This window comes from Gymnodraco acuticeps, unplaced genomic scaffold (genome assembly GCF_902827175.1).
Source record: "Gymnodraco acuticeps unplaced genomic scaffold, fGymAcu1.1, whole genome shotgun sequence".
Lineage (NCBI taxonomy): Eukaryota > Metazoa > Chordata > Actinopteri > Perciformes > Bathydraconidae > Gymnodraco > Gymnodraco acuticeps.
The window spans coordinates 2,017-146,195 of NW_022991252.1; the positions used below are offsets into that span (position 1 = coordinate 2,017).

At 42.9% G+C, this 144,179-nt stretch overlaps 4 protein-coding genes and 1 long non-coding RNA gene across 6 annotated transcripts in view; 2 read left to right on the forward strand and 3 right to left on the reverse strand.

Annotated features, from left to right (window-relative positions):
* Positions 1-24,790: 24,790 nt before the first annotated feature.
* Positions 24,791-42,637, forward strand: LOC117561964. The gene is made up of 3 exons (XR_004571467.1): positions 24,791-25,359; positions 32,624-32,670; positions 42,494-42,637. It is a non-coding gene; the product is annotated as an uncharacterized LOC117561964 (long non-coding RNA).
* LOC117561963 (protein ANTAGONIST OF LIKE HETEROCHROMATIN PROTEIN 1-like) lies at positions 42,231-50,179 on the reverse strand. 2 transcript variants are annotated; one of them, XM_034239702.1, is made up of 2 exons: positions 45,390-45,759; positions 42,231-43,288 (listed from the first exon to the last, which is right to left on the reverse strand). In XM_034239702.1, exons 1-2 carry the CDS (start codon positions 45,683-45,685, stop codon positions 42,520-42,522), a joined length of 1,065 nt encoding a protein of 354 aa, XP_034095593.1. In that variant the 5' UTR covers positions 45,686-45,759; the 3' UTR covers positions 42,231-42,519. The 2 variants fall into 2 exon arrangements, with proteins under 2 accessions (XP_034095593.1, XP_034095594.1); XM_034239703.1 differs by lacking the exon at positions 45,390-45,759 and adding an exon at positions 49,885-50,179 and having other exon boundaries at positions 42,235-43,288.
* Positions 50,180-53,725: 3,546 nt separating this feature from the next.
* Positions 53,726-78,755, reverse strand: LOC117561962 (GTPase IMAP family member 9-like). Its single transcript, XM_034239701.1, has 2 exons — positions 78,686-78,755; positions 53,726-55,476 (listed from the first exon to the last, which is right to left on the reverse strand). Exons 1-2 carry the CDS (start codon positions 78,708-78,710, stop codon positions 54,128-54,130), a joined length of 1,374 nt encoding a protein of 457 aa, XP_034095592.1. The 5' UTR covers positions 78,711-78,755; the 3' UTR covers positions 53,726-54,127.
* A 15,658-nt stretch (positions 78,756-94,413) lies between these two features.
* LOC117561967 lies at positions 94,414-96,123 on the reverse strand. Its single transcript, XM_034239706.1, has one exon. The coding sequence runs from the start codon at positions 95,870-95,872 to the stop codon at positions 94,865-94,867; it is 1,008 nt and encodes a 335-aa protein (XP_034095597.1). The 5' UTR covers positions 95,873-96,123; the 3' UTR covers positions 94,414-94,864.
* A 45,632-nt stretch (positions 96,124-141,755) lies between these two features.
* LOC117561966 (GTPase IMAP family member 4-like) overlaps positions 141,756-144,179 on the forward strand; it is a 7,213-nt gene continuing 4,789 nt past the window's right edge. The window contains exon 1 of the mRNA XM_034239705.1: positions 141,756-141,849. Coding sequence (XP_034095596.1) covers positions 141,825-141,849 — 25 coding nt within the window. The 5' untranslated portion in view covers positions 141,756-141,824. The remainder of the gene's footprint in view (positions 141,850-144,179) is intronic.

The following is a 144,179-nucleotide window of genomic DNA, read 5'->3' on the forward strand; positions in this document are numbered from 1 at the left end:
GAGATCGATAAAGTGTCTGTCTATTTATTTTATAGATAAAAAACACATCCATGTATTTTCAAGCTAAAGGTGATAACAATATAAACTCTATACTGTTATTTTTTAAAGACATTTCAAAAGCATATATGGCTATGTTTAGGACACACAATTAAAGACTGCTTTAATTTAACAAATTCTACAATATAAAAGTGGCAGATTTTCTTGATTAAACAGACCAGACCTAGGTTGCTTTCAAGTTATTTCAGGTTTTGGCCTGTATTCAGTGTTTTGCCCAGACTTGAGAGGCTGGAGGGCAACAGAGGACGCTTGGACAACTCAGATTCTTTCTTTTTGTCTTTATTTTCTGCTCAGCAGTTATTTGAAAGAAACTATTTATCAGATTCTCATCAGATTCTCATCAGATTCTCATCAGATTTGCATCAGATTTGCATCAGGTTGAAAACCAACGCTGTCTCTGGAGCCTCACACACACTGTCGCCAACTTCTCCCTCCGTGGCTGTGGGAACAACAAGTTCGCCCATCATAATTCCTGCCCCTTTTTGTTGTTGTGTTACCGGAAGCTGCATTCATATTTTTTACGAACTGGCGCTTCTCATTTAGAGAAGTAGACTACGCTATCCAAAATAAAACGAATACCCCCTTGGTATTGAACAATACTATCACAACAATAACCTGTAGCTAACAGTCCCTGCTGTTAGGCTACTTAGCTAGCATTGTTATGGATCTAAAGCTAACTTTCATAGCACAGCTTTTCTTTACTTCTCACTTAAAACAATAAAGAAACAGACCGTATAGTACAGCACAAACAACACAATGATCAATACTTACATATATTTTCACATGTAGTATTATAATAATTGAAATGCTGGTTCTTCTGGGGCAACACACTCTCACTCCATAATCGTCCAGGAGCGACGTTTGGTCAGGGTCCCGTGGCGTGCAGTTGTGACGCTCCTAGGCTCCTTCAGCTTCATAAAGGGACGCAAATATCTTTCAACTGATTGCAACGTATTCCCATCTGCGGCGGGATTTGACGCTCATGGAAGCACGGCATTCGTTTGTGTCGGCTGCCCTTAAAGGCAATGTGAGCCACCATTCCCATTGGATAACGGAGAATTGTACACCCGGAAGTAAGTATTCCCCTTACTGTCGATTGATTTTACAGTGATATCTGCACTACTCATCGACTAAAAAACACCAGATTATCCTTGTTAATTACACAACATTGATTGGTTTAAATTGTGTGCAATACTTTTGTATTTTTCCCCTTCGATTCGGAGAAACAAATATTTTTTCGGAGTAAAGGATGGCAGAAGACACTACACTACCCAGAATCCCCAGCTATCGTTTGGACTACACCATGTGCTCTGTTGACAAACCCCGTGATTAGTTCTCAAGCTCTGTGATTGGTTGACCTCCAACTGCATTCCATATAAAAAAACGTTTCGTAAAGATAAAATCATACTTTATTCAGCAATGCTTGCTTTACTCTTTGAAAGTCATCACATGAATGCATTGTAATAATGGTTCGGCTGTATTAAATATATTACACATCTGTCGTAGTTCTTTATTTTTATTATCTACAGAGATCGGGCTCAGAATAGACCGGAAACTATTCTTTTAACCGTTCTGTTTGAATTTCACAATAAAGTTAGTAGTAATAATGTATTTTGATATTATTGTTTTTATTAACTACTAGACCGCTGGGTCATGTTAAGACCATCTTTTCTGTGTTGCTGTGGGTTTTTTCCATCGCTTTTGTGTTACAAATATCAAAACAATAACTAAATATATCCGTCGTAAACTAAACCAGAAACAGCAGTATATTTTATTTTGTTAACACTGTAAACTTGACAGCTTTTTAACCCAAACCACCTACTGGTTAAAGCACGTTATTACACGTTTAGAGTAATGCAATGCAGGAAGATTGTGTTACTTTTTAATGACTGTTTAAAATGCCTTTTTCTTAATGTCTTTTATTATGATTAACTACTTGTTGCTAGGGACGCTGCTATCGATATTATTTCTGTTATGTTGTGTAACTGTTTAATGGTGTTATCTTTATTGTTACCCCCAGAATTCAACTAAGGAAGTAATATATGTGCAACATGTGCTCTGTCTCAATATGCATATTTCTTTACCTACAATTGCTGCAAAATGCATTACAATTACCAGGATGTGCTCTCATAACGGTCAAAAGGTTGAGTGTGGAACATTGGACACTTGTCATACTCTACGCGCCATCTTGGCTACGTAGCGGAAGGAACAAAATGAAAAAAACGGAAACGTTAACTTTAATTAAATGTATTATGTCAACAGATTTCACATAACGGTATAGATGAAAGTAATAATATTAAGTTGAACCTAATATTATGGGTATTTTTGCCTTCAACTCACCTAATACAGTTTCATCGTTTACATTTTTCCGTTAATCAGCCATTGCAGTTGCTCCGATGAACACAGCACTATACAAACAAAACAAACAAAGAAGTTACACATGTTTTTTTACTCATCACTTTATAAACGGACAGCAATACAGTACTAGTGTCGTAAATAATCTGCTGTTTATTTTATTGGGTTTATTGAGCAGTCGATAATGATTTGATACAGCAAACGATAACGTTGCCAGCTAGCAAGCTAGCAAACAGCCACATAAGCAAAACAAATAGTTACAGACACAAAAACAAAGAAAGGGGAAGAAATTAAAAGAACCAAAATAATCAAGCCAATAAAAAGAGAAATTAGTAATTAGTCAGATTAATACAAGCAACCTTTAAATCAGGGCAATTCAATTACACATTCAGTTGGGCCAGATTTTATAACTACAAAATTCAGCTCGGCCAGACATTCAGCGGCCTGTAAAAAGCGGGTAATGACACATTTTAAACCAACACATATTACTGCGATGAAAAACATGCCATTTTTATTCATTGTTGATCTAACAAAGGTACGTCAAAGAATAAAAACACAACAAATTAGCATTAATTTAACAGAATCTGAAAAAAAGTGCACAGTTGTAGCATTACATTTGTTTGCTTTAGAAGTCAAATATTTAGGTTTTTATTTTAACCAGGCACATAGTGCATTTAACTGAATACAATAATAGCAGTCTTAATAAATGTCCTCACATACAAAATAAAATTGGATACATATGACACATGCACATCAAAAAGTGCATTAACAAACAGTTAAAGAGCTCCAATGTAACAAAAAGAGGTAGTATGTATGGGATTCGTTTTGTATCATAAAGATAAAGCAACACTTTCTCAGAATAAAGCAAAACTATGAGTTTAAAAGAAAAAAAAACGGAGTCAAGCTAAATTAAATACATTTCAAAAATAAAACTATAAGTTGCAAACAAATCATTTGTGTAATCATGTAAACTATAAGTATTTTTTCTTTGTTTTAACATAGGTTTTTGTTTGCAGTTCTCTTTGCTTCTTTCTCAATGATCAGACTTTTGCTCTCGCTGCAGCTCTTCTCATTTGCGCTCCCTCGTTACCAGGCAGTATCTGGTGTGAGGGGTAGGGGTAGGGGTAGGGTTAGGGTAATGTTGTGAATCGAGTGGCCCATGGTGGTGGTGGGGTTATGGTATGGGCAGGCGTATGTAATGGATGACGAACACAGGCCACTCGATTCACATTACCCTAACCTAACGTTAGTTTCCCCTTCTGTGTCTAGTTGTCTGATTGTGTTCACCTGTGGCCCTTGTGTTTCTCCTCCCCTACCCGGCTGTTTCTCGTCTTGTGATTACCCCTTCCTGTATTTAGTCTTGTCTCTTCCTGTGTTCAGTGTCGGTTCGTCTTGTGTATTGACGTGGTCTTCGGTGAGTGTCCTGTTCGGTCTGTACGTATATATAGCCTTGAAATAAAGGAACTATTTTTGTCACTTAATCTGCATTTGGGTCCTGCTTCCTACACACACCGTAACAGTTTCACACATTTAAAAACAATTAAACTATGTTTACCCAGGATCCAGGGACCTTCCCTGGCTTGTAAAATGCGGTGATGCGCCCTGGAGGTATCAAACTATTTAAAACATGTATACCCAGGATTCAATCACTTTTCCTGGCTTGTAAAGTGCTGTGAAGCAGCCTGTTCTCTGGGTGCAGTCTGGGTGCAGGAGCCATGCGCTGCAAGGAGATTTCTGGGTGTGCTCTGTGGTTCTCACAGCCCTCTTCTCTCTGGCTGCTCTCTCCCTCTATTCACAGCACTTTTCCCCGCCTTTCAGAGACTCATTGCTGGGTAGAAAAGCCTTGTGCATCACCCTGGATCTCTGCATAGGTGCCTGCGAGTGTGAGACCCTGCTAACAGCAGTGAACCTGCTGCCAGCATTACAAACATATTAATCAGGCGTTTTAACACTTTTTTCCATGAACATTATTTGTATTCACTATCATGGGGCTATATAAATCAAATTCCGGGTAATTCGGAGCACAATTGTACCTTTTACTATTTAAATGTATTTGTATTATATATTTTTGGGCTATAAAAGTGAAATTTCTGGGTGACTTTGTCAGTTTATGGAGCTTAGTCCACAATTCCCGGGGGTTCCAGGCCGAATTTGGGAGCTCATAGGCGGCCTGCAATGCGCCCCCACCCGTGGAAAGCAGAAAAAAGTAAAGAAAACGGTCAATTGTATCTTAAAATAATCAAAAATCAAGTTTAAAGAAATTCTCGAAAAAACGACAGAGTGCCAACGGAGGAGGGGCTCAAAACAGCTCAAGTCTTCGGGGCTTCGGACTTTTGCACTCCCCCGTTGCATTTTACAACGGAGAGGGGAATCGAGACCTCCCCTCCTCCTTCAAAAAAATTAATTCATGTTTTTCAAGCTACCTTCCGCACAAAATAGGAAACCCCGTTTTTGAGAGGACTCAGAAAAAAAACGGCTGTTTCACATCATGGAGGAATGTGTCCGCTACATGAGTGCTTTGGCTCGGATACAATTGTTGCATGAAGACTCCCCAGTATGGTTCTTACCAAACTTTACGTTTTTGAACTGGTCTCTGGAGGAATGCAAGGGGAGTTGTCACGGAATTATGAGACACTATTTTGGGATAACATTTCTCCATTTTCATCCCTTTCCTCTGGTTCTCCCAAAAGATAACTTCGAATTTTTCTGACTCTGGAGGAATGTAAGGAGAGTTGTCAGGGGACTCTACCCGCCACATGAGACACTATTTTCGGATACAATTTATCCATTTTCACCCCTTTTCTATGGTTGTCCAAAAATGAACTCAGACTTTTTCTGACTCTGGAGGAATGCAAGGGGAGTTCTGCAGATCTTATTTCGGCAAACATTTCAGGGCTTTGTGCACTTAATCCATGACAAACTGGAGTTGAGACCAGGAGGCGGAATCGCAGTCTTATACGCTTCACTGCGCTCTCTCCTAGGCAGTCATCCATAGGAATCCCGAACCCAGTAAAATACCCAATATTAACGGTGTGTGTGTCTGCCCAAGGACAATTTAAGGTCAAACCTAATAGAGGTGTCATACATAATAACCTAATAAAAGTAAATGTAACAACTACTACAGTGCAACAAAACAGGAAGATTAAATGTGGTCTCTTAAATATAAGATCTCTAGCATCTAAAGCAATATTGGTAAATTATTTAATATCAGATTATAATATTGATATGCTGTCTCACTGAAACTTGGTTGAGACATGAAGAATATGTCAGCATAAATGAGGCCACTCCACCCAGCCATATCAATACTCATATTGCTCGAGGCACGAGCCGAGGAGGTGGAGTTGCAGCAATCTTTGACTCAAGTTTACTTATCAATACTAAACCAAAATTATACCTCCTTTGAAAGCCTCGTTTTTAGTCTGACGCATCCGACCTGGAAAACTTTGCAGCCAATCTTATTTGTTACAGTGTACCGTGCACCAGGTCCTTATTCAGAATTCTTATCAGAATTCTCTGAGTTTTTATCAACTTTGGTTCTTAAAACAGATAAAGTAATTATCGTAGGTGACTTTAATATTCATGTTGACAATGATAAAAATAGCCTTACTGTTGCATTTAACTCTATATTAGATTCTGTTGGTTTCTGTCAGAGTGTAAATAAACCAACCCACTGCTATAATCACACTCTCGACCTTGTTCTGACTTATGGTATTGTAATTGAGAAACTATTAGTCGAACCGCATAATCCTGCTTCATCCGACCATTTCTTAGTAACTTTTGAAGTACTGTTACGAGACTACAAAGCATTAGTCAAAAGCTCCTGCAGCAGAAACCTATCTGTTAGTGCTATAGCCACATTTAAGGAAGAGATTCCACCAATACTTAACTCGATAGCATGTCTGCATGTAAGGGAGGAAACTTATACAAAATGTACACCACCCCAAGTTGATCATGTTGTTGATAGTGCTACAGATGCGCTGCGAATACAATTAGACTCTGTTGCTCCTTTGAAAAAGAAGAAAATAAAACAACATAGATTAGCTACATGGCATAATGCCGAAACCCGCAAAAATAAAGCAAAAGTCGAGACAACTTGAAAGGATATGGTGTTCCACTAAACTTGAAGAATCTCGTTTAATTTGGCATATTACTCTCAATTAATATAAGAAAGCACTGCGTAAAGCGAGAGCAGCCTACTACTCTTCATTAAACAAGACACAACGCAGACAGAAACAGGCAAGACAGGAAGTGAAGACCTTTCAACATAAAACATGAAACAAGACAAGACAAAACACCATAAAGACAGATCGTGACAGTAAGACTGCACAACTGCCTCTCACTCACACTCAGTTAGAGCCACGCCTCATGACAGACACTAGAATCTGGATCACTTAAGCAAATGGAGTAAATTGTACCTTAAAACAGCTGGTTCATTAAACCAGGTTCACCAGAAGTTAGTAGAAGTCAGGCCTTGCTGATCCAGCTTGATCCAAGCCTGGGGGTACAACTACAAAGACTCTAAAGCTCCTGATAGGTCAATTAGTAGGTGTGATTAATAGCCAGAAATAAACTCACGTCATAAAACATAAACATGTCATGTTGCCAACAGACTAAAAAGCAGTTATCTAAAGCAGGGGTTCCCAACCTTTATTGTGCCGGCAGATACATTCAAAAAAAATCGCGGACCGGTTGTCAATTTGAACTGATTTTAATATTTACTCACCAGCAGGTAGCAACAGAGGCTAATTGTATGTAACAGCCTGAACAAATACTAGAACAATCCAAAACATATTAACAACGTCGTTTAAAAAAGAAACCGGTGTTTTCGGAAAACCAAAAAAACCGACATTATTCAGTTTTTAAACCAAAACGGGAAAACAGATAAATCAACGTTTTGGTTTTGTTTGTATGATTTACGGATAATCCAGTGATGGGAAAACGAGGAGAAGGCACATTATGAAGGGTGTGTGTGTGTGTGTGTGTGTGTGTGTGTGTGTGTGTGTGTGTGTGTGTGTGTGTGTGTGTGTGTGTGTGTGTGTGTGTGTGTGTGTGTGTGTGTGTGTGTGTGTGTGTGTGTGTGTGTGTGTGTGTGTGTGTGTGTGTGTGTGTGTGTGTGTGTGTGTGTGTGTGTGACACTGGCATTTATTTTCAGAAGATATTATGATAGTGACGTTCGTTCCGGTGCACGTCCGACAGCATTTAGCATTAAACTAATTTATTTTGGGAACACCCGCATATAGGCTACCTATGAAGTTAGCCAGATGTGTATAAATTACTGTTCATGGTCATTTGAAAACAAATGCCGGTGTCGGACACAAACACAGAGCTGAGCTGAGCAGAGCACACACACACACACACACATCATGCGCCTTGGTAACTGGACATCTCCTTCATAAAACTAATAAAAGGGGGAGTAATCGGGCAGTTCGATGTGTGTAGAGCTGTGTGTTGTTAACACGTAGTAGCCTGCAGTCACTCGCTGTTCTGATGAAGGTAAACACAGCGAAGGCAGTGCGTAAAAAGGCACAGCTCTCGGCGCGCTGGTGCTGCACTTCTCAGAGGCGGAGTTACACGTCCCGCTGCCTCCTGATACTGCCTGCAGCCATTTCATGAAGTGAAGGAGGGTTTCCTTCAAACAGCTGCGGGCAGCAGATACCGTGAGAGTCCCGGACATGAATTTATAGATCAAGGCAGACTGGTTTACTCTCCTGTTTTTCCAATCCGGTGCTTAAACAAAGGCAAGGCAAGTTTATTTATATAGCACTTTTCAACACAAGGCAATTCAAAGTGCTTTACAAAAAAATGAAAGACATTAAGAAAATGGCATTTAAAATCAGTCATTAAAAAGAAAAGCTATAAAATAAACATTTAGTCTACACCCCTGGCCGACATGTCCTTAAAATGAAGTCCGAGTTTGAAATATATCTCAAATAATGTATGCACTGCCATTTCCCCACATCAACATAACAGTCTGCAATTAAACGGTTGTCTCCTGTGCGCTCCTCTTCCTATTTGTGAACCATTTCTCAAAATAAAACCATCCCACCCATTCGGATTGGGAGAACCTAAAACAACTGCACGTCGTCCTCTCCTGCTTTTAGGTAAGACTGCACAACTGCCTCTCACTCACACTCAGTTAGAGCCACGCCTCATTACAGACACTAGAATCTGGATCACTTAAGCAAATGGAGTAAATTGTACCTTAAAACAGCAGGTTCATTAAACCAGGTTCACCAGAAGTTAGTAGAAGTCAGACCTTGCTGATCCAGCTTGATCCAAGCCTGGGGGTACAACTACAAAGACTCTAAAGCTCCTGATAGGTCAATTAGTAGGTGTGATTAATAGCCAGAAATAAACTCACGTCATAAAACAAAAACATGTCATGTTGCCAACAGACTAAAAAGCAGTTATCTAAAGCAGGGGTTCCCAACCTTTATTGTGCCGGCAGATACATTCAAAAAAAATCGCGGACCGGTTGTCAATTTGAACTGATTTTAATATTTACTCACCAGCAGGTAGCAACAGAGGCTAATTGTATGTAACAGCCTGAACAAATACTAGAACAATCCAAAACATATTAACAACGTCGTTTAAAAAAGAACCGGTGTTTTCGGAAAACCAAAAAACCGACATTATTCAGTTTTTAAACCAAAACGGGAAAACAGATAAATCAACGTTTTGGTTTTGTTTGTATGATTTACGGATAATCCAGTGATGGGAAAACGAGGAGAAGGCACATTATGAAGGGTGTGTGTGTGTGTGTGTGTGTGTGTGTGTGTGTGTGTGTGTGTGTGTGTGTGTGTGTGTGTGTGTGTGTGTGTGTGTGTGTGTGTGTGTGTGTGTGTGTGTGTGTGTGTGTGTGTGTGTGTGTGTGTGTGTGTGTGTGTAGTGACGTTCGTTCCGGTGCACGTCCGACAGCATTTAGCATTAAACTAATTTATTTTGGGAACACCCGCATATAGGCTACCTATGGAGTTAGCCAGATGTGTATAAATTACTGTTCATGGTGCACACACTCTTCCTACTTGGCGCACCGGTAACTTTCTCGTGCGCACAAGAGGCTGAGACCAGGCTGACCCGTAATTTCCACTCTAGTCAATGGGTGCTATTCCACCAGACGCGCCGCGTTACGGCTCAGAAGCGTCCCAGAAGCGTCTCGCCGCTGGGCTCCGCTCGAAATAGGATTGAAGTCTATTTTTCGACGCGACGCAGCCGTAAGGTAATGTCGGGCAGGAAGTGGAACGGTGACAGCATCCGGCCCACCCCCCAAATAAACTAATTTGCAGACCCCCCTTCACATCACTACATCGTCTCCACAACGACACGCACAATGGACGACGAAGTTTTTATATTGGAAGTGGAAAAACACTTGATTTTATGACACAACAAATCTTTTTTACAAGGACAACACCAGCGTTCTCCTTCGGTTTACAGGCACTGTGTGTAAATTATATAGAATAATTATGATGATTAATGCATTTTTTTTACCACTAAAATACAGCAACCCATCTTTGATTCATGTTGTTTTTAACTGGACTATTACAATTATTATTAATTATGTCTGTAGTCTACAACACAACAAAATAGGAAATAACAACAATAAACACGATTTAAACAGACACAAAAATAAAACATTTAACCACGTAGCCTATTTACTTTCTTGTAGAAGTACAAATGTCCAGGAAATATGCCCAAATCAACAAGAACTGCAAGCCGGCATGCACGACGCTCCGCTTCCGTAATGCTTCTGAAACGCTTGTGAAACGCGCCTGGTAGGGTATGACGCCGGAGGAGGCCGGACCAAAACCGCGGCGCAGCCGTAACGCGCCGCAGACGGACCCAGTGGAAACTAGGGGTGAGCCGCCGAATCCCTCGGAACATCATAAAAGCCATTTTCAACGGTTATCTGGTGAAAGTTTAACCAGGCTACTGGATGAAATAATATGACTGGTATAGGTGCGAATATTAAACACTTTTTAAAAAAAATATTATGATAAAATATTTTTATATATTTATAATTCTGCAAATATTACGATAAACTCACAGCTATTTCGCGGCCCTGCAGCAACCCCTCCGCGGCCCGGTACCGGTCCGCGGACCGCGGGTTGGGAACCCCTGATCTAAAGGAACCATGAACATATGGAAAACTGGATATTCAAGAAGAGTCTGGTTAATAAAACTAGTTGTGAAATAATTGAAAATGTCAGTATTTTCTATTCAATAATTATGAATAATGCTGAATATAGTTACCATTGTTATTTTCACCACTGTCTAACAGCCACATGGGGGTGCTGTATTTCAAGGTTTTAAATCAAAGATGATCTTTTTCGTTTAGCAGCACTTGGCCTAATAAATGGCTGCAGTTGAGATTTTGACATCAAATCACTCATCTCAATTGTGTCAATACAGTTAGCATGACAATTCCTCTGAGAACACAGCCAAGCAGTTTGCGTCAACACATTCATCTAGAGCAGGGGTCACCAACCTTTTTTAGGGTGAGGGCTACTTTAAAAAAATAAAACAAGTCGGGGGCTACTTTTATTCCTCTTTTTTTTGTTTTTTGCGGTGTATATATTCCTTCGTTTTGTCTTTTTGGTTTTCCGTCCTATGGCCCCTTTTCTTTTCATTCGCATTCTGCGTTTGCTTTTCATTTTTCTTCTCCTTTTCATTTCTCTTCGTTTTTCTTTACTTTTTATTTTCTTTTCTGCTAATTGTCGTTTGCGATCTTGGCGAGTGGTATGAGATATACTGTTTCTATAAAGGTTATCTATAATACCATCTTTTAAAGAAAGATATTCTTCATATGTCATGTTATCGTGGTCCTCTTTTGTCCTAAAGACCTTACATGTATATGATATAGAGGAGAGCTCTTCTTCGGGAACATCCTCTCCCCTACTTTGTAACATCCAGTCATTAAGCCCATATCCGTTATCCTGGTGATAATAAGGGGAGGCTACATCAGACTTGGGTTTTCTCAGATTCATGGCTACTTTTCAACGGTCGTCTTAGTGGGGGTCCTTAGTTTTATATGATTTGCTGAGTGGGATGGGACTTATTGCGTTGAGTGGGAGGAGTCATCTGTAGAAAATACTCTGTTTTATTAGATTTTGTAAAAGCATCTGACTCTTAATGGCAGTTTGTGATTTTGAGGCTATTTCAGTGAAGCAAGGCTGTTTTGAACATTTGACAGATTTATGCTTAAATTCTCTGAGAAAGTTACTGCAAGATACACTTTTTTGTATAAAAGCTGAAAAGTAGATAATGAAGTACTTTGTATTAGTAGATTTAGTTAAGATTCTGACTCTTAATGGTCCTCTCTAAATTTGATTCAGGGTTTGTTTTAAATGATTTGTGCTTTGTGTGTACAGACACACAGAAAAACACTGAAAAACACAAAAAATAAGGACTGTAATACACATGTATCAGACACGCCCCCCTGGCTATAATGAAGACAACAGTTTTTAAATGTAAAAAACACTTTTTTATTTTTTCACACAAAAATCAAATAGTTATACTGATTGTAACATCCGCAGGACCGTCTCCAGCTTAGAATTCCCCATATTACTGGAGATATCGTGATGGAGTTTTTTCACTTCAGTCAGAATATTCATGTGTATGCTGCTTTCTACACATAGATGCATTACATCTACAAACAGAGCATACACTGAGAGCACATGATACACGTTTGTTTCATTTCTGAGATAATGTTACAGAATGTTTCGGAAAATGAAGATTCCAGGACCACTTTAAATGTTTTGTTTACAATCGTTTCCCAATGACCCGGAATAGTACTGCCAGAACGAACGATATCCAAAATGTCTTCCAGTTTACAAACTTCAGCCATTCTTTTTACACAGGGGTCACTACTCGTTCTGTTTTCAATCGTCCTCATCACTACACTTATTAAAAGGGTATTGACTACATTCTGATCAATATATACAGAGCGTTTTGCATAGTAGTTTCCCATTTTTATTTTACTTTAAAGAAAAAAGTCAATGTATCGAACAAGTCCCTGGCTTCAGTCAACTGCTGGTTATTAGTCTTCTTCTTCTCCATCCAACTCTGCATGGATCTTTTCAAGTCTCTCCTTGAGGCGTCTGCAGTTTTTGAGATTGTGAAGAAAAGCCTCCGAAGCGCCTTGGATCCTCCAATCATCCGTGAAAATGTCTTTATCAATAAGAGTCTGGTCGATCGCAGTAATGAAGTCGGTGAGCCAGAGTCTTTTCATTAACGCGTTGTAATTGTTTCTGAAGTAAAAATCGGACATGTCATTCAGGAAATCGTGTTGCCTCTGGCCGGGGTGACTGACTCGGCATCCATTGCATATTTCTTCTCTGTACCGATGTATCACCCTCTCCACAATATCAACCAACACCGATTTCACTGTGTCCATAAACAGAGACGTTTTGGCCCAAGGAGCAACATCAGCAGCAGTAGTATTGCAAGATTCGGGTGTCCAAACTGGTGGTGATGATGGTGGTAGTCCTACAGGCGTCTGTTCCTGGCTGCAACTCGCGGGGGGAGTCTTGGTTTTTCTCAGCTCCATGTCTAGTTTACAGCGGTCGTCTTAGTGGGGTCCTTCGTTTTAGATGATTTGCTGAGTGGAGGGTGGGGGGTTTATTGCGTTGAATGGGGGGAGTCATTTATAGAATTGAGTGTTTAAAAAATAAGTTCTTTAAGCGTTGTAGCTTTTTCATCAATCATCTCCAACCAAGCAGCAATAGGTCAACATTTAAGAATAAGTAATAGTTTGTCAAGATTTTATGGAAAAAGTAAAAAAGTATAGTTTGTCAGAAATATGGAAAAGTCATTGTGTACAAATAGTATGTTGAAAATCAAAAGAAAGGAAACTCAATTCATTACAAATTAATGAATATTTTACCCTCATAGTATACCCTTTTGTTAAGTGTTGTGTACATCAAGGTGTATCTTAAAGTATCTTGGTAGCAGAAAATAACTAAAATATGTAAGGTTATCAGAAAAGAAAAAACCTTGTTTAACTGGACAAGTGTTGCATACGCCAAAGTGTGTCTAAAAGTATCTTAGTAACACAATGTATAGCCTTTGTTGTCTAATTCTTTGATCTCGCATGCTGTCTGCGTTTTCTTTGCTTTTTACTGCAAATATCGGTTGTAGAGCGTCCCGAATGGCTGTATTGAACCGAATGAACGCCAAGTTGTTGATTCCCCTGGAGACTCGGATGGAGTAGATGGAGGTTGATACATATCAATGTCAGCCATATCAATGACAGTCATAGCGCAAGCATTGATGTTAACAAAAACTGGACTGTTCCACTGAAATAACAAATAAATAATTTCAAAAAGTGCTTTTAAAAAAGAAAAAATGTATTCAGATAAAGTATTTTGCTAGACTATTAAGTCCAAGATGGTTACATTTACCCCTTAAACCATTTGTATTATATTTTTGTTTTCCTAATAAATACAGAGTCACCTGAATTAATTTAGTCTCCAGACCTTTTATTTTTTACATTTTGTAACAATCTTTAAACATTTGTAGAGAACAACCACTGTGGTTAAAATGAGTGTCTTTATGAGTTGGTATTTTTCACAAAATTCATTTTTAAAACACATCATCTTGATACAGAGATAACACTTTTTCGTAAGACAACCCCCGACGCTCTTTTTACATTGGTAACACACTGCTTTTCTTTGAGGGGTCCATAGTTTTAAATGATCTGGTGAGGAGGGTGTGACTTGTTATGTTGATTGGGAGGCTGAGGCCTCTGCAAAAGTGAGAGTCTTTTTCACCAGTATAATGTCGATCGATGTCTGACTCTGTTTAAAAAGTTCTTTAAGCTTTGTAGCTTTTCCATCAATCATTTTCAGCCAAGCAGTCAGAGGCACCCGCAAGGATGTCTGAAAAACCCTGCATGTAGAGTTGAAATACTCCAAAACAAAATCATCAGAGGGGTCCTTCCCCAGCGTCACCATACGGCTTGCGCGGTAATACCATCGCCCCGATGGTCCGCTTTTAGTTTCCCAGACGGTGCTTGTCAGGACTCTTCTCACTTCTGGCGGCGGGGAAATATCTCCTTCTTCTTCCTCCACCTTGAGGGGCAGCGGTGCAAACTCTTCTTTGATCTCGCATGCTGTCTGCGTTTATTTGCTTTTCTTTGCAAATATATTGTACACCGCTGGTTCCACGCCTGTTTCTTGATGCACTACTTCTTCCGATACAGTGGTTGCGTGGAGATCTCTGGAGGACACCAGAGTTAACACAGCCCAATCTGTTGAGGTCAGTGTCGCTTTAACACTACGGGGTCCATACGTTTCTCCATTCTTCAGATTGTAGAAATGCAGTTCATTCGCCATATAGTTGAATACATAACCCCAAACATCACCATTTTTCAGAGTCCATTCTTCATGAAGTTCTTCGGCTGGAGGCATCTGAACCCGGCCCAGATACTGCATTCGTTTCTTGATTGGCGCTCCGGACTGGTGGCGGTAAGTTGTCACTGGCGTCTCACTGATTAAACCCATATCTAGGGTTCTCTTGGCCATTTGTCTTTTTTGAAAAGTGACTGGGTAAATGGAAATGACTGGCTTGTATTTAGTTTGAGCGTATTTATTTTTCATCTATTTCCACCCCCTTACTTTTAAATGATCTGGTGAGGAAAAGGCAGGGCTTGTTATGTTAAGGGAGAGGCGGAGCCCTCTGTAAAAAAGTTTGCAGTCAAACCGGGGAAAATCTGCCACTTCCTCACAGAGCCCCTCCTCCAACACACATGAACGCGCGCATGACCAAAAGAGGCGCGAGATAAGTTTGTGCACAGAGACACCCGCATTGCTGCTGCTGCATTCGTTTCTTGACTGACGCTCCGGACGGATGCGGTAAGCTGTCACAGACTGATTAACCCCCATTCGAGGCGTCTCTTGGCCATTTTTCTTTTTTGAAAAGGTGACTGGGTAAATGGAATTGCTGTCTTTTTATTTAGTTTGCGCATATTTATACCTAATTCCACCCCCCACTATCTGCCTGCGTCATAGCCCGGAAGGGGGGGAGAGGCTAGGAGGGGGCTGGTAGACAGTCTCACCTAACTTCAAGAGACACCTAAATTAACATCAGAGGTTTATAACACACCGGTGTGAAGTCACACCGGCCTGTTATAACACCTCATAGATTAGACTTCATAATTAGATTTTACAACTCTGAGGGGACAGGGGCCAGACAGCACAAAGAGACTGCTTTAATCAACACCTAAATTAACATCAGAGGCTTATAACACACCAGTGTGAAGTCACACCGGCCTGTTATAACACCTCATAGATTAGACTTCATAATTAGATTATACAACTCTGAGGGGACAGGGGCCAGACAGCACAAAGAGACTGCTTTAATCAACACCTAAATTAACATCAGAGGCTTATAACACACCAGTGTGAAGTCACACCGGCCTGTTATAACACCTCATAGATTATACTTCATAATTAGATTATACAACTCTGAGGGGACAGGGGCCAGACAGCACAAAGAGACTTAATCAACACATCAAAGAATTAGACAACAAAGGCGCTAGCCCGGGGCTTTTCACATGACACACTTCAAAAGGATCTCTAACAAAGGCACTACACAGGGGGGCATTTCACACCTACGTGTGATGATACCTCACCCCTCACATCAAAGGATCTCACACCTACGTGTGAATTCACACCTAGGTGGGACATCCACCGCGAACAAAGGGAGGCGGGACTTAGCTCATTAACATAAGTAGGGAGAGGTGTGACCTGTCACACCACCTGTCACTTTTATTGCATACTAATGTGATTGAAACAGCATCATTACTACTACTATCCACTGATAAACTGCGATGTTAACAACCTCATGATGACCTCATATGTTTTTAACTTAGGATCAAACCTGTGTTTAGTCTAGAAAAAGGTAAATGTGTGAATTTTATTATAAAGTTGTGTATATTTACAGACCGTTTCAAAAACTAAAAAGCTTATAAAAATCAGCTTTCAAACTAAAAGAGCTTTACAAAAAAGTAACACAAAAAGATGTTTGGAGTTTTATTTGAGTTATTAATTTAAACTTTTTGTCAAAGAGATGCTGATTTGAAACCGTTGTTACAAACAGTTACGGCATTTCCTGTTTCTGCCGGAGAGAGGGGAGGCCGGCCCAAAGCTTGCTGCTGTATTTACTCCCTCCATCTGACAGGAGGAGCCTCATGTGTCACTCCACGGAGTTCACTCCACGGAGGGGGAGTGTGTAGGGCGTGGTTTGGGATTGGGCCATAATATTAAAATTAACTCTTATTTTGAAAATACAGCTTCCTGTGTTCGAATGAGCTGCTCCGACCCTCGATCCTGATGGACTCCAAAAGTCCGACATTATACAATCAAACAAATAAATAAACACAAGGATAATTGTGTCTTATTGTTGAGTAAATAACAGTGTGGTTTAGAAAATAATACAAAATTAGAAGGAAAAAACGATGAAACAATACAGATTTCAGTATTCTGAGCCCCTACTCTCCCCATAACTGACGGCAACAAAAGTCCTACATTATTCAATTAAAATAAAGAAGTAAAAACAATAAGTGTGGCTTGATATTGAGTAAGAAAAAGGTTGATAAATGCTGTGAGAATGGATCTGCAGAGACCAGTTCGCCGCGATACCAACTCGTCTATTGGCAACGTTCAGGGAGCTCTATGCAAGTCAATGGAACTCCCTGATAGTTGAACATTGACACTAAAGCCCCCCCCCCTGTGTTTGATAGTGACACAAAGAGATCCTGACATAACGTTTAAAGCATAATAAAGACAATATATAGAGAGCATCATATTTGTAATGCAACGCAGTCTCGCATCGTATGCTTCAGCAGAGAACCGGCCGCGGCCGTTGAATTTCAAGGCAGCGGAGAGCATTCGCTCGCGATCTCAAGTCGTCTAATACATATGTTTAGGGAGCTCTATAGAAGGGACATCCCCGAAGGTTGAAACTCGACGCTAAAGCCCCCCCCTTATGTTGGAAAGTGACGACAGGGACCCTGACACAACGTCAACATAGGCCGAGTTGGGAGTGAGAATTACCTCATTCACACCAACGCAACTACGGTTCAAGCTCTGTGCTAGAGCTTTTCAGGTTCAGAACCGGTTCTTCGGTTTAGCGGAGGCTCTTTTTACACCGCCCAGAGTCCAACTGGTGCTGCGTCATCGTTTGCGTCATCGTTTGCGTGCCTGCTTCATAAAGCCAAACCGCGCAGAAACCCCTCACAGCTCACACCGACAACAACAACAATGGCCGATTGTGCTCCAGCTTCCTCTGTACCTCTTCGGAAGACCAGATTCCCATCAGGTAGCTGGTCTCTTCAGTGGACCACTGCTGCTTGTTAAAGTGGACCTATCATGCTATATTTGAATAATATAGTGTAGGACCATACCAATATAAGGCATATTTATACTTTTTATTTTTCAAAATACCAAACAGATCATGCATTTTAGCCATTCCTCATTTCGCTCAATTTAACACTGTCTTTGCACGGGCTGATTCTGTGAGAACAGCACCATCTACAGTCCTGGCATATGTACTACAGCGTCTCCAGTGCTTTCGAACGGCAATGTCCGTGGCTGTCTCCTCCTGATTGGTGGAGTTGGCCCAATAGCCGTAGCGCCACTTCTGTGATGTCAGAGAAGTGTTCAAATCTGGATCAGTCTGTATCAGATCCGTTGCTGCCCCTTTTTAAGAGATTTGGGTACGGGGGAAAATAGAGAGGGTTGTGTTTTCTGACACTTGGTGAGTTCCCTGAAACACCGGGGACACATATTCATGTATAAAAGACGTACAAAAGTGCATTTTGCATGATAGGTCCCCTTTAAGTTTCTCCATCGTTGTGTACAAACTGGATAAAACGCCGGCTTTTTGTTGTTGTTCAGGAGTTGATCCCGCCCCTACCCCTGCCCCTAGCCGGAAAAATGTTTGGTGCTTGAAACAAACCGGATTCCGGAGCTAAGAGGCTGCTCCGCTGCGGTGTGCACAGGAAAACCCGGTGCTTTTCAAGCTCCAGCTCCGAACCGGCCCTGAAACACCGTTGGTGTGAATGAGGTAAATGTGTTGGTTATGCAGATCTCTCTGAAATGTAGTAAGTAAAGCCGTAAGACATGGGGAAAGCTGGATAGTGAAAGTTGTGTGTCTGCATTCAACGGCTTAAACAGATAGTACTTTTTTTTAGGGCTAAGGGCTGCATTTAGACACACAAAACGTGGCACATGCATACACTTAGTTCACTGATATGGTTATATTTCGTCAGTTAGGCAAGGTGGCTCGATAGCTCCCTCTACACAACTTTAACAAAGCCCTTGCTCTATATGTCACCTGTAGATGTACAATATCTAACAGGTATTAACAGGTATATTAACTTAATTTCAGTACCTTTTTAATTCCATAACGATGGCAGCCATAATAGACATTCTCCATGAAAAAGGAAGTTGTGCTAACTTCATTGCACAGTCTCCAAACTACCAATGTTAAGTGCTTGATAAGTCATAGATCCACCTAAAGGCAACAGGAAGTCAGCCTCATGTGGCAAACATCATGAAAATAACAATGTGTGGTATATAATTGATGTTTAGTGACATTCTGTTTGTTAATAGTGTTTCTCTAGCACCACATAGTGGACATATAAAGTGGTGCAAGGTGTGCAATGTCTAACTTCCAGCAAATCACACTCCATGCAACATGTGTGATATTAATACTCTTTTGTTTACCATCGAACATACATCTGGGTTTTGTGGTTTAATGGGTCATTTATCTCAGTGATGTAAGAAGCGTGTGGAGTGCATGAGTGTCTTCCAGGTAATCACTGTGACTGCACCAGACAATGATAATTATGTACAGATTGTGAATAATGTGTTGCTCAGTGATCATGAAATAAAGCTGATCATAAATGAGTAATGCTTTACTGACATCATTCGAGGTATGTAAAAAGACAATTCATCCTAAAGAATACAATACAATACTTTATTTATAGAGCTTTAAACCTACAGACCAAAGTGCTGTACAGTCAAACAAAACAAAACATACACAAAATAACACAGCACAGCTCACACACCATAAAACAAGTACATGTCAAAACAATAGACAATTTAAAAGCAACACTCTAAAAGATGTTAATACGCTGAGGCACACATGTGTCAAACTCAAGGCCCGCGGGCCAAATCCGGCCCTTGGTAGATTTAATTTCGTCCCGCAGGATAATTTCTAATTACTGTTAGATCTGGCCCTCCGGTATATTGCACACACACCTTCTCTCCATCATGAGGGTCTCCTCCGCTCAGAGCCTGAGCCCAAACATTGATGAACTTGCACCCGAGATGAGAGGCCAAGTATCTGAGCTAGCATCACAGAGCAGCACACTGAGTTTAATGGATGCTTCCTTCTGCACTTTCTCTCAGGACAACAGGGCAGGTTTGGTTTTCTCTTTGAGGGGAATAGTTTTGTTGAAGCTGTTGTTGGCCTGTGGGGAAATGTACTCATAAGAAATGACTCTGGAAAAGCTGCAGATAGAGCCATAAGAAATGAATGCAACTGATTATTTAATGTTTAATGTTGTTTTTATAGGCAATAATTTAAGCTTTGTTAGTTCCAGGTTTAATATGTGCAATAAGTTCATTTCAATAAGTTCTGCAATAAACACTGAACCAGTCCGGCTCTCGACTAGTACACATTTTTTAATTTTTGACCCACTGTGTATTTGAGTTTGACCCCCCTGCTGTAAAGGAACTACAGCACAGTCACATGACATTACATCATTTCATTTTAAACAAATAAATACAATTTAAAAAAAACATGCAACATACATTACTGGAATACTTAAATAAAAAACAGAACAATAAAACAAAACAAAAAATAACATGTTTAAACACAGGTAGGCAGTGTAGACAGACACTGGGTTGTAAGTAAATAAGTTCTGCAATAAACATTGAACCAGTCCGGCCCTCGACTAGTACCAATTTTTTTATTTTGGCCCACTGTGAGTTTGAGTTTGACCCCTGGGTTACATCGTTAACCTGGTGGTTCAGCCTGATGACTACAGACAAAAAAGTATCCGAGGCGCTTTGCCAATATATATCAAACGAGTATCCAAAGACAGGGTTCCTGCCATGGATGTATAATAAGAATACATAAGAACTGGATACAGCGTGGGAGGCGGGACCTCATTCATTCCTATGAGAGTTGCTCATTAGCGCATGATGATAAAATGGCCCAACTTTTGAGAGAGCGAAACGTCACAGATTACCCAGCATGCCTGAGAAGTACCCGTATGTGCGCTCATAGCGCATGTGCAACTTTAACCAAAATGCTCGTTCACATCAAGCACGTCAATTTGCGTACACGTAACAGCACCGCACGTTCATGACAGCATGGTAATGATTTGTTATTATGATGGATTTGATATTAACGAGGCGGCAGTTAGCAGCTAGCGGCTAGCTAGTAATTATGCTAATGTACACATCAATCGTTATGTACTTATATTACGCTGTAACAGGATCTAGTGATATCCAACAGAGCTTCATTTAGCATGAAATAATTATTGCACTGTAGGCTATATATATGTTACGTTCCCTATTGGGCTAAAGGGACACGACACGACCAGATTGGATTTGGTATATGTTACCAGTGGTTTATTTGTAACCCAAAACAATGAACACAATAATACACGAACAGCCTGGACCAACAACGGACCAAACTGTTATGATTTAACAAAAAGGGGAACTCCAAAAGGGAGTTGCACAATATAATACAAAATAAAGAAAGTACCTCACTTCTAAAGTGGAACGAAACACTAAACAAAAGGAGGCTGTGTGGGAACACAGCTGTTGCTGATCAACCGGTGCTAATCACCGGGGTCTAAGCAATACTTTCACAAATGCTGATCTACAGGCGCTAAGCTAACCTGGGTCTAAGCTGTTTCATAATGTCAATATCCTAAATGCGGTTCTACATAGTGCTGCGTACCGGTACGCCGAACCGGTACTGGACTTGTAAAACGTTTCGGTTCAAGTCCGGTTAAAACCGGAACGTCGGGAACCGGTACTTGGACTCGCAAAAAAACTAGCACTTACGTATATTCTGGTGTCTGTGGTTATTTAAACATTCCCTGATAAACGTTATTCAGCGTCAATACATGAGTGCTAATCACAGTGTGCTCAGTGTACAACATCACATATTTCACCTTCGATTCACGGTTTGAAAACGTAGTATTTCGCCACATGCTAATGCAAACCGGAAGTGAAGAATTTTCAGAATAAAAGTATTAAATAGTGTGAACTTCCGGTTTTTTCAGAATAAAACTGATTTAAATTAAATAGTGTATTTAATTCAAAATTACGCCATATCAACATTGATTTTAATTTCTAACAGTATGTATGTATATCACTATTTATGTAGTATGTACTGTATAATGTACACATGTAGAGTTGTAGAAAATACATGGTGTACAGACAGTACAGTACACTCTGACTGTACAGTCACTACAATGTAGTCTATACTGTATAGTAGGTGTGTAACAGTGTAATGCGTATAGTCTACTACTCTACACTCTACCTTTCAGCAACGTTTTAGGGATTTAGGCTCAGTCAGCTCAGGGACTGTTTGGTTACTTTAGTTTGGTAAATGAAATAAATGTTTGAACTTTGTAGTAGTTCACTGTAGTTGCTGTCATAAGTCATTTGTAGACTAAGTGGCAAAAAGTGTTTTTTTTACATTTGTACTTTGTAGAGAAATGTAGACACAAGTTGGAAGGGAGCACAATAAACCTGATGAGTTTGAATTTTAGTTGATTATGAGTTCATTTTCAATTGATAATTAGCTCACAATAAGTTCACTTTAGTTACTCACACAACTTGACACAAGCCATGGGTTCAGGTCCGGACTTATAAGTCCGGACCTGAACCTGAACCTCTGGACTGGAGTCCGGACCTGAACCTGAATGTGAGTCCAGGTACGCAGCACTAGTTCTACAGGAGCTAAGCAACCTGGATCTACGCAATACACACACACAAACCCTATACTAGACACAGCATACTACGACACACTGCTAATCAGTGTGCTCGCACAGAACCCTACTGAACACACTGCTAGGCAGTCTAACGAAGCACAGAATACACACTGCTAGGCAGTCTAAGGAATCACAGAAATGGCCTTGTCACAATGAGAGGCTTGAGGCGTCTGTCCCACAATACAGAGCCTCCAGAATGATGTCCGTGCCCCCAGAATGATGTCCGTGCCCGGCCTATATACTCCTCCCCCGGATGACGTGGCAGAAGCGGGCGGGGATTGGGTGACGTCCGTCCAATCACCGTGGATGTTGCGAGGTCGGGACGGCCAATGACAGCAGAGGAACTGCACAGCTCATTTACATACCCACACACAAGCAGAGTTAAGGGCACAAGGTAACAGCGGCTGTAACAATATATATACTTAGAATAATAAGTAATATTAACTATTTAATTCAACATTTACGGTAAAATATTTAATCATACAGCCCATGTAGTATGATAATGAATTACAGCAAACATGTGCAATATATCCATTATTACAGCTCCGTGGGGTGGCAGTGAGACGATATGGATCCGTTCTTATTGTGCATCCATGGGTAAAGATAAACGCAACTCACATTGGTTCCTCATACAGCATCTCTGTAACCTACGTGTATTCACTGAATTTCACTCTCTGCCTTAAACGGCTCGTTGTAGCTCCAATAGCTCCAGCCCCCACCCTCCCTGTGAGCACAGTGTGCTCTGATTGGTCGGGACACGTAACATGAACGTGCCGGGCGGCGCGGTCCCGTGGGTTAGATGCGCGTTCATAATGCAGAGGGAAATAACTCTCAGAATAACGTTATTAGCACATTTTTACAACTTGAGGAACGAATGTTTTTAATAAGGGCTAATCTGAGGCCATGGTTCTCAGCAGGAAACCGATGGACTGTCCACTTCAAGTAGGGAATGAGTCCTTACCCCAAGTGAAGGAGTTCAAGTATCTCGGGGTCTTGTTCTCGAGTGAGGGAACAATGGAGCGTGAGATGGGCCGGAGAATCGGAGCAGCGGGAGCGGTACTGCAGTCGCTTTACCGCACCGTTGTGACGAAAAGGGAGCTGAGCCAGAAGGCAAAGCTCTCTGTCTACCGGGCCATTTTCGTTCCTACCCTCACCTATGGTCATGAAGGATGGGTCATGACTGACAGAACGAGATCGCGGATACAAGCGGCCGAGATGGGTTTTCTCCGCAGGGTGGCTGGTGTCTCCCTTAGGGATAAGGTGAGAAGTTCGGTCATCAGGGAGGGACTCGGAGTTGAGCCGCTCCTCCTTCGCGTCGAAAGGAGCCAGTTGAGGTGGTTCGGGCACCTAGTTAGGATGCCACCTGGGCGCCTCCCTAGGGAGGTGTTCCAGGCACGTCCAGCTGGGAAGAGACCAAGGGGTAGACCTAGGACCAGGTGGAGGGATTATATCTCTTCGCTGGCCTGGGAGCGCCTTGGGATCCCCCAGTCAGAGCTGGTTGATGTCGCCAGGGAAAAGAAAGTTTGGGGCTCTCTGCTGGAACTGCTACCCCCGCGACCCGACCACGGATAAGCGAGAGAAGATGGATGGATGGATGGCTATACAAACGTTCATACTGGGTAGTTTATTTAGTTTAAAAAAAATTATCCAACGAGTTACAGACCACTCTTTCCCCATGTAAATCAATGGGAAAAAGTATTTCCGGGCCTGGCAACCAAACGGAAGTGTAGTACCCCCGTTTGGCCAGCACGAATATTTCCGGCGCACTTCCTGGGGGCTTGCTTCCTGCAGGTTTCACCAATGTAAGACCTTTTAAAACCACTTTGAATGGAATTTAAGACCTATTTCACGGCAAGAAAGTATGAAGGAAAATTGCTAAGAAAGTGTGTGTGTGTGTGTGTGTGAGACATGTGGAGAATTGAAGTAACTTGAAAGTTTGAAGTGAAAGTTTGATACAGCGTATTCCTGGTATATTCATCTTAATCTTAATGTCCCCTGATATATAAGAAGTGTGTTTTTATATATTCATGTGTGTACTTAATTACTTTGTATCAATAATAATAGTCTGTGTAACAAGGAAGTAATATATGAGGAGTAAAACCATTGTATTTGGAGTAAGAGGTGAGCAAGGGAATATTCTTTAGACACAACTCAAGCCTCTGGAATGTGCAGAAAGGGTGTGTGTGTGGATGAAAGCTGCAGTAATATGAGACAGCTAGAGACTCTTGTTTCCGGGACCTTTGCTGGCTCGCGCTGATTCGCTACGACACGCCAGCTCCTCCTGTTTTGGTTTTAGTATGTAAGCCTGTTCTGTTTTAGGTTCGCTCTCTCTTCCTCCGGCTGACAAGACAAGTAAGTTAGATCTCCCGGCGGGAGCCAGGGTAATCCGGATTACTTCGTGATGTTGTGTTATTGTATCTTTTGCCATTAAATCAGCATATTTGTTATAACCTTACCAATGGTTGCTGTGAATTCTTCCTCTGTTAATCTGACCCATTCACAAAAGGACGCGCAGAAGGGGGCCTTAGAGCCCCCGCCAAAGAATGACGTCTGCTACAACAGACAAGAGCTATATTCAGAGCTCTGCTGCCTTGGCTACAATCTTTCATCGTTGCTGTTGTATGATTGATGTTTAGCTACGGTATTTAGCGTCTACAGCACCTCCGCAATATTTAAGATTGTGAAGATAACTGATTGAATCAAACTGGGCCACTTTGATGGTAAAATTGAGATCTATGGATACATCTCTCAACATAGATGGTTCTGGTCCACGCTCCAATACAGGAGGTGGCGGTAAGGCAAGAAGAGGAAAAGTTCACCCGGAAGTCAGCCTCACGTGTTTCCTTCATTTCTCCACGCGTATTGTGCGGTAGAAATCAAGACAGGAGCTAATTTATCCAAACAAGAGGAGACAGTTCACTAAACAGGTGAGTAAACATGTTTTAAACTGTCGGTTGGTTTGAGTATTTTGAATGTCGCAGATTCTAACGGTTTTTAACGGATGTTTACTTAGCCTAAAGTGTTGGTTGCTAGTCGATGTTAGCTTACTTAGCTTGTCTTAAAATCACCAATACAATTTAATAGTTCGTGTTTTTATTTTTTGTACATGTGTTTAGTTGTAGTTGGTGGCATTAGGGATCTATTTCAGTTCATTTTATTACGTAATGTAGTGCTTTTACCAGAGCGCTAGCTGTTGTTTAGCTAGGTAGGCTAACCGAAAACTGACCAGACTTCATCTTAAAGGAGTTACACACGGGTAGTTTGAGAAAAATAAAGACAATTAAATCATGGAAACAAGTTTCAGGAGAGACAGTAAATACCAGTGATGTAAAGTAACTAAGTTTATTTACTCAAGTACTGTACTTCAGCACAATTTCGAGGTACATTTGTTACTACGACTTAGGTAAATCATGTACTTTTCCTCCATTAGATGTATTTAATACCTTTTAGTTACTTCACAGATCTGGCTGAATTATGTGAAATCTAATCAAGTGTTAAATCAGACTTTAGTTCAACCTGGAGTAAATCCACAAGCTACCCTGCAGTATACAAAGTCATTCAAACTAGCTGCACCTTTACCAGCTTTGAGAACACTTTCATGATCAATCATTATAAAACCTATCATATATTATTCTGAAATGGACCAATCTGCACAATGACTATCAATCAATCAATGTTTATTTATATAGCCCAATATCACAAATGTTACATTTGTCTCAGTGGACTTCACAGTTTGTACAGAATATCAGTATGACAATACGACACCCTCTGTCCTTAGACCCTCACATCGTACAAGGAAAAACTTCCGGAGAAAACCCACAGTTTAAAGGGAAAAATGGGAGAAACCTCAGGGAGAGCAACAGAGGAGGGATCCCTCTCCCAGGACGGACAGAGGTGCAATCGATGCCGTGTGTAAATTGAAAAGATAATACATTTACAACATAGGTAGTCCAAATGTTTGGAAATGCATGTGTGTATAATAGGAAGATGAATCCACAAGGATATCCATCCAGGACTTATGATCCAGGACCACAGCCACGACTCAAGATCCAGGGCTCGCGATCCAGGACCGCAGGATCATCCATGACTCCGGATCCCGGCGTATATAGACACCAAAAAGAAATAAATTTGGGGAAGCTGGGTTATTCCGAACATGAGAGTACACAGGTATAGACAGAGAGAAGGAATAAGTAAGGTGTCCCCCGACAAACTAAGCCTATATCAGCAAAACTAGGGGCTGAATCTAATCAGCCCTAACTATAAGCTTTATCAAAAAGGAAGGTCTTAAGCGCACTCTTAAGAACGGATATGCTGTCTGCCGCCCGAACACAAACTGGAAGCTGATTCCACAAATGTGGAGCTTGATAAGAAAAAGCTCTGGCTCCCATTGTACTTTGAGAGACTCTAGGAACAGCCAACAACCCTGCATTCTTGAAACACAATGCCCTAGTACAGTGGTTCTCAAATGCCAGGGGGGGCGCGAGAGACCAGGAGGAAAAATGGTTAAAACATTTTTTTTTAAATCATAAATTGAAAAATTATTTATTCGAAAATAATATGATGCAGTACAGTACTATTACGTCTAGGTCTCTGTGTTTCATTAAAGCTCGGCTCTGTGTGTGTGTGAAACGAGCCATTTTGTGTGCGCGAGAGAGAGAGAGCGCACCGGTACCGGAGATCGCTGTTGTTAGCTTCTGGTGCTAGCGAGCTACGCTAACGGATATAAGGAGTTTTTTCAACAACAAAGTGGAGGAGAGTCCTCTCCTGTCAGACTGAGAGACTCGGTGAGCTAAAGGACTCTCAGTGTTTAGATAGTTAACTTTAGTCTAAGTTATCTCAGTGGGTCTCAAACGTTTTGGTCACGATTAATGTAAACAATTATTTCCGAGGCACACGTTTATATGATCATTATAGTTATAAAAAAATAAGAGAATAAATGAAAAACAGGTATGAAATACTATATGACATTAAAACAAGAATAACGTTTAAAAGGGTGATTTGTAAAATATCCATAAAGAAAAAGTAAATCTGTTTACAGTTCTGTTTCATAGGTGTTGAGAGATGTATCCATAGATCTCTTTATTTTGCTCTCAAAGTGCACTAGATTGATGCTTTTAACTTCAATATTTAAAAATAAATCTTCACACACCACCTATAAAAATAGCACTTGACCCCTGCTTACACCTATATGCCGTGAGCTGATTATCGAGCCTTCATTGTAACTGTCACACTGTGTATGTGCGTGTGGAGTGTTGCAGTAGAACATTCCACTGTAGCGACCGGTACCTTAATGGGAAACCCTAAATGTCTGAGCACCCTCTATGAAACGTCAAGCTACCCCACAGCACCCCCAAAACAAATCTCTGGCGCCGCCACTGAGCCTGACTATTTGTGTTGGGGGGGCCCGACTTTTTTTTTTCTCCAAAGGGGAGGCCTGACAGAAAAAGTTTGAGAACCACTGCCCTAGTAGGACAGTAGGGTATAATGAGTTCTTCAAGGTAAGATGGCACCTGCCCATTAAGGGCTTTGTAGGCGAGAAGAAGAATTTTAAATGATATCCTTTGTTCTATAGGGAGCCAGTGTAAGGCAGCCAGAACAGGAGTAATGTGGTCCCTTTTCCTAACTCTGGTTAGTACACGAGCTGCAGCATTTTGAATCAGCTGAAGCAACTTGACTGACTTCTTGGTACACCCTGATAATAAAGAGTTACAATAATCCAGCCTTGAAGTAACAAATGCATGGACTAGTTTCTCTGCATCGTTTTGAGGCAAGATATGCCTGATTTTTGCAATGTTACGTAGATGGAAGTAGGCGGTCCTTGAAATTGATTTTATGTGGGCGTTAAAGGATAAATCCTGATCAAATATAACACCAATATTCCTTACAGTCTCACTGGAGGCCAAATTAATGCCATCCATAGTTAGTATATCTTTAGATAGTTTGTTTCGTAGATTCTTCGGGCCGAGTACAATAACTTCAGTTTTGGTCGTGTTTAACATCAAAAAGTTTAAGGTCATCCACGTTTTTAAGTCCTTGAGGCAGTCTTGAATTTTATTTAAATGATTAATTTCATCATGCTTGATTGATAAATATAGTTGAGTATCATCCGCATAACAATGAAAATGTACAGAATGATTCCTTATAATATTGCCTAACGGAAGCATATATAATGTGAACAAAATAGGTCCGAGCACTGAGCCCTGTGGCGCTCCATGGCTAACTTTGGTTTGCGTGGAAGTTTCATCGTTGACACGTACAAACTGAGAGCGTTCAGATAGATAGGACCTAAACCAGCCTAAAGCAGTTCCCTGTATGCCAACTAATGGCGCGTTTCCACTGCAGTGGGTAGCCCCGTTTAAGCGTCCTTAACCGTCCTCAAGCGGCCAGGCCGGTTTTTGGTGGCGTTTCCATATAGCCTAGTACCGGCCAGCGGGTACTTTTTCCCTCTTTTTCCGGCCTCATAAAATCGTGGTTCCCTCAGACCAGGGCCAGGGCTGAACTAGTGACGTCAACACTCTCGACTGCTGATTGGTCAGAGAGAATCGTCACAAGATTGCGCGTGAGTTCATCCCTAGCGTCGCATATATATCGAGAAGCAAGCTTGCAGCATTTTTATAAACAGCATTTTGTAAACGGATGAGCTACAAAAATGGCTACGTCTAATAAGAAAAGCACACCGAGGTCGACCGAGGAGGTGACGACGTTCCTACATCTCATTGGGGATGATCAAATCCAGCGGGAGCTCGACGGAACAACTCGAAATGTGAACAAAAACAAAGCCGATCGCCCCGCCTACACTGCGTTGCTACCCCAGGTCCTAAACTGTAATGGAAATGCGCCACGGCCTGGGCCGGCCAGCGAGGCAGCCCGAGGCCAGAGCGAGGACGCTTAGGGACGCTTAAACGGGGCTACCCCGCTGCAGTGGAAATGCGCCATAAGTGCTCTAGTCTTTGCAATAAGATATCATGGTCGATAGTATCAAATGCAGCACTGAGATCGAGCAAAACAAGAATAGAGACAAGTCCCTTCTCAGAGGCTATTAGAATGTAATTTGTGACTTTAACCAGAGCTGTCTCTGTGCTATGATGTGTTCTAAAGCCAGACTGAAAATCTTCAAATAAATCATTGTTTTTTAAGTAATCACACAACTGTTTTGTGACCGCTTTCTCAATAATTTTTGAGAGGAACGGAAGATTAGAAATAGGTCTATAGTTGGCTAAAACCTCTGGATCGAGGTTATGCTTTTTAAGAAGCGGTTTTATCACTGCTACTTTGAATGATTGTGGAACATAGCTTGATAATAAAGACATATTCATAATATTTAATAAAGAAGTGCTAATTAATGGAAAAACTTCCTTCAACAGCTTAGTTGGAATTGGGTCTAACATACACGTTGATGGTTTAGAAGAGAGAATCATTGAATTTAATTGTTCAAGGTTTATGGCTGAAAAACATTCTAGTTTACTATCTACTATCTATCGCTTTACGCAGTGCTTTCTTAAATTAATTGAGAGTAATACGCCAAATTAAACGAGATTCTTCAAGTTTAGTGGAACGCCATATCCTTTCAAGTTGTCTCGACTTTTGTTTTATTTTGCGGGTTTCGGCCTTATGCCATGTAGCTAATCTATGTTGTTTTATTTTCTTCTTTTTCAAAGGAGCAACAGAGTCTAATTTTATTTGCAGCGCATCTGTAGCACTATCAACAACATGATCAATTTGGGGTGGTGTACGTTTTGTATAAGTTTCCTCCCTTACATGCAGACATGCTATCGAGTTAAATATTGGTGGAATCTCTTCCTTAAAATTGGCTATAGCACTAACAGATAGGTTTCTGTTGCAGGAGCTTTTGACTAATGCTTTGTAGTCTAGTAACAGTACTTCAAAAGTTACTAAGAAATGCGCATTCTGATTGGCGTAAACGAACATCATTACCACCGACGTGAATAACAATCCTACTGTATTTACGTTTATTTTTAGCCAGCAGTTTAAGATGCGCCTCAACGTCGCCCGCTCTGCCCCCCGGAATGCATGTGACTGTGGAGGCTTCGGTCTCTAAATTCACGTGTCTCATAATAGAGCTACCAATAACCAGAGTTGGCTTCTCAGCGGGTGTCTCGCTGAGTGGGGAATATCTGTTAGATACGTGAACGGGTTGGTGGGGACCTGCAGGTTTCGCATTATGCCCCTTCTGAACAGTCACCCAGTCTCCCTGCTGCTCGGGAGTTGCCGGGGGACGGCTAATAGAAGCTACCTTTTGCCGGTCCGCACCGGCTAACATGGGCTTTACTGTAGCTGAGTTACTTTCTAAGATGCGGAGCCGGGCTTCTATGGCTATGATTCCCGCCTCCAACCTAACAACTATACTACATTTAACACATGTATCGGTACCAGTAAAGGAGGTAGGGAAGTAACCAAACATGAGACAGGAAGAGCAGGAAATAACACCCGAGGGTGGGGAAAGAGCCATGGCTAGCTATCAAGCTAAAGTAGCTACCGTTAGCAAACCCGAAAAGAGTGTAGGCAACTGTGGAGTTACAGTCGCTAAGAGAAGGAGAGTTGTGAGTGCTTAAGCTGTAGTAACGTGTGATTACAACGTCAGGCGGTTGCCGTGATCAAGAGTTTTAAACGATCGATTTAAGTTAAGATAATAAGCTATCAGCAACAGAACAGGCACATAGGATACCCGGAGGTGACAACAACAACAACCGGAAGTTACAACATGCTCACCGCAATAGTGGTCCATTAATATCCTCCACATTCCAGTATCGCTTTCCGGGACACACCCCCACACACAATATTGTGTCTGTTTTGATCCGCTCTGTGTGTATTTACGGTATTTACATGAACACAGAGCGGATCAAAGCAGATACATACACCATTTTTTTAGGGAAAACACTGCGGTCCCACAGACAATATTGTAATACATCTTTAACAATCAAGATGGTCGCTTAACGTAGCCTACTACCGTACAACCTGCCTCAGCGCCCCTAAAAGTCGGCACAAGAGTAGACATGCAGAGCCGGACCGACGCAGTAAAGTTCTACACCGCCTGACAGCAGACATGACACAACAATTTAAAACAAGACGTACCGCAAATATGCAGCAAGCTCATCCATCGGCTATGACTCCCCCCTCCCCACTGAGCTCGGTTTAATGTGCATAACTTTGGGCAAGGTTCATAGTTCTAAATATTGTAAAGTGTAGAGCCGATGAATGGGAGTCGGAGGCGGCGTGTTGAGTATGACACTCTACACTTTATTTTCCATTAGTTTACAGAAAGGTAGGAACAACTTCATTACATGCTAGTCAAGCTAGAATGATAACAAACCACAGGTGCGCTACCTAACAGGTCCGTGGCGCAACACACTCTCTATAACACAGTGAATGATGTCCCGTAATGTTCAACCACAAAATCAAGCAACTGCTGGACTTACGCTCTACAAATACTCACACTAAAAACACGCTAAACACAAGTCAATCAATAAAAACTCACCTTATGATTTTCATGGCTTTATCCTAGCTAACACCAGTGAGTGAATGACAATGTTTACAAATGTACAGCTGTATTTACGTTGCTCGTTGTAACGGCAAATGTGAACTCAGCTTTTTGCAAACAATGTGTCTTGTGATAACCTGTAACTATGATGAACATTTGATGATATTCAATCACTTTTAATACATTTGACCTTGTAGAGATCTCCTCGGAACAGAACCAGCTTACTCCTCCGATGCGCGAAGAAAATATGGTGGACCCCTCCTCCCTCCCCCCTTTGTTTAAAAAAGAAAAGCTTCAACATTTTCAAATCAAGATTTTTTCCAATTTGTTCTGCTTTCCATCTTGTCCATTAAAATGCCATATTGTTCAAGTCCAATTACGAAACTATTAGTAGGGTTTTGAGTCCGACCATTTTCATTTGTGAATAAAATATTTGTCAATAATAAGAAGCTGAGTAATCGGCTGCAGAGCAAGCTGCTGACGTATGTGCTCAGTGGGCGAAGTTACAGAGATAAACATAACTTTTTTCTTATTTCTTAACATGATTGAGACTTATAGAATGTACACCCCTCAAGATTAAAATAATTCTACATGATTGATTGATGTTTCGATGAGAAACATGAATAAATTCTGTCTCATATATTAACTGCATATTTGCAAATTGAACAACCCCACTTTCCCCTTTTTTTCAGTGTGGGGGTGATGGTGCATGGGCTGCTGGTGGCTGTGTTGGAGGGAGGTAGGTGTGATTGTCCCGGGTTGATGCCTTTGTACCAAGCAGGGTTTTGTTAGTGTATTCTAGAACCCCGAAGGCAGGAGAGACTGAAAAGAGTCAAGGGAAGCTTATAAAAGTTAACAGCATTTAATTACACAAAAGATGCGGTGGTGTACAAATGAAATGTGCGAGTGGAGGCGCTCTCCTCATCCGACCGGTCAGTCCAGGTCAGCAGGTGGAAGAGGTCAATTATTGGCTTGCTCTTCTTGTTGTCATCTGAGGTCTTCTCCTATTGGCCGGCGTCGTCGGGGGCGGGTCCAATGCAATTCCTGCCTTTTTCTGTTAAATTATATCATTCTGGTGTCTGTGGTTATTTGAACATTCCCTAATAAACGTTATTCAGCGGTAATAAATGAGTGCTAATCCCAGTGTGCTCAGTGTACAACATCACATGTCATTTCACCTTTGATTCACGGTTTGAAAATGCAGCATTTCGCCACATGCTAATGCTAACCGGAAGTGAATAATATTCAGAATAAAAGTATTAAGTTAATAGTTAGTGAACTTCCGGTTTTTCAGAATAAAACTGATTTAAATTAAATAGTGTATTTAATTCAAATTACGCCATACCAACATTGATTTTAATTTCTAACAATCCCTCCTTACATACCCTTTAAGGCAGGGGTGCCCAACCAGTCGATCGACTGGGAATCTCCCCGCGATCAACCGGTCGATCACGGGGAGATTCCCAGTCGATCGCGAGATTTGTCTAAAAATAGAACAACAATATTCTGTTTTATCGTTAATGTCCTGTAACATAATCTTCCTGTGCCAGAATAATGCACTTGAACGCATCAAAGCTTTGTGATTGGCCGCCGTGACCCCATGTGTCGGGGCGTGGCTAGTGGGCAGTGCACTAATTCGCTAACGTTGTCCGTATCAACAGGAGTGACAGTCCGCACACAAACAAGACCGCAATTATGGCAGAAGCAAAACATATATAATTTTCACTCCGAGTGGGAGGATGATTATTTTTATTATTATTATTATTTTATTATTTTTTGTATATTGTATTTATTCCAATTCAAAGTCCATCTGTCTCATCTGCAATGCGAGCGTGGCTTTATCGAAGAAGGGTCATTTCAAAACAGTGCACAAACGCTACGAGACGGAATTCCCTCCTAATTCTGCCCGACGCTCCCAAAAGGGGAGGGGCCTGAAAGGACAGCTAAATGCACAGCAGACCATTTTCACCAGGCCCAACAACAAGAGCAAGGCTGCTACCAGAGCATCTTATCGTGTCAGTCACGTTCTTGCGAAACACATGAAGTCTTTCAAAGACTGCAAAGTTGTGTAAGAAGCATTCCTGGAGGCTGCGACGCGCTTTTGGGGGACAGTAAAAAACGGTAGCATTTCAACAGGTTTTTGATATAATAAAAACTCAAGTTGGATACCGTTATTAATCAGCTGTAAGTTTTAGTTTGTTTGAACTTATTCATTATAATTATTGTACTTATTATTATTAGTAGTAAGCCTAATTTATACTTTTGTAGCAACACTATTTTTATATAATGGCAAAGAAAGGGTTCAGAGTCTTTTCTTTCTTTCTGTGTCATATGTGGCAGCACTGTTCAATGTTTCTTGAAAACATGACCACTGTAGTGACGTGTGAATAAACTCCAACTCTGTATCAACAACACTGTTGTGTAACTTCAGTTAAATACTTGTATGTGTGTAGATTAGAAAGAGGTAAGATAAAGGATCTGCAGTATTTTATGAAGTATTAATCGTACAAAGGTCAGTTTTATACAAGTAGAAGTGTGTATTTACCTGGTAGTAGGCTGTCAGTAATGGCTACATCTCTCTATTTGGACTGGTAGATCTCGGCAGACTGGCAACTTTAAAAGTAGCTCTCGGTTAAAAAAAGGTTGGGCACCCCTGCTTTAAGGTATGTAAATAATATTGAAATCAATTAGTTCTTCATCCGAACATTGCATAACTCATAAAAGTAAAAAAAATACAAATAAGAATACATATTCATCATAAATATGAAGTTTTTCATTTGTGCATAACTTCTAGCTTAAACCTTTAATGTCACTTTGTAAAATAGCAGCAATTAACTTGGTATGGAAAACGTCTAACTCCCTCCTTTCATATCATAAATAATCTTCTTACTGTCTCTGGTGTAAAGGCACTTGTTCTTTTACAAAGTATAAGAAGGATTAAACTATCTGAAAATAGCTAAATATGACTCTTTATTTACTTTTACTGTGTCTCTGGTGTAATTCATGAATATCTGCTGGTTCTAGTAGATATAGTTCTCCCCATCCACATTCTTGTTGGTTGTGGGACAGAGGAATAATAATTCAGAACCTGCTGATATTTGAATCTTACTACTTGGCATATGTTACAAACAAAAAACATCTTCATGGTGAACTAAATAAAATCCTTGTAATCTTTCTCAAATCTAAATATAACAATGAACTATTCCTGTTTGTGGTAAAGACACTCACTAACGTTATGTAATACAATTTCATTATGGATTCAAAAACAACTAAAGTCATGATGCTGTCAGAGTGAATGATTTCCTGAGTGTATCTGTCCTGTAAGGTACGTCATTCTCTGCTTGGATCGTGTGCAGAAATCCCATCGATTGCACCTGGCAATACGGCTTCTACCTGTCTATTATTAAGCTGAAAAATGAATACAGAATTCCAACATACTGTCATCAAATGTCTTTCTATTATGAATTTAAATTAAATGTATATCCCCATAATGAACTAAACAATAAAGTCTATGGCTTTTATTTCTAATTCTTTACCAGGCTAGTTACAATATGTTGTCTAAATTAAATTTGGTCTCATTACATTACTATGTTTTAGCTTAACTTAACTGTAATATGTTCTTTCTACATTTCAAACCTCAGTTACTCTAATGTCTGTTAAAATATTACAACATTGTTTCATTATCACAGGTCAACTTCTTCGGTATTCTATTCTGGAATTACAGCTCTCACAGTAGCCCCTTGGCCACTGCTTCTGTGTTACCTGTTATAATTCAATCAATATTTAGAAACATGTCAACATTCACCAAACAGTATCTTATCCCCAGATATGGAGCAGGTTAATTATAAAACTATCATTCAATGCTCAGTTTGAACATCTGGGTTGGGGCGGAAGGTTTCTGTCAATCCTCAATTTTACAGCCATGTTGACATTATACATTATACACACTCCCCCCTTTTGACACATGAACTCATGTGTAACAAAACCCTGTAATGGAAGGGGGAAAAAAACTGTCAGGTAAATATTGGTTAGGGACATAACGAACATTATTTACAATTTTACATCCATTATCATTATTTCCACAGTGAACACTTCAGTGAAAAGAAGTGTTTCTCTCCGTCCTTCAGATTTTAGTTTGAGTTTTACATTTGCAAACCGCCAACTCCTGTGGGAGTAAAATATCAAGTAGATTAGAAACGGGTCACATGTGCAGTTTCCATTTTTGTGGAATTTTAGGAAACCTCTCGTTTCCCTTGGAGCTCCAAAATAATATGTTAGTCCAAAAACATGCTTGGTTAGTTATTGTTTTAGAATCATGCAGTTACACTGATCACATGCCGACATTCATTCACACTCACACGGTCTGGTTGTCACGTCAGGTTTGGTCAGGTACACCCCAGAGTCAGTCATGGACAGTGCTTTTGTCACACTGTCAGTCAGGGTCAAAGGTCATTTGGTCTCTGTCTTTTGGCCATGTCGTGCTCTGCAGAGTCTTTTCGGAGGTAATTCAGAATAGGCGGGTACCCTTTATCTACAAAAATATATCACCATTCCTTATTCATTCACGATTTCAACTATGATTTTCAAGATGGTTCTAACTTTTCATTGAGACTTCTGCCTCCCACCTTTCCTGAAACTTGGTACAAAACTCACTTCCTTATAGTACTACTACTGCAATTCATTTACACCTAAGTAGTATTAAAATGTCTAATAGATCTATTTCAGAAACTTGTGTACATCACTATTATCTTGTGTCAAAACATTACTAGGATCTGTGTAGCTCTGCTATGCATTTCATAGCTCATCTTCAATTCTGGTCCACCTAAAAAACAATGTTAAACTCTTTAGCAGTGTGTGGAACCTTGGGTGTCCGAACATGCAACAATTACTCCCTCCTTTATCAAGGATTTAAAACAGAAGTCATTTTATATTTCCATCTTAAAGCCCTCCTTTCGTAATAACTATGCTACAATGGTGAAATCAATACTTTAGATTGGAATTGTATATGTGGCTTGGCACCAGCTCTCCCTTTAACATTATCCATACAAATAAAGATTTGTCTTATAGAGTGGTTCCTAAAACTATCCTTTTAATGGTGATCAATATTGTAACAAATGAGATCACTACTTTATTCACACGTGAATACAAATCGCTTAAAGAATGATTTGTTAACATGATGGAAAATATTGAAGAATATGGTTCTACTCTGTCATGTCTCCCCCTTTATCCCTCAGTGTGTTTTAGGATGATTCTCATTTTACTTTAATAGTTTCCTCTTTACTGCTATTTTTAATTTACCAATTGATTAATTCATGGTTAATAAATCTTTCTGTCTTTACGTATTTATGAAGTTAATTCAAGTTATTTAAATGTGCGTTTTGTGAATAAGTGTGTTTATGTGTAAACTCACTCATTCCCGTTCTCCTTTTCTCCTCCCCTGGTTTTCTCAAGCCGTGACCCCGGCCTCCTCACTTCTAATCGACCATGACAACTCCTCTGATTCTGTATTCTCTTCAGTCCATCAGCTGTTGAATCCATCCGCTGTAACTCTTTTAGGCAGCCATTGGCCCAGTCACATCTGCAGCCCCCATCATGCCACTGTTGTTGCACTGCTTTGCATTTCATCTCCTCCTTTACAGTCTCTCTGCTGTTCTTATGGAGGGCGGATTCTGCTCTCATGTCCCACACTTTGCTCTTGTGCCAAATCTCGTGGCTCAGCTTGGAACTTCATGCCCTGTCTGAGGGGCTGATGAGAGTATCTCTCTGTATGTCAGCATGCTGTTTGGTTCTGGATGCCACAGGTGGAGATAGTTCTGGATGTAGTCTTGTTGTTGTTGTTTCAGCTCTGGTTCTCTGTCTGTTCGATGGAGAAGGAGGAGTCTCCTGTTGGGTTAGGTATTTTGTCTGCTTGGAGGGTCGGGATCGTAGCCTTTCTAACTCAGAGGGGGAGTCCAGGTCTCGGGACGCATTACCTATAAGAAGTCTAGCACACTGAGGTTAAATAAATCCAACCCTTTCCACTCTGTCTCTTTCTAATCATACTATCTGTCTTAGTTGTTAAATGCCATCTAAACAACATAATTAATGTCTACTAATGATATTACAAAAACACACTCTAAAAATGGTTTCATCCATTGCTACATATTTACCCAACACAACTCTGAAATACTTACATGTTTCCAGCATCACATATTCCACACACTACGAAAGAACATCTCCATATTTTCTCCAATATTTTAAATCCCACTGTTACTTAGAACAATAGTAAACCTGCAGAGCACACCAATCGGATCACAGTAATGAAATTTGAATCAAGTGTAGGCCTATGTCTACTTTCCACCATACTTATTACTTTTGCTGAACATTTATTTATATTGTCTAAATTCCTTGTCTATGATGTGCAAACAGTTCGAGTGTAAAATGTGTTTTTCTCAAAGTATTTACACTACAGATTCTTGAGTTTACTCATCTCCTGGTGCTGTCATTGTACGGCGACACAATGTGTAAGAAGGTGCCAACATGTTCCTTTTTTAACTTTGATCCGGAGCGCATCTGCAGTGCGTTCTACAACTTCCCATGGTCCACTCCATACAGGTTGCAACAAGTTCATCTTGTGGATTTTTACATGTACCCAATCACCTGATCCAACAGAAATATTCGTCATGGACCTGGCATATGCTTCCGCCTCAATATTTCTAATATCTAACACTGGTTCTCCTCTGTATTGTGAGGTGCTACCTTGTGGTGGATATTGCTGAGTGGGGCAATCTCTGGCCAGATGTCTACAATCTCCACATATGAAGCAGCCATCATCCCTTCTTCCTCTCCATTGTCCCTTTTGTTGATGCTGTATGGGAGTGTATACCTGTGCTTGCGGCTGTACTTGGGTAGGAAGATACACAGGTATTTGCTGTTGAAGATACTGTGGTGCTTGTGGCTGTACTTGGGTAGGAAGATACACAGGTATTTGCTGTTGAAGATACTGTGGTGCTTGTGGCTGTACTTGCGTAAGAAGATACACAGGTATTTGCTGTTGAAGATACTGTGGTGCTTGTGGCTGTACTTGCGTAGGAAGATACACAGGTGTCTGCTGAACCTGGTTTTGTGGACATACACTTCCTCCTCCGCTTTGTTGAACTGTTGGAGGTGTCCGCCCTGCCTTCTCTGCTAGTATGGCCATCTGCTTTGTCGATTTCTTGTTTTTATTAGCTTCGGCATCTTTCTCAGCTACTTGTATCTTCAAAAGTCTTAGTATTAGTGTTTTAATTTCTTCATCATTTTCGCCCTTTGTTGCCTGGTATTTCATATCGTGGTGAATGAGATGTAGATGTATTCTTCAATGGGTTTAACGACTAATCCCACCACGTCTCCCAGGCCTGCCTGCACTGATCGGGGAAGGGCTTTAATGACAGCGTTCTTCCACAACATTACAACAGCCGGAGAAACGTCATGCTGTTCTCCAGTGTAGTCCTCCCACACTCCTTCACATCTCTTCAAGAAGGCATGCATTTCTTCCCCCGGTTCTTTTCTCAGGCTGCTGAGGGCATGTAAACTGCGTGTTGTCGGGTAGATGTGACGAATAGCAGCACAATAATTCGACCTGATATTGTTGAATGAAGTTTCATCTGGGTCGTGCGTGCAATTGGCCTCGGAATCTACTGCTCTTGCCTCTAGTCTTCCTTCTATCCGTCCAAGCAGGGCTCTCACGTCTCCCAAGCACAGGTGGTCTTGGACAGTGTACTTCTCCAGATCATTCACCCACTTCTGACCTCCTTTCGTGAGTGGAGGTAGCTTTGACACTAACGGCCCGTCTACACTACAGGCGTCAAAAAATGCTTTCAACGCTTCGCCCATTCATTTGAATGGGGTGACGTAGGATATTTTCAAACTTCGCCGAACTGCATTGTGGGTAGCTTGGCAAGGCGTTGCAAGCATCGCGAGCATCAAAAGTTGAACAATGTTCAACTTTTGAGGCTCGATGCTTTCTCGAAGCTGGCGTCAGCCAATCAAATCCCGTTTTTGCAATTCCCGCCAGTACAAGCGCTAGCCAATCAAACCGCGTGTATGCTGATCCCGCAGGTCTTGACTATTTTCCATATGTCATAAAATGGAGGACAAATTAATCATTGCCGTGGCAAATGTCCCAGTCCTGTATGACTGTACTCTGTTCACCTACCGGGACCTAAACCGGAGGAACCCGGCATGGCGGGAGGTGGCAGAGACAGTTGGTGAAACTGGTAGGTTTTCAACTGTTTGGGGAGTTTATATCCAGTTTACTTCGTTTTAGCATTGAATGGACAGCTAGTAATGTAGCATAATAACATATAATATATATTAATTAAAAAATATGATATATAATAAGTATAAGCATAATATATAACATATAATACATGCAGAGGGTGTCGTTTTTCTCATACTGATATTCTGAACAATCTGTGCTGTTGTATTTGCTGTAAAGTGTCTCTACTGTAGGCTAATTTTATTATATGTACAGCACTTTGGCCCGACCAAAAATCGTTTATAAATGTGCTATATAAATAAAACTTGATTTGATTCACAGCTATCAAGCATAGACAGTATATTTAGCCAGCATGGAATGTAGCATAAAAATAGCATTCATTAATGGAGGAATAATTTAGTAAATTCAAGAAATTCACTTTATTATTTATTAACTTTATTATTTCATTTCATTTTATTAGATAATGTCTGCAAGAAGAGATGGAAGAGTCTGAGGGACAGGTTCCGCAAGGAAAATAATATGGAGAAGGAGGCCAAAAGAAGCGGGGCAGGGTCTGCAGGGGGGTACAAGCCCTGACGTTTCATGGCAGTGATGGGGTTTTTAACCCCATTCATCATAGACCGTGAGACGTCCAGCAATGTCCCCCGGCAGACCCTGCCTCCATCCACCCTGGTGGAAGAGAGCCAGGTAGACAGTGAGTCAGCCAGCCAGTCCGCCAGCCAGTCCGCCAGCCAGTCCGCCAGCCAGTCAGCAGCAGTCAGCCAGGAGGAGAATGCTGAGGTCCGGGGCAAAACACGGGGGAGGGGGAGGGAGATGTCCCCATTTGAACGAAGTCTGCTGTCAGCAATTACCCAGCAATTGCCCAGCCAACCCCACCAGTGGTGGAGGACGACGAGGACTTGCAATTTTTCAAGAGCCTCTTGCCCACCATGAGGCAGATGACAAGGGCACAGAGGGCAAGAGTCCGCCTCGGGGTACACCAGCTAATTTTTGACGTAGACCAGCAGGACAATTTATAATTTAATAATTTTTTCACACATACTGATCCACATTACATTTTTTTTCACTCATCACACACACTTCACTCAAATTCACCAAATAAAACATTATTTCAAGTATGTTATGGCTATACTGTGTCTTCACTTGTTCATGTGGTTTGTCAGTTGCAACATACCAGAAGCTTCATGTATGTCGGTATATATAATGTGCTTTCTTCTGTAACTGGTCATATGAAAACCTATTGAAATTATGAGTGGTTTATCAGTAAAAACAAGGCTGAAAGAAAAAGGTTGTTAGTCATATCATAATATAATATCAATTCAAGAAACATGTTTATTAGGAATGTTTGATTTTAAAATGGCTCATTTGGAATATTTGCTCTTTAAAGAAAATGGGTAGCTCTTAAAAGAGCTTTTGGTTTGGAGGAGCCATGGTGACCCTACACCACTTTATGCTGCCATGACACTACACCCTCCTCATTCAAATAGGAGCAGAAGGTCTCCCGCAGTTGGATGGATCGGCGTGTGGCGTTGTTTGAGCCCATTGTTAACTGTGATGGTTATTCTCGTGTCCAGGAAAGAGAAGCTTAAAATGGAGTCTGAGATGTTTTCAAATTGGTACTTTAATTAATAAAAAGCGTGGTAAAGTCACAAACAGGATTTGGTCCAACAGAAATACAGCTGTGCATCTGGCCCTTGTTAGCAGAGAAAAGAGGCCGAACCCCTCAGGTTTCGTTGTTTATATAGCCTCTCCTGGCTCCTCCCTGGGGGCCGGCTCTCCGCGTATTTAATGTCCGTTGTTACCGCATATTACAGGATACAGACATTGTACATTCAATATATATCTAAACACGCCTTTTCTTCTCCTTAACTCTTTCATGACTTTTCATTTAACACATTCTAAACGCTGTAATAAATACTCCAAAAAATACAGGAAATCCTTCACAGCAATTTGATTTCCGGTCGTTCCGAATGTTGTGACATGCTACCCACATCTGTAAACGATAACGTACTAAAATAAACTGTACCTTCATTTAATATCCAACAATAATAATATCTCGACGTCTATAGTTGTAGTGTTGAAATCAGTAGGTTTCGGTGTGCAACATCATATCATATCGCTGCTAAATTCACCTCTATAGGAAATTGTATATTAGCCTCATGCTAAATGCTAACCGGAGGTGAAGGATTTTCAGAATAAAAGTCTAACTGGTTGTGCACAAAAACTTCTGGTTTTTCAGTATAAAACAGCATTTAAACTAAAGGTACATTTAAGGTACATTATGCCATCAAAACATTGATTTTAATTTCTAACACCATCATAGGTGCATCGCGCAGGGTTGGAGCTTCATCACTCGGCTCTGCGACGACAGGGACGACAGGTGTGCGTCATGACCTTCCTATTGTCTTCCTGCGGAGGAAGTTGTGTGGCCTTCACACACAACTCTGTTACCTCCGGGCTGGTGGTGATGACACGCCGGAACATTCTCCACTGAGATGAGAGGATGCCAAACGCACATTCAACCACCAACCTGGCCCGGCTGAGGCGGTAGTTGAACAGCCTCCTTTCACGCGTGAGCTGACGTCCAGGGAATGGACGCAGCAGGTTGTCCAGCAGCGGAAAAGCCTCATCTCCAACAAACACATGGGGAAGAAGGCCCAGCCGCTCTGCTCCTGGGATGACGGTGTCAGGTGGTAGCTGCAGACTGCCATCTCTGAGGCTCTCTCCAAAAGCGTAATTCCGCAGGCTCCCACTGTCGCTGCTCCTTCCAAAACCTCCGACATCCACTACCCTGAAGAGGTACTGGGCATCCACTACAGCCAGTAGTACCAAGGAGTGGGTGCACTTGTAGTTGAAGTACAGGGACCCAGAATTTGCCGGAGCCTGGATCACCACGTGCTTCCCATCAATGGCACCAACGCAATTTGGAAAGTTCCAGCGCTCCTGGAACCCAGCAGCGATGGCTCTCCAGTCCTCCGTCTGTGGTACCGGCATGTACTCCTCAACCAGCGCGGTCCAGATGGCACCCGCAACCTCCTTGACGATGACAGCCACTGTTGCATGACCGACCCGATAGCTGAATGCTATGGTCCTGTACGAGTCACCGGTTGCCAGGTACCTGAGAAAAAAGTAATATACAAGATTTTTTTTTTTAAAGTTATACGCCACGCAGACACACACACCACAGGCACACACATCACAGACACACACACATCACAGACACACACACACATCACAGACACACACATACACCACAGACACACACACACCACAGACACACACATCACACAGACACCAACATACCACAGACACCACACCACAGACACACACACACACCACAGACACTACAGGCACACACACCACAGACACTACAGGCACACACATCACAGACACTAGGGATGTGCATCTCCATCACTGAGGCCGATGCGATGCGCATCTTGATACGTTGCCACGATACGATACATTAACGATACATTTGAAACACCAGGCGATGCGATACGATACGATTCACCCCTGTTGCGATACAGTTCGATACGATTTGATTCAACATTATGCGATACGATGCGATTCAACACGATGCAAAAATAATGATACTTCAATATGGTACGACAGAGGATTTTTGTTTTATTCCTTATATGCAGCAAATCATACATTAACAAAAAAGTGCTTTACATATTTGGTACTGCACATCCCATCATGCCGTTTATTTTTTTACCTTTAAAAGCTCTCCAGAGTAAAGTACAATTGTATAACACCTCACAGATAAACAATGTAAGGAAGCATTGCTCATGATTAACAATGTGCAAATAACAGCTACCATAGTGCAATGCCCATACAGCTGCCAGCCTGATGTGCTTAACACTCATCCATAGGCTAACTCACCAGTGAGCAGAAAGCAGTGGTTTCTATATGAACAATAAAGAATACAAATAACCTTTCACAAACAGGTATTTCATAACTGCTTACAGTAAGGAAGACATTTAAATTATTATTGGCCGTCACAGGCTGCTGTAAACTAAACACCACTCTCTCTGACAGAACACCTCACTGAGTGATTTAACTCGTATGTCTAACTTTCAGGTTTCTCTTTTCAGCCGCAGACCCCATGTCGCCTCTTTATGTGCGTCGCTAAGTTCCTCGTACTACTTGTGTACTTTAAAGCGGCTCGGCATCGTTAACAATTTGCGAGCGATTTTTCAAGTTGACCGTCTGTAGTATATAGTGCCGCGCACATATACCATCAGGACGTTACTGATGGGGTGCGGCTGCGGAGTGATACTGTGTGTATGCTAGCCCGCATCTAGGACGGATCTATGTATCATGGCTGTAGACCTGTTAAGTAATAAAGATACCTCATACAAAGGTCTACGGATACCTTATTACTCTCCATGACCTGCGGTCAACTATATAGCATAAAGGACTATTACACCGTCTTTCTTGAACAATCCGAAGTGTTGGCAAACGTTTGATTTGTAGGTATTTTTCGGTGCGCTGTGTTTCTCTTTCTCCTCAACTTCCGTGTGTGTTGATAACTGAGACTCTCGGCCTCCGTAGTGGCGAAGCAAATATCAAAGATCGTCTCTACTGAGCGTTGACAAGATGAGGGGATTTTATATGAATGAATCGGTTTTTTACCGATGCAAAGACGCTACGCAATCGATGCATCGCGAGTTCAACCCGGTTCAACCCAAACTGTAGCCGATGTGCACTCTTTCAACCGGTGCACTCGCATCTTGAACGTTTATGCCGGTGCACCGATGCGAATCGGTGAATCTTAACATCTCTAACAGACACACACACACACACATACACCACAGGCAGACACAAACATCACAGACACACACACATCACAGACACACACCACAGGCAGACACAAACATCACAGACACACAAACACCACAGACACACACACACCACAGACACACACACCACAGACACACACACCACAGACACTCCAACATACCACAGACACACACATCACAGACACACCAACATACCACAGACACACATATCACACAGACACACACACACACCACAGACACACACAGGCCACAAACACACACACACACACACACAGGGGAGCAATACTGCGTTTACCTAGCTATCTTAATTAATGTCATTCATCTGAATTAAATCACAGACTTCATTCATCCATGGCATGCATTCTCTCTCCTTCTATACAGAGTCATATTAAAGAAGTAGAAATACACAAAACGTACCGTAGGCAGATGGCGAGTCGCTCGGCGGGTCCGATTGACAAACGCATACGGGTGTCTGCCTTTGCAATCAGTGGACCGACTTTTCCGAGCAACTCGTCGAACGCGTCTTTGCTCATCCTGAAGTACTGCTGAAACAGTACACCATCCAGGCGGAGCTCTTGGACAAGAACGTGGTATTCCCCCCGTTGCAGACGTTTTCTGAGTATTGTATGTACCCAACAGCGACGCACTATACGTGGCCTCCTGCGAGACATTGCATAAACCAACGCTACCGTTGCTACAAAACCGGCATCCATTTTGGCAATAGTGTAGAAGAACCGGGCTTTTTTTTGCTTTGTATGCTGGGGGCGGGCGGGAGATTCCTGATTGGTTGTTGGTCGCGAGAAAGCGCCAAGCCTCAGACACGCCCAGCTTCAAGCTTTTTCGACGCATGTAGTGTAGACGGGCCGTAATGCTTCCATGTCCCTGTGAGTCCATGATTGGTATTGAAATCCTCCTCTTCCAGCCGCTATCAATGGCATGGAGGTATGCGCACCGGTCTTGGTTCTTCTAGTTGTCTTGGTTCTTCTAGTTTTGGGGCATGTCCCAGGGTAATGTTGCTCGTTTTCGTTGCTACTATTATTCTCAGGAGGAGATGCAAAACTGCGTTGTTGCTGTGACTGTTCATGGTATGGGGAGTGTCTACTGTTTCAGACTGTGTACCGCCGTCGTCATCTTCATTTCCCCGTCCATTGGAATAGTCAGGAGAGTAGTTTGTTTGGCGTGTTCTTTCAGTTATTCGTTCTTCTTTTTCTCTCCTTTGTCTATCTGCCATCATGTCCTGGAATCTTACATCGTCTTGTCGTCTCTCCGCCAGAAGTTGTTGGTATTTATCTTCCTCCTTTTGTCTTTCTGCAATAATGTCATTATGGGCTTCATCTGCCTTCCGTCTTTCTTCAATAATGTCATTATGGGCTTCAACTGCCTTTCGTCTCTCTTCCATTCCTCTGATGAGTTCTGCTTCCATTCTTCTGTTGAGCTCCTCTTCCATTCTTCTGTCGAGTGCTTCCTCTCTTCTGCCGAGTTCTGCTTCCATTCTTCTGCTGAGTTTTTTTCATTACTGGCAGTTCTTCTGCTGCTACCAGCGCCGCCTCTCCCAGTTCAACCTGGTGACCCCACTTGAAATACTCCATCTGATCGGTTCCTCAAATCCCACAACCTGCTCCCTTGACCCTCTACCCACTCCTCTCCTGAAGTCCTGCCTCCCCGTCCTCTGCCCCTATCTTGCTAACCTTTTCAACTCCTCGCTGTCCCATGGAACCGTCCCCTCTGCCTTCAAAACTGCTGCCGTTACTCCAATCCTCAAAAAACCTGGTCTTGATCACTCCTCCCTCACTAATTACCATCCCATCTCCAACCTACCATTCCTCTCAAACTCTTGAACGCATTGTAGCCAAACAAATTCACTGCCAAACCAACCAGCTTTATGAACCCCTTCAGTCTGGATTTCGTTCTCACCACAGTACAGAAACTGCACTCGTCAAAGTCCTCAATGACCTCCTCACCTCTGCTGACACTGGTTCCCTCAATATTCTCATCCTCCTCGACCTGAGTGCAGCCTTCGATACCGTGAGCCACAACATCCTGCTCACCCGACTCAGGGACATTGGTATTGAAGGTATTGCACTCAGATGGCTCCAGTCCTACCTCACTGAACGATCCCACTTCATCTCCCTCCCAAACCACTCCTCTGCCACAGCTTCAGTCACCCAAGGCGTTCCTCAAGGATCAGTACTTGGCCCCCTCCTCTTCATCATTTACATCCTCCCCCTCGGTCAGATACTCCGACACTTCAACCTCGACTTCCACTGCTATGCTGATGACACTCAGATCTACCTCAGCACCAAATCCCTCCATGACCCACATCAATTCCTGTCTGACAGCTATTAAAACTTGGATGCAACATAATCTCCTCAAACTGAACAGCAACAAAACAGAACTCCTCCTAATCGGCTCCAAATCCACCCTCAGCAAGGTCACTAACATAACTCTCACCATCGATGGCACCATTGTTTCCCCCTCCAATCAGGCACGCAACCTTGGTGTAATCTTTGACCCCACCCTCTCCCTCGAACCTCACATCCGCCAAACAGTCAAAACCTCATTTTTCCACCTCCGCAATATTGCAAAAATCCTACCCTCTCTCACCCGCCCCGCAGCCGAACGACTAATCCATGCCTTCATTTCCTCCCGCCTCGACTACTGCAACTCACTTCTTTACGGCATCAGCACTACATCCCTCAACAGACTCCAACGGGTTCAAAATGCAGCTGCACGTCTCCTCACGCATACCAAATCATGGCATCACATCACCCCAGTCCTCAAAGACCTCCACTGGCTTCCTGTCTCCCATCGCATCAACTACAAAATGCTGGTCCTCACCTACAAAGCCCTCCACCATCTGGCCCCCCCTTATCTCACAAACCTTCTCACTCCTTATCAACCTCCACGGTCCCTCAGATCCACCGCAGCCGGACTCCTATCCATTCCCACATCCACACTCTGCAGCTTTGGGAACAGAGCCTTCTCAGTGGCAGCTCCTAGGCTCTGGAACTCCCTCCCCCAAGATCTCTGTGACTCTGAGTCCCTCACAGTCTTTCAGTCCCGCCTCAAAACACATATTTTCAACTCTGTCTACCCATAAGCCCCCCCCCCCCCCCCCTCTCAATCAACTTCCTCTTGACTGCCTTTTTATTTTTACTTACTTGTTTGCCTGTCCTTGTTTGTCTACCCTCCCTCATACTGTAAAGCGTCTTTGAGTTGTGAAAAGCGCTATATAAATAAAATGCATTATTATTATTATTACCACATGTAAGCTGTTTGTCAATCCCTGGCTGGTATATTTTAGATGGAGAATCAGATTTGCAACCATAACTTTTTTTTCCCAGCTTTTTTCATAGCGTTTTTAGCAGGTCCATACCGAGGGGGTTGTCCGGCTTTGATCCATGCTTTTTCCTGTTGTAGGTATTCAGCATTCTCATGTTCAACTACAGCTTTTCTATGGGCTTCCGTTGGTCCAGGTTGACTGCTGAAATCAATCCTCTCGTTTGCCACTGCTTGAACAGTTCCTCTATTTGGTTCCATGTCTTCTGTCTTTTAGTGGGAACTGTCCCAGCATCTGACCAGGTGTTTACTCTCGCCTTAATATCTGCAGTTGTGCCTGGCACTGTGAGTGCTCTTAACTTGGTGTCTTCTGGCGACATGTTTCTTAAGTACACGGATAATATTATTAAGTTATCAAAAATGAATTACTAATCCTCTGAATAGTACCTTTGTATTATTTATAAAGATATCCTATGTCATCTGAACTTAACTTTAAAATCTGGTAAAAAATAAAAATGTTTTACAGAATTTGGAAAAATAAATTTAAATGTTGTAAAACTGAGATTGGAAAATCAAAATTAGACAAATTAAATTAACATTATGCACATTTTATAAATAAATCTAAATAAATGAAAATGAACAGTGTATGGTTTTTACTTTGTAATATGAAAATAGGAATATGGTGCAAATCCAAATAAACCGTGCACAGTGTATACTCAAGTTTATGAAATTATGCAAATGTCATAACATGTGTTATAATACTTCAATTCAAAGAAACCACATGTAATCTTTATCTGTGTGGTGAAGAATGTATTAACTGTAATACGTATTATGTCCGCTAGGGGAGCTATTCTATTTGTAACTCCTCTCAAATGTATCAACTAGTACTTCCGGTTCATAAACCTACTTCCTGTTTATTTCCTCAAAATATAAAGTTCAAATTACTTTCTTTGAAAAGCATGAAAAACAAAACAACTCAATCTACTCTCAACGTTCATCTACACCATCCCTGTGTATTTAATCAGTAGTTACCGGTTGTATCTTTACTCAAAGTATTTCACCATCTAGTAATGCTAACTGGCTAGCTAACTAGTTTAGCAGTATAGCATTAACCTCATGTGACTGGGGGAAGGGGAACAATGGGAACACTCAACATCTGCAGATAAAAAAAACCACACTGCTTGACAATACAAAACAACACAATCTTCATTTATCTTAGCTCTAAATTATATAGATGCTGACCTTAAAAGCCGATCTCATACCAATATTGTACACAATCGTTTCGGCTTAGAACATCACACAAAAATATACTTGTTGGCTTAAAAACTCCACACAATATACGTTATTAAACCAGACTACGCAGGTTTAACACATCAAACATATAGACTAACATGAATGGACCCACTCCAGTGTAAAACAGATCAGGTCTGGTACCTACCCAGAGGTATTTAACACAATGTGGACCCAGTCCTATCCCAGATAAAATCTAGTGCCTCCCCAGAAGGTCTTAATACTATGTAATATTCACATTAATCGGGCGGCGCCGAAGATACAACAGAGACGAATAGAAACACTATATACAATCTCCACACCACTCGCAATCACCACGGAATTAAACAGGTAACTGTCTCAACTTTCGTTTAGGCCCAGCCAAAAACTCATTTTCTGCAGGCTAGTGTGATGCTAGTTAGCTTGCAGCCTTCCCCTCTTTTCCAGCTCTATCCCGCTTCAGAGTTCACCCAGGGACGCCATGTTAGTGTATTCTAGAACCCCGAAGGCAGGAGAGACTGAAAAGAGTCAAGGGAAGCTTATAAAAGTTAACAGCATTTAATTACACAAAAGATGCGGTGGTGTACAAATGAAATGTGCGAGTGGAGGCGCTCTCCCTCATCCGACCGGTCAGTCCAGGTCAGCAGGTAGAAGAGGTCAATTCTTGGCTTGCTCTTCTTGTTGTCATCTGAGGTCTTCTCCTATTGGCCGGCGTCGTCGGGGGCGGCGATTCCTGCCTTTTTCTGTTAAATTATATCATTCTGGTGTTTGTGGTTATTTAAACATTTCCTAATAAACGTTATTCAGCGGTAATAAATTAGTGCTAATCCCAGTGTGCTCAGTGTACAACATCACATGTCATTTCACCTTTGATTCACGCTTTGAAAATGCAGCATTTCGCCACATGCTAATGATAACCGGAAGTGAATAATTTTCAGAATAAAAGTATTAAGTTAATAGTTAGTGAACTTCCGGTTTTTCAGAATAAAACTGATTTAAATTAAATAGTGTATTGAATTCAAATTACGCCATACCAACATACCATACCAAGTACTCAGATCTTGTACTTGTGTATAAGTAGAAGGCTTTAACTGCACGTTTTATTACTGATCAACATTACACAAATGTATATTGAGGATATATAAATATTGCTATGTTACTCTGACTCGTGTTTCCTGCATTAGTGTTCCTCTCTAGTGGCCACAGCCTGACACCTGCTGGTCAGCCTGTGGAACTGCACTGGTCTATTTGTTTTTATACTTTTGTATGCACTTTTAATGCTGCTGTCAGTGAATGATGGTTAGAGTCAGTAATAATCCTTACTTACTTTTGATACCCAATAAAGAAAGTTTAAAAAAAAGAGTCAGTAATAATGCAGTCAGATTTCAAATCAGGAAGAGGGTTTACTAAAAAGGAAGCACCACTAAACACAGTTCCTGTTTCTGCCGGAGAGGACGGGGGTTTGTTTGTCCCAGCGCCATATTATATGGCTCTGGTTTGTCCCTCAGCGTAAAGAAGGATCTTCATTCAGTTGAGGGACTGCAGACGGAGGTCATGGAGGAGGGGAGTGTGTGGGTTGTTTTGAAATAGGTCAGACACACACTTGCTGCACTCGTCTACTCTTCCTCCTCTCAGGCGTTCCTCCTCTCGGCCGTTCCTCCTCGGCTCCCCAGACTCTAGTTTCAGCTCTAGGTTTCCTGAAAACTGCTTTTAAATCTGAGTAGAGAGACAGTACAATCAGACAGACGCTGTGTGAAGGAATCCCCCCGCAGCAGCAGACCACACATGCTGCAGGACAGGCTTTAGAAGAGAAAGAAATACTTCATTGTTTACTTTCCACATGCAAAGGGCAGTAGTGGTCATATTAACAATGTGCTACAAAAAGGTTCAATAAAACACATCATATCAAAATCATATTTACATACCATAGAAGCTATAATAAAGGAGCAAGGAGACACCAAAGGCAGAGCTATCCGATAAACTCAAACAACCGGGTCAAGTTGTTTGTTAATAATCCTGGACTCATTTACTTTTGATGGAATGGACCCTCACTCTTTGTGAGAGAAAAATATGTTATCTGTTCTAAATCAACACCATTACATTCATTCTGTGTTTGCATTACTCATCTCTGGAGTAAATATAATTAAAAAGTAGGAGAGTTAGTGCAACTTAGCACTCTAACATTAGCCTTCCCCTGCCAGTTATTTTGTATTCCAATACATCAGCTAAATGCACTTAAAAAAAAGTAGGGCATTCACTGAAAATGAAACACAAGGGGTCTCTCAGGAATTAAGGTGTTTTCGAAATGTTGTAAAATTGTTGGGCTTTTTAAAACTTTTGGTATAATTTCATATCATTAAGAAAACCAATTAATACTGGGGATGTTTTAAGAAAGCGACATTTCAGTTTGAAATAAATTGCTAATTCCAAACTCTGTTTTTTTGTTTTCAAATTGAAGGCTGAATGTTATATTGTCATGTTTTGGGACTGGGCTGTTTGGTTCATTATAAGTTAACCAACGCTGGAAAGCATCCCAAAATGTTTGAACTACAATGCAAGAAAATAAAAGATGTTCTTATGTTTTAATATCCGAGCATTCCTTCTGACCAGCACTAAAACGTATTAAAATATTAGCTGCAAAAGTCTATTTTTTATTATAATTGTAATTCAATTTCATAATGTTTGTGTAATGTAAGTATGTATTTTATCTGAACTAAATCAACACCATTTACAGAATTCAGTTTTTAAAGGTTTGTAATGTGATCTTGTGTAAAATAAATATATTTTGATCAACACCTCCCCCCTGATTGGTCGAGGACTCCAGAGCTTATCTAAGTGTCTCCTCTTCTATAACCCAGAACAGTTTGCATAATTATAATGTATATTAAATCCACCGCCATTCTGTGTCTGTAGTATATTTCTATTCCTGTAGCCTAGTGAGACAGTAATGTAGAGTAGAGTACTCGTTATATTGTGTATTATTTAGATCAGGGGTGTCCAAACACCATAAAAGAAAAACCTACCAAGAGCTGAGCCTCTCACTAGAGGTGAGGTATACAGCCTCAAAAGTTACGTTATAAGTTAGCAAAATCTATCAAAAGTAGGTAAATTATTCTTGATACTAGAATATGCTTCAAGAAACAAACAGCCTTCATCTCAGCTCTCCAGAGGGTTTACTTTATTTAGTGTTTTCAGCTCATTCCTTAAAACAGAAGCCTCAGATTACTTACAGTATAAGGGGAAATATGACGGGTCTATTTCAGGCTTGTTCAAGTTATTGGGATTTTTTTGAAAACTAAGATTTGTTAGAACATGTTTTAATTGACTGAATTTATTTAAATAGTGTGCTTATTAACACGTGAATTCTACTGGGTAATATATGTTTAGAAAGAACCCTTATCATGTTTAAAACAAAGATAAATAGTTCCATGATAACTTATCCCTTTAGATGCATGTGTTGATGCAAACTGCTTGGCTGTGTTTTCAGAAGAAGTGTCATGCTACAAACAAATGTATTTACCTGATGTTCCTTAAAGTACCTCTCTAAAGCTGTGATTGGTTGTCCAAACCAATTAAAAAGTGCAGCTATTATTGAGATAATTAATGAGTTTAAGGTATTTTCTGGATATAAAGGCCAATAATGGAAAATCCTTAAAGTTACCACGATTTAAAACGCTCAGATTTAGCACACCTTCATTTCCAGTTTGCTTTTAATGGGTTCAGGCTTTATTTATTCTTTTCAATTACATTTTTATTTAGATCCAGTGGTGACTAATACTGTGATTTCTAATAAGATAGACCAGTGCTTCTCAAAGTGTGATCCGCGGACCACTGGTGGTCCGTGAGCGCCCCCTAGTGGTCCATGAGTATATTGGTAACATTTCACATTTTAAATAAATAAATAAATGTAAGCTATCCGCACTCTCGCGGGAATATCTCCCAAATGGAGCGAGCTTTAAGTTTCACTTTCGATTGCATGATATAGCCCAGTGCAACACCTTCATCACATGTTGCCACTTGTTTGTACCATTTTCAGGCGATTTGTAATCTGTTCCAGAAAAACGATGTGTTTTGGAGTTAGGTGGTCCGCGAGTGTTTTTTTATTGGTTAAGTGTCCTTGTGAAAGAGTTTGAGAAACACTGAGATAGACCCTTAACACCCTCTTTTAATCTTAGATAAACAACAAAAGAACATAACACTCAATGTGAACTCAACAGTCTTTTATTAATGCACATGATTAATCACCTGATGTTTGTCTTTACACATTTACACATTAATTTGTGTTCCAACCTTTTCATATTTGATTTCAAAATTCATTACACATAAAGATTTGAACGTTTTGATTTGTTCTTGTAAAAGCAATAGCAATAAAAGATCAAATCAGAGATCTTGGTTCTGGACAATTTGTGACATTTGTTTAATATTTGGTCAAAACACACAATCCTTGAAATAACTGATATAACTATAAATCACACCAAACATACATCAGAAAGGGGACTGAAGATGAGCAAGGAGGTTTGGTAAATCTGCTGCAGTCCAGCATCAGAAGGTCAGACTCTCTCTAATACTAAACATCTCAGTTGTTAGGTATTATCTAAAAAAGGAATCTAGGAAATTGTACATTTAAATTTGTTTTTCTCAGCTTCCTCTCTGGCCCTCCTTTCCTCCTCTTCTCTTATTCTCCTCTTTTCCTCCTCCATTTCTCTTCTGTTAGATTCTCTCAGCTTGTCATCCTCTTCTCTCATACTCTTCCTCTCCTCCGCTATTTCTCTTCTGTTAGCTTCTCTCTGCTTTTCCTCCTCTTGTCTTTTTCTCATCCTCTCCTCCTCTATTGCTCTTTTGTTAGCTTCTCTCAGCTTGTCATCCTCTTCTCTCATACTCCTCCTGTCCGTCTCCATTTCTCTTCTGTTAGCTTCTCTCAGATTTTCATCTTCTTTCATTCTCTTCCTCTCCTCCTCCGTTTCTCTTTTGTTACATTTTCTCAGCTTTTCCTCATCTTCTCTCATTCTCTTCCTGTCCTCCTCCATTTCTCTTTTGCGATCTGCGTTTAGCCTTTCCTCCTCTTCTCTCATTCTCCTCCTGTCCTCCTCCATTTCTATTTTGCGATCTGCTTTTAGCCTTTGCTCCTCTTCTCTTATTCTCTTCATGTCCTCCTCCATTTTTCTTTCATGAGCTTCTATCCGCTTTTCTAACTTCTCCCCATCCTCTTTGATTTTCTTAAATTGGTCCTCGTACTTTTTCTCTATTTTCTTTTCCATTTCCTCTTCCTTTTTGCGTATTTCCTCTTCTTTCTCTTTAAGGATTCTCTGTTTTTCCTCTTCTATGGCCCTCTCTGCCGCCTGGAACATGTCATTGGTGTAATGGCTTCCTCCGTTCTTCTCTGCTATGTTTCTGATCTTGTTGAGCAGCTCTCTGACCTGAGAACGATCATTCTCCTTATTATTGAAGATGTGGTACTGGCCGTTACATCTGTTCACAAGTTCCATCAGATCTTTGCTTTCCATCAAGAACTCTTCAATAGTTTGGTCTTCGAGCTGGTCACCGTGAGTAAAGAGAACCATGCTGTATTTGTCTGCATCTTCTCCAAAGAGTTCCTGAATCTTCTTCACTGTCTGCTTTTCTTCATCGGTGAATCTGCCCAGTCTGATGACGACCAGGAAGACATGGGGTCCAGGAGAAGCAAATGTAATGCTCTTACCAACATCGTTTTTGGTCTTCTCTTCATCAACCTTGGTGTCAAACAGACCAGGAGTGTCAATAACCTTAACTCGTTGTCCATCAACTTCACCAAAGGCATTAGAACAATCTTGAGTCATGGATTTAGAAGAGAACTTTGATTTAAAGTGCTTTCCCCCCAGAATGGTGTTTCCTGTGGCGCTCTTCCCAACTCCGGTCTTCCCCACCAACACAATCCGGTGCTCAGCGTCATTGTATGTGTTTGATTCTGATCTGAGACCTGAAAACAATTAAGAAATATTTAGCAATCTCTGTATTTATAAAATGGTTCAACTACCACATGAACAATGTTGACAGTGAGGGGGGTGGGCTCAAGGTGGTTTAATAATCTAGAACATCTCTAGAAGCTATGTCATTCAATTGATATTTTTCATTTATTCCTGTAGATGCTATTGTCAATATAGAAAGCATTTATTAGGTGAATGGCAGGTTTGGTGATAAAGGTACAATGTACAGTTTTCCCCCAAAAAATGTAACAGTTTTTTATTGTATTTCATAATTACAGGAAATCATTTTAAAATGACAAGAATAAACGGTTTACTGAAATGTGTGATGTATTTTAACAAGAAAAAACTGCAGAAATGGAATACATTATTTCTCTGTTTTATAGCAGTTTTTAAATGCGAATTTAACAAAACTAATCGTAAAAATAAATGATTTTCTGTTAGCAAAATTAGTTGCATTTTCTGTAATTGTACTAAAAAATACTTTTGTTATGGCTATATATCACTGTCAAATACATACAAAATACTGTTAATACTCATTTAAAAATGTATAATTGCAAGAAAATATATGTGAAAAGAAAGAAATATGTTGTAATTGTGTTTAATTTAACCACTATTTTACATTGATAAACTGGAAAAACACAGGTATTGACTATCCTATTATAGTAAAAAAAACTACATTTTAACACATTTTGACTTTGACCATAGAGTTAAAGACACAAGAAAACCGGACTGTTGGGTGCGAATTCCTACCAGAGCACAATACAGATATAAAATGATGTTATAACCCACAAGTAACAGACTGTGGGTTGTATAGGATAACTTTTTCTATGCCATCATAAATCTATAAACTAGCTAAATAAAATAGCTGTCAGCATTCACTGCAGTCAAACCTAATGTGACCATTCATTTGTGATTTCTAAGTAGAAGAAGAAGATATACTTTATTATTCCCTCAGAGGGAAATGTCTTCCCCCACTCTGTTGTGTTTAAACACATTGCACACACAGGGATGATATACAAGCACTAACAGACAGTTTGGTGCGTTCACAACCCAAGTAACATTGACCTCCTGATGTCTTTCAACACAAAAAAGGAGGAAAGTAGCTTTTAGAAATGTATCAATGGACTCAAATGTGTGACTTTAAAGGTCCTATGTCATGGCCATTTCTACTGATCATAATTCCATAATTGAGGTCTACTAGAATAGATTTACATTGTTCAATGTTCCAAAATGACATTGGTTTCTCATACAGCATCTCTGTATAGTATGTGTATTCACTCTCTGTCCTAAACGTCGGGTTACATATTGTAACCCTTGTTATATTAGCACAGGCGGAGCCCTCTACTGGACTCTATGGGTACTACCTTATCATGCAAGCATTCACCTACTGAGATTTCTATGGACGTAGCCGGCCCCGGGGCGGGCCTACCTGAATGCGTGCGCATCTCACTTCCGCATAAAAGGAGGCCTTGCCTCCTGACCACCATCCTACACCACCCTTCAGCGAGCGGTATAGGACAGACAGTGCCCCAAGGTAGAGGGCTCCGCCTGTGCTAATATAACAAGGGTTACAATACGTAACCCGACGTTATATCTCACAGGCTCCGCCCTCTACTGGACTCTATGGGTACAGTGGGCGGACCATCCCGACGCACTGTCGTCCAGCACACCGTTCCACCTCACTGTCCCTGACCGGCTTTAGCAGCCACTGCGCCTCAATCACCTCTCCCTCGGTTGTAACCGTGGAGAAGTCTGGGCTGCGGCCGATAGAGCACACCCTGACGCGCTTGCCTCACGAAAAAGTGTGCTCGAAAAAAACAGTGCTGAGGGCTCCCCTGCGTCCACCTATAGGCAGACAGGGAAAAAACCCCAGCCCTGTATGGGTTCACTATGCACTCTCCCTCCTGAGTCCCTAAAGAGCACGGGGAGAATGCAAGTGCCCCCTATGTCCCCACACTTAACCACTGACCCTGTGCAGAGTGTGTAAGGACTATAGTATGGAGGGCTCTCCCCCTCCAGCCCCTGAAAGGGCCCAGAGCACCCCACGTCCCCCGCGACCCTCCAGGGTCCGGAGAAACGTAAGGGCATTTTACGCCCGGGGAGAGGGTCAGATGCCCACTGACCAACAGCCCCCCCCCCCCTCCTCGCCAGTCCTGTGTTGCCCCAGCAAGCACAGACGTTGAGAAAGAGCCAGACATATCCAAGAGATAACACTTTATGAAGGGGCCTGGTGTTGACCAAGCCGCCGTGCATATATCCTCCACACTCGCACCGTTGAATAAAGCTGTTGATGCAGCCACAGCTCGTGTGGAGTGCGCACGGACCCCCGTGGGACAGGCTCTCCCTGCCTGCTCATAGGCGTGTGCAATGCCTTCGCAAAGCCAGCCTGCCAGGCGTTTCTTAGACAGAGCTTTTCCAGTCACCCCGCCCCCGAAGCACACGAACAGCTGTTCAGTGCGTCTCAGGGTAGCTGTGCGCTCTACATAACATGCTAACGCGCGTACCGGGCAGAGGAGGTGTAATTTAGCTTCCCTGGCCCCACCATGGGGTGGAAGACTAAATCCCCCCAACTGAATAACCCTCGACCTGAACGCACTCCTTAGGTTCTTGGGCACAAAGGAGGGGTTCGGTCTGAGTGTCGCGCCGCTCCGGTAACCCCGAATCAGTAAACAGCTCGGGTGCACCGACAGAGCGGTTAACTCGGACACTCTTTTGGCTGACGTTAAGGCAAGTAGCAATGCTGTCTTCCACGACAGTGCTTTCAGGGAGGAGAGCTCCAGAGGCTCAAATGGTTCTGTGACCAAAGCCTCGAGCACCAGCGGCAGGTCCCACTGCGGGGTGGAGGCGTGCACTACTGGGCGCAGCCTCCTGACCCCCTGTAAAAACCGCAACATCAGTGGATGAGAAAAGGCTGACCTGCCGTTGAATCCCTCATGACAGGACGAGATGGCTGCTCCATACACTTTTATAGTAGAATGAGCTAGTCCTCTGTCCACCAGTAACGGTAAGAAGGACAAAATAGAGCCTAACTCACAAGATAGGGGCTCTATTTTCCGCTCCTCACACCATCGCTGGAATCCCAGCCACTTTGGCCTGTAACAGGCTGTGGTGGATCCCGCTCAAGGGCCTGGATAGACTGAATAACGCCATCAGACAATCCACCCTGTCTCAGCCTGTCCCTCTCAGGAGCCAAGCCTGGAGAGGACGGCTCAGAGTGGGTAACGCCCCGATTGCACCTGCCTCTTGAGACATCGCCCCCCAGAACTAGGGAATCGCCCAGGGCTGGCCCACCTTCATCTGCGTCATTTCTGAGTACCACGGAGCCCCGACGCGATCCGGTGCTACCAGTATGACTGTCAAACGTTTTCGCCTCACTCTCCCCAGGAGAGGGAGAATGAGACTCAACGGTGGAAAGACGTAGAGCAGCTTCCTTGGCCATGGCTCGTGTGCAAACGCGTCCACCCCCAAAGGCGGGTCGTCGCTCAGGGCCATGGAAAACCACAGGGCACAGTGGCCGTTGCGCCGGCTGGCGAACAGATCCACTTCCGCTCTCCCGAACTGGGCCCAGATCTGCTTCACCACCTCTGGGTGAAGCACCCACTGGCCTGGCAGGGGGCCGCTCCTCGACATGAGGTTGGCTCCCCTGTTCTCCAGTCCTGGGATATAGAGGGCTCTCAGAGATAACACCACCTCTGATGCCCACAACCACAGCCTCTCCGCTGTGGCCAACAAGGCGGCGGAGCGGACTCCGCCCTGCCTGTTGATATAAGCCACGGTGGGGCTGTTGTCGCTCCTGACCAATACGTGTCTCCCTTGAATTAGGGGCATGAAATGCTGGAGGACTAACACTACCGCCCGTAGCTCTAGGAGGTTGCTGTGTCGTGTTTCCGTTAGAGACCAGCTCCCACCTATAGCCCTCTTCAGGCAGGTCCCTCCCCATCATGTTCCTGTGAACACTGTGATGTAGGAGGTTACCTGTCCCAGTGGAGACCCCCTCCGGAGGCGCCCGGGAGACCCCAGAACTGGAGGTTGCCCTCCACTGAGGGGGGGGGGGGGGGGGTGGTCACCAGCCGCTGTTTGTGCCTCTTGGGATCCAAACGCAGGCTGGAGAACCACCTCTGCAGGCGGCGCATATGCAGTAACCCCTGCAGGACCACAATGTGAGCAGCCGTCATGAGACTCAAAGTCTGCATGGCAGTTAAAGCTGTCACTGTCGCCCTCTGTCGCAGCCTGTGAACCGCCCGGAGAAGGGACGCACTTCTGCTCCCTGACAGGGTGGCGCGTAGAGCGCCTACATCGAACACCACTCCCAACTACAACGCCTGTTGGTGAGGTATGGGGGTGCTCTTTTTTCGCAAAGCCTAATTTGGTTAGGTGTGTGATCAATTGTGCTGTGCAAAGCATTGCCTGTTCCCTGGACCCGGCCATGACTATGAGGTCTTCTGGGTAAAATAAAAACTCTCATGCCGTGGGCGCGCAGCGGTTGAAGCGCAGTGGTCACACATTTACTGAACGTGTATGGGGATAGGGAGTAGCCAAACGGTACTCTGTTGTACTCGTAGGCTATCCCCATGAAGGCCAAACGCAGACACTTTCTGTGCTCCGGAGCAATTTCCACATGAAAGTATGCGTCTTTCAGGTCGATGGTGGTCAACCAATCGCCCGGTTTGCACGAGCCCCATTAACTGTTTTTATAGTTAACATGCAGAATTTTCTGCAGGCAATGTAGCGATTCGGGCTGCTGGATCTAGATCAGATCTGAATTCCCCTGTCTTCCTGAGAACCAGGAAGTACATGGAATAAAGACCATTTTCTCTGTGCTGAGGGTGCACAACAGACACAGCCTGTTTCTGCACCAGAGCCTGAATCTCTGCTGAGAGGAAACCAATCTCCTCCTGGGAAGACAGATTTCCTCTCGCATGCCCATAAAAGGAGGTGGGATGCTGCAAAACTGGAGTGAATAGCCCCGTTTCAGCGTCCTGTCCATCCACTTTGTTAGTACACAGCTGAGTTTAAATTCCCCATAACATTGTGTTAATGGAAAGCCCTCAGCTGTGGGGCCGCAGCTACTGTGGTACTCTCTGGTGACCCGTTCCGCCGCAAAACTCCCAGTGAAGGGAAGATTTGCCCATGGAGGGTCGACACAGAAAGGGCCGATTATTTACTGAGTTCCCTGAACGCACCGCCGCGCTCCACCATAATGCTGTTTTTACCACTACGGTAAACAGCATTTAATCGGAGTATTTATAGGCGTAGTGTGTTCTACTGAGGTCCCTGAAGGCACCGCCACGCGCTCTTGTGTGAGTGCGGGCTCCGCCATAATGCAGCCTTTACCACTATGGAAAACTGCATTAATTGGAGTCTTGCTCTAGGCGTAGTGTGTTCTCTGACAGCAATACGCCGGCCATAATGTCCCTGCACCCGCATAGCGCTCTCCTTTAGATAGCACTCCCTGCGGTTCATCCCTCTCATCTGCGCATGCCCACTAGCCACCTCCTTTACAGGAGCTACAGCTGGGGCAGCGAATGGGGAATTTGTACGGTTAACATTGTGTGTAAGTGTAGCATTTGTGGAAACAAAAGACACTCAGATTTGGATACAGATCAACCTCATTCTTGTTAGAAAACGTAGTGATCTGTGCATTATACAGGTAAGTCGCCTATTGCCGGCATGGATATTCTTCCCATTGGGATAAGAGACTCGACTTTTTACCGTCGCTTGCCAGGCTAAATGAGTACTCACACAGCATATGAGTGTGTATGCATGCATTGGACAATAGGTGGCGCTCTTTTCACCAGTGTGTACTTATACTGCATGGGGGGTGGCCCAAAGGCAATATGAGGGCCCACTTTCCACATATTACACAGTAACACATGTATTCACTTGCTGTGTACTTGTACTTATGGGGGGGGGGGGTGTCCGTCAACCCAATATGGGTCCCACTTACCAAATATTACACAGTAACACATGTATTCACTTGCTGTGTACTTATACTTAGGGGGGGGGGTGTCCGTCAACCCAATATGGGTTGCACTTACCAAATATTACACAGTAACATGAGTATTCACTTCCTGTGTACTTGTACTTATGGGGGGGGGGATGTCCGTCAACCCAATATGGGTCCCACTTACCAAATATTACACAGTAACACATGTATTCACTTGCTGTGTACTTATACTTATGGGGGGGGGGGGGGGTGTCCGTCAACCTAATATGGGGTCCTAATTTTTTATTCAGGGTCTTCTAAATAGTGCCCAGATCAGGAATCTGAAATATGGGAACCCTTACCCACCCAGAAATGTTTATTCAATTAAATGTCAAACTTTCTCACAAAATCCTCTCATAAGCTAAGGGTCTGACAGGCTTGTGGTGGGGAGGGGCAGAAAATGAAAAAAATTGAAAGAATGTGGTTGGCGCTCCGAAACATTGAGAGTGTGTTGGTTAACGTGTGTGGAACCCGCTTGCAAAATTTGGGGACCCTGCGACCTTCGACAAGGTCAAAACCGAAGTCAGAGGTCACGTTTTCATGACGTACTGTGCCCTTTACGGCACAAAAGAAGGTCCGACCGCTTTGAGCTTGCTCTCATTAGAACCGGCTCGAAAAGTACATGCAGATTGATGCCTCTGCTGCTCCTAATGTCAAAGGTTACGGCTTGAAATGTAACAAAGCTCCAAAGGTCAAAGGTCACGCTTCCATGCCGTACGGTGCCCTTTACAGCACAAAGGAAGGTCCGACCGCTTTGAGCTTGATGTCATTTTAACCGTCTCGGAGAGCAGATGCAAATGGATGCCTCTGGTGCAACAAAATGTCAAAGGTTATGGCTTAAAATGTAACAAAACCTTCCGTTAAGGCCTTTTGAGAAGCTGCAGTGCTGCATGAGTGTTTAAAGTACTTTGAAAAGGGCTAAAGAGATCATTTTTTCACAGGGCCCCTCTAAATAGGGCCTAGATCAGGAATCTGAAATATGGGAACCCTAACCCACCCAGAACTTTTTTTTCAATAAAATGTCAAACTTTCTAACATAATGCTGTCTGGAGCTTAGCATCTGACACCCCTGTGGTGAGGGAAGAGGAGGAAATTGAAAAAAATTGAAAAAATGTGGTTGGCGCTCCGAAACATTGAGAGTGTGTTGTTGCACTTGTGTGGAACCCGCTTGCAAAATGTGGGGACCCTGCGACCTCCGACAAGGTCAAAACCGAGGTCAGAGGTCACATTCGCAATGCCGACAGTACCCTCGACGGCGCAAAGGAAGGTCCGACCGCTTTGAACTTGCTCTCATTAGAACCGGCTCGAAAAGTACATGCAGATTGATGCCTCTGCTGCTCCTAATGTCAAAGGTTACGGCTTGAAATGTAACAAAGCTCCAAAGGTCAAAGGTCACGCTTCCATGCCGTACGGTGCCCTTTACAGCACAAAGGATGGTCCGACCGCTTTAAGCTTGATGTCATTTTAACCGTCTCGGAGAGCAGATGCAAATGGATGCCTCTGGTGCAAAAAAATGTCAAAGGTTATGGCTTAAAATGTAACAAGTACTTTGAAAAGGGCTAAAGAGATAATTTTTTCACAGGGGGCCTCTAAATAGGGCTCAGATCAGGAATCTGAAATATGGGAACCTTAACCCACACAGAACCTTTTTTTCAATAAAATGTCAAACTTTCTCACATAATGCCGTCTGGAGCTTAGCATCTGACACCCTTGTGGTGAGGGAAGAGGAGGAAATTGAAAACAATTGAAAAAATGGGGTTGGCGCTCTGAAACTTTGAGATTGTGTTGCTTAACGTGTGTGAAACCCGCTTGCAAAATTTGGGGACCCTGCGACCTTGGACAAGGTCAAAACCGAGGTCAGAGGTCACGTTTTCATGCTGTACGGTGCCCTTTACGACACAAAGGAAGGTCTGACCGGTTTGAAGTTGCTCTCATTAGAACCGGCTCAAAAAGTACATGCAGATTGATGCCTCTGCTGCTCCTAATGTCAAAGGTTACAGCTTGAAATGTAACAAAGCTCCAAAGGTCAAAGGTCACGTTTTAAAGCCGTACGGTGCCCTTTACGGCACAAAGGAAGGTCCGACCGCTTTGAGCTTGATGTCATTTTAACCGTCTCGGAGAGCAGATGCTTTTGAGAAGCTGAGTGTTTGAAGTACTTTGAAAAGGGCTAAAGAGATAATTTTCACAGGGGGGCTCTAAATAGGGCTCAGATCAGGAATCTGAAATATGGGAACCCTAACCCACCCAGAACTTTTTTTCAATAAAATGTCAAACTTTCTCACATAATGCTGTCTGGAGCTTAGCATCTGACAGGCTTGTGGTGGCAGAGGGGAAGAAAATGAAAACAATTGAAAAAATGTGCTTGGCGCTCCGAGCCTTTGAGAGTGTGTTGTTGCACTTGTGTGGAACCCGCTTGCAAAATGTGGGGACCGTGTACAGTACTAAGAGCCATTTCATTTTATTCCCCTCCCCCACCACGAGCCTGTCAGATTCTAAGCAGTGCAGTTGCAGTGATATAAGGCAGGGGTGGGGAACCTTTTTCCTCTCAAGGGCCATTTCAATTTTTTCAACATCCTCCGAGGGCCACACAAATTATTGACCTCTGCCTAAAAATCACAGCCCATTTCATTTGGCCTTTCTTTCATTCTGTGCAAAGAAAAAGCAACCTCTTAATCCAGATATCTCACCATGACTCGCGCATGCATGCACGTGCACGGTTGTGGCATGATCACCAAACAGAAAGATATGGACACAAGATGTGTGCAAATGTATTTAGTTTCCTATCCATGTGGACATGATTTAAGTGGGGGGGGGACCTAACCTCCGGGGGGCATGCTCCCCCGGGAAGATTTATTTTTAAATGTTGAAGTTAAAAGCATCAATCTGGTGCACTTTGAGAGCAACATTAAGAGATCTATGGAAACATCTCTCAACACCCATTTGAAACAGAACTGGAAGCAGATTTACTTTTTCTTTATGGATATTTTACAAATCACTCCCCTTTCAAACTGTATTCTTGTTTATTAATAACAACTTTTTTTACTGTCATATAGTATTTTATACCTGTTTACTTTATTCTCTTATTTTTTTATAACTATAATGATCATATAAAGATGTGCCTTTACCTCACTGGTTGTAGAAAAAGCTTCCTATATTCGTTAGCATAGCTAGCTAACCAGATGCTAATAACAACAAAGTTATTGACTGTATGATCAGTATGACAGATGAACAGATCGCCACTGGGCTTTCAACTAAAGACACAGACACGCAGAAACTGCAGCATGTGTACGGACCGGTACGGATTTATGGGTACTGCCATTTTTGAAGTCCCGGAGCGGCGTTCTGGTGCTCTCCGTCAGAATTGCACCCCAGTCAGACGAGACATATACCACGTGATGACACGTTAGGCTCGTGTTGTGTACAAGTACACAGTAAGTGAATACTCGTGTTACTGTGTAACATGACACATATTTGGTAAGTTGGACCCCATATTGGGTTGACGGACACCCCCCCCCCCTAAGTATAAGTACACAGCAAGTGAATACATGTATTACTGTGTAATATTTGGTAAGTGGGACCCATATTGGATTTATGGACACCCCCCCCTAAGTATAAGTACACACAAGTGAATACTTGTGTTACTGTGTAATATGCGGAAAGTGGGCGCCCGTATTAGGTTTACGGACACCCCCCCCCCTATAAGTAGAAGTACGCAGCGAGGGAATACTGGCGTTACTGTGTAACGCGTGGAAAGCGGGCTCCCGTACGGGCCCGATGGACGCCCCCGCCGCCGCCACCCGGTGGCCGGAGACGGGACGGCGTCCGGGAGCCGCCTAGCGGGTTAACCTTCGCCCGAAAGCTGACAACAGCACGCCGGCAATAGCGTCTCTTGAACCCGCACAGTGCTTTGACAGCACACGGTTTATTCCACTCATGTGCACACGCCCACCTGCTGGCTCCCTATACTGGGGTTTACAGCGGGGGCGGGGAGTGTAGGACAGTGTTTCTTCCGCTGGGGATGGGCAAGAATAAGCCACGCTGCGATTACTCCTTATCCCGTGAGCAAGGAGATCGATCCATAGAGCCCTTCCGTAAAGACGGGGGCTCCCAGGAGATCAACACGGTCCTCTTTGGAAAGTGCCACGCGGCGTGATATCCCAGGGACATCACAAGGCAGGCAGCGGCGGCGGCCTGTGATGAAGTAGGGTCGACCCTATATCATGTGAAGCCACCGAGCACCGGTCACCGGGGGAACCGGGCCTGGGGCAAGGCTCGTGGACCAAGCTACTTATTCGGCCTTGCGGCCCATTAATCGCACTGACCTGGTGAGGCGGGGGCATCTCTAGCAATGAGCGAGTAGCCCTCACACCCGCCGCCATGATCATCATCCAGGGAGAGTACAGCCCTGGGCGGTGGACTTCCATGGACGCCAGACCCGGAAGGAATGGCGAACGTGAAAAGGCACCGCCTCGGCCATATCCTGGTCCCCCAAACACTCGAAGCAGAGGTGGTGGGGATCGGCGCCCGCTATCTTTCTTTCTCTTTCTTCCTTTCTCTCAAAAAATACGTCTCGGACTCAGTGCTAGGCTATCACCTCCGCTCGCTGAAGAGTAAAGGATGGTGGTCAGGAGGCTAGGCCTCCTTTTATACGGAAGTGAGATGCGCACCCATTCAGGTAGGCCCACCCCGGGGCCGGCTACGTCCATAGAAATCTCAGTAGGTGAATGCTTGCATGATAAGGTAGTACCCATAGAGTCCAGTAGAGGGCGGAGCCTGTGAGATATAACGGCTTGTTTAGCCACTCTGTTCTGATGAGTCCACCCTCGTTACAGCGGAACGTCAGTGATTACGTGTTACAATGGTGTTAGCAAACAGAAAATGACACCAGTAATGACAAACAGATGAGAATGCTGCGTGGGGTCTGGGTGCCGTGTTGGCGGGACATTGCGTGGCTCGCTGCTATGAGGAGCGGACAATGTGAACTGGCTTACTGGTGTCGTTTGCCTGGTTGCTGCGTGGGGTCTGCAAGACAGCGAGACATCGCGAAAACCCAGCCTGAACTCAGCCTGAACTCAGCCTGAGCAGTGGACGTGGGAAGGGGGGTGCTGAGGGCGCTGCAGCATCCCCATCTGCAAGGCTCCACTAGCACCCGCACCCCCCCCATGGTGTTTATGTATATCTATGTACAGAGAGACCACGCAGTAAGCATGCAGGAGGTGAAGAGCACGCGAGGAGAGGAAGCAGCACTTTGAGAGGTAACGGTAACAACTATTTATCAACGGATTCAAAACACTCAAGACTTAAAACATTGCAAACATCAAAGTCCTAACTATGGTATACATTTTGATTAACGACCGAAAACAAAGTAATATTAGTAGCAGCTAGCTATCTACGGTAGCAGCTGCCCTGCTGTGAAAGTGAGCTGTTCTATGCCATGCAAGGTGTTATTTTGTTTTGTAATGGTGCGCAAGATGTCTGCTCGAGTGGCTGAGCGTGATGTGCAGTGAATGTGAGTTACTTTTTTGCAATATTATTTAATAAATAGTTTAGCTAGCTAACTAGCATACATTGCAACCCAGTGCCACGGCATTTTGTGTTATAGTCACAACTTTTAATCTATTGATTTGTGTTCACCAACACAATTTTCCCCTTTTTTTCACACAGAACGATTTTAAAAGCAATGTATTTATATTGGTAGTATGTTTCGTGCCTGCTACACGTCTTTTTGTCTGGTCGGGTCTTGACAGACCGGAAGCTGTTGAGTTCATAAAAACATCTTCTTACTCAATATGAAGCCACCATTATTGTTTTTATTTTTAAATCGTATAATGTCTGACTTTTGTTGCCGTCTGTGAGGAAAATAAATGGGGCTCAGAGCCTCAGGATACTGAAATCTGTATTTTTCGCAATGTTTTTTTCCTTCTAATTTGTTATTATTTTCTAAATAACACACTGTTATTTACTCAACAATAACACACAATTATCCTTGTTTTTATTTATTTGTTTGATTCCATAATCTCCGGCTTTTTTGGCGTCCGTCAGGAACTGAATTTCAAAATAAAAATAACCGGAAACAGACGTAGGCCTATAAGGGACATTTCGAGCATCATTGCGATACACACCCACTGAACTGATTACCCAAGATCCTCAGCTATGGTTTAAGCTCGGTGATTGGATGTTTTAGCCGCAATGAACGTTGGTATATGGTGTTCATGTGTTATGAAATCCGAAAAAACATTTCGGAGTTTAGGATGGCCGAAGACACTACACTACCCATAATCCCCAGCTATCGTTTGGGACTACAGTCCCCGTGATTAATCTTCAAGCTCTGGGATTGGATGTTGGAGTGGCAGTGCGCCAAGGTTACCCCGAGCGTCAAACAGCTCTTTGAAATCGAATGAAACCACGGCAGACTATCCAAAACCGGACTCGAACGCCCCCCCAGAACTACACATGCTGGCTGTGTTGTGTTTCCCAACATGTTCTCTATGGCACGTCTCTACTGGGAATTGTAGTTTTAAAAGACGTTTTCGTTTTTCCCAAAATTAGAAGTTGACAGTATTAAACTGTGTACAGCCCTGGAGGTTTAGGCGATAGGAAACAAATGGCTGAGTACACATTTAAAACATATCATTAATAGGTGAAAATCGCTTGTGTCCATAATGCGCAGCATTAATATATACCCACATGACAGCTCATTGTTACTTTGTAATTCTGCTCCACTCTAATACACTTGTTGTTATATTCCATGGAATGCTCTTAAGATCCCGATAGCAATACATATCTTAAAGGTCCCATATCATGCTTATCCGGTTATCACCCGTCCCCTTGTGTGTTATGAAGGTTGTCATGCATGTAAACGGTCTGCAGAGTCAGAAACCCTCAAAGTACACCCTGTAGCAAGTAAAACTCTAACACAGAAAAGACCTCCCCAAAACGCCTCGTTGGAGATTTCTCATTTGCTTCCTGGGTACTCTGACGTGGGGGGGGGGCACACCCTCTGCCAGCCTTTCACAAAACAAAGCTTCCCAAACCTTTCAGCGATTCATGCCGGATATGCTCAGCGTAGAGCACTGAAGAACGATGCTGTTCCTACTTTGTTTGGACCAGCGGGAGATTCGGGTACACAACCTGTAAGTATTCATTGTTGTTTGTGTATTTATGATGTTTAAAACAAACAAGATATCTACCACGACTGTTTAAATGGGTAAACTTTTTCAGGCTACTACGTTGGGATTGCGGAGAAATGCTCTCAGCAGACACATTCTCACAGCGTTATAAACCTTTTTCTAACTCAATATCAAGCCACACTTATTGTTTTTACTTCGGCTGCGAGTGTTTGTGTGCTCAGGGTGAGTTTAGCTTGTTCTCGCTGTATTGCTGACACCGAAGCCTGTCTGCTCCTTGCAGCAGCGAGCAGCAGCTGCAAGCAGTAACGAGCCTCAACGTCCCGACCAATCAGAGCACACTGGGCTCACAGCGAGGGGGGGGGGTCAGGAGCTCCAACAAGCCGTTTAGGACAGAGAGTGAATACACATACTATACAGAGATGCTGTATGAGAAACCAATGTGAGTTTGGAACATTGCACAATATAAATCTATTTTAGTAGACCTCAACAATGGAATCATGATCAGTAGAAATGGCCATGACATGGGACCTTTAAAGTACCAAAAGTAAAAGTAGTCATTGTGCAGAAGTACTTGTGGGGCAGAAGTACTAAGTAGAAAAACATTATTAATACTCTAGTAAAGTACAGAATAAATACCTCAAAAGTGTAACTAAGTACAGTACTTGAGTAAATGTACTTAGTTACTTTACACCTCTGGCTATAAAGATAGAAAGACAAAGCCTTGCAAAGTGGCTTGAAAGGGCATTTTCAAAATGCTCAACAGTGCTGCTAAAATTATAAACTGACTGCTTCACATTTAAAATAAATGCGTCAATATATTTATATTAGATGTTACTCTTTCATGTTGTTGTTATTATTACCACTGCTTCTTTAGTTATTTTGATGATTTTTTATTTGTATTGATATTCTTCTGACTGCTAAAACCATCTGTTATTCCTCATTTTAAAGCCGATAATGTTACGATTATTGTGTTATGTCACGTTTTCTATGTCTTGTTTTGGGTGTTTTGCTGTTCTATTTCGTATATGGCTTCGCCCTCTAAGGCTATCGCTATTGGGTTTACCCTTCGGCGCCCCCGCGCAGTACTAAAAACACTTGTAGTCCACGCCCACCCGCTAGGTGGGCCCCACCCTCGGGCCTCCTTCCGGTATAAATAGGGAGGTTGCCCGGCGATCTGCCCTCTTTTCTTCAGCAACCAGCAGTTTACTGAAGCACGAGAAAAGCAACATCATGAGCAATAAAGAGTGTGTCCGTATGTGCCCTTCGTGCAATACGGGCTACATTATGAGCTACGATTTGCATCCGATATGCGCAGCCTGTCTGGGGCCAGAGCACGCGGACGCGGCTCTCAGCCAGCAGGTCGCATGTCCTCACTGTGTGCGTCTTCCTTCATCCGACAGGAAGCGAAGGGCGGACGCTCTAGCTGCTGCGGGTGAGGAAGACGTCTGGGGTGGGCAGGAACCCATCCAGAATACACCACCGTGGCTCCAGAGGAGGTGGAGGAGATCGCTAAGGCGGCCAGCACGGCGCTCTCGCTGTGCGCAGCCGTGGCGGTGTCCCAGGCGAGGATTACAGCCTGGATGATACAGATCCAGCGTCACCTCTGGTTACAGCAGGCAGCGGTCACAGAGCCAGCCAGGAAGGTTTTACTGGACGCTCCGATCAGCTCGGACGGGCTGTTCGGGCCCCAGTTCCTGGCCATGGTTGATTCCATGAAGGCGGCATCAGAGCATGCGGAGGACATCCGCCAGCACGTCGGCTGGCTCCAGCCAGCGGTGAAGCAGCAGCGACACCAGCGGCAGCAGCAGCAGCCAACCCGGCCACAGTGGCAGACGGACAGACACCAGCAGCAACAGCAGCCGAGGCGTCAGAATCGTCCGTCAGCGGCGGCCGGGGCACCGGCCCACACCTCCAGGGCACCGTCCCGCACCTACGGGCCCCCACCAGATGGGGGTAAAAAGGGAGTGAGATACTCCCGTTCGGCGTCTGCTCCATGAGAGCCGCCGAGGAGACAAAGCGGCCTTGACGGTTTGGGAGGGAGTGTGAGGAAAATAAAAATAAGTTTATTTTCCAACATGTTGGCTGAGTCATCAGTTTCAAATGTGTTTCACATATCCCCCACTCTGGGTAAACCAGCTGCCTATTACCTATCGGTTAATAGCCAGCAGGATTCGTTACAAAAGCCTGCGCATTTTAATCTATCGATTAATAAGCTGCGGAGCACAGTAACTACACCAGATGCCTTCAATCTGGTGATTAGTAGGCAGCATGGTTCGCTGCAGGGTTCTGGTGGTTATAACTTTCGGTTATTAAACCACAGACCTCGTGGCATTCCTCTATCCGAGATACGCCACCTACACACGGTAACAATAAGCCCATGAGCGCCGTGGTAACGCCTTATGGGGTTATCACTGCACACACCTCCACCCATCCTCTGAGCGTGTACGCGCATCATGATGAGAGGCGGAGTGAATGCAACGTGTGGAGGCCTCCTCACAGCCTTTTCGCTAGGCCCACCTTGGGTTGCCTCACGGGGCCTCCGCCCCCCCACCAGGAGAGGGGGGGTAAAAAGGGAGTGAGGTACTCCCGTTCGGCGTCTGCTCCATGAGAGCCGCCGAGGAGACAGAGCGGCCTTGACGGTTGGGGAGGCAGTGTGAGGAAAATAAAAGAAGATTATTTCCCAACATGTTGGCTGAGTCATCAGTTTCAAATGTGTTTCACATATCCCCCACTCTGGGTAAGCCAGCTGCCATGACCTATCGGTTAATAGCCAGCCGGGTTCGGTACAAAAGCCTGCGCTATTTAATCTATCGATTAATAAGCTGCGGAGCACAGTAATTACACCAGCTGCCTTCAATCTGGTGATTAGTAGGCAGCATGGTTCGCTGCAGGGTTCTGGTGGTTATGACTCTTCGGTTATTAAACCACAGACCTCGCGGCATTCTTCTGTCCGAGATACGCCACCTATACACGGTCATAATAAGCCCAGGAGCGCAGTGTTAACGCCTCATGTGGATATTACTGCACACACCTCCATCCATCCTCTGAGCGTGTACACGTCTCATGATGCGAGGCGGAGTGATACGCAGCGTGTGGAGGCCTCCGCACAGCCCTTTCGCTCTAGGCCCACCTTGGGTTGCCTCACGGGCAGCGGCGGCGAGGGCTCTGGCGTGGCTCGTCGTCATGACAACCACAACACATCTCGAGCATGCGCGCCCGCTGTCAGAGTGTTTCTCGGCATGGCAGCGCATGTGTTTGATGGACGGATGGATGCACAGGCTGATCAGCAGGGTACACCCTGCAGTTCGCCTCTCCCCCCCACAGTTCAACGGGATACAGGTGACATGCCTAACATCCCGTGAACAGTGTCTTGCGCTCCAAGCAGAGCTACGGGAACTCCTGTTGAAAGAGGCTATTTCCAGGGTTCCCCAGGAGGAAGAAAATCAGGGGTATTACTCCCGCTATTTTCTTATCCCGAAAAAGACAGGGGGAATGAGACCCATCCTCGACCTGTCAGTTTTCAACAAGGCAATAATGAAAAGGCCTTTTCACATGCTGACGGTCGAAAAGGTGCTAGAGTGTGTTCACCAGGGAGATTGGTTCACCTCTATAGACCTAAGGATGCATACTTCCATGTACCCATCATTCCGCAACACAGGAAATTCCTGCGGTTTTCATTCCAGGGAATAGCGTACCAGTACAACCGTCTGTCGTTCGGCTATTCCCTGGCTCCTCGTATTTTTTCAAAGTGTGTAGAGACGGCGTTGCAGCCGCTAAACAGAGGAGGGATGAGAGTACTATTTTTACCTGGACGACCTGCTGCTGCATGGCTCGCTCCAGGGAGGAAGCGGCTTTACAGACGGTACAACTCATATCGTATCTGTCAAAGCTGGGTTTCATGATAAATTGGGAAAAGAGCTGTCCTATTCCAGCCCAGAGTATTGTTTACCTGGGTGGAATTGAACTCAGCCCGCATGAGAGCACGACTCTCATGGCAGAGAGTGGAGTGGACACGCTGACAGCTCTCCTTCGACGTGTCACACCCCGCAGCGTGGTGACGAAAAAGCCCCCCACAGTTCAATGGGATACAGGAAACACTCCTGTCCTCCCAGAAGCTATGTTTTGCGCTCCAAATCCGAGCTGCTGGAACTCCTGTTGAAAGAGGATATTTCCAGGGTTCCTCAAAGGGAGGAAAATCAGGGGTTTTCACTCCCGTTATTTTTCTAATCCCGAAAAAGACTGGGGCAATGAGACATCCTCGATCTGTCAGTATTCCACATGCTGACGATCAAACAGGGGCTGGAATGTGTTCACCAGGACGACTGGTTCACTTCTACCTGAAGGATGCATACTTCCACGTAACCATCATCCCGAAACACAGGAAATTCCTGCGGGTTCTCATTTCAGGGAATATCAGACCAGACAATCGTCTGCCGTTTGGATATTTCCTGGCTCCTCCCATTTGTGTGTAGAGAAGGCTGGAGCCGCTACACAGAGGAGGGATGAGAGGGTGGTTTCCTTTGGACGACCTGCTTTGCTGGCTCGCTCCAAGGAGGAAGTCGCTTTACAGACGGTACATCTCGTATCGCATCTGTCAAAGCCTGGGTTTCATAATAAGTTGGAAGAAGAGCTGTCCTCTTCCCTCTCAGACAAACGTTATCTGGAGTGGAATTAAAAACTCAGCCAGCAGCAGAGCGCTCTCTGGCAGCGAGTGAGAAACTGACAGCTCTCCTCCGGCGTGTCACAAACCACACAGCCCTCTCCGTAACGCAGCTGCTCGGCATTAGCGTCAGCTGGTCAAGGGGGGGATTCCCCTGGGTCTCCCCCACAGGGGGAGTCTCCAGAGGTGCTTCATTCACTGCAGAAGCCTGCTGTTTTAACCTATTGGTTTATAAACTGCAGAGCTCGAGGCATTCCTCTGTCCCAGATATGCCTTACACACGCCATAATAAATCCACGAGCACTGTTATAACGCCTCGTGAGGACAGCATACACACACCTCTCATCCTCTGGGCGTGTACGCGCCTCATGATGAGAGACAGAGTGGAATGCAGCGTGTGGAAACTCCCTCGCAGCTTTTTTGCTTCACGGGCAGCAGCGGCGAGGGCGTGGCACGTCACCATGACGACCATTACGGCACATCACAGAGAAGCCTCTCCCCCCAGCAGTTCCATGGGATGCAAGAAACACTCCCGTTATCCCAGGAATAGTGTTATTTCCGGCGAATTTAACCGAGGGGCTCGCAGAACGCAGCAGCCGTGCTATGCGAGGAGTATGGAGACTCAGACCGGTGTCACGCACACTGGCACCTCAGTGGGATTTGGCTTTGGTGTTACGCGCACTAAAGAAAAAACCCCATTTGAACCTGATCAGGTTCCCCTTAACTGTATTCAGCCAAAGTAGTACTGCTTTTGGCTCTATCAGAGGAAAGGGTGATCTGTCTGCTCTCCCGGTGGCTCCGTCATGTCTCCGGATCCATGGAGATGCAGTTCAGCTGTTTTACGCCCTAACCCGGCTTCATGCCTATAAGGTCATCACAACTCTTTAGGTCAAGAGTGATCACCCTGGCTGGCTTCTTCCCCCCTCCTCACAGGTCGGAGGAAGAAGAAACATCTCATCTCCTCTGCCCGGTGCGCGCGCTGTCTGCTATGTGGCGCGCACGGCGGCATTGCGCCGTTCTCAGCGCCTGTTTGTGCACTACAGAGAGCGCTCGATCGGGCAACCTCTGTCTACAGAACGGCTGTCACACTGGCTGTGTGAGGCTGTGTCACAGGCATATGTCTCCTCTGGGGTGGAGCCCCCGGAGAATATCAAAGCGCACTCAACCAGAGGAATTTCCTCCTCCTTGGTGTTGCGCGGAGGAATGTCAGTGGAAGATATTTGCACGGCTGCATCTTGGTCTTCCCCCTGTTCATTTATTCAATTGTATTTGAGGGATATCTCCCTTTCCTCTCTGACACGCCCTGTACTGGGTGTCCTGTCAGAGTGAGTGACGTCAGGGATCCAGCTGTGCGCCTCTCTCCTGCCTCGCGGCACACAGAGAGCGGCCCTTTTTCCCCTCGTAGGAGAGGGACTTCCCCTTCCTCTGACACACTTCGTAGGGAGTGCCTGGTCAGAGTGAGTGACGTCAGGGATCCAGCTGAGAGCTCTCCTACCTGGCTGACACGGAGAGAGCGGCTGTTCCCCCTCTATGATCGCAGGACAAGGTGGGACCTTCGTCTCTATTTTCTCACAGCGGTCGGTATGTATTGTTCCCAGCCTTCACCCCGTCAGGAAAACAGGTATGTTTGCTCCAGGGACGGGGATGTGCCATTACGTATGGCACAACAGGCAGGGTGGTGTTATTAAGCAGGTATGTCTGTGCTTCTAGTGCTAGACGGACCCAGTGGGGCGCAGACTACATCATGCTTCGCCCTTAACCCAATAGCGATAGCCTTAGAGGGCAAAGCCATATATACAAAATAGAACTGAGGTTACCTACTGTAACCCAGCTTCTATGAGTATTGGCGCAGCCCTCTAAGCGCTGGGCCCCACTGGCTCTACGAATAGCTGAAGAAGAGTTATATTGTATGGGAGCAGATCGCCGGGCAACCTCCCTATTTATACCGGAAGGAGGCCCGAGGGTGGGGCCCACCTAGCGGGTGGGCGTGGACTACAAGTGTTTTCAGTACTGCGCGGGGGCGCAGAAGGGTAAACCCAATAGCGATAGCCTTAGAGGGCTGCGCCAATACTCATAGAAGCTGGGTTACAGTAGGTAACCTCAGTTCTCCCTGTCATGTTTTCCTCTGGGTATATTGTCTGGTCCTTTTCCCTGTGTTTTTCCCCTGTCATTAGTTTCCCTGGTGTGTCTAGTTGTCTGATTATTTTCACCTGTGGCCCTTGTGTTTCTCCTCCCCTGCCCGGCTGTGTCTCGTCTTGTGATTACCCCTCCCTGTATTTAGTCTCTTCCTGTGTTCAGTGTCGGTTCGTCTTGTGTCATGACTAGTTCGTCGGTGAGTGTTCTGTTTTGTCTTTGTTTATCACCTAGCCTTGAAATAAAGGAATTTTCACTTTTATCTGCATTTGGGTCCTGCCTGCTTCACACACCGTAACGGATAATCTGTATATATTAGTAAGATTTCTTGCCATATTACAAGTTTTTATCAATTCTCTCACATGTCCTATGTGGTATTGCTATGCAAACAGTGAAAGGATATGTAAATCATCAAGAGGTAGCTAAAATATGTTTTTCTAATGACCCTGTCCAGAGCAGCACATTGCTTTGCTTCCAGGTGGTTGCTCCTGTCTGCATCTCCAAGCTCGGGGCATACCGACATCATCTACTCTAGGTAATACACTGACTATGGATAAGTACCTTTTACAACCCCACTTCAAGCAAATTTGGGGTGAAGTGTCTTGCCCACCACACAACGACATGTTGACTGCAGTGGGGTTTGAACCTGTAAAACCTAATAAAAAAATCTTTCAAGGTATAAAAAAAACAAGTTTCTACCATGATCAAAAGCGGCAAGACGAAGCTTAAAAACGTTTCTGGTCCTACCCACGGAAATGCGTACCGTCACTTGTGTCACAAACAGTGTTGTGCTAGTTACTGAAAACCAGTAACTAGTTACCATTACTAGTTACTTCATTTCAAAAGTAACTCAGTTACTTTACTAGTTACTTACACAAAAAAGTAATGCGTTACTGTGAAAAGTAACGTTTTAGTTACTTACAAAAAGGGCTCCCATTTATTATTCTCCAATGCAATAACAGTACTGAAATGAAGGCTATAAGGATAGCCTTCATTTCAGTACTGTTATTGCATTGGAGAATAATACAATCTGTTGATCAACTTGACATGCATTACAAGCAATCTGGATTGCATCGATATTAGCTGGCTTTCCATTTTTGTATATTCTTTCTCCAGGTAGTTGGAAAAAGTTTTCCCTCCCATATGCCGTGTGCCGCCCAGACATGCTATCATGCTAACTAGCTCCCTGAAAGCGGGTGACTCCACTGTAGCATTAGCCTGCATGTGTTCTACAACATACCGTGCAATGGCTTTATCGACTTTTCCCTGGCTCGCAGTCCCTTGGTTAAAATCCAGCCGCTGTTGCTTAGGTGGAGGTGGAGTGGCGTCGGCTGAGTCTCTGTGGTTTTAGCTACTAGCTTCGTCCCAGCATGTTGTTTTTGCAGATGTTTTAAGAGATTTGAATGACTGGTTTGGGCAGTAGATAGGATCTTTGACCCGCCAAGACACAACTTACATTTAACTAAAACGTTATTTTCTTTGTGCTCGACAAAAGTGAAATAGTGAGAATATCTCCAGGTGGAGAAACTAGACTTGAGCTCCGCCGCCGCCATGATAGTCTTGTTAGTAAACAACATAAACACGCCCACAGCCCGTCTCCGCATGTGACACAGGAAGTATCTAAGTACATTTACTCAAGTACTGTACTTAAGTACAGTTCTCATCTCTGTTCGCCTGGCTGTTGACTATATAAAAAAACTAACGGAGTAACGCACCATGTAGTAACGGTAACTGCGTTACTGAATTTGAAAAGTAATGCCTTAGAGTACTCGTTACTGCCAAAAATAACGGCGTTACAGTAACGCGTTACTTTGTAACGCGTTAGTCCCAACACTGGTCACAAAGCGCATTTGCGTACCGACGTACTTGTGAAGCTTTTCCAGAAGGCGGTTAGATCACCGGACGACAGAGTCGGTCTCCGTGTGCACAGACAGGGCTGCTGTTAACGTCGGTCTGTACAACGGAATTGTGCCAAAACTACGCCAACCGGCTGCGGAGGGAGACTCCACCCCCCCCCTTCACTGGAGAACTGCGCTAAAACAGCTGATCACAACGTTCACACTCTGTGGTCATGAAGTACTCCACTAGCCGCCCCCCCTCTGTCGACTTTCCTGAAGTACTCCCCCGTTGATATAAATCAACACATAATGAATTAAGACCCCACGGTTTGATGATTGATAGGTGTGTGGGTTGTCTTTCATTTTGACACGCAGAAAAATGTTATAATAAACATAGATACTGTATGTTAAATGGATATATCCGCCTTTCATTTATCTTTCCATTCCCACAACAATATACATAAATAAATGGCATTTTGGACATAGTTCAAATGGTGATTAATCATGATTAATTAATTTAAGCTGTGATTAATCTGATTAACATTTTTAATCGTTTGACAGCCCTAATATATATATATATATATATATATATATATATTGCACTGTTGGAGGAGCATGTGACTTCAGTTTTTCATTGACATATCTGCACTGATGTCTTCTGTCGTTAAGCTTTTTTATAATTAAAAAAAATATGTATTCTGTTTTTTTAGAGGTCTATTCTAACAATTAATATATGTTAAAAGAAAAATATTTCATGGAATTATAAAAACCTTTCTTGTAAAATTACAGATTTCTTTGGCAAAAAACGTGAACAGTTTTTTTACAATTTTTTTTACAGTGTAGTTAGTGTGTCAATGTCAAGTGCACCTTGAAGAGACGTGTTTGTTTTGTCTTTACCGGAGCAAGAGAGAGGCAGCATGATGAACACAAATACTGGAAATCAAAATCAAACTAAATGGTAATCTTGCCTGGATGTTAGACTTAATTGCCTAAAACCTGAACTGACATGGTGCAGCAGTGGCCTCTAGCTGTGCATTTTTTTGAATGAGAAATCCTTTTTGACAGATAGTCACTACAACATGTTTAGTTTCTATCTTTCATACTTCTACAAATTACCCCATTTTGGGCCTAAACAAACTTGTAAGGGTATAAGTTGCCTTTAGTTATAATCAGGAGCCCAAACAAACTTCTGACTGGCTACCCCTAAATATTCTTATTATTCTTAGTACGTTTCTTGTAGTCTTGTGAAGAATGTAATACAAGCAAGTAAAAGCAGTTTCACATTCGCAAAATCACCCAGGCTCTTAAAATGGTTGGAATTTAAGAAATATTCATTTTTTATTAACTGTTTTGATCTTTTCATTATTAGAAAAATATACCAAGCTACATATACATCTATAAATATGTATTTAGATAAATTGCAATCATCATTAACAATACAGTTCATTCACTTACCATGTTGGGCATGTTTGCTGGCCATAGTTGGTGATGGAGGGAGGAGCTGGTCTGCTGCTGAGCTGAAGAAGTGAAGTTAGTCTGCAGCAACACCTCCTTAAATACAGACTGCATGCAGCAAACCACACCCACACACTGCTGACATCACAGTCTGAAATCCAGGTATGATCGGATGATTTGATAAATGATAATGAAACCAGCTGCAATGGATCATGGATCCACCAGGGGGAGCTGTGATTACAAAGCTGACACACTGGAACTCATGTGAAATAAACAGCTGATAGATATATCTGATATAGCTGACCTTTGTTAAGATCCATACAGTATGTCACGGATAGGATCATATTCTGTGCTAAATAAGAGACATATAATCATTTACAAAACATCACCATGTTTTTATTTAACAAAATAATGTTGTTTAATTCATGTTGGCGTCATACTTGCCAACCTTGAGACCTCAGAAATCGGGCGCATTTCCAAAACCACCGCGGGGGGCGGGGGGGTGCTAGTGGATCGCAGGAGCTGTATTAGATTAACATAAACATGCGTATTGTAGTTGTAAGTGCACTGCCTTGCGGCCTGTAGCACCATGGAGCATATGTGTACAGGAAAGGAGTGAGCAGAGGGTAGAATTGTCGATTTTTGTTCTGTTTTCTGTGACTATCTGCCTGACTATCTATTAGCGTGCGCAACTGAAAGTCTGAGAGGGTGCACCCTCTCAGACTTTCAGTTGCGCACGCTACTAAAGAGACGCGCTACCATGGAAACCAAACAATGGTGTAGCTGTATTAAAGTCCGAGTGGAAACAGTCATTAGTAAATCTGATTTTGTCAGAAATCGGGAGAAATGCGGGAGAAATATGACCCCGGGAGGAAACCGGGAGAGGGCAGTGAAATCGGGAGTCTCCCGTGAAAATCGGGAGGGTTGGCAAGTTCGCCGAATTTACATGAAAGCACGAACAAATATTCATTTGTCAACTTCATTAAAACTTTATTAATGTGCCTAAACTCAGTAATTCACTAAAAATAGGTTTATTTTTAATGGACCCTCGTCCAAGTGGGATTTATCTTTTATTACTATACTGTAGCATATCATTTTGTATTCCCACTGTCACGGATATATTCATATTCTGCATTGAATAAGATACATTTAATCATTTAAAAAAAATGGTGTTTAGTTTCTATTTAACTAAATACATGTGGTTAAATCCACGTGAGTTTACAACTACAAAAATAATCAGTTTGTTTTTGTATCACATCCGACGGGAGGAAATGCAGCCCCGCTCTCACTACCGATTTGTAATCCTAATTTAATCATCTTCACGATCATTTAATGTAGTAGGCTATCATATGTTCACCGAATTGACATGAAAGCACAAACAAATATGAATATCTTGAACCTCTACCAACTTTGTGGGTGGATGTACAAGGCAAGGCACATTTGTTTATATAACACCTTTCAACATAAGGCAATTCAAAGTGCTGTAAACAATGAAACACATTATGAAAGGGCATTTAAAAACAATAATTTAAAAGCAAAGATAATAAAACATGAATAACTCATCAATAAAAGTTACAGTGCAGTGTAAGATGTGAATAGTTCAATTAAAAGCAGCGGCAAAAAGAAAAGTCTTCAGCCTGGATTTAAAAGTAGTCAGAGTTGCAGCGGACCAGTGTTAATTTTGGCAGCTATTTTTGAGTTAGTCTTAGTCTTACGGTGTGTCCACACAGCAGCTTTGACCAAATCTTGAAAATCCTGGAGCTGGGCGTGTCTGACAGCTTGGGGATTTCGCGACCAACAACCAATCACATGAATATTACATGAATATCCCGCCCCCGACATACAAAGCAAAAAAACCCGGTTCTTCTACACTATTGTCAAATAGGAAGGGCTATGATGAACATTTATTTTTTTAACATTTTGAACATTTATGAGATTAATGTTTATGGTGCTATTTTATGCTACATTCCATGCTGGCTAATGATACTGTCTATGCTTGCTAGCAACGAAGTAAACTAGCAACGAAGTAAACTGGATATAAAATCCCCAAACAAGCGAAAACCTACCAGTTTCACCCACTGTCTCTGGCACCTCCCTCCATGCCTGGTTCCTCCGGTTTGTATCCCGGTAAGTAAATAGGGACCGGTCATAAAGAACCGGGTGATTTGCTACCGCAATAACTAAGTTCTCCTCCATTTTTGTGGAATATAGAAATGAACTGCGGGTCTGGTTCTCCCAGCTTGCATGCGGTTTGATTGGCTAGCGCTTAAACTGTCAGATTTGCATAAACGGATCTGATTGGCTGTCACTTCCAGCTCAGCCTCAAAAGTTGAACATTGTTCAACTTTGGAATCCTGAACATCCTGGAAATCCTGGAAATCTTCGCCTCGCCCCCCCCCACAATGCAGTTCGGTGACAAGCGAGGGAAAGTGACATCATCCCCATTCAAAGTCAATGGGCGGAGACGCGCTGGAAGCGGTGGACAAATCGCCAAAAGCTGCTGTGTGTACGGGCCGTTAGTCTTTAGACGAAAATGGTTATTAGTTTTTGTCACATTTTAGTCATTTCTATCCTTCATAGTTTTAGTCCAGTTTTAGTCGATGAAAAATTACATTTTAGTCAACTTTTAGTCATGTTTTCTCTCTTTAAACCAATTCAGTTAGGCAAATACAGGTATCTGAAATTGGAATCAAGGTGACAATATCAAGTGTTGAAATGTACAAGTTAGTTACGACTTATCATGTAACGTTACCCCCAGTTTCCACTGGGTCCATCTGCGCCACGCTGCGCCGCGTCACGGCAGCGCCGCAGTTTTGGTCCGACCTCCTCTAGCGCCATAACCCACCGGACGCGTCCCAGAAGCGTTTCAGAAGCGTAGCGTCGTGCGTGCAGGCTCGCAGTTTTGTTATTGATTCGGGCATCCTGGACATTTGTACTTCTACAAGAAAGTAAGTAGGCTACGTAGTTAAATGTTTTATTTTTGTGTCTGTTTAAATTGTGTTTATTGAATGGCTCTGTACTGTACCTACAAGTATTAATTAACTTTAAAACATTAATATGTAGTTGTTACCTTCCACTCCACAAACTGCAGCGACTAAAAACCAGGCCTTGTCCTTTCTGATGTTGTCCTTGCAGTAAGCATCGGTTACATCATATAAAATAGTGTGTTTTTCCACTTCCATCATGAAAACCTCGTTGTCCATTGTGCGTATCGTAGTGGAGGTGTTGTGATGAAGGAGGGGGGTCTGCTAAATTAGTATATGTGGGGGATGGGCCTGGCCCGGATGCTCACCTTTCCACTTCCTGCGAGGGGGGGCTGCCTGCCCGATCTTAAGTTACGGCTGCGCTGCGGCAAAAATAGGATTCATCCTAATTTTATAGAAGCGCTGCGCCAAGCCGCTTCTGGGACGCGTCTGAGCCGTAACGCGGGCGTGTGGTGGAATAGCACCCATTGACTAGAGTGGCCGCGATCCTTACGACCGCCGCGGCGCAGCGCGGCGCAGCGCGGCGCAGACGAACCCGGTGGAAACTGGGGGTAAGGGAAAACACACAAAGGGAGAAAGTGAGGTAATCTGCAACAAGAAGGAGAGGTTACTGCAAAATAAAACAGGATACAAGACTGAACTTAAAACATTAACTTAACAGATTTTACGAGATACAACAATTAGCCATATTACCATGGGACATGGGGACACAGCAAATACATGCTGCCATCACAACGAAGTTAGAGGCCTTTGCATATTTAAAACCAGTGCCAAATATGTCAAATCTGTAACGTTTTTGTAAAACTACAGAAACAAACTCTCAATGGCCACCAATCTGCAGATCACACACATCCGTTTGACAAAAGATGTAACATAGATGTTTACACTGCCGACAGTCATTATTTCAAACAGTATAAACACATTTAACGCAGAATGTTTGCTCATTCATTTGTTTCCCTCCACCACGATGGTTGCCATCGTATGGTCAGATCCTGGGGTAGACCGGTCACTGATGAAGGCGATATTCATGTCCTTTTGAAGCACATTAAATAATAGGTTAGCGCATAAAAGATAATGAATTAGGTAATTGCATACTTTTTAAAGAGCCTGTGACAGCCTCCCAACAACTGTTGTGCAATGAAATATTGGGCTACTAGTCATTTAGAACCGTCAGTTTAAAAAAGAAGGTGCGATACCGTTCCGATAAATATCAATAATTTCGAACATCGCGGGAAAATTCCGTCGACTCATTTTGAAGTTTTGGGGGAAGCCGGAAGTGACGTCAATGCGGGAACGCTTCACTGTGCGGCGAGAGAGCCAAACACGGACAAAGTGTGTTGTCATGCGTAGAAATTGTGAATTACTGAGTTTAGGCACGTTAATAACGTTGTAATGAAGTTGACTACAGTATATTCATATTTGTCAGTGCTTTCATGTCAATTCGGCGAACATAAACATAAATTATCGTGGTGAAGATGATGATTAAAATCGGAGCTGCTGAATTTCCTCCCGTCGGATGTGATATAAAAACAAATCGATTATTTTTGTAGTTGTAAACTCCAGTGGATGAAACTACATTTATTAGTGCTTTCATGTCAATTCGGCGAACATATGATACATTTCAGTCAGACAACTCACGTGTTCCTTTAACATGTTTATTAGAAGCAGCATATAGTTAAGTTTGGCGACTAGGCTCGGGCATCATCACTCCATAGATATACATAGCACGATGAGTGATGATCAAATAACTAACCCCCGAGCCTACAGGTGGAAGCTGGGGTGGAAGCTGGGGTGGTGGTGGGGCAGCAAGCAGCAGTGACGTAGAGGTAGCTGCAGCAATAGCAGCAGCAAGCAATGCATGGAGAGAGATCTGGCAGGTTAAATAGAGCGGCGTATTAAGGAGACTCTGTTTGGTTGGTTGTAGAGTGGCAAGGGGGCGTTATGTATGAATGCAGCATAAGTGCTCGAGTTGACTGCCTGAACTAGCTCGCAGGCTTCGCCCCATTTCAGTCAGACAACTCACGTGTTCCTTTAACATGTTTATTAGAAGCAGCATATAGTTAAGTTTGGCGACTAGGCTCGGGCATCATCACTCCATAGATATACATAGCACGATGAGTGATGATCAAATAACTAACCCCCAAAACTGCGTGGAGATTAGATACTATCCCCCAAAACTGCGTAGCCCGAGCCTGACGCTGGTGATGTAAGACTGATAAGTAGAGGGCCTGGCGAGCTGCCATGTGGCCATTCCCCCTAAGCACAGCGGCTTTAAGGGGAATATACTACTTAGTGAGACTGCTATGTGTAGGCCTGAGGAATAGCCCAGAGCCGATTCTTCCCCGAGCACAGCGGCTTTGAGAGGAATATACTACCTATATACACTACCTAGTGACTGCTATGTGAAGGCCCGGGAACAGCCTGAAAAGCCATCCCCCTTAAGCACCGCGGCTTTAAGGGGAATATACTACCTAGTGACTGCTATGTGAAGGCCCGGGAACACCCCGAAAGCCATCCTCCCCCAGCACAGCGGCTTTGAGGGGAATATACTACCTATATATGCTACCTAATGAAACTGCTATGTGAAGGCCCGGGAACAGCCCGAAAAGCCATCCCCCTTAAGCACCACGGCTTTGAGGGGAATATACTACCTAGAGAGACTGCTATGTGTAGGCCTGGAAGTGACCAGTGCCGACCCCCCCCAGCACCGCGGCTTTGAGGGGAATATACTACCTAGAGAGACTGCTATGTGTAGGCCTGGAAGTGACCAGTGCCGACCTCCCCCCCAGCACCGCGGCTTTGAGGGGAATATACTACCTAGAGAGACTGCTATGTGTAGGCCTGGAAGTGACCAATGCCCCCCCCCCCAGCACCGCGGCTTTGAGGGGAATATACTACCTATCAAGACTGCTGTGTCTAGGTCTTTGAGGCAGCGACAATGAGCTTTCCCCCCCAAGCATGCAGCTATGAGGGGAATATACTATAATGAAATAAATATAATCTAACCCAGCAACCACCTGGTATGCAATAATATAATTCTACAGATATACATCTTTGAACGTTACTCATCATCGAGTAGTGCAAGAGCTCATGGTTGTTTGTGCTGCAAGGATCTCATTCATGTGAGGCATGATATAGCGCTGGTGGGCAGAAGATGACCAACGGCCCAGGATACTCAGGGTTGAGGTAGGCGGATATAGAGCTGCGGTTGTGGCTGTGCAGATTCTTAAACAGTGGGAATAGCGATCTGGGGGCAGGTCACAGCTTAGGCAGAGATCACGCAGCTTGGAGGAGAACCCTCGTCGTTGGGTTTTGCAGCCATCGAATAAACATGGGTGCCGACCCATGTGTCAGAGGGCAATGATGCGAGAAGTTCAGCATGGAAGATAAAGGACAAACAAAACAGTGTTAGTTTTAGCGATGATTATTCGGGGTTCCTTGACTCCGCAAACAGAAATGTCAGACATTGAATGTTTCAAAACTGTGTATATTTGATCTCCAAAGTTAATTCAGTAAGGGTGAGATTATGCTGAGGATTAAAAGGTGGGAAGTCTGTGTATATTCACCACCTGAGAAACCAATAGAAAGCTGTAACAACTGCCTCTGACGTTTATCAATGTATAGTGAAACCCCTTTGCCTGAACTTATACATTAACCTTTGCACGGGTGCAAAGTTAAGAGGCAGTCTTTATCATTGCGTGGAGGACGTGCCTTCTTAAGGCCCTTGAGGAGCAAATGAATGAACTCTAGCGTGGCTTAATACTTAGCACTTGAAGATTGCAGGATTCGAATGAAAATACAATTATATATAATGCATGAACAACTATTATATCTATTGCATAAGTACACAGAGGAGGTTGGGACAGAAGAAGATAAAGTACCAAGCTGAATTGTATGCTTTGAATCATGCTCTTGGTTGGAGGCAGAATATGGGAAATCCTTGAGGGGCTTGACGTGTAGATCCAGAGTCATTTGGTTGAACGAAGGGCATGGCAAGCTGGTGGGGCAAACCACTCATTGTGAAATCCCCCGAACCAGCAGAAGGCGCAGCATCTGTAAGTAACTAGAGAGGATCTGAGGACACCGCAAGGTCATTATAAAATAATGAACATAACCTTCCACTCGTCGCAGAGGGGCTAAGGACCAAAGATCTGAGCAATAACCATCTCTAAGATTGCATTCATGCCGAATAGTCCGCATCTTTACACCAGACGCAAGTGTATTACATCGTTTCATTTGCAGAAGGTTGGGTTTGCGTTCACCCAGGCAACTTCAAATAGACTATGAACTGTAAACTAAAGTCATTGTACAGAGATGCTTTTTCAACAATTGGCGGGACATTAAGCGGATACATTTCTACAGTAGCCTGCATCATGGAGCATTGGCAGGTTATTTTCATACTGCTGTTAATCTGGAGAGTGCATCAACAAACTCTGCGGCCAGCGCATAGGATTATAAATCAGACAACGTGCATTAAAAACATTATAACACAAAATGCGACGTTATGCAGTGAGGAGGTTTCACCGATGACAGGTGGCTCTGATGAGATTGTATCACTGCCTTTTCTCTGTACACAGGGGACCAGTGAGGTAAGCAGTCACCAGAATGAATGCATGACCCTATAGGTTACTGGATGTTGCACACAGCATAGATAGCAAAACAAGCGATGACGCACAAATAGTTGTTTCCCATGTTTTGATGCGGACTGCGTCACACCAGCAATGAACCTCTCTGGAGTTTACTAGCGAGCGACCCGAGACCACCTCTTTTAGCGGAGCAGAGGTATCGGACTGCTTCCACACCAATCCAACGAACCGCATCAAGGGGTTAACGCTACAGGGACCGATTCAATAGTACTAACCAAGCAGGTGTGAACGTGACCTAAGACTATGGTGCCTTAAGGTTTGGACAGAAAGGCTAGCGCTTGTTCCTTATAAATATAAAACATCTTTTAGAGAGACTACCAGTGGGAGACCATAATTGAAGGCAGTAATCAGTATTGAATGTATTACAAGTCTAATATGTAGTATAACGTAGAGCACTTTGAACATTTGGAAAGGCGCTAAATAAATAACATGAATTGTAATTATGGCTGTTCTGATGCGGGACAGCTTGTCTGGTGGCAGTAAAGCTTGCATCAGCACAATATCGAGAATAATACCGATAATTCTAGACGTGTGGAAGGGCTTCCAGTTCTGAAATAGGTAGGCCTAGCTGTTGAAAAGTTTTATCTGGGAAAGTTAACTAGGAAATGGTTAAAATATGGACACCAAGGGGTGCTTACAGGTGTTGCAGAGAATCCAGCATACTGCTTCTGATGAGGTGTCAAAGAAACGTGGGCTACTATGGAAACCAAATGCACATTTGATTGTAACCTTAAAATATATATGCCACAGAAGGCATATGGGATGTCTGCTTTCCCTGCCATGTCATCTACAGAGCAAAGAAACGGGAAAATCTTTAGTAGTTATTAATACTCTTAACAGAATAATCGTGAGGAACTAACGGTTCAAGAAACGTTGCTAGAATAATTCCTCCTAGCACTAGGCTAGGGGCCTGTCGTGTTTTTAAACGTTTAAATAGCAGCACGTGTAATACTCCTGGCTCCTTCAGTGCAAACTTCAGTCTTGAGTGCAGGTTTCAACAGACATGGGTCCCTGGGAGCCAGCATAACCTGCTAAGACACCTTGATTTAAGCCTGTGATAAGGTCATTTGACGAACATCTGTGATTAGAAAGAGCTTGGAAACGATTTGCAGCATGTGGCCTCCTGAGGCACACCCAGCGAGGGGCAGAATATTGCAGGTAGAGCTTAATTCCTGTAAGGAAAAACTCTTCTTTGGTAGGTGATTAAATGTACATGGCCGCTTGGCAGAGAATGATTCATGGTATTCATAGAAAAGACACTGTAGGAGAGATTGAAGTCTAAAATGATGGTCAAAAATGTATCGAGCTTCCCTTCATATTCACGTGATGGAAATTATTAATTTATTTCCATTTTTTTATTTCATTGATTTATAGTAGTATAAATACTTATACACATACAACTTCTGTATAATTGCCTCAAATATGACTTACTGCAGGCCAAATATTTCCATAATAAAACATTGCTATGCAGAATAGTATTATATACCTGCCAAGATGTGATTCCTAAGGAATTGCTGCTGCAGGGGCAGGAAGCTAGAACTCGTGGCTGGATCTGGGACTCCAATTCCCAGAATCCTCGGGAGTGTGACGTCAGTGGCACAAGTGGTTGAACGCGGAAGTAGAAACATTTGTTTACATGCAGGCAGAGGAAATAGAGTTTGTTCACGGGAATATATCGTGCAATTAAAGGCTTCAAGCGCTGATTTTACTTCGAGAAGGTAGGACAGGATGGCAGGTACTTTGGGAATGCCGGGGTCAGCTTGCTCTTGCCTTTTTTGGTGTTTAATTACCCGCCGACCGAGAGACTCTTAGCTGACACACAAGAAAGGGGTTGTTACCGGAGCTGGCGTAGAACTCGGGACTTCCTCTGGCCCAAAGGATATTAAAAGCTACTCCAGATGAGTACGGAAGGGACACCTGAATGTGTGTCGTGCGGGAGCTGTGGCTCGTTCCAGCGGCGTCTGAACCATGCTCTGAGCTAGCCTGTGTTTCGGGAATGAGGCATTTCTTACGGCTTCTTGCGTATGATGATTCGGTTCCAGAGTCGGAGATTGCAATAGACATTTGCAAGGACAGCACCGGCAGGCAAGCAGCAGCAACATGAAACACAGCAGCAGGAACATGAACGCAGCAATAGCAAGTGAACACAGCAGTGGCAGCAAGCAAGCAGCAGCGAGGTAGCTGCAGCAATAGCAGCAGCAAGCAATGCATGGAGAGAGATCTGGCAGGTTAAATAGAGCGGCGTATTAAGGAGACTCTGTTTGGTTGGTTGTAGAGTGGCAAGGGGGGCGTTATGTATGAATGCAGCATAAGTGCTCGAGTTGACTGCCTGAACTAGCTCGCAGGCTTCGCCTCATTAAATGAACCTGCATTTCCTGATGAAAAAACAAACCGATGCTTTTTGTAGTTGTACACCAACGTGGATTAAACGTGTGTTTTTTTTACAACAATGTTGGGGAAATTAATGGATAAAATAAACTGATTATCATTATTATTCCCACTCCGATCGGGACACTAGGTCCACCGTTTCCCTGCAGCGAGGCTCCCCCCGTTGACAGTTTACGTGGGCTGGGTGCAGTGGCGGACTGGCCATCGGGACGAATCCCGATGGGCCGGTACCGAAGTGGGCCGGTCGGATAAGTCACTAGCACATCCCCCACTCCCCCCGTTGACAATTTACTAGCGGTACCGAAGTGGGCCAGTCGAGAGTCCCGGGATGATTTTTAGTCCCAGTCCACCACTGGCTACATGACCGTATGATCGCCCATATTGACGTACCTAATTCCTAAACTTCTAACAGATACAACATAAAGCGATCCTTCAGCCTCATATGAGCTCTCAGAGACGTTCAAAATTAAACTGTCATCGTTGTCTGAGCTTGCTGCTGTGTGCGCCATCGTGCGTTTACATGCAGATGCTGGGATCCTGAACGGTGCAGCTGGAGCGCTGTGCCCGCAATGACGTCACACATCATTTTGCGGGACTTGAAGAATCCCCGAGAAGATCCAGAAAATGGTCAACATTGAAGGGCAGATTAATGGTTATCAAAGTACAAATATCCAAAATCAGTTCACTAACGGTTTTCAAGGGGACAATATTTACTCAAATTGATGGGTTTGGATGATGGGGGAAACTCGTGTCACAGGCTCTTTAAACTGTCACTCTTAGCTAATTTAGAGCCATTATTACCAGCTGCTAAAGCAATGCTGGTGTTGTTTTCACCTATTGAGTCTGCATGTGTGTGTCATCATGGCAACGTGGTCCTGAAGACACACAGAGGTGGTTTTGAGTACTTTGCCTAGTGTTTAAATGCACGTGGACAGATTTTGTCAATCACAACCATGCAAGTTTTAGTGTACCTTCTCAATCCTTTTCCCATGCCATTGCTGTCAACACCTATCCATGCTGAACGTTGCTAATATATTATTGATTGGGGTGTGGCCAAAAGTGCAATATGCTTCAAAATGTAACTGACAGAGAGCAGTGCTTTTGTCCTCCTTTGAAAGGTCCTCTTCCTTTTCTCCAAGGTACACAACAAGGCAGCGGATGGCTATAGTTCTCTGCGTACTTCAATTGTATTGTGCTATTTCTGAAAAAGGAAAAAAAGAGAAATGACCTAAATGAATATATTCTGAATGGGTGACTGCCAACAACTTGCATTTCAATGACAACTCTAAATAAGGATCCTACCTCAAGAAGCATGTCCTTGATCTGCTTCACCGAGATTCATTTTGAATAAAAAGCGATATCACTATAGAAACCAAAGTAGTTTTACGCTCACAGTAGCCTCTACTACTTTGTATCCTCTCACAGAACTATTCACAGTTCAAAGGCTGCTAGTTTTGGTCAAACAGCAATTTGCCTATACAGTGCAACTACAAGGCTATCTACTGTATTTGAATGACAACAGATGACACTCACCTTAAAATGTCCTTTGTATATTTCTATTTGTCTTAACTGTGGGAACTTGTCCAGGCATCTTAAGTAAGAGTGGACTTGAAATCCTTAACTCAAGGTGTAGAACAATTAAGTTATCAAGCAAATTGCATTACTTACTACAACTTGAATTTAGTTTTAAGTCTATTAACGCAGAAATCAGAGTTCAAATTACACACAATATTAAGTTGATGTAATTACCAACATTATTACGTCAACACAACTTATAAATTAATGTTTGCAAGTTAAAATGTTTATCTAAATCAATTAACTCACATTTTTATCTTGCAACTATGCATTTAATTAAGTGGAGGTGAAAGGTCGCCTGAATTCGTTTTTAGAGTGTACGTAAAGTGACGTCGTTTTCTTGCTCTTTCCTGGCTGTTAGTTCAGTGAGTTTTTTCATTTCTAAACTTGGCGTACGCTCAAAAGATGGCATACACCAATTTCTAAGCAATCTTTGCGATTTATAAAAAAACAAACTTGACGGGAAAATGTGCGGTCCTCCACGTGCACTCTGACCCATGCGTACGCACAGAGACGGGTGAGATGAGAAACTGCGACACCGTTGGCAGAAGGAAGAATGGAGAAAAACATGTGAAAATAATACCATAAATAAAATGTTACACCTCATTTATCATATATGAAGGATTAATTTGCAAAAATTGATTAAAGCCAATCTTAAAATGATTAAACAAACGCCTGTTTGAGACTCCTCAGTGCACACAAAACATAACTTGGAGAAATAAATAAATACGGATATGTTATTGAAAACCACCTTGAATATGTTGTTATATGTGGAACATGTTGAAGTCAGTATGAAGTCTCCATCAGACAGAAAATGATTGGCTGAAACAGTCTGTTAAACTCCAGTCTGTGAAGGTTTCTCATTTCTCTAATCCCCTCCTCGACTCCTATCCTTGTGTCTTAGTCCCGCCCACAAGAGATGCAAGCAGAGGAGTCGAAACGAGGAGAGAGGAGTGGAAGCAGCAGGCGTTTAGAGAAATTACATTACATTTAAAGATGATTTAGAAGAACTCAAAACCAGTAAACCACATAACCAAAACTAAAACTTCTTGCAAGTGGTTCAAGGTATTTGAATGTGGTAAGTAGGTTAAGACCTTGTAGGAATGAAGGGAGCTGATATGTCCTACAATAGTATATGACATTAGTATAACACCGTAACCAATGCTTTTACTGAAACATTACGGATTAATAGACAGTATCAACTCTGTGTTTGAGAGTTAGAAAAACCCAATGCTGATAACGTTAGGACGTTTGGAACAACAAGTCCTCCAACTCATACGACTAAATAGACCGATTGTTCAGGCCAAATTATTACGACCATTATCCTATAATTACGTTTTAAAGTTTTCGCCCTCTAGTGCTCCCGTAGAATGCAAACGTTTCAGATGGTCGTTTATTCCTCTCTGTAAAATCCTAAATTGTAGGATAGTTTGGCCATTAAAACGCTTTTTGATTAGATTTCTAGCGAGAAGTGTATATTGTACTTTTAGAATCCACGTCCAGTCGATATGTAGGATCTATAGTTTGATAGATATTACGAAGATGATTTGAGGTATGCGGCAGCCTCCATGTAAAGTTCCGGGTTGAAAACAGTATTTCTGGTCTCAAGGTTTTCATAATAAAACCAATGATCAAATGATTTAACAGTGATATCTGCAGTACTCATCCACTAAAAAACATCAGTTTATCCATGTTAATTATACGACATGTATTGGTTTAAATTGTGTACAATGCTTTTGTGTTTTTCCCATAGGTTTTTCTCTTTCAATTCTGAGAGACACATTTCTTTTTTCAGAGGTTTTGATAGGCTAAAACATTGCCACAATGCATGTCGGGATATGGTGTTTATCCAATATGAAATCGGAAAAACATTTTTTTTAAATTAAATAATACTTAATTCCGAGTGTTAGGCAAGGCAAGTTGATTTATATAGCACCTTTCAACACAAGGCAATTCAAGGTGCTTTACAAAAATGAAAGACATTCAGACAAAGGCATTTAAAAATAGTAAAAGATAATAAAAGAAACATTAAAAGAAAAGATACATGAATAAAAAGTTACAGTGCAGTTTAAGATATGAATAGTTCACACAGAAGTTCCACTTTCCTGATGAACACAACGGCTCAGTTTCAATTAAAATTAAAAGCAGTGACAAAAAGAAAAGTCTTCAGCCTGGATTTAAAAGTAGTCAGAGTTGCAGCGGACCTGCAGGTTTCTGGGAGTTTGTTCCAGATATTTGGAGCATAATAACTGAACGCTGCTTTACCATGTTTAGTTCTGACTCTGGGGACAGAAAGCTGACCAGTCCCTGAAGACCTGAGAGATCTGGATGCTTCATCATTTAGCAGGAGATTAGAAATGTATTTTGGGCCTAAACCATTCAGTGCTTTATAAACCAGCAGTATTTAGAAATCTATTCTTTGACACACAGGAAGCCAGTGTAAAGACTTCAGAACTGGAGTGATGTGATCCACTTTCTTAGTGTTAGTGAGGACTCGAGCAGCAGCGTTCTGAATCAGCTGCAGCTTTCTAATATATTTTTTAGTGAGACCTGTGAAGACACCATTGCAGTAGTCCAGTCTACTGAAGATAAAATAATGGACAAGTTTTTCCAGATCCTGCGGTGACATTAGTCTTTTAATCCTAGATATGTTCTTTAGGTGATAGTAGGCTGATTTAGTAACTGTTTTAATGTGACTGTTGAAACTCAAAGGTTTTCTCATATTATGTTTGATATTATGTTTTATTAACTACACCACTGGTTTTTTAACCCGCGCCGCCTGGTGGTTAAAGCACGTTATTGAATTTTGTTGTTGAATACGTTTTATTTGATGAAAACATTTAAATATTAAGAGTAGCCTACATACAAAATTGAAGAGTTGAGTGCAGGACGTCCAAAGATATTAACAGGAGGATGTGCAAAACAGACAAACTAATAAGGCTTTATTTAAACATTAAAGAATACTTTAGGTTAAGTTCTTCTTTTGAATAAGAAAAAAAAAGTGGGGTTATCCACAGATAAATATGAAGTCTGACAAAGTACTTAACGTCCAATATATTGCATAGTTTATTTTGGCACTTGACAATCACCTTCCCTGAATTTGACTCAGGTGTAACTAAAGGCTGATTTAAGGGTTGTTTATATTTCACATCATTAATCAGAATGTGCAAAGTAACTAAAATAAATGTAGTGGAGTAAAAATACCAGGTTAACCTCTGAATCGCAGTGGAGTAGAACAAAGTAATACATGCTGCTGTGACAAAAACATTTCCCAACTTGGGATCAATAAAGTATATCTTATCTTATGATGATCGATGGCTGCCATAATTGCTAAATGTGCATCTGAACCTTAACAAGTGCATGTTTCAGGCTTATCAATGAACAACAGGAGGGGTCACAGACATAAGACCAGCTGTTAAATAAAGCTCTTCTGACCTTAGCTGTCATGTGGCTATATTAATTCACCCATTTATTAATTATATGTTTTAAATGTGATAACACCACTGTGTTTCGTATCCCCTAAACCTCCAGGGTGTACACAGTTTAATACTGGCAACTTCTAATTGTGGGAAATACAATAGCCAGCAGGTGTAGTTCTGGGGGGGGGGGCTGGACCATGGATGTATGGGCTGTCCAATTCCAGTTTTGGAAAGTCTGCCGTGGTTCCATTCCATTTCATAGAGCTGTGACGCTCAGCGTAACCTTGTTGCACTGCCACTCCAACAACCAATCACAGGGCTTGATGACTAATCACGGGGTTTGTAAAGCAAGGCGGATGTTGTAGTCCCAAACGATAGCTGGAGATTCTGGGTAGTGTTGTGTCTTGGGAAACTGTAGTGTTAAAAAAACTATTTGTTTCTCTTAATCGAAGGTTAAAAACACAAAAGCATTGTACACAATTTAAACCAATCAATATTGTGTAATTAACAAGGATAAACTGATGTTTTTTTAGTGGATCAGTAATGCAGATATCACTGTGTAATCATTTTACAGTGGGGAATATGTCTTGGCTCTCAGCCACAACAAACGCGTGACAGAAACAAGGGCGTGAATAGAAAAAAAGAGTTTATTTGGCTGCTGCTGAAGGACACAAACAGGCGAAACAAAAGGTCAGCTGGTCGTGACTGCTCTTCGCGCTGCGTCCTCCTGCCAGAGAGAGAGCGAGATCCGGCCCGGTCCTTTATCCGGCTAGCTCCAGCCGCCAGGTGTCCTCAATCCCAGCTGATTGACCAAAGGGAAAACCTTAAAGGAACATACACACCCCAGAGATAATAAGGCAGGGGTCGTCACAACCCCCCCCCTTAAAGTCGGTGTCCCCAGGACCACCGGCACACCAACCCTGACAAAACAAAAAAAACACCAGTAATGAACAACAAAAATACCAGACATACGGCACCCCACTTCCAACAAAACCAACAATTGCAACATACAACCCTCACACTGCCAGCCGCTTCTCCCACACCCAGCCACATCTTTAGCAACACAGGTAAGCAACCTGAGAAGCACACTTTAAAAGGATGGGCAGACGAGAACGATTTATTAAACTGTATGACAGACAATACATTACCGTCACGGCCCATGCTTCCTCAGTTGTAGCAGTTAGTTTCACTGGCTTTACTGCAATGCACCGCCACGTGGCCAATGTCGCCACACCTGTAACATTTCACCCTACTGCAACGTCTCTGGATGTGACCAAGCCCACCGCAGGAATAGCACTTCCGGTCGTTGGCATGCCCACAGTCACGAGCCATGTGTCCTTGGTCTCCACACCGATGGCAGGACATTTCCTTGCCTCTTCCTCGACCCCTGTTGCCGCCGCCACGACCACCATCAACGCTGCCGCCACCACGACCACCATCAACGCCACCGCCGCCACGACCACTTTGACTAGTGGGACAATGCTTGGTCTTCTGTTTTCTAAACATGTTTTTGTCCATAGCACGAGTGATCACACCAGAGGGCGTGACGTCTGCCAACACTGTAGAGCTCTCCTCAGACCTTGACTCAATCGGACCGCCAGTCACTAAAAGCACAGGGGGAACATCAGTCCAGACTCTGCTACCTGCCAAACCGTTGCCCAGGATGAACTGTATCCGCTCCATTGGCAAATCTGGACGTACACCAACAGCCACCTCACCCTTAACAAGACCACAGTCAATATACATCCTATGAACAGGAATAGGAAGAACTTTTAATCCCAGTCCCCTACTCAGAAGGGTGTCACCAGTGTCACTTTCATAAGACAGAGGCAAAACAGAGTCAACAATATAGGAGTCAAAAGCCCCTGTGTCTCGCAAGATTTTGATTGGAACTATGACATTACTACCTACCAATGACACCAAGCTGTCTCGTATAAATGGAGCATAAGATACCAAAACCTCAGATCCACCTAAGTGGGATGTAAGCACATCGGCAACACCGCTGCTTTCCACAGGAGCAGCCAACGCAACAGGCCCAACAAAATATCTTCCTCCCTTAGATTTTTCTCTAAGCGCAGGACAGTCTGCCTTCCAATGGCCTTTTTCGCGACAGTAGTGGCAAATATCATTATTATCCCCCTCAGATTTGACCAAACCCAAGTTCCTTGGCTCCATCCCAAATGAACCAACCTTTCTACTTCCGTCAAAAACAGCCAGGGCCGCGAGCGCCCTCCGAACCTGCTCTTATGAAGCAACACAAACTCATCAGCTGCCACAGCAGCTTCAGCCGCAGAAGTGACCCTGTGTTTTGTTATGTAAGTAGCAATCTTGTCTGGAAGAATATTTTTGAACTGTTCCAAAGTCATGAGCTCACACAAATCGTCAAAAGTAGTGACGTCAAGAGCAGTTAAGCAACGCTTAAAATGAACAGACAAATCCCTCGCCATCTCCACATATGTTTGATCTTGTTTTTGCTCAAAGGACCTAAAACGCTGTCGATAGGCCTCTGGCACCAGTTCATATGCTCTAAGCACCGCCGATTTTATTTTACTATAGCTAGAGCTATCCTCAAGACATAAGGAGGAATATGCTGACTGCGCTCTCCCTGTGAGAACACACTGAAGCATCAGAGCGCAGTCCGCATCAGGCCAATCTCTAGCCCTAGCTACACGTTCAAAAAGCAAAAAAAAAGTGTCAGGATCACTTTCATTAAATTGCGGTAACAAGCGCAAGTTGTTGGCATCGAACCGATGAGGAGACCTGGGCACCTGTTCACCGTGCCAGTCACCCAACACCGCACCATCTCTGACCATAGAAAGACGTTGTCCTTCCATATCCAGTTTGGCTCCCTCAGTCTCCTGCCTCATCCGCTCCACTGCAATTTCCTTTTCAAACTCCATCTCATACCTCATTTTGTCATGACTCAGCTGCAACAATAACATCTCCTTCTGCTGCTCAAAGGACAGTGAACTAGCCTGAAAAAGAGGTTTTAACAAAACCCCCTCTTCCTTTGCAGCAAACACTCCTGTCTCACTTAATGTTGATACTATAGAGTATTTTATGTTGTCTTTCACCGTTCTATCACCGACAATAGACACAGAGAAATGCTCAGCAATTAAGAGCAGCTGCTCTCTTGGGAAAGTGGCAAGAGACTCCTGAGACGGAGCTTCAATAAATGCCTCTACGTCAGCCATCTTAATTTACACCGACCCCTCACCGGAACACAACACCGGACCTTTAAACCGAAAGAAGAGAACAAAAACAAAAACCAACCGGACAGATACCACCACGTTTATTATGCGTCCAAAGTGGAACACTAATTTTTTGATTGGAGTTTCCCCACTAACTCACCATCCCACTGACTAATCTCCTCCCTAGTCTTCATGCCGTTACTTGTGGTGGGTATTTATGCACTGGAGACCGCTAATCCAACAAAGCGACTAGCAAGCTAGCAACACTACTGAGACCACGGCCATGCTCCCAAGCCAAGGCTTCAACCACTTTCTCCGCAACACTACACACCCCGCTCAACGATCCCAAGGGAACCGCCGCTTAACCTGCCAGGGAAAACTCTGCACCGTTCCGCACTGCTCCACATGCAACGCACCAACAAACCCACACAAGAGAGAAAGGAAAAAACAAAAACAAACCGCTGACCACGGCTAAGAACAACTAGAAGCTACCACTCGAAATATAATACCAAACAAATCAAAGCATCACAAAGTAATCAAATCAGTCCCCCAAACAACAATCTGAAATCTAATGTCCTTCCCACCACGAGCCGAAACAAAGAAACCGGCCGCACTGCAAACGCGCTCCAACAAACTTCATACACGCGCACCAACTCCCAACACAATCTCACCTATCCGTTGCTGTATCACAGATAAAAAGAAGTGGACGAGCCCCCAGCTGTCATGGCTTGGCTCTCAGCCACAACAAACGCGCGACAGAAAATGAGAGTGTGATAGAAAAAAAGAGTTTATTTGGCTGCTGCTGAAGGACACAAACAGGCGAAACAAAAGGTCAGCTGGTCGTGGCTGCTCTTCGCGCTGCGTCCTCCTGCCAGAGAGAGAGCGAGAGCGAGATCCGGCCCGGTCCTTTATCCGGCTAGCTCCAGCCGCCAGGTGTCCTCAATCCCAGCTGATTGACCAAAGGGAAAACCTTAAAGGAACATACACACCCCAGAGATAACAAGGCAGGGGTCGTCACAAATATATCCGGTTTTATTATGAAAACTTCGAGACCGGAAAAACAATTTTCACCCATGCTAGCTTTACATGGAAGCTGCATACACGTTATCCTGGCGAGACCTCAAATCATTTTCGTAATATCTATCAAACTATAGATCCTACACATCCACTGGACGTGGATTCTAAAAGTACAATATACACTTCTCGCTAGAAATCTAATCAAAAAGCATTTTAATGGCCAAACTATTCTACAATTTAGGATTTTCCAGAGAGGGTTATTTGTGAATAAACGAATAAACGGGAGCATGTTGTTTCTTACACAACCACTAGAGGGGCTACACTTTAAAACGTGGCTATGGGTTGTGATATCGTAATCTAAGCTGCTTAAACCATCGACCTATTTGGTCGTTTTTTGTAGGAGGACAGGCTGGTTTGGAAGCCTCACCTACTCCTTCCAGGTCGAGTGATTTTGGATAAATAAACAAATACTAACTCTAGCCGTCGCTAAAGCCCTAAACTTGATGACTGCTGATATTATAAAAGTAATTGATGAAAACTCAGATCTCTGGTCGAGTGTATTAATAAGCATTCTGCGGAGCTCCAGTCTGCTAGCAGCCGGCTAGATGAAGCAGAGACCAGGATCAGGCGGTAGAAAACTCTGCCACAGCGCAAGAACCTGGGATTGGCGAACTTGAGAAGAAGGTCAGCGCTCTAACGGAGAGCTTCGATTTGGCTGAAAACTACAGCAGGCGTCTGAATATTCGGGTCGTTGGCTTATTCTTCCATTCATGCAGAGTGGACATGTTTTATAACATGGTGGACACTTAGAACTTTATACTCCTTAACAAATAGTCCGAGTGTCGCGGATGCATGACATGAGCATTACTGTTATATTTTATAGTGATTTCTCCCGTATGGAGTGCTTTTGTTTCATGCAAATGTTCACTTTAATGCACTGCCATTGGGTCGGCAGTGATGGCCAGTCACTGCCCATCCTCCCCTGGTTTCCAGCAGAATACTTGCTGCGTGTTCCAGAGCCAACAAGAGGCTCTTACAGCTGCATCCCCCAACCTACGAGCAGCTGTTTTGCAATTACTTTGAATTTACTTTTAAATGTATGTCCACCTCACATTTCTCAGAAACCAGGGTTAACGTCTAAACCACTCCTCTTCAGACCGACCTCCATCAATCCCTTCATGCCTTCACCACCACCAGTGCCTAGACCCCAGAGTCCTGCACGGGTCTGATTTTCAAGACCCGCTCCCGCCCCGCACCCCCAGTGTGCTGATAACCGACATGACTCGCCATTAAAAAATGTTTGAGTACAGATAAAGCAGCTGTCACATAGATATGAAGGAAAGAACATATTTCACCCTGCAACATTTTAGAGTGTTATGTTTCCTTGTAGCTTTCTGTGTGTGGGATTCTTTCTCAAAGGTTCAAGAGTAAGGATATAATAGTAATAGTTCCAAGAGATCATGCCTCCATCAACTCCAAAGAGTTTCATGTTTATGCAAAATGGCTCCATCTCCCTCAGTATGCAACTCAACGTTAAATTATTACAACGGTTAACTTGTATGGAGCATATTTGCTGTTACTAGCTAACGCTAATTTACACATGGACCTCTATGGATAAAACAGGACCAATAAAATCAAACTTTGAGTATCTTCTGTAATATACTACATGAGGAATTTTATTTCAACTGGAATCTTTTTAACAGTTTCGAACACAGCTCATTGGCATCTAAACTTGTTTAACCACAATCGTTTCATCTCCTTTGAACACATCACAAGGAAGTACCAACGGCTTCTGGAATATGTCAGTACACAGGGTGATAAATCAAAGCAGGGGAATTGAAAATGTTCCAGAAACTGTGACAGGTTGGCACAATAAAAAACGTCTTGAACTTTGCATTCTACAAGCTTATATTTTAGTGAAACATTGCATTCCATTGATTGAAAGACCACACGGTGGTTCAACCCCATTGAAGGCTGCAGCAGGAATTACAAGAAACTGTCAGAAGAAAGCTGTGCTATCTGGAGAAACGTCTGTTTTTCCATTGTATTTTGGAGGGAGTAACCCTCTACATGAAGGGTACTGTATCAGTTACATTTAAAGATGATTTAGAAGAACTCAAAACCAGTAAACCACATAACCAAAACTAAAACTTCTTGCAAGTGGTTCAAGGTATTTGAATGTGGTAAGTATGTTAAGACCTTGCAGGAATGAAGGGAGCTGATATGTCCTACAATAGTATATGACATTACTATAACACCGTAATATATTACAACCAATGCTTTTACTGAAACATTACGGATTAATAGACAGTATCAACTCTGTGTTTGAGAGTTAGAAAAACCCAATGCTGATAACGTTAGGACGTTTGGAAGCCTCACCTACTCCTTCCAGGTCGAGTGATTTTGGATAAATAAACAAATACTAACTCTAGCCGTCGCTAAAGCCCTAAACTTGATGACTGCTGATATTATAAAAGTAATTGATGAAAACTCAGATCTCTGGTCGAGTGTATTAATAAGCATTCTGCGGAGCTCCAGTCTGCTAGCAGCCGGCTAGATGAAGCAGAGACCAGGATCAGGCGGTAGAAAACTCTGCCACAGCGCAAGAACCTGGGATTGGCGAACTTGAGAAGAAGGTCAGCGCTCTAACGGAGAGCTTCGATTTGGCTGAAAACTACAGCAGGCGTCTGAATATTCGGGTCGTTGGCTTATTCTTCCATTCATGCAGAGTGGACCTGTTTTATAACATGGTGGACACTTAGAACTTTATACTCCTTAACAAATAGTCCGAGTGTCGCGGATGCATGACATGAGCATTACTGTTATATTTTATAGTGATTTCTCCCGTATGGAGTGCTTTTGTTTCATGCAAATGTTCACTTTAATGCACTGCCATTGGGTCGGCAGTGATGGCCAGTCACTGCCCATCCTCCCCTGGTTTCCAGCAGAATACTTGCTGCGTGTTCCAGAGCCAACAAGAGGCTCTTACAGCTGCATCCCCCAACCTACGAGCAGCTGTTTTGCACTCCATACCTGCTACTCCCAGAGCTGTGAGCGTCTTCCACTCAGATTGGGCCACTTTATAACACCCAATACTTACTGTAACATTAAAGATTAATAGATAATATCAAATCTGTGTTTGAGAGTCAGAAAAAGGCAATACTGTCAACGTTACGACGTAGCTGAATGCAAATCTTCACAATACAGGTTATTATGTAATGGTCGTTCATGAGTATGAGGAAGAAAGTAAAAAGTGAAAGACATTCATAGTGTGCTGATAACCGACATGACTCACCATTAAAAAATGTTTGAGTACAGATAAAGCAGCTGTCACATAGATATGAAGGAAAGAACATATTTCACCCTGCAACATTTTAGAGTGTTATGTTTCCTTGTAGCTTTCTGTGTGTGGGATTCTTTCTCAAAGGTTCAAGAGTAAGGATATAATAGTAATAGTTCCAAGAGATCATGCCTCCATCAACTCCAAAGAGTTTCATGTTTATGCAAAATGGCTCCATCTCCCTCAGTATGCAACTCAACGTTAAATTATTACAACGGTTAACTTGTATGGAGCATATTTGCTGTTACTAGCTAACGCTAATTTACACATGGACCTCTATGGATAAAACAGGACCAATAAAATCAAACTTTGAGTATCTTCTGTAATATACTACATGAGGAATTTTATTTCAACTGGAATCTTTTTAACAGTTTCGAACACAGCTCATTGGCATCTAAACTTGTTTAACCACAATCGTTTCATCTCCTTTGAACACATCACAAGGAAGTACCAACGGCTTCTGGAATATGTCAGTACACAGGGTGATAAATCAAAGCAGGGGAATTGAAAATGTTCCAGAAACTGTGACAGGTTGGCACAATAAAAAACGTCTTGAACTCTGCATTCTACAAGCTTATATTTTAGTGAAACATTGCATTCCATTGATTGAAAGACCACACGGTGGTTCAACCCCATTGAAGGCTGCAGCAGGAATTACAAGAAACTGTCAGAAGAAAGCTGTGCTATCTGGAGAAACGTCTGTTTTTCCATTGTATTTTGGAGGGAGTAACCCTCTACATGAAGGGTACTGTATCAGTTACATTTAAAGATGATTTAGAAGAACTCAAAACCAGTAAACCACATAACCAAAACTAAAACTTCTTGCAAGTGGTTCAAGGTATTTGAATGTGGTAAGTATGTTAAGACCTTGCAGGAATGAAGGGAGCTGATATGTCCTACAATAGTATATGACATTACTATAACACCGTAATATATTACAACCAATGCTTTTACTGAAACATTACGGATTAATAGACAGTATCAACTCTGTGTTTGAGAGTTAGAAAAACCCAATGCTGATAACGTTAGGACGTTTGGAAGCCTCACCTACTCCTTCCAGGTCGAGTGATTTTGGATAAATAAACAAATACTAACTCTAGCCGTCGCTAAAGCCCTAAACTTGATGACTGCTGATATTATAAAAGTAATTGATGAAAACTCAGATCTCTGGTCGAGTGTATTAATAAGCATTCTGCGGAGCTCCAGTCTGCTAGCAGCCGGCTAGATGAAGCAGAGACCAGGATCAGGCGGTAGAAAACTCTGCCACAGCGCAAGAACCTGGGATTGGCGAACTTGAGAAGAAGGTCAGCGCTCTAACGGAGAGCTTCGATTTGGCTGAAAACTACAGCAGGCGTCTGAATATTCGGGTCGTTGGCTTATTCTTCCATTCATGCAGAGTGGACATGTTTTATAACATGGTGGACACTTAGAACTTTATACTCCTTAACAAATAGTCCGAGTGTCGCGGATGCATGACATGAGCATTACTGTTATATTTTATAGTGATTTCTCCCGTATGGAGTGCTTTTGTTTCATGCAAATGTTCACTTTAATGCACTGCCATTGGGTCGGCAGTGATGGCCAGTCACTGCCCATCCTCCCCTGGTTTCCAGCAGAATACTTGCTGCGTGTTCCAGAGCCAACAAGAGGCTCTTACAGCTGCATCCCCCAACCTACGAGCAGCTGTTTTGCACTCCATACCTGCTACTCCCAGAGCTGTGAGCGTCTTCCACTCAGATTGGGCCACTTTATAACACCCAATACTTACTGTAACATTAAAGATTAATAGATAATATCAAATCTGTGTTTGAGAGTCAGAAAAAGGCAATACTGTCAACGTTACGACGTAGCTGAATGCAAATCTTCACAATACAGGTTATTATGTAATGGTCGTTCATGAGTATGAGGAAGAAAGTAAAAAGTGAAAGACATTCATAGTGTGCTGATAACCGACATGACTCACCATTAAAAAATGTTTGAGTACAGATAAAGCAGCTGTCACATAGATATGAAGGAAAGAACATATTTCACCCTGCAACATTTTAGAGTGTTATGTTTCCTTGTAGCTTTCTGTGTGTGGGATTCTTTCTCAAAGGTTCAAGAGTAAGGATATAATAGTAATAGTTCCAAGAGATCATGCCTCCATCAACTCCAAAGAGTTTCATGTTTATGCAAAATGGCTCCATCTCCCTCAGTATGCAACTCAACGTTAAATTATTACAACGGTTAACTTGTATGGAGCATATTTGCTGTTACTAGCTAACGCTAATTTACACATGGACCTCTATGGATAAAACAGGACCAATAAAATCAAACTTTGAGTATCTTCTGTAATATACTACATGAGGAATTTTATTTCAACTGGAATCTTTTTAACAGTTTCGAACACAGCTCATTGGCATCTAAACTTGTTTAACCACAATCGTTTCATCTCCTTTGAACACATCACAAGGAAGTACCAACGGCTTCTGGAATATGTCAGTACACAGGGTGATAAATCAAAGCAGGGGAATTGAAAATGTTCCAGAAACTGTGACAGGTTGGCACAATAAAAAACGTCTTGAACTCTGCATTCTACAAGCTTATATTTTAGTGAAACATTGCATTCCATTGATTGAAAGACCACACGGTGGTTCAACCCCATTGAAGGCTGCAGCAGGAATTACAAGAAACTGTCAGAAGAAAGCTGTGCTATCTGGAGAAACGTCTGTTTTTCCATTGTATTTTGGAGGGAGTAACCCTCTACATGAAGGGTACTGTATCAGTTACATTTAAAGATGATTTAGAAGAACTCAAAACCAGTAAACCACATAACCAAAACTAAAACTTCTTGCAAGTGGTTCAAGGTATTTGAATGTGGTAAGTATGTTAAGACCTTGCAGGAATGAAGGGAGCTGATATGTCCTACAATAGTATATGACATTACTATAACACCGTAATATATTACAACCAATGCTTTTACTGAAACATTACGGATTAATAGACAGTATCAACTCTGTGTTTGAGAGTTAGAAAAACCCAATGCTGATAACGTTAGGACGTTTGGAAGCCTCACCTACTCCTTCCAGGTCGAGTGATTTTGGATAAATAAACAAATACTAACTCTAGCCGTCGCTAAAGCCCTAAACTTGATGACTGCTGATATTATAAAAGTAATTGATGAAAACTCAGATCTCTGGTCGAGTGTATTAATAAGCATTCTGCGGAGCTCCAGTCTGCTAGCAGCCGGCTAGATGAAGCAGAGACCAGGATCAGGCGGTAGAAAACTCTGCCACAGCGCAAGAACCTGGGATTGGCGAACTTGAGAAGAAGGTCAGCGCTCTAACGGAGAGCTTCGATTTGGCTGAAAACTACAGCAGGCGTCTGAATATTCGGGTCGTTGGCTTATTCTTCCATTCATGCAGAGTGGACATGTTTTATAACATGGTGGACACTTAGAACTTTATACTCCTTAACAAATAGTCCGAGTGTCGCGGATGCATGACATGAGCATTACTGTTATATTTTATAGTGATTTCTCCCGTATGGAGTGCTTTTGTTTCATGCAAATGTTCACTTTAATGCACTGCCATTGGGTCGGCAGTGATGGCCAGTCACTGCCCATCCTCCCCTGGTTTCCAGCAGAATACTTGCTGCGTGTTCCAGAGCCAACAAGAGGCTCTTACAGCTGCATCCCCCAACCTACGAGCAGCTGTTTTGCACTCCATACCTGCTACTCCCAGAGCTGTGAGCGTCTTCCACTCAGATTGGGCCACTTTATAACACCCAATACTTACTGTAACATTAAAGATTAATAGATAATATCAAATCTGTGTTTGAGAGTCAGAAAAAGGCAATACTGTCAACGTTACGACGTAGCTGAATGCAAATCTTCACAATACAGGTTATTATGTAATGGTCGTTCATGAGTATGAGGAAGAAAGTAAAAAGTGAAAGACATTCATAGTGTGCTGATAACCGACATGACTCACCATTAAAAAATGTTTGAGTACAGATAAAGCAGCTGTCACATAGATATGAAGGAAAGAACATATTTCACCCTGCAACATTTTAGAGTGTTATGTTTCCTTGTAGCTTTCTGTGTGTGGGATTCTTTCTCAAAGGTTCAAGAGTAAGGATATAATAGTAATAGTTCCAAGAGATCATGCCTCCATCAACTCCAAAGAGTTTCATGTTTATGCAAAATGGCTCCATCTCCCTCAGTATGCAACTCAACGTTAAATTATTACAACGGTTAACTTGTATGGAGCATATTTGCTGTTACTAGCTAACGCTAATTTACACATGGACCTCTATGGATAAAACAGGACCAATAAAATCAAACTTTGAGTATCTTCTGTAATATACTACATGAGGAATTTTATTTCAACTGGAATCTTTTTAACAGTTTCGAACACAGCTCATTGGCATCTAAACTTGTTTAACCACAATCGTTTCATCTCCTTTGAACACATCACAAGGAAGTACCAACGGCTTCTGGAATATGTCAGTACACAGGGTGATAAATCAAAGCAGGGGAATTGAAAATGTTCCAGAAACTGTGACAGGTTGGCACAATAAAAAACGTCTTGAACTCTGCATTCTACAAGCTTATATTTTAGTGAAACATTGCATTCCATTGATTGAAAGACCACACGGTGGTTCAACCCCATTGAAGGCTGCAGCAGGAATTACAAGAAACTGTCAGAAGAAAGCTGTGCTATCTGGAGAAACGTCTGTTTTTCCATTGTATTTTGGAGGGAGTAACCCTCTACATGAAGGGTACTGTATCAGTTACATTTAAAGATGATTTAGAAGAACTCAAAACCAGTAAACCACATAACCAAAACTAAAACTTCTTGCAAGTGGTTCAAGGTATTTGAATGTGGTAAGTATGTTAAGACCTTGCAGGAATGAAGGGAGCTGATATGTCCTACAATAGTATATGACATTACTATAACACCGTAATATATTACAACCAATGCTTTTACTGAAACATTACGGATTAATAGACAGTATCAACTCTGTGTTTGAGAGTTAGAAAAACCCAATGCTGATAACGTTAGGACGTTTGGAAGCCTCACCTACTCCTTCCAGGTCGAGTGATTTTGGATAAATAAACAAATACTAACTCTAGCCGTCGCTAAAGCCCTAAACTTGATGACTGCTGATATTATAAAAGTAATTGATGAAAACTCAGATCTCTGGTCGAGTGTATTAATAAGCATTCTGCGGAGCTCCAGTCTGCTAGCAGCCGGCTAGATGAAGCAGAGACCAGGATCAGGCGGTAGAAAACTCTGCCACAGCGCAAGAACCTGGGATTGGCGAACTTGAGAAGAAGGTCAGCGCTCTAACGGAGAGCTTCGATTTGGCTGAAAACTACAGCAGGCGTCTGAATATTCGGGTCGTTGGCTTATTCTTCCATTCATGCAGAGTGGACATGTTTTATAACATGGTGGACACTTAGAACTTTATACTCCTTAACAAATAGTCCGAGTGTCGCGGATGCATGACATGAGCATTACTGTTATATTTTATAGTGATTTCTCCCGTATGGAGTGCTTTTGTTTCATGCAAATGTTCACTTTAATGCACTGCCATTGGGTCGGCAGTGATGGCCAGTCACTGCCCATCCTCCCCTGGTTTCCAGCAGAATACTTGCTGCGTGTTCCAGAGCCAACAAGAGGCTCTTACAGCTGCATCCCCCAACCTACGAGCAGCTGTTTTGCACTCCATACCTGCTACTCCCAGAGCTGTGAGCGTCTTCCACTCAGATTGGGCCACTTTATAACACCCAATACTTACTGTAACATTAAAGATTAATAGATAATATCAAATCTGTGTTTGAGAGTCAGAAAAAGGCAATACTGTCAACGTTACGACGTAGCTGAATGCAAATCTTCACAATACAGGTTATTATGTAATGGTCGTTCATGAGTATGAGGAAGAAAGTAAAAAGTGAAAGACATTCATAGTGTGCTGATAACCGACATGACTCACCATTAAAAAATGTTTGAGTACAGATAAAGCAGCTGTCACATAGATATGAAGGAAAGAACATATTTCACCCTGCAACATTTTAGAGTGTTATGTTTCCTTGTAGCTTTCTGTGTGTGGGATTCTTTCTCAAAGGTTCAAGAGTAAGGATATAATAGTAATAGTTCCAAGAGATCATGCCTCCATCAACTCCAAAGAGTTTCATGTTTATGCAAAATGGCTCCATCTCCCTCAGTATGCAACTCAACGTTAAATTATTACAACGGTTAACTTGTATGGAGCATATTTGCTGTTACTAGCTAACGCTAATTTACACATGGACCTCTATGGATAAAACAGGACCAATAAAATCAAACTTTGAGTATCTTCTGTAATATACTACATGAGGAATTTTATTTCAACTGGAATCTTTTTAACAGTTTCGAACACAGCTCATTGGCATCTAAACTTGTTTAACCACAATCGTTTCATCTCCTTTGAACACATCACAAGGAAGTACCAACGGCTTCTGGAATATGTCAGTACACAGGGTGATAAATCAAAGCAGGGGAATTGAAAATGTTCCAGAAACTGTGACAGGTTGGCACAATAAAAAACGTCTTGAACTCTGCATTCTACAAGCTTATATTTTAGTGAAACATTGCATTCCATTGATTGAAAGACCACACGGTGGTTCAACCCCATTGAAGGCTGCAGCAGGAATTACAAGAAACTGTCAGAAGAAAGCTGTGCTATCTGGAGAAACGTCTGTTTTTCCATTGTATTTTGGAGGGAGTAACCCTCTACATGAAGGGTACTGTATCAGTTACATTTAAAGATGATTTAGAAGAACTCAAAACCAGTAAACCACATAACCAAAACTAAAACTTCTTGCAAGTGGTTCAAGGTATTTGAATGTGGTAAGTATGTTAAGACCTTGCAGGAATGAAGGGAGCTGATATGTCCTACAATAGTATATGACATTACTATAACACCGTAATATATTACAACCAATGCTTTTACTGAAACATTACGGATTAATAGACAGTATCAACTCTGTGTTTGAGAGTTAGAAAAACCCAATGCTGATAACGTTAGGACGTTTGGAAGCCTCACCTACTCCTTCCAGGTCGAGTGATTTTGGATAAATAAACAAATACTAACTCTAGCCGTCGCTAAAGCCCTAAACTTGATGACTGCTGATATTATAAAAGTAATTGATGAAAACTCAGATCTCTGGTCGAGTGTATTAATAAGCATTCTGCGGAGCTCCAGTCTGCTAGCAGCCGGCTAGATGAAGCAGAGACCAGGATCAGGCGGTAGAAAACTCTGCCACAGCGCAAGAACCTGGGATTGGCGAACTTGAGAAGAAGGTCAGCGCTCTAACGGAGAGCTTCGATTTGGCTGAAAACTACAGCAGGCGTCTGAATATTCGGGTCGTTGGCTTATTCTTCCATTCATGCAGAGTGGACATGTTTTATAACATGGTGGACACTTAGAACTTTATACTCCTTAACAAATAGTCCGAGTGTCGCGGATGCATGACATGAGCATTACTGTTATATTTTATAGTGATTTCTCCCGTATGGAGTGCTTTTGTTTCATGCAAATGTTCACTTTAATGCACTGCCATTGGGTCGGCAGTGATGGCCAGTCACTGCCCATCCTCCCCTGGTTTCCAGCAGAATACTTGCTGCGTGTTCCAGAGCCAACAAGAGGCTCTTACAGCTGCATCCCCCAACCTACGAGCAGCTGTTTTGCACTCCATACCTGCTACTCCCAGAGCTGTGAGCGTCTTCCACTCAGATTGGGCCACTTTATAACACCCAATACTTACTGTAACATTAAAGATTAATAGATAATATCAAATCTGTGTTTGAGAGTCAGAAAAAAGGCAATACTGTCAACGTTACGACGTAGCTGAATGCAAATCTTCACAATACAGGTTATTATGTAATGGTCGTTCATGAGTATGAGGAAGAAAGTAAAAAGTGAAAGACATTCATAGTGTGCTGATAACCGACATGACTCGCCATTAAAAAATGTTTGAGTACAGATAAAGCAGCTGTCACATAGATATGAAGGAAAGAACATATTTCACCCTGCAACATTTTAGAGTGTTATGTTTCCTTGTAGCTTTCTGTGTGTGGGATTCTTTCTCAAAGGTTCAAGAGTAAGGATATAATAGTAATAGTTCCAAGTGATCATGCCTCCATCAACTCCAAAGAGTTTCATGTTTATGCAAAATGGCTCCATCTCCCTCAGTATGCAACTCAACGTTAAATTATTACAACGGTTAACTTGTATGGAGCATATTTGCTGTTACTAGCTAATGCTAATTTACACATGGACCTCTATGGATAAAACAGGACCAATAAAATCTAACTCTTAGTATCTTCTGTAATATACTACATGAGGAATTTTATTTCAACTGGAATCTTTTTAACAGTTTCGAACACAGCTCATTGGCATCTAAACTTGTTTAACCACAATCGTTTCATCTCCTTTGAACACATCACAAGGAAGTACCAACGGCTTCTGGAATATGTCAGTACACAGGGTGATAAATCAAAGCAGGGGAATTGAAAATGTTCCAGAAACTGTGACAGGTTGGCACAATAAAAAACGTCTTGAACTCTGCATTCTACAAGCTTATATTTTAGTGAAACATTGCATTCCATTGATTGAAAGACCACACGGTGGTTCAACCCCATTGAAGGCTGCAGCAGGAATTACAAGAAACTGTCAGAAGAAAGCTGTGCTATCTGGAGAAACGTCTGTTTTTCCATTGTATTTTGGAGGGAGTAACCCTCTACATGAAGGGTACTGTATCAGTTACATTTAAAGATGATTTAGAAGAACTCAAAACCAGTAAACCACATAACCAAAACTAAAACTTCTTGCAAGTGGTTCAAGGTATTTGAATGTGGTAAGTATGTTAAGACCTTGCAGGAATGAAGGGAGCTGATATGTCCTACAATAGTATATGACATTACTATAACACCGTAATATATTACAACCAATGCTTTTACTGAAACATTACGGATTAATAGACAGTATCAACTCTGTGTTTGAGAGTTAGAAAAACCCAATGCTGATAACGTTAGGACGTTTGGAAGCCTCACCTACTCCTTCCAGGTCGAGTGATTTTGGATAAATAAACAAATACTAACTCTAGCCGTCGCTAAAGCCCTAAACTTGATGACTGCTGATATTATAAAAGTAATTGATGAAAACTCAGATCTCTGGTCGAGTGTATTAATAAGCATTCTGCGGAGCTCCAGTCTGCTAGCAGCCGGCTAGATGAAGCAGAGACCAGGATCAGGCGGTAGAAAACTCTGCCACAGCGCAAGAACCTGGGATTGGCGAACTTGAGAAGAAGGTCAGCGCTCTAACGGAGAGCTTCGATTTGGCTGAAAACTACAGCAGGCGTCTGAATATTCGGGTCGTTGGCTTGTTCTTCCATTCATGCAGAGTGGACCTGTTTTATAACATGGTGGACACTTAGAACTTTATACTCCTTAACAAATAGTCCGAGTGTCGCGGATGCATGACATGAGCATTACTGTTATATTTTATAGTGATTTCTCCCGTATGGAGTGCTTTTGTTTCATGCAAATGTTCACTTTAATGCACTGCCATTGGGTCGGCAGTGATGGCCAGTCACTGCCCATCCTCCCCTGGTTTCCAGCAGAATACTTGCTGCGTGTTCCAGAGCCAACAAGAGGCTCTTACAGCTGCATCCCCCAACCTACGAGCAGCTGTTTTGCACTCCATACCTGCTACTCCCAGAGCTGTGAGTGTCTTCCACTCAGATTGGGCCACTTTATAACACCCAATACTTACTGTAACATTAAAGATTAATAGATAATATCAAATCTGTGTTTGAGAGTCAGAAAAAGGCAATACTGTCAACGTTAGGACGTAGCTGAATGCAAACCTACACAATACAGGTTATTATGTAATGGTCGTTCATGAGTATGAGGAAGAAAGTAAAAAGTGAAAGACATTCATAGTGTGCTGATAACCGACATGACTCACCATTAAAAAAGTACATGTTCACTTCAATATACTGCCATTCGGTCGGCAGTGAGGGTCCAAGAAGAGATGTTCTAGCTCGGAGCAAGTACACGATTATGTGGACTATAATCTCCTGCAGCACAAGGAAGTACCAACCGCTTCTGGAATATGTCAGTAGTCCAGAGATATATTATTTAAACTAACTTCTATCCGTTCATATCTTGCTTGTAGAGTAACGATCCAAGTGTGGGTCAAATATCTGTGAGGGCCGGGTTCGAGTCTCGGAGAGGAAGTGTTTTCATTATATATTTTCAATCCCTAACAATCTTTGTATTTAAGATTATTGCAAGGTCTGCTTCACCTTAATTGTCCCCACTGCTTGATGCATCACCTTTACTGTACATTCATGCGAATGTCAGTGGGCGACATTAGCACGCAATTGTTCTCCAATCCAATAACGCTGTGGTTCTAGACACGGTGAACCCCCTACAGATGAGTGGACGTCATGCTGGCCCTGGCACTTCACTCTACACCTGAACCTGAAATAGCAGAAAACTGGTTGACTGGTTATTTCTTGGTTACAGTTACATTTCAACACAATCAAGCCAATGAGGCTGATTGTGAAGCTGGCAGGCCTTTCAGACATACCATGGGTGGTAAGAATCAGAATTAGGTGCTGTTTATCAGTGCTTCCCCATGGCAAGTATGGCACAATGCACTATAAGCACCTGGATGGTGCTTTCAATAAGAACACAAAAAGTTAGACGATATGGTTGCTAGCTAGTTAACAGCTAGTAGTAGATCGGGGCAGAGCAGGTATGTCAGATCCGAGCCAAGGCCACGCAATCGAAATCCACACTGCAATGTCTTATAATGCAAATCTGATGAATACATTCATGTTTGTTGGAGAATCTTATGTATTACACTTGACCAACCAATGTGTGAATGCATTAGATTAACGTGTTCCCTCATGTTATCTAAACATGAAGCTTAGCGCAAGTTCAATGAGGAAGACCAATACCCCCTGGTGTTACACGTCACTTCAATCTCCTCTTCCATTAAGTAATCAGGGGCGTTACTCCCGGGCTAGCCAATCATCGCACCTGCTAACCCCTTTAAATCTGCTCTTCCCTCTCTGTCAGTTGTCATTTCAGGTGTCAACGCAATTGGTAGTACCTCAATACTCCTATCTCGTTAAACAAACACTCAGAAAAGATTAAAAAAGAAAAAAACCTCAAATGTCTAATACAGAAGGCTCCGACAACGAACCTTTTCCGAAGGATCTCGATCCCGGTTCCGACGTACCTCCAGGAGTACCTTCCAACTCCTCAAGCCAACGGCGCACAAGCTCCCGTCTGGCTTCCCGTGGTGAATCCCGAACAGCAGAGGCAGATTTCCTCATCTCCCACCCATAGTTCCCGTTAGCCGGTAATTACCGGACTACGACCGGTAAAATATGCTGAAGACCGGCAAATCTAAATCTCTCCGGTCAAAGTGTCCGTTCAAAATAATTTCCGTTTAGCGCAATACCACATCAGTTGCGCAACTTGCACCATTTATGTGACAGACAAAAGAGTATGTGACGGACAAGAATAGTCAATTCTAATGTCTAACACTTCATATGGAGAAAGAGATGTCCTGTATGGGTTGATTGTGCGTTGATCTGTTGGTAATGCCTCGGGGTTCCGGTGGGCATGTAAACAAATGCATAATGCTGCGCTATACTTTGTGGCCTCACCCGGTTAAATAGCGACACTTATTGTTTAGGTGTCTTTTAATAAGCAGGTAGTCATATCATTAGCTAGAACTAGCTGGATCTGATCGATATGGAGATAAACGCGAGTGAAGTCTAATCTGACGGGAGAGATCAGCTGCTGCTCACGAGTCGACACGCAGCTCTGCATGATCAGCGGTGAGCGAACAAAACACACACTTCAGGTTAGAATATCACACGTAGCTATTTTAATGACCTCTCAAACTAGTTATAGATATGTTTAGTTTCACTGTCGGGTCACTCTGATCAGCGAGCTGCATGATACTGACGGGCTGTCAGGAGAGGGAGAGAGCGCTCCGTTTATTATTCCCGTGTTATTGTAAATTACTGTTCACTTTTTAATAATGTAGTTAATCTACTATAATTAGTTTAATATTGGATCATATCAATTTGTTTTAAAGCTCAATAAATAACAAAGAAGACCTTTGACCGGCACTTTTCTCATTTTGTCCGGAAGATTTCAACTTTAACGGACATGTTGACCGGCGAAAAAATATTCTAACGGGAACTCTGCTCCCACCTACTGCAGCAGGGCATTTCCGCAGCCCCAGACCTCCGACCAAGTCTCCGGTGCGGTCTCCCAGCCCAGGCCAGCAGCTCCAGCCAACTCTCCAGCCAACTCTTCAGCCAACTCCCCCGAGAGACCGGGGCGAGGACGCGGGCGTAGCCGCGGAGGGAAAAGGACAAGGAAGCGGAGCCCTCCACGAGCTCGATCATCAAAAAGATCCACCTTTCCCCAGGTGCACCCGAGCGCCGGCCAGCTCGAGAGCCTCGGTAACCAGGATGATAGCCTTGCTAACACCCTGCAAATACTGGCAAACTCCATGCGGGGAATTAACGCTCACCTTCAGGCCATGGATAAAGGCTCCGCTAGAGCTTCAACTTCTTCCGCAAACTGGGGCGACGTTTCTGCTCCGGGGGCGTCAGGGCTTAGGCCGGGGCAGGGCCCGTCATATCCACAAGCGGTAATTCCCTCTCACACCCTGGCTACTGCATTTCCAGCGCCTCCTTCAGGTAGGCCTTACATTCCCCAAGCCGCGTATATTTCCTCTAGGCTGAGAGCGAAAATCCTTGAAGGAAAAGACGTTAATCTTGTAAGCCTCATCTTGCCTTCCCCGGAGTGCGACAAGTCCATCGCCACAGGAGGAAGCTTCACTGCCGTGTTTAGGTCCACAGATCCCCGGCTCCTTAAAGATCTAAACATAGGGCAGTTCCTGGTCGCTTTCGGCATCTTTCGAGATGTCATATGTACCGTCTACCCCGAAAGGAGAACCGAGTTAGACGCGTATCCAGGGTCGGCTCTAGAACAAATCAAATGGGGGGGCAATCATTTACCAAGGGGGGGCACATACTGCCGTCAACAACCAACACACAAACACCAACGCAACTTCAATTAAAAAAAACATGCTGTAAAGTTTATTGTCTTTCACACACATTGCAGGGTGTAGTGCTATTTTATAGCGCACCTATGACTTGTGCATACATGCACGGTTGTGGCACGACCACCAAAACAGAAACATATGGACATAGGCCACCATATAAAAAGTGTGCAAATGTATTTAGTATCCTATCCATGTGAACATGTTTTAGGTGGGGGGTGGACCTAACCTCCTCTAGGAGGGTCTGGGGGCATGCTCCCCCGGGAAGATTATTTTTTAAATATTGAAGTTAAAAGCATCAATCTGGTGCACTTTGAGAGCAACATAAAGAGATCTATGGATACATCTCTCAACATCCATATGAAACAGAACTGTACACATATTTACTTTTTCTTTATGGATATTTTACTAATCACTCCCCTTTTAAATGGTATTCTTGTGTTATTGTCCTATAGTAGGTCATACCCGTTTTTCATTTATTATCTTATTCTTTAATAACTATAATGATCATATAAAGGTAGGCCTATTCCTAGTAAAAATACTTGTTTACATAAATGGTCACCAAACCGTTTGAGACCCACTGAGATAACTTACACTAAAGTGAACTATCTAAACACTGAGAGAGTCCTTACCCCACTGAGCTGAGGTTATACGATCGACTCAGTCTGACAGGAGAGGACTCTCCTCCACCTTGGTGTAGAAACAGCTCTTTATATCCGTTAGCATAGCTAGCTAACCAGATGCTAACAACAATATTCCACGTTACCGCTCGCGCACTGACAAAATGCGCTCGTGCCACACACAGAGAGCCGAGCTTGAATGAAACACAGAGACCCATGTACTTGTACTGTACTGTATATCATATTATTTTCGATGGCTTTACTGTATAATCAGTATAACAGATGGACAGATCGCCACTGGGCTTTCATCTAAACACACAGCCACGTAATGATAACAAAACAAAAGTCGGGGTCATTGGTCAAGCAACACACCATTCAGAGAGCAGCAGTGAGCACACCTCAGGCTGTGTTTCATATAAAAAATAAATAAAGAATACAAATGTGTATTCTTTATTTCTAATGTATTTCACACAAAAAACTTTTGGTGGAAACGTTTTAACTTATATGATTTAAAAAAAAAAAAACGGCAAAGTGGCAATAAGGCTTGCCCACCCTGCGTTGGGGGGGCACAGTGACTCATTTGGGGGGGGGCATGGCCCGCGAATGACCCCCCATGACGCCGACCCTGCGCGTATCTGGGCATCATCGGCGATCTCCATCTCAAATACGGGAAATTCACATTCTACTATTACCACAAGAGCTTTTCTAGCAAAGCAGCGCGCCATCTTGCTCACTGCAACATTCGCCTGGACTGGTCCGTGCTGAACACCGAGCTGCTTGTTATGGCTACCGGCGGGCAACAAGTCCACTCATGCCCTACTTGCGGGACGCAGGGCCACACTGCCCCCTTCTGCCCATCAGTGCCTCTCTCCGGGGCCAGAGATATGCCCACACCGTATCCCGGGAATTATAGTCAAGACCGCCAGGTGCAGAATAGGAAAAATGACAGGATTTGTTATGGCTTTAACGAGAATGTCTGCGTTTACCCCTTTTGTACTTTTCTCCACATCTGCAGTTTCTGCAGGGATGCTCATCCGAAGTCAGTCTGCCCAGGCGCCGCCGAATCAACTTCCCGCAACAGAAACCACGTGGTGGAAAAACCTTCTAAAACTTCACCAGTCCACTCCACATTAACATCCCATACCTAGCCGCTGCGCTCTCTACCCACCCAGACTCAGTGTTCGTGGATTATCTTCTGTCAGGGCTCTCCCAAGGCTTTAGGGTCGGGGTCCTCTCTCCTCCCTCCGTAACCTTTGTCGCAAAAAACCTACAATCAGCCACTAAAGAACCCATCATAGTCTCCCAGCTCATTGAGAAAGAACGTAACAAAGGATACTTAATAGGTCCTTTTCACTCATCCCCGTTCTCAGGGTTCCGGACAAGTCCAATAGGAGTAGCCACACGTAAATACTCCGAGAAGAAAAGGCTGATTTTCGATCTGTCCGCACCCCGCGCCGGCCCGTTCTGCAGCATTAACAGCCTCATCCCTTCAGAGCCATTTTCCCTTCACTATGCCTCGGTTGACAACGCAATCAAACTAATAAAGCTCTTTTTAATTCTCTTTCCGAAGCCCTCTGCTGGATCCTGCTGAACATTGTCAGGATTCACTCCGTTCTTCACTTGCTGGACGATTTTCTCCTCATAGACCCCCCGGGACAACTCAGGCGCCTCCCTGGCAAAACTTAAACTCTGCTTTCCGGAGCTAGGCGTTCCCCTATCCGCAGAGAAAACCCTAGGACCCGACACACGCCTGGAGTTTCTAGGCATTACACTCGATTCCTCAGAGATGAAAGCGTCTCTCCCCAGCGACAAACTGCAGCGCATACGTGACATTACCAAGTCATATTGCGAGCAACAAATCATAACCAAACAACAGCTGCTCTCTCTCCTCGGGCACTTTAACTTTGCCATCCCCCAGGGGCGCTCATTCATCTCTCGCCTCCTAGACACAGCGTCGGGCGTTAAAAACCTCCACGACCGCGTCGTGCTAGACGAAGGCTGCCGCTCAGACCTACGATTTTGGTCCCTCCTGCTCGATCACTGGAACGGCATCACCTTCTTCTATGATGACATAGCGTATTCCTCCGACTCAATGAGGTTCTTCACGGGCGCCGCCCCATCCGTGGGTTTTGGGGGTTTATTTCAGGGGGAGTGGTTTGCGGGCCCATGGCCTCCCACATTCCCCAATCATGTCTCATCCTCCGCCCTGCACGAGATCTACCCTATCGCCGTTGCCTGTTACGTGTGGGGTCACCTCTGGCTACGGAAACGCATCTCGGTGCTCTGCGACAACCAAGCAGTAGTTGGGATAATTAATAAAGCTCGCTCCCCGTGCAATGACATTATGCCGTTCATGAGAAGCATCACGTGGTCCTCCATTACCCATAACTTCCTCAGCTGAAATGAAGCTTAGTACAAGTTCAATGAGGAAGACCAATACCCCCTGGTGTTACACGTCACTTCAATCTCCTCTTCCAATAAGTAATCAGGGGCGTTACTCCCCAGCTAGCCAATCATCGCACCTGCTAACCCCTTTAAATCTGCTCTTCCCTCTCTGTCAGTTGTCATTTCAGGTGTCAACGCACAACCCTCCTCCACCCCTTCGCCTCCTGTCTCCTAATTCAGGGCCAAGCTAATCCTTCTTCCTTCAGACCAGACCGAACCACTTATCACCACCACCAGTGTCTAGACCCCGGGGGGTTCATCGGAGCGGTTTTCCCCTCCCGAATGATCATCCTACAAACCGGGGCCTAATCTCCAAACATCAGTTAATTCATTGTTGTAATCTGTCAATCATTATTTTCTTATACCATGTGTCCCGGTAATAAACATGTATTTCATACATCACGTCTCTCCTGATTGAAATTAAATTAAAGGTCAAAAACAAACTCAAGGAACAAGGAAGGAGGAAGTGAACACAGACAGAAAACAAAGAAGGGCCTTTCCCTTCTGATGCTGACACAAGGTAATTTACACCAGGTGTGCGTTGTTAGGAATGCAGCATACCTGCAGAGCTGCTTCAGAGGGAGGCAGAAACACATGAAGCTGGAACAAAGACATGCAGACCCTTTCCGTGAAACAAATGCATAGTTCTTTTTTAAATCATTTTTGTCCTTCTGAGTAACTTCTCAAACAGCAGATGATCATTACATTACATTACATGTCACTTGTTAGACGCTTTTATCCAAAGCGGCTTACGTACATTCAGTACTGTGGACAATCCCCACAGGAGCAATTTGGGATGAAGAGTCTCAGGGACACAACGACATGCTGACTGCAGTGGGACTCGAACTTGCTACCCCGTGATTCAAAGTTCAGCGCACTAAGTTCCACAATCCCACTGAGCAACAGCCTCCCTGATCAAAGAAGATATATTACCGATCAGCATTCATACATTTTACACAAATAGCTTAACTCTAAAATGAATGTAGCATTTGTAATCCCACCCTAATATTGCAACTGTAATATCAGACAAAGCATATTTCATAAATATTAGTAATCTCACAGTATTTCTTTATTAAGGTTATTTCAATTTATTTATGTATTTGTTAAGCTATATATTTAGTTTATATTTGCTGTGACAACAGCTTGATGTGAATAACTCTGTTCCTTCGTACATGTTTTACATTACAGCAAACAAAGAAGGACCTTGTTCTTTTGCTGCTGGCACATAATAGTTTAAACACTTCCTTCAGACGACAGTTGGCCTTGTTTAGCAAAACAGCATACCTGCAGAGCTGCTGCAGAGGACCATGACAAAAACAACTCAAGGCAGGAAGGAGGATGTAAATAAAGATACAAAAACCAAATATGGGTCTTTCCCTTCTGCTGCTGGCACAGAATGTTTTAAACACTTCCTTCTCAAATGCATTTTGTGCCAATATCAAGGCCTGGTCAGCCAACCCCAAACTATGAGGCTTTCTAGTAAGACTTTCTCTCAGTAAAAAACAATGCTGCCATAAAGATAATGTGTCTGTGATAAAGCTGTCCATACATGATGGCCAACCTCAAGTATTAATACAGAGAAATCCACATCACATTAAAACTGCTTGATCTCCGTCGGTAGTAGAATGTTCTAGAACTCACGTTATCTAATGAACGTTAAGTGATAGTCATAAGCTGACTGTTAGGTTAAGTCAAAAACTAACATCAGCTAATGGATGTTGAATGACAGTCACAAGCTAACACAAGCTAACGTTAAAGAAAAAACTCATCACTAATTTACTATATATTTGTATTACAATAGAGCAATTGTTATATCTCTACATTATCACTTGCTAGAAACAGAAGTAGGTACACACCTTTATTTCATTTAAAGGGGACCTATCATGCAAAATGCACTTTTGATGTATTTTATACATAAAGATGTGTCCCCGGTGTGTCCCCGGTTTGTCGGGGAACTCACGCAGCATCAGAAAATAAAACCCTCTCTCTTTTCCTCCGTACCCAAATCTCTAAAAACGGGGCTGCAACGGAGCTGATCCAGATTTGCGTCCGATATGACGTAATATCGGAAATTTAGGCTGGCTTTACACCCACGGCCCAATCAGAAACGTTGCTGTCAGAAACAATGCCCGACTGTTTTGGACGTAATATGTGCATGTGTCAGAGTGTTCTATTGGCCTGAAATCCCAAAATGTGCATGTTTTAATTATTTATTCAAGTATGTTGAATATATATTTATTCAAGTCATGTTTAACCCTGCGGGTACAGGTTGCGGCCAATGGGTCAGCGTCATGTTTAACCCTGCGGGTGCAGGTTGCGGCCAGTGGGTCAGCGTCATGTTTAACCCTGCGGGTGCAGGTTGCGGCCAATGGGTCAGCGTCATGTGTAACCCTGCGGGTGCAGGTTGCGGCCAGTGGGTCAGCGTCATGTTTAACCCTGCGGGTGCAGGTTGCGGCCAGCGGGTCAGCGTTCGTCTAAATCCGCTGTGCAGGCGCTAACCATGGTTGGCGTTCACATTAACCCTGCAGTGATTCCGACATTCTCATCATGTCCCCGTGCTATCTCATTTCTTCCACAGATCTCCTCAATCAGCCAGTAAGGTAATAAATGCTTCACATCTCAGTACTTCTTACTTCTCTTCTCTTTGGGGGTTCATTGGAGCGGTTTTCCCCTCCCGAATGATCATCCTACAAACCGGGGCCTAATCTCCAAACATCAGTTATTTCATTGTTGTAATCTGTCAATCATCATTTTCTATACCATGCGTCCCGGTAATAAACATGTATTTCATACATCACTTCTCTCCTGATTGAAATGAAGCTTAGCACAAGTTCAATGAGGAAGACCAATACCCCCTGGTGTTACACGTCACTTCAATCTCCTCATCCATTAAGTAATCAGGGGCGTTACTCCCCAGCTAGCCAATCATCGCACCTGCTAACCCCTTTAAATCTGCTCTTCCCTCTCTGTCAGTTGTCATTTCAGGTGTCAACGCACAACCCTCCTCCACCCCTTCGCCTCCTGTCTCCTAATTCAGGGCCAAGCTAATCCTTCTTCCTTCAGACCAGACCGAACCACTTATCACCACCACCAGTGTCTAGACCCCGGGGGGTTCATCGGAGCGGTTTTCCCCTCCCGAATGATCATCCTACAAACCGGGGCCTAATCTCCAAACATCAGTTAATTCATTGTTGTAATCTGTTAATCATTATTTTCTTATACCATGTGTCCCGGTAATAAACATGTATTTCATACATCACGTCTCTCCTGATTGAAATTAAATTAAAGGTCAAAAACAAACTCAAGGAACAAGGAAGGAGGAAGTGAACACAGACAGAAATCAAAGAAGGGCCTTTCCCTTCTGATGCTGACACAAGGTAATTTACACCAGGTGTGCGTTGTTAGGAATGCAGCATACCTGCAGAGCTGCTTCAGAGGGAGGCAGAAACACATGAAGCTGGAACAAAGACATTCAGACCCTTTCCGTGAAACAAATGCATAGTTCTTTTTTAAATCATTTTTGTCCTTCTGAGTAACTTCTCAAACTGCAGATGATCATTACATTACATTACATTACATGTCACTTGTTAGACGCTTTTATCCAAAGCGGCTTATGTACATTCAGTACTGTGGACAATCCCCACAGGAGCAATTTGGGATGAAGAGTCTCAGGGACACAACGACATGCTGACTGCAGTGGGACTCGAACTTGCTACCCCGTGATTCAAAGTTCAGCGCACTAAGTTCCACAATCCCACTGAGCAACAGCCTCCCTGATAAAAGAATATATATTACAGATCAGCATTCATACATTTTACACAAATAGCTTAACTCTAAAATGAATGTAGCATTTGTAATCCCACCCCAATATTGCAACTGTAATATCAGATAAAGCATATTTCATAAATATTAGTAATCTCACAGTATTTCTTTATTAAGGTTATTTCAATTTATTTATGTATTTGTTAAGCTATATATTTAGTTTATATTTTCTGTGACAACAGCTTGATGTGAATAACTCTGTTCCTTCGTACATGTTTTACATTACAGCAAACAAAGAAGGACCTTGTTCTTTTGCTGCTGGCACAGAATAGTTTAAACACTTCCTTCAGACGACAGTTGGCCTTGTTTAGCAAAACAGCATACCTGCAGAGCTGCTGCAGAGGACCATGACAAAAACAACTCAAGGCAGGAAGGAGGATGTAAATAAAAATACAAAAACCAAATATGGGTCTTTCCCTTCTGCTGCTGGCACAGAATGTTTTAAACACTTCCTTCTCAAATGCATTTTGTGCCAATATCAAGGCCTGGTCAGCCAACCCCAAACTATGAGGCTTTCTAGTAAGACTTTCTCTCAGTAAAAAACAATGCTGCCATAAAGATAATGTGTCTGTGATAAAGCTGTCCATACATGATGGCCAACCTCAAGTATTAATACAGAGAAATCCACATCACATTAAAACTGCTTGATCTCCGTCGGTAGTAGAATGTTCTAGAACTCACGTTATCTAATGAACGTTAAGTGATACTCACAAGCTGACTGTTAGGTTAAGTCAAAAACTAACATCAGCTAATGGATGTTGAATGACAGTCACAAGCTAACACAAGCTAACGTTAAAGAAAAAACTCATCACTAATTTACTATATATTTGTATTACAATAGAGCAATTGTTCTATCTCTACATTATCACTTGCTAGAAACAGAAGTAGGTACACACCTTTATTTCATTTAAAGGGGACCTATCATGCAAAATGCACTTTTGATGTCTTTTATACATAAAGATGTGTCCCCGGTGTGTCCCCGGTTTGTCGGGGAACTCACGCAGCATCAGAAAATAAAACCCTCTCTCTTTTCCTCCGTACCCAAATCTCTAAAAACGGGGCTGCAACGGAGCTGATCCAGATTTGCGTCCGATATGACATAATATCGGAAATTTAGGCTGGCTTTACACCCACGGCCCAATCAGAAACGTTGCTGTCAGAAACAATGCCCGACTGTTTTGGATGTAATATGTGCATGTGTCAGAGTGTTCTATTGGCCTGAAATCCCAAAATGTGCATGTTTTAATTATTTATTCAAGTATGTTTATTGACTTCCAAGGTGTGATTTTATAAGGATCATTGCATGTTTTTTTACTTGTGCTGTGTGGTTTTTATTAATGGAGTGATTATTGCATGATTTTACCTGTGAATCTTGTTTGTTTATTTCTTGGGATTGGCATTATTGAAACTGGCTGCGTCTGACTGGACATACCCCCCATGGCGCATGATTGGCCGATAGTGAACAGTATTTAGTTTTTAAGCAATCAGACACAGCTGAGCAGGAGGAAAAAGAAAAGAAGAGGTTCAAGGAAACGAAGGAAAAGCAGAAACCAGGAAGCAGAGCAGAGGAAAGACGGGGAGACGCTTGGAGCAATCGGACCAGGGGAGACTAGGGTGACCAGATGTCCCGCTGTGCGGGACTGCACAGCATTTTCACGACTTTTGGTGCGTCCCGCAAATTGAGACGATGTCCCCCATATTTCATTTTGATTGGCTAAAACGCTTTTCTAAAATCAGATTCATTCAATGGCTGTTGAGAAAGCAGGGAAGGCTATCATCACGGGGCTGTGTTTGCTGTCAATCAAACTGTAACACACGGCGGGTGCTGGTCAAGTGTTAACCAATGAGGGGGGTGTGGTGCTGCATCAGTGTTGCAGAGTGGAGGAGTGACGCGGAGCCTAGGAGAGACGCGAGGAGGACGAGGCAGCGAGCCCTGACGGATTGGCTCGGTGACAAGCTCCTCCCCCTGTGTGGAATATTACTGGACTCTGCCATTGACAGTTTTCTTAAGAAGACAATAATTCTGTTTGGTCTTGATTCCAACCAGTTTTACCTGGGAGTGTTATTTTAACTAGTATTGTATTACCTTTTATTATTACCTTGTTGTTTTAACAATTTTTATGGACAGATCTACCCTAGTATTTATACTGTAATTTATTGATTATAATAAATTGCCTAAAATCTGTCCTAGGGTCCTCTATTCTTTGACGGTGGAAATGAGTTGCTGCTACATAAAAAGGAACCTCACACTATCGTGTGACACATGTTTACATTAGCATGGCTAACACTCAGAGCTAACCTGTACTGGAGAGCATGTGTGTGAAGAAGCAGGAAGTAAAAAGGAACTCACCTTGTGGTATAACCGGCAAGAGAGAAAGCCTTTGAGCTCCAAACTGTTTCAGAGAGAATCCTTGATAATCCATGATATGGCGTTTCATCACGGCAGCATTTAGTTTAGACAGTAGCTGCCGGATCCCGCATGAGCTCAGACCCCTCCTCTTTTAATTTGTTAGCAATTTGTTTAGTTTTTTGTGTTAAAGCTTTATACCCAAATCAGCACTTTTGAAACAGGAAGTGAAATAGAGGGATATGAGGCATGGCTAGAATGGGTGATCTGTTTGATTCAGGAAATCAGAAGTTGTTTTGTGTTTAGATACATTTAGAAGGTCGATGTTAAAATCCCCACAAATAATACATGCTTTATTTTCATTTAGGCCATCCATTAATACTCCTAAACTATCTTTAAACATCTCTACATTTGATCCTGGTGCTCTATATGCACACATCACAACAACATTTATCTTCCTTTCCATTTCAATTTCTATAGTTATGCATTCCATTAAATCATCAGTCACAATTGTAATTTTTTCAACCAGTGTGCATTTCAAGACGGTGTCCACATAAAGAGCCACACCCCCTCCTCTCTTATTGGTTCTGTTGAGCACATAACCCTCAATTTGGAAATCAGTGACTTCCTCTTTATTTAACCAAGTCTCCGATATGGCAATTACTTTGAATTTACTTTTAAATGTATGTCCACCTCACATTTCTCAGAAACCAGGGTTAACGTCTAAACCACTCCTCTTCAGACCGACCTCCATCAATCCCTTCATGCCTTCACCACCACCAGTGCCTAGACCCCAGAGTCCTGCACGGGTCTGATTTTCAAGACCCGCTCCCGCCCCGCTCCCGCCCCGCACCCGCGACGTGCAATACCGAACCCGCCCCGCTACCCGCACATATTGCCAATTAGTTCCGCAACCCGACCCGACCCGTCGGCATAAGATCCGCAACCCGACCCGAACCCGCATAGCCTATGAGCAGTGAAAACGTGCAATTATTAACACACGCAGTTGCATATTTGTCTCAAAAAGCGTGGGATGTTGGTTATTTTCTCCATCTAGGAACCAGAAGCCTCCCAGACGTTGGATTTCGCTCTTGAGGAAGTGTTGTTGAAAATGCTGTATTCTCCGCTAGAGAGCTTCACCTCAGCCATTTCGAATGTGGCGCGCACAGCAGCAGATTGATGCGCTGCAGAGGTTATGATTATGCGCGGTCCCGCGGGGGAGAGGTCTGAGGATTTAAACATTAAACTAAATTATTATTATTTTAATATATTTATTATGCAATACCCGCGACCCGACCCGCATCATCTGGATATGGCGTTCCACTAAATTTGAAGAATCTCGTTTAATTTGGCATATTACTCTCAATGAATATAAGAAAGCACTGCGTAAAGCGAGAGCAGCCTACTACTCTTCATTAATAGATGAGAATAAGAATAATGCAAGATTTCTTTTCAGCACTGTAGCCAGGCTGACAGAGAGCCACAGCTCGATTGAGCCTTCTATTCCCATAGCACTCAGTAGTAATGATTTTATGTGCTTTTTTAACGATAAAATTGTTACTCTTAGAAACCAAATTAATGACCTCTTGCCTTTGACCAGTATAGTGTTATCAACAGCTCCCGGAAACGTAAGTTCTAATATTACACTAGATAGTAAACTAGAATGCTTTTCAGCCATAAACCTTGAACAATTAAATTCAATGATTCTCTCTTCTAAACCATCAACGTGTATGTTAGACCCAATTCCAACTAAGCTGTTGAAGGAAGTTTTTCCATTAATTAGCACTTCTTTATTAAATATTATGAATATGTCTTTATTATCAGGCTATGTTCCACAATCATTCAAAGTAGCAGTGTTACAACCGCTTCTTAAAAAGCACAACCTCAATCCAGAGGTTTTAGCCAATTATAGACCTATTTCTAATCTTCCGTTCCTCTCAAAAATTCTTGAGAAAGCGGTCGCAAAACAGTTGTGTGATTACTTAAAAAACAATGATTTATTTGAAGATTTTCAGTCTGGCTTTAGAACACATCATAGCACAGAGACAGCTCTGGTTAAAGTCACAAATGACATTCTAATAGCTTCTGACAAGGGACGTGTCTCTATTCTTGTTTTGCTCGATCTCAGTGCTGCATTTGATACTATCGACCATGATATCTTATTGCAAAGACTAGAGCACTTAGTTGGCATACAGGGAACTGCTTTAGACTGGTTTAGGTCCTATCTATCTGAACGCTCTCAGTTTGTACGTGTCAATGATGAATCTTCCACGCAAACCAAAGTTAGCCATGGAGTGCCACACGGCTCAGTGCTCGGACCTATTTTGTTCACATTATATATGCTTCCGTTAGGCAATATTATAAGGAATCATTCTGTACATTTTCATTGTTATGCGGATGATACTCAACTATATTTATCAATCAAGCCTGATGAAATTAATCATCTAAATAAAATTCAAGACTGCCTTAAGGACTTAAAAACGTGGATGACCTTAAACTTTTTGATGTTAAACACGACCAAAACTGAAGTTATTGTACTTGGCCAGAAGAATCTACGAAACAAATTATCTAAGGATATACTAACTATGGATGGCATTAATTTGGCCTCCAGTGAGACTGTAAGGAATCTTGGTGTTATATTTGATCAGGATTTATCCTTTAACGCCCACATAAAATCAATTTCAAGGACCGCCTACTTCCATCTACGTAACATTGCAAAAATCAGGCATATCTTGCCTCAAAACGATGCAGAGAAACTAGTCCATGCATTTGTTACTTCAAGGCTGGATTATAGTAACTCTTTATTATCAGGGTGTACCAAGAAGTCAGTCAAGTCGCTTCAGCTGATTCAAAATGCTGCAGCTCGTGTACTAACCAGAGTTAGGAAAAGGGACCACATTACTCCTGTTCTGGCTGCAGGATTTAAAATTATTCTTCTCGCCTACAAAGCCCTTAATGGGCAGGCGCCATCTTACCTTAAAGAACTCATTATACCCTACTGTCCTACTAGGGCATTGCGTTCCAAGAATGCAGGGTTGTTGGTTGTTCCTAGAGTCTCTAAAAGTACAATGGGAGCCAGAGCCTTTTCTTATCAAGCTCCACATTTATGGAATCAGCTTCCAGTTTGTGTTCGGGCGGAAGACACCCTATCCGTTTTTAAGAGTGCGCTTAAGACCTTCCGTTTTGATAAAGCTTATAGTTAGGGCTGATTAGATTCAGCCCCTAGTTTTGCTGATATAGGCTTAGTTTGTCGGGGGACATCTTACTTCTTCCTTCTCTCCGTCTATACCCGTGTACTCTCATGTTCCGATTAACCCAGCTTCCCCAAATGTCTTTCTTTTTGGTGTCTATATACGCCGGGATCCGGAGTCATGGATGATCCTGCGCTCCTCTGTCCTGGATCGCGAGCCCTGGATCTTGAGTCGTGGCTGTGGTCCTGGATCATAGGTCCTGGATGGATATCCTCGTGGATTCATCTTCCTATTATACACACATGCATTTCCAAACATTTGGACTACCTATGTTGCAAATGTATTATCTTTTTTTTTACAGACGGCATCTATTGCACGTCTGTCCGTCCTGAGAGAGGGATCCCTCCTCTGTTGCTCTCCCTGAGGTTTCTCCCATTTTTCCCTTTAAACTGTGGGTTTTCTCTGGAAGTTTTTCCTTGTACGATGTGAGGGTCTAAGGACAGAGGGTGTCGTATTGTCATACTGATATTTTGTACAAACTGTAAAGTCCACTGAGACAAATGTAACATTTGTGATATTGGGCTATATAAATAAACATTGATTGATTGATTGATCATCTTTGTTTTACCCAGAACCGAACCCGGAAAAAAGCGTTTGAAAAAATACCACCCGCGAATCACCTTTTACCTGCCCCTACCACCCGCGGGTACCCGACCCGATGCAGGACTCTGCTAGACCCTGGGGAGGGGGATTAATTAAATATATATATTTTATCTTATCCTAATTCAACTAGATGTATTGGCACAACCCTTGACGTTGTCCCAATGGGCGAGTTGCACAAGATGGCGTATATCAACTTCCGGTTAATTGAGTGTGCGGTTGTAAACTTCCGGTCTACGGTAGAGCGGTAGAGGGAAGAGCGATAGATAGCGTACAGATAGCAATAGATAGCGTATAGATATTATATAGGCACTATTTTACACTCAATGTCTCCAAGACCTACCGAAGGTTAACATCAGTGATGTACATCGGCTGGTACAAGCGGCAGGCTCAGCCCCGAGGAGCAAAAGAGAAAAGGGGTTCAAGATGTAGCTACATATCCAGCTACGTCGACAATTATGAAGGTAAGTGACAAACAAAGCTGTAGTTACTGGCTAACCAGCGTCGGCTCTAGAACAAATCGAATGGGGGGGCAATAATTTACCAAGGGGGGGCACACACTGCTGTCAAACACCAACTTAAATTTCAAAAAACATGCTGTAAAGCCTATTGTCTTTCACACACATTGCAGGGGTGTAGTGCTATTGTATAGCGCACCTATGACTTGTGCATACATGCACGGTTGTGGCACGATCACCAAAACAGAAACATATAAGGACAGAGGGTGTCGTTTTCTCATACTGATATTTTGCACAAACTGTGCTGTTGTATTTGCTGTAAAGTGTCTTTACTGTAGGTTATTTTTTATTATACACTGAACAAAAATATAAATGCAACACTTTTGTTTTTGCTCCCATTTTTCATGAGATGAACTCAAAGATCTAAAACATTTTCTATATACACAAAATAACCATTTCTCTCAAATATTGTTCACAAATCTGAAAAAATCTGTGATAGTGAGCACTTCTCCTTTGCCGAGATAATCCATCCCACCTCACAGGTGTGGCATATCAAGATGCTGATTAGACAGCATGATTATTGCACAGGTGTGCCTTAGGCTGGCCACAATAAAATGCCACAAAAGAGTCTCTTCAGTTTGAGGCAAAACAAACACCTCTGGTGTCCGTGGTTCCGCATTACTGCAGCTTTCACACACACCCCTTCTTGCATAGAGTTCCCTCTCTCCAGCCCCCTCCCCCATCAGTTCAATACACACAGCTCCACACACCCTTGGCATTTTAAAGATATGTCTAAGATACAGTTGTTTATAGTTGGCTAAATACAAGTAATACATGTAAATTACCTTAATATCAATAATAACGAGGAAAACATTACCTCTGCTCTCAAGCAGTCCTCTAGAAATGCTTCTGAAATAGTAACGCACACTCATGTTTACCATGCAGCATTCCAGAGATCAGAGCTGTCTAAATAAAGATATCCCCTTGCTCACATCTTACTTCCAAATACAAAGGTTTCACTTCTCATATTTCCAGCTTCTTGTTACACAGACTGCCATTATTGATACAAAGTAATTAAACACACACACATATATTTAAGACATGTAGACTTCCCTGATACTTTACATGCTGTGTTTAAATAAGAATGTCTCCTCTCATGCAAAACTGCTCCTCCTTCATACAGAGTAATTAAGCATGTTTAAGCCAACCACTCCACAATGTTGCAGCAATTTAGTACACACATGAAAGAATAAAACAGATAGAAATCAATAAAACACAAACACAGGTATAGTTGAGCAGTAATTATAGCCATGTTTTCCAAATAGTAGAACTTTGCAGCAGGTTTTAACGCACACTCATTTCATCATCCAGCCCCCCAGACAAATGTCACATGTTTTTCCCACTGAATGCTTGTATAGGTTTTTAAACGTCCTTGTCTTATGACATCCACAGGATTAGCTAACTAACAAAGGTTAACTGTTCCTAATACCCTCAGGCCTTCTTTGAACTTCCTCTCACCTCGAAGTCAGCTTACTTGGAATGAATACATTTATTGATGATTCAGGCCGACTATTGTCTCCAAGCCTCTTTATGAGCCTTGCAGGAAATGAATCATTAACTAACAAGACTTTAACTGCATTATATCTGAGGAAGATCTCTCTTGGAGTTCCCCTGTTAATTGCAAAGACCATTGATGATTAACAAAGAGACTCATGTGCCTCTTCTGATATCTGGAAACTGCAACAAGACTTTCTGAAAAATACTTAACGGTTAATCTTTTCACTCAAGGCAGAAATCACAGGTTATACTGTATCTTACCTACTCACAAATAGCCAAAAAACCACCCTTTTGATTATATATAAAAGTGGAAGAAAAGACTATTGCGCTAATCTACTTTTACTAAAAAGGGGACATTGTTTCAGGAATATATAAAAAACCTCTTTAGAAAAGATTTATTTTGTCCATTCGAATTTAACACACTTCTTATATATCAGGTGACATAATAAAATGAATATACCAGAAATACGCTGTATTAAACTTTCTGCTGTAACACTTTACTTCAGTATGTGATGTTACTGATAACCTGACATGGTTTAGCCTTTTCCCACACCTACTACTTGCCTGATCAGCCTGCTCTCAGTTTTCTCATTTGTCTGTGTTGTATTGAAGCAGTGTCCTAAATGTAAAATGACTGACATTTTGTTTTAAGAACTGTTCATCTGTGGAGATTGCAGTGGCAAAGTGTTCCTGTGTAGCTGGAACAGCACTCTGCAACCACAATGTTGCACTGCTGTTCCAGACCGCACACTACTCCACACTCAACCTGGCTGCTGTCCCCCCTGTCCTCAGCTGTACTGAAACAGAGCAGCGATGGCACAAGCCAAGAACCATGGTAAGTACAGTATGTGTTCACAACCAATCCACGGTTTAATGAGTATTTCCTTTGTGCCAAGAGCTGATCTAGTATGTTGCATCAACGACCTTTTCAATTAATTTGACAATTCTTTTGTGTAATTAATAGGGTGTGAAACCAGGCAGAGTGAGTGACAAGGTGTTCACTTCCACTAAGCCAAAGCAGTTTACAGTTGCTGACGGTGTAAGGTAATATATATTGTCCTAAGTAATTGTATGTAGCCTGCTGCAACTTTGTGATTGTTGTCTGAGTGTAAAATTGTTCTTTAAGTCCTAATTATCATATAAACATGTTCAAAGGAGTACACGTTACAAGGCCGTGCGGGGGGAGCTGCCAGACCCAGATGTCCTCAAAGCCTGCGAGGCATACAAGGACTTCTCAGCAGACATCGCACCACGAAAAAAAAAAAACGAATGGCTCACTACTCAACTCAACGACTAACACTCTTTCAGAGGATATGTTGGAAATGCACACATTATATATATGTTTTGCATCTACTTTCTGGATATTGTACATCTGTTCATCTGTTATATAAACTAGCATTACTTAAATATGCAGAGACTAATTGAAATGTTTAAATATGTATTTTTCCCCCCGATATAACATCAACCTATGTTTTGTAAAAGTTTATTAAATTAATCTGTAAAATGTTATCATATTGTGGATTTATAAAATTATGTATTTTCCTTTGTTATTTATGTGTGCGTTTGTTTTGAGGATATAATTCATTAGTACCTAAACATAGTATGGTATAACTGCTTTTTGTAATGAAATACACAATTGGTTTGGGAGCAAGAAATCTTTTAATCGTTGTTGCCCAGGCTTGCCGAAATGAATGGAAACTTATCTCCCGATAATAACATTGTGTAACTTGCTGCTGTTAAATACCGTCAAACTATGTGCAATATGTGCTTTATGTGCAATATATACTTTATATACATATGCCATCTTTAATAACTGTAATATATATCGGGCTGCTAAATCCTAAGAACTGCTACAGGATTTGATTTGTAGATTTGATTTGTTTTTTATCTGTATTTTTGAAAATTATGTAACTTTTTATCTTTTTTTTAGCATATTGTTTATTATATTATAACTTAGTACTTTTTTAGCATATTGTTTATTATATTATAACTTAGTACTTGTTAACGCATGTAAGATATTCAACACTAAGCTGTCTGTGGCTCTTTCCTGCTGTAACGCTGCAAATGTCCCCTCTGTGGGACTAATAAAGGGATTCTGATTCTGATAACGGGACGAATTTATACAAAGGGGCACACAGCAATGTAGTGCCGACTTTCTTACACGCTGGAAGGCCAATCGCTTTTCTTTACCCCGAAATCCGCTCATTCTTGCTCTCGTGTGACTGTCAAACTGTCAAGCTGTCAAAACTCTGTACTCAAACCGGAAGTACTCAGCCGCACACCCAGCCGCCGGAAGTTGATAGACGCCATCTTGTGCACAGAGCCTATACAAGAAAAAGACTACCAGACTGTTGATAAGTTGGAAATATGTAATATTAATTGTTCCTGGTCTTATTACATTTTTTTCTGGGTTATTTTATATTCTCAAACACTGCCTTGAGAATGTTGGGTTATTTTGCTGGGTTAAATCGATAGTTACGGCTGTAACTACTGTTCTATGAGTCCCGGATGACCGCCAGAGGCGGTGCTTTAGCACTGGATATATCCATCGCGCCTCTGGCGGTCATCCGGGACTAGGGATGGGTATCGTTTGAAATGTATCGATTCCGATTTCGATTCCGGTTCTGCTTATCGATTCCGGTTCTTATCGATTCCCCGTTTCGATTCCAAAATTGTAAAATAAAGAGGTCAAACGTTTAGATAACAAAAATATATTTATTCTTAAAAGCTTTAACTGAAATTATTACTAAAAAATATACATGCAATACAAATGTATTGCACAATAGCTGTGCTTTATTTTAACTGAGCTATGCCTGTGGCAAGCTATTAACAGGCATTACACTTTGCCTTTTCTTTTTCTTTTTTAGTGTAGTGGAGCCTCACATCAGAGTGTTTACCGCGACCTATCTTTGGTGTTATGAAGTGACTGAGCTCGTGAAATGTCTACGGGAGGGCGGGGGAGCATCGCTGCGGGGCAACTGTGGACCTCTGTCGCCTGTCAGCGCAATTTATATGATGCCGTTTAAAAAAATTAAGGGGGGTGCCGGCCGTCAGCGTACCGAGCCGGCCGTCAACGGCCCGCTGACGACCGGCCGTTCTGTGATTCTCCAGGTCCGCCCTGTAGTCCACCGGGTCACCGCAGCACCGCGGTGCAGACGGACCCGCTGGAATACAGGGTCTACCGCGTTTAGGAACCGTTAAGCAGAACCGAAATTGTGTATTTTGTATGGGTACCCGGTACCCGGCATTTTCTTATCGGTTCTCATCTGGAACCGAGTTTCGGTTCCCAACTCTATCCGGGACTCATAGAACCGTAGTTACAGCCGTAACTATCGTTCTATTTCGTCCCTACTGACCGCCAGAGGCGGTGCTTTAGCACTGGATGACTATACCAACCATGTCATGAAGAATCCAAGCACTTACTCACCTAGCTGGAAGCAACGGAGCTTGGCAACAGGACCACACCCAGAGGGTGAGGAGTGGCGACATTGACCCGGTAGAACCTGGAAAATGTGCCAGAAGACGCCCATGCCGCCGCGGCACAGATGGTCTCCAGGGGCACCCCTCTTAGGGCAGCCCACGATGTTGAGATGCTTCTTGTAGAGTGGCATCTTACCCCTGATGGCGGGGGGCGGCCATAGGCGTGTGTTGATGGTATCAACCACCCAGTGGGATAGCCGCTGTTTCGAGAGAGCACGACCCTTCCTAGTGCCGCCATGGCAAACGAAGAGCTGCTCTGACTGCCGTATACAGGCCGTAGCATCAATATACGCCCTCAGGGCACGCACAGGGCACAGCAACTCAGGCGTGCCGCTTTCCTGTGGAATGTTACAGCGTGCCAGCTGGATCGGCCGATTGGAGTGGGCTAGTGGAAGCACCTTGGGCAGGAACGCCACATTCGGCCAGAGAGCAACACCCGAGCCATCGGAGTTCCACCTCAGGCATGTACTGCTTACGTAGAGGGCATGAAGCTCTCCGACTCGCTTCCCTGAGGTTATGGCAAGCAGAAATGCTGCTTTCAGGGACAGCCACTTAAGCCCGACATGGGCCAGGGGCTCGAAGGGAGGAGATGATAGGGCGTCCAGCACTAGGGGCAGGTCCCAAGTCGGGGCCCTTGGGGTGCTAGGGGGACGCTGCCGTAGAGCCCCTCTTAGAAAGAGGGACACCAACCTGTGGCGCCCCACTGTGGCGCCATCGACTCCGACATGTCGGGCAGAGATAGCAGCCATATACACCTTCAAAGTGGAGTGAGAACGTCCACTATCCAGAAGGGACTGCAGGAACTCTAAAATGGTGGCCACGGAGCAATGCCCCAGGTTCTCAGCCTTACTCAAACACCAGTGGGAGAAGATCTGCCATTTGCACTCATACTGAGCTCGAGTGGACGGAGCCCTGGCATTCAGGATAGTTTCCCTGACAGATACCGTGAAGCCGCTCAACAGTGGGTTGGGCCCTGCAGAGGCCAAACCCAGAGCTGAAGGCGGTGAGGGTCGGGATGCCAAATCTGACCCTTAGCTATGACAGAAGGTCCTTCCTGTCGGGGAGACGCCATGGTGGGCTGCAGCAGAGACTGCGCAGCAGTGGGAACCAGACTCTCCCCGGGCCAGCGGGGGGCGACCAGAAGGAGCCTGTGCCCCCGAGTAAGGACCCTCTGAAGCGTCTGCAGTATCAGAGGCAGCAGCGGGAAGGCATACAGGAGAGCGTCCGGCCAGTCGTGCGCCAGGGCGTCCTGACCCATCGGGCTGGTCACCTCTGTCCAGGAGAACCAGAGGGGGCAGTGCCTCGACTCTTCACCGGCAACTCTTCCCGGTGTTCACTGTTAGGCCCAACCGGGCTACGTGGGATAAGAGGCACGCCGTATCCTGGGCCACTTGGGGCCGGGATGGCGCGCAAACCAGCCAGTCGTCCAGATACGGCAGGGCCTTCACGCCCTGTGCCTGCAGGGGAGCGAGCGCTGCCGCAACGACCCTGGTGAACACCCTTGGAGAGAGGGAGAGACCAAAGGGAAGCACCCGGAACTGATAATGTCGGCCCTGAAAGGCGAACCTCAAGAACTTCCGGTGATGGGATGCAATTGGCACGTGGAAGTAGGCGTCCCTCAAGTCCACGGTTGTGAACCACTCTCCCTGTGCGACAACACGAAGGGTGTCTGCTGTGGTTAGCATTTGGAAGGGCAGTACCTTCAGGAATCTGTTGATTCCTCTGAGGTCCAGAACTGGACGGAATCCGCTGACTTTCTTGCTCACAAGAAAGTACGCAGAGTAGAACCCCCCGCCCTGAAGCAGAGGGTCCACTGGCTCGATTGCGCCCTTGGCCAAGAGGACGGACAACTCTTGGGCCAGAGCTAAGGCCTTCGCCGGGTCGTTGACAACTGTCATTTTGACAACTGTCATTTTGACAACTGTCATTTTAACAACTGTCATTTTGACAACTGTCATTTTGACCCGGCCGAAGACTAGGGGCCGGCGTCGGAACTGCAATTCGTATCCCTGGGTTAGGCACAGCAGAAGCACAGCAAGGGCAACTCCTGGGAGAGGGAACGGAAACACCTCCGTCACCGAAAAAGTTCAAGCCCAAAGCAAACAGACAGTAATCAGGACAACTAGGCTGGGAGAGGGAGCGGAAACACTGCCATCACCAACCAAGCCGACACCAACCTGTCCGAACGAAGTCTCTGCGCAGCCAGCCACAGCTCCTGGAGGATGGGTAAGCCTGTGGCCCCGACTGGATAAGTCGCGAAGCTGCACGCAGCCAGCACAGGTGACTTTGTTGGTATTGGTACTCGAGCTGCGCATGCGCGCGATGGACATATCCAGTGCTAAAGCACCGCCTCTGGCGGTCAGTAGGGACGAAATAGAACCACACTGATGGGTAGTTTTGATTCTGTCTTGAACAATCTTCCAAAAAATAGGTCCTTTACATACAGCAGAGGGAGCTAGTTTCTTAAATGAAATAAAGGTTTGTACCTACTGTTTCTAGCAAGTGATAATGTAGAGACAGAAAAATTGCTTTATTGTAATACAAATATATAGTAAATTAGTGATGAGTTTTTTCTTTAACGTCAGCTTTTGACTGTCATTCAACATCCATTAGCTCAGTGGTTCCCAAAGTGTGGGGCATGACAGGGGGGGGCGCTTTTAAAAAAAAATAATAATAAAAGATTTTTTAAAAAATCATAATTTGAAAAATTATTGATTTGAAATTATATGATACAGTACTATTACGTCTGGGTCTCTGTGTTTCATTAAAGCTCGGCTGTGTGTGTGTGAAACGAGCAATTTTGTGTGCGTGCGCGAGCGAGAGAGAGAGAGCGCACTGGTACCGGAGAGCGTAGTTGTTAGCTTCTGGTGCTAGCGAGCTACGCTAACGGATATAAAGAGTTTTTTCAACAACAAAGTGGAGGAGAGTCCTCTCCTGTCAGACTGAGAGGCTCAGTGAACTAAAGGACTCTCTGAGTGTTTAGATAGTTAACTTTAGTCTAAGTTATCTCAGTGGGTCTCAAACGTTTTGGTCACCATTAATGTAAACAATTATTTCTGAGGCACACGTTTATATGATCATTATAGTTATAAAAAAATAAGAGAATAAATTAAGAACAGGTATGAAATACTATGACAGTAAAAAAAGAATAAAGTTTAAAAGGGTGATTTGTAAATCTGTTTATAGTTCTGTTTCATATGTTGAGAGATGTATCCATAGATTTCTTCACTTTGCTCTCAAAGTGCACCAGATTGATGCTTTTAACTTCAATATTTAAAAATAAATCTTCCCGGGGGAGCATGCCCCCGGACCCCCCTATGTGGGGTCCACACACCACCTGTAAAAATAGCACTTTACCCCTGCTTACACCTATATGCCTCGAGCCTTCATTGTAATTGTCACACTGTGTATTTGCGTGGGGATTGTTGCAGTAGAACATTCCTCTGTAGCGCCCGGTACATTAATGGGAAACCCTAAATGTTCGACTACCCTCTATGAAACGTCAAGCTACCACAGCACCCCAAAATAAATATCTGGCGCAGCCACTGAGCCTGACTATTTGTGTTGGGGGGGCCCGACTTATTTTTTTCTCCAAAGGGGGGGCCCTGACAGAAAAAGTTGGGGAACCCCTGCATTAGCTGATGTTAGTTTTTGACTTAACCTAACAGTCAGCTTGTGAGTATCACTTAACGTTCATTAGATAACGTGAGTTCTAGAACATTCTACTACCGACGGAGATCAAGCAGTTTTAATGTGATGTGGATTTCTCTGTATTAATACTTGAGGTTGGCCATCATGTATGGACAGCTTTATCACAGACACATTATCTTTATGGCAGCATTGTTTTTTACTGAGAGAAAGTCTTACTAGAAAGCCTCATAGTTTGGGGTTGGCTGACCAGGCCTTGATATTGGCACAAAATGCATTTGAGAAGGAAGTGTTTAAAACATTCTGTGCCAGCAGCAGAAGGGAAAGACCCATATTAGGTTTTTGTATCTTTATTTACATCCTCCTTCCTTCCTTGAGTTGTTTTTGTCATGGTCCTCTGCAGCAGCTCTGCAGGTATGCTGTTTTGCTAAACAAGGCCAACTGTCGTCTGAAGGAAGTGTTTAAACTATTATGTGCCAGCAGCAAAAGAACAAGGTCCTTCTTTGTTTGCTGTAATGTAAAACATGTACGAAGGAACAGAGTTATTCACATCAAGCTGTTGTCACAGAAAATATAAACTAAATATATAGCTTAACAAATACATAAATAAATTGAAATAACCTTAATAAAGAAATACTGTGAGATTACTAATATTTATGAAATATGCTTTATCTGATATTACAGTTGCAATATTGGGGTGGGATTACAAATGCTACATTCATTTTAGAGTTAAGCTATTTGTGTAAAATGTATGAATTCTGATCTGTAATATATCTTCTTTGATGATCTGCAGTTTGAGAAGTTACTCAGAAGGAAAAAAATGATTTGAAAAAAGAACTATGCATTTGTTTCACAGAAAGAGTCTGAATGTCTTTGTTCCAGCTGCATGTGTTTCTGCCTCCCTCTGAAGCAGCTCTGCAGGTATGCTGCATTCCTAACAACGCACACCTGGTGTAAATTACCTTGTGTCAACATCAGAAGGGAAAGGCCCTTCTTTGTTTTCTGTCTGTGTTCACTTCCTCCTTCCTTGTTCCTTGAGTTTGTTTTTGACCTTTAATTTAATGTTTAGATTAAATGAGGGAACACATTAATCTAGTGCAGGGGTGCCCACACTTTCTCAGCTTGGGAGCTACTTTTAAAATGAACAAGTCAAAGTGATCTACCTACAGGGTACTGCCCAAAGTAATGCGGTGAGGCCCTGTGTGTTGCGAGCGGGGGGAGGGGTGGCTAGTGGACTGTGAGCACCGGAACCTCGAAGCGGCAGAGAAACTGTGGCGCACTTAGACTTATTGTGCCGCATTTGCGCTTCAGATGAGGAGGTGAGGCCCCCCCTTATACCCTTTCTTTCATATAATTGTATAAATTGGAAGGCTAACTAGGTAATCAGCTCGCCGGTGATTTTCAGCTGGTGCGGTTGACCGATTGCGTGGCCTTGGCTTGGATCTGACATACCTGCTCTGCCCCGATCTACTACTTGTTAACTAGCTAGCAACCATATCGTTTTTGAGAAGTGTCCAGTGTTCCACATATAACTTTTTGTGTTCTTATTGAGAGCACCATCCAGGTGCTTATAGTGCATTGTGCCATACTTGGCATGGGGAAGCACTGATAAACAGCACCTAATTCTGATTCTTACCACCCATGGTATGTCTGAAAGGCCTGCCAGCTTCACAATCAGCCTCATTGGCTTGATTGTATTGAAATGTAACTGTAATCCAGAAATAACATGTCAACCAGTTTTCTGCTCTTTCAGGTTCAGGTGTAGAGTGAAGTGCCAGGGCCAGCATGACGCCCACTCATCTGTAGGGGGTTCACCGTGTCTAGAACCACAGCGTTATTGGATTGGGGAACAATTGTGTGCTAATGTCCTTGGGCAAGACACTTCACCTGAACTTGCTCCTGTGGGTATTGTCCACAGTATCTGACCATTGCATGTATCATATATGTGTAATGTGTGTATATGTAAAGCGCTTTGAGTCATTGATAAAGCGCTATAATAAATGTAAGGAATTATTATTATTAATGTCGCCCACTGACATTTGAATGAACGTACAGTAAAGGTGTTGCAGCAACCACACCTACATACAGTACACTGCTGACATCACAGTCTGAAGTTCAGCTACACTGTACAAAAGGATTTGATCATTAAGTTATTGTAACTTTTTTCTTTAAAGGTGACCTATCATGCTATATTTCAACAATATATTGTAGGGCCATACCTATATAAAGTATATAAATATAGTTTTTTTATCAAAAACGAAAAGTTTCCCCACAGCAGCAGACGCACATTTATGACGTCCGCTCACGCATCATAAACACGTCGGATAGTGAAAGTGCAGTCGGATTCTCTAAAGCCAGGGGGGCACCAGAGAGCTTCAGGGGAGGCGCAGCGTGAGAAAAAAAAAATGAGAAACAGTGAAATCTAGTTAACTTCAGCTAACTTTATGCGAGCAGCAACATGGATCGATTTTTTGTGAGGTTACCTAAAGTGAAAAAGGAGACAGCGTCTGGCAGAAAAACGTCAGCTTTGTTTTGAAATAAAAGTTGTGGCTCATCGGACATTTATGAGAGAAAATCCTGAATGTCCGAGTGCAAGTGAATGCAGCACAAGACGCGAGCCTTGTAACCCCGGCCCTTGCGCGAGCGAGGAAATGTGATTGGCGGCGATTTCATTTGAACGGGACGACGCATTCGGACCCCAAGTAGACGGAAGGAATGAGGTATTTGGTCAAGGTCATCCACGTTTTTAAGTCCTTGAGGCAGTCTTGAATTTTATTTAGATGATTAATTTCATATATGTCTATATATATATCTATGTTAAACTGTTTTAATGAGCATTTTGTGTCTTGTGGCTCTCTGTTTGATTCTGTCACTAACTCTGCTTCTGTGAACACCACAGTCTGTAACTCTGAAAAAGGTGTTTTGGAAAACCCTTTTAGTTTTACTCCTTTTACTGTTGATGTTGTTCGTGAAGTTTTAACCAAGTTAGATCCTAAGAAACCGGCTGGCCCGGACAATTTAGAGCCTTTCTTTTTAAAGATAGCTGCTGATTTTATTGCTCCACCGCTCACTACTCTTTTTAACCTCTCCCTCAGCACTAACACAATTCCAAAATTGTGGAAGTAAGCGTATGTCCTGCCTCTACTAAAAGGTGGGGAGGCCACTTTATTAAATAATTATAGGCCCATCTCAAAATTATCAGTTCTGGCTAAGGTGCTCGAACGCCTAGTGAGTGAACAGGTAAAGGTGTTTTTGTGTACAGATGACATCCTGTCTAAACATCAGTCAGGCTTCAGAAAGCAACACAGCACCATCACTGCCACAATGAAAGTGGTGAATGATATTACGAGTATTTTAGACAATAAGCAGAGCTGTGCAGCTCTATTTATTGACCTGTCCAAAGCGTTTGATACCGTCGATCATCGCATTTTAAAGCAGAGGCTAGCCAGTATAGGCATGTCCAGCCATGCAGTGGGTGGTTTGAAAACTACCTCTCTTAAAGGTCCCAATGTGTTCACTTTGATGGGCTGTCTTCTGAGTGGTTAAATATTGCTAATGGTGTTCCTCAAGGTTCTGTTTCAGGTCCACTTTTATTCTCCATCTACATCAACAGTTTAGGTGAAAATGTGGATGAAGCTACTTTTCATTTGTATGCGGATGATACCGTGATGTACTGTGCAGGTCCCTCCATTAAGGAGGCTGGTGTTAAATTACAGACTGTTTTTAACATTATTCAGACTCAGCTATCTGAATTAAAGCTTCTTTTAAATATTGAGAAAACCAAGGTAATGCTCTTTTCTAAAGTTAAAAAGACACCAGAGCCTGTTTTAGATATTGTAACTACACAAGGAACAAAACTTGAAGTTGTTGCCTGTTACAAATACCTTGGTATCTGGCTTGATGATTGTCTCACTTTTAAACTTCATGTCAATAACCTGCTTAAAAAGCTGAGGGTTAGGCTAGGTTTCTTCTACAGGAACAAGTCCTGTTTCTCGCTTGAAGCCAGGAAAAGGCTCTGTGACCTTTTGACCTGTGCTGGACTCTGGTGATCTGATGTATCTGAATGCACCTGCCAATTGCCTGATCAAGTTAGATGCTGCGTATCACAGCGCGCTAAGATTTGTGACAAACTGTAAAGCATTAACCCCTCACTGTACCCTGTATGCAAGGGCTGGTTTGCTTTCACTAACTGTACGGAGTCTCAGTCACTGGTACATTTTTATATACAAAGCCATGTTAGGGAAACTTCCATCCTATATCTGCTCCCTGATCTCACGGAGAATTGTAAGTGGCTACTGCCTGAGATCGAATGCTGTGGTTTTATTAAATGTGCCAACTGCTAGGACTGTCTTAGGGAAGACAGCTTTTAGATGCGCAGCTCCTCTGTCTTGGAATAGTCTGCAACTGAAATGGAAACTGAGCAATCTGGTGCCACTAAATGTTTTTAAAGCTCGGTTGGATGCTACTCAATCGGAAGCTGTTGGTACATGTTTATGTGGATAATTATGTAAATTGTAATCCCTGTGATGATGATGTAAGATGTCCTTTTGTTGTTCTGTTAATGTTTTTATGTTTCATGTGGAACCTACTTGAGCAGGTCTCCCTTGTAAAAGAGTTCAATGATCTCAATGGGATTTATCTGGATAAATAAAGGTTTAAAAAAATGAAAAATAAATCAGGCTTGATTGATAAATATAGTTGAGTATCATCCGCATAACAATAAAAGTTTACAGAATGATTCCTTATAATATTGCCTAACGGGCACATCTGCGACCGCAGTTTTAATTAACCTTTATTAACACATTAAAGAATACTTTAGGTTAAGGTCTTCTTTCAAATAAGAAAAAAGACGTTGGGGGTATCTATCTACAGATAAATATTAAGCCTGACAAAGTACTTAACGTCTAATATATTGCTGTCCTGCAATGTTAACTATGTTGAAGCACTTATTTTAACTGATATAATACACATTAATTATACTCTTATGTATGTAGATAGTATAGGTTAGGCTATATTTCCCCTTGTTCTGTTTATTAAGCCAGGGTGAGATGTTAAACATTTTTAATCTATAAATCATCCCACTGTAGCTGAACATCAGACTGTGATGTCAGTGTGTGTGGGTGTGGTTTGCTGCATGCAGTCTGTATTTAAGGAGCTGTTGCTGCAGACTAACTTCACTTCCTCAGCTCAGCAGCAGACCAGCTCCTCCCTCCAGAACCAACTATGGCCAACAAATGTGCCCAAAATGGTAAGTGAATAAACTGTATTGTTAATGATGATTGCAATTTATCTAAATACATATTTATAGATTGGATATGGGTCAGTGTATGTTTTGGTCATTGGATTTTCTTTTCATAAATTGATATTCAAAAACAAAAAACGACTGGATATTTAATTTTCGTTTTAAAATTGAAATACAAGGCGTTTTTCTTTATCATGGTCGAAAAGGGATTTACTAAACTTAAAAAATGGGATGATTTTCATTTTCTACTTCTCAAAACAAAAAATAAAATCACGAGAAAACAGAAACAAAAAAACTACAGTTTTTTCATATTCTGCGACAAAATAAGAGCGCAGATGAGGACGGTCAAATCCGTGTGTCCAATTGTTTTTCTTCATTAAACACGTAAACGTAAGAGCGTCTGAGAGGCCTTTTTGCTTTTTGCCTTACTAAATGGTCAAATGGTCCTTGGAGCGAGGGGCGGGGCCAATACTCACGGAAGTGATTTCAAAACAAAAGCACTCGTTTGCTAAAATCACACTTTGAATCACTACAGCATGGGTCGGCAACAGGCGGCCCGCGGGCCATTGTTGGCCCGCCAGCAATAATATTTGGCCCGTAATTTTGAGAATCAAAAATAAAATATTATTTTGAGATTTTTTATTTTTTTTTTACAACATAGGACTGACAGTCGCACATCAGGGTTTCCGTTAGCGGCCGATCGATCGGCCGCCGGTCATTATCGGCCGATATTCACTCTTAATAGTTTGATCAGTGCTCTCTAAAAAGGCCGATCAGGAGAGCTGGATCTGATCAATATGGACATAAACGCGAGTGAAGTATAATATAACCGGACGCGAGAGAGAGATCAGATCAGCTGCTGAGTCTGACGGAGACACGCAGCCCTGTATAATCAAATGAAGCCCCGCCCACTGTTTAGCGAGCTGCATGAGAAACTAACGTGCTGTCAGGAGAGAGAGAGGATCCGTTTCTCCCGTGTTATTATTCAAAGTTGATGTAAACTTTTGAATAATGTACTTCATCTACTACAAGTAGTTTGTTTGAATGTAATAATTATGTTGTTTGTGGAATCATTTATTGAAAAATGAATCTGAATTCTTTGATCTGTAACGATTATAAACTGAAGCAATATAAAAATGACTCCCATTAACTGAGTTTTAAACATCAGCATATCCGGTCCTAGTCCGGTGATTACCTGCTAACGGAAACTCTGCTACACAATTCTTATTATTATTATTGAAACATGACCGGTGAGTTTCAAATTTGTCCGGTAAAATAAATTCTGTCCCGAAATATCAGCTTACATTCATAATGTCAGCGGAGGGAGGGGAAGCGGCGCTGTGGAAGAGCAGAGTGGAGGGAGAGCTGTCATCTTCCCTTTACAAGCTTCAAACATGTATTTATCGTGTGATTTTGGAAATAAAAGTTCCATATTCTGAAAGCCAAGACTTTGTTTATTTAAAATCAAACAAAACACCCGATCCCCGAAAAACTATTTTTTTACGCAAATCCACGTTTATTTTGAAATGAGCCGTTGCGACTTCCGACTGATTTCGATAGAGCGGGTCACATATGGCAAATGTGTGGTTGGGGGGAACCAGGTCAATTAAAGTACTTATTTAACTATTAATTACATTGAGTTTGAGTAAAATACTTGGTTATTGATTAATTTAGGTTATAATATATTAAATTGCAAAGCAAAACTGCTGTAATTGATTTATTTTGTCCTTTGATATTTTGTAAAGGTTTTCAACCTGAAAGAATCCTAATGTGTCCTTGAAAAGTTGAAATAAAGAAAAGGAAAAAGGATTCCAGTTGTCCATGCGTCCCCTTTGCCCCTCAAATGGGCAAACACTCAAATAAATGCCAAAAACCCAGAGAACTTGACAATACTTATCAGAATAAAAGTATGTTAAATAACACTGCTACCTAGTTAATAACTCTACTCAGTGGAGGCTCATCCATTGAGGAAAGGGAGGACCATCCTCCCTACAATTTCAGAGAAAAATAAACTTTGAAGAGAACAATAAATACACCTCAATTTAAAAGATAAGTCTGTTAAAATACAGATAATAGCCCTGGCTTTGGGACTGAAATGGGGCTAGAGAGGACGAGCCTCCCTTTGGGCGGGTCTAGCCAAAGGCTCTGGATTGGGCGAACAGGGGCGCTGCGCCCTCTTACCAAAATCAATTCCTTGAATTAGGCTTTGATTATGTTCTGGCCCGCCATCTTGCGGCTCAGCAAAAAATTGGCCCACGGCCAAACTTACTTGCCTACCCCTGCACTACAGTATCCTGCTGAAGGACCGGTGATTATTATAAACAAGGGGAATTTAG

Bases quoted from the DNA above. Each gene is read 5' to 3' on its own strand.
- LOC117561963 (XM_034239702.1), bottom strand. From the start codon at position 45,685: ATGGATGCCGGTTTTGTAGCAACGGTAGCGTTGGTTTATGCAATGTCT. The intron at 43,289-45,389 runs GTACGTTTTGTG...CTTTTTTCTCAG, and splicing joins CGACTCGCCATCTGCCTACG to GTACCTGGCAACCGGTGACT.
- LOC117561962 (XM_034239701.1), bottom strand. From the start codon at position 78,710: ATGGCCAGCAAACATGCCCAACATG. The intron at 55,477-78,685 runs GTAAGTGAATGA...AATTGTTTTCAG, and splicing joins CAGCAAACATGCCCAACATG to GTCTCAGATCAGAATCAAAC.
- LOC117561967 (XM_034239706.1), bottom strand. From the start codon at position 95,872: ATGGAGCCAAGGAACTTGGGTTTGGTCAAATCTGAGGGGGATAATAAT.